The sequence below is a fragment of the Mytilus trossulus genome, chromosome 7 (assembly GCF_036588685.1).
Source record: "Mytilus trossulus isolate FHL-02 chromosome 7, PNRI_Mtr1.1.1.hap1, whole genome shotgun sequence".
In the NCBI taxonomy this organism is placed as follows: domain Eukaryota; kingdom Metazoa; phylum Mollusca; class Bivalvia; order Mytilida; family Mytilidae; genus Mytilus; species Mytilus trossulus.
The window spans coordinates 39,604,787-39,726,261 of NC_086379.1; the positions used below are offsets into that span (position 1 = coordinate 39,604,787).

A 121,475-nucleotide genomic window follows, 5' to 3' on the forward strand; every position below is an offset into this window, starting at 1 on the left:
CCTGTTCAGGAAGGCATACATTAACATCATAACCAAACTTATTTAAAAGTAAAAAAAGATGATTTAAAGGATTCCAGCCACAAACACTGATAAAACATTTGAAACTGTTGTTGTAAACCATTGTAGTCTGCTGTCTTTACAAACTGTAACTAGAACAATTGGCAATTTAGTTAAGGGATCGATTAAGAGGTGTTTTTAACTGTGTAGGGTTGTTTTCTCAGTGAAATTTATATCAATCTATCATTGCTGCATTATGATTGCGCTTTTACAATAATATAGTTGGAATAAAGTATTGAATTTTTAAATACATACTTTGAAGGAAATTATATCTAATGGCAGTCTGCTCTGAATAATACTCTACATTAACATTAAGAGAAAGACTGGAAATAGACACCATCAGTGTACGTCCATGAGTGTTCAGACACTAACGTATTTGGCACAACTTTTTGGAATTTTGGATCATCAATGCTCTTTAACTTTGTACTTGTTTGGCTTTATAACTTTTTTTTATATGAGCGTCACTGATGAGTCTTATGTAGACGAAACGCGCGTCTGACGTACCAAAGTATAATCATGGTATAATCCTGGTACTTTTGATAACTATTGTAACCAATAGTGAAAAGCTAGTTAAGAAGAAAAAACATTCACCAAGAAAAGGTGGCGACTTATCCCAAGGTTAGAGGGTTCGCTATATTTCGAGTGGACTTCCGACAGCATTTCAGATGTTATTTGTGAAAGAACATCAAACTTCATTTTTACTTTAACGCACACAATTTGATACTGCAATACATGTACCTGTTTTAGGTTCGTTGGTTCAGGTGGACTTTGATGCAAATACAGTGCTTAGAGTTGCATGTTTCCAAAGTTTCTCCTTGACTTTGTTTTAATACAAAGCTGTGAGGTTCAAAAAGAGGGACGAAAGATACCAGAGGGACAGTCAAACTCAAGCATATCCCAAAACAGGTAAATTGTTATTTTGAGTAGTCGAATAATATGGTTTAATAACACACTCACTGGTAACAAATATGATCAACAATCGTCTTCTTGATCAGTTTCTTCTTGCCATGAGATAAATACAAACAAAAGACATTTCTTGTACCAGTTTTTTTTATTTAATTTAATTGGCAAGTTAGATTTTAATTATTATGTAATTACACTCAAACAAGTACATGACATGGTTTACATCTATAATAGCCGACAGACTTATGACAGCAGAGAAAAATCAGGATTACTTCCCCTGTTCAAGGTAAAAACAATTGCTCTTTGTAATAATTAGAACTAACCTGATTTGCCAAAATTTTCAAAAATAGTTTTTTTGAAATTTTAGGAGCATGTCAAAAATGGACACACGTCCGTAATCGTTTTTATTTTATGCTAAAACAATACTTTGGGTTAACCCCCGATGGCCCCCGAAGGACTATAACTGACAGTTACATTACCACCTAAATGAAAAAGACAAACCATATAATTACTTTTATCATAACTGTGTCAATACATTTGTTTCGTATGTCATATTTGATATGAAATAGTTTTATGACAAGCACTTAATAAATGAAATTATTTTACAATTATACAGATAAGGAATACATGATAGTATTAATATAATATCGTCAGCTTAATAACTAGTCAGGTCTCAGTACGTTTATTTGCAATCTTATTACAAATTAAATCTATATCATATCAAGATATTACAATTTTTGTTATTGTTATGTTGTAACTGACTAACTGCAATTTTTAATTTCCTTAATTGTATCTTTACAGTAGACGCTATTCTCAAAACTATTAAGTGTATATTTCTAGACCAAGTTATGAAGCTTCTCTGTAAATTTTGAGAAAAAAATATTTATTAGAAAAAATTAAATAGTATTTAAAAGATCAAAATGTTGCAAACATTTTGCATTGCATGATTTTTATTACACTCATCAAAATATATGACTTTTTTGGTCATGTGAGAATTTTAAATTCAAAATAATAGTATTATAAATTGTTAGATTTTTCTTGCATTTGTATGAACTAAGGAACTTATTTTAAGCTTTAACATTTTGAGTACAACTATGTATATAAATATACGTACACCATTCCGATGTCTAGATCTCTTGTTGCAAATAAACTCATCATAGATACCAGGATCTTTTTTTATTTACGTCAGACACGCGTTTCGTTTACGAAAGACTTATCAGTGACGCTCGAATCTGTATTGTCACTTTCAATCGTGTAGTTACTTATTAAATTGTTTTTAAAATCAATTGAGATATTTTTTTCAAATATCTTTTTAAAATATATAAAGAGTTGCATCAGTGAGAGGGCTTACAAAGTATTTTTTCACATACTATTAATACCTTACAGGGCCATAACTCTCAACACATAATATAAAATATAGTATAAACGTATAAACTTTTAGTGCGCCAGATAGAAACTTCCATTTGGTTCGCTCAAATCAAAAGCTTGCCAAGAAACATGCATAGTGAACAATCGATGAATTAAAATAAAAGTTTATTATTCCATTACACCGAGTTCCTTTTTTAATTGAACCAACAGGGACATTTTAGAAGGTCCTTGAATCTATAAGAAATAATCTCATTATCGAAGCTTCAATTGATTACTTCGAGGTTTCCTTAAAATATCCTTTCATATCTCTCAATCAATTTACAATTTTGGATCCTCAATGCTCTTCAACTTTGTACTTGTTTAGCTTTATAAATATTTTGATATGAACGTCACTGGTGATTTTTGTGTAGACGAAACGCGCGTCTGGCGTACTAACTTATAATCCTGGTACCTTTGATAACTATTAACAAGGCATATATTGGCAAAGGCACTAAACATCATTTTAATAGATCTTGTAAACAGAGTATTTTTAAGCAGTTAATAGAATATTCCAACCACAGATATGCAATTTGTTATAAATCCATACCTGTTTAATGAATCAACCTAGATGTGGAGTATATTCGGTTCAGGTTTTGTTTGTCCTATATCTCATTAAGTTGCAGCGTATGAACGCATACCGGGATAGGTTACACATTAGAGATAAATCCAGAAAAGCTCTTCGGACCCACGAAATTAAATAAAGAGTGTTACGTTCGCGCTAGATTAATTTTTATACAACTTTACAAATCTCAAATATATGCAACATCCTATCAAAACTATGGTCAATTATTTATTGATATATGTAAAATTCAGGAGAAAAAAACCAAAATGAAGTTTTAAGAAAAACGGGTAGGTAGACATGAATAAAGAAGGTCATAATGATGACCATAAAGTACTAATAACAAACGCTTTAAATGATGATAATATGTTTTTTATGCATATAAAATCCTCGAATGGACCATATCACGTTTCTGAAAGACTATATTTTATTTTTGATTGAATCATAAAACTATAACAGCTTTTGATTACAGGTTTATATTGATTTGACATTTTTTTGCAGGAATCAGCAAAATACCTCGGAAGTTGATTGTGAACCATGTTACAATGGAATTCCTTATACTTTTTGCGTAACTTTTATCATTTGTGTCCGTCATTATAATAAAATTATGAAAGCTTAATACCATTACCATGACGTTGAGTGATAATAGATTATCATAAAATAGGTATTACACTTTTTGTGATCACGCGACAGGTATTGGGTCATAATTATGATTATTATATAGTCTTTTGTAGTCTAGTAATTTGGCAATTATAATGTCATGTAACTGACACTTGTTTAAGTGTTTATCAAGGGCAGATAATCGTCCCATTCATACATCTACCATGATCGATCAAAATTGACCAATATTGTTCTGATATGAGAAAAACAAATTAGTTAACAAGTTATGCATCATCAAAGATTTAACAGCATCTTTGCCAATTGAATTCAAAGTTTCACGCAAGGAGCAACCATTTGATTTTTATGGGGGTTGGGAGGGGGCGGATGCGCTAGGATGAAATAAATTGTCCTCCATTATATGTTATAGTTGTAATCTCGATCTTGCTGTTTTATATTTCACTCTATTCAGTGCTGTCTTTTTTTTTTAAATAAAAATTAGTTTATCCTGACTTTTTTTTACCTAAATTGTCATCCTGCTTTTTTGCCAAGTTGCTTCTCCTGCCTTTTTTTTACTCAAAACTCCTGTCCTATCCTTTTTTTCAATTTCATCCTTTGAATGTAATAAAAAAAGGACAGAATACGTCAGTGAAATTCCTGATTAATACAGATAAAAGTATAATAGTGCCTTGGTTGGTTTTTGCACTTTTTTTCCTTTTTTGAAATGTCAGAATAAAAGGCTATTTAAATACTTTGACCGTTAAAATAAGCAATTGGTGTATTAAAATTATTTCAAAAACGCAACTTATATTGCAGATGATGTCATTATAATGTCACGTTATCTTTATCGATGTAGCAGTATAACTAACTAGATTTGGTGTGAAAACTATGAACCAGAGAGCAAACACCGAGGCTTAGAACAAATAAAGAGCTTTGGACGGACTTCATTAATGAGACAAAAAACATACGGTATCATACTATGAAAGCTATAAAAGGCCCCAGCTGACAAAAATGAACACAGTTCTAGAGAGAAAACCAACAACCTATATTAATGTTCGCTAGAAACAAAAAAAATAGACAGCAATCATCGGAAATCCACTAACTTGGTAATTACATATAATGAAGCGGGGTTCAACGCATACTTGTGTGCTAACTTTATACAGTGAGGTAGCAGCACATCATAAGAAAAGAGCTTTAAAAATCAGTCACAATAGGATTGACTCATAACTTCATAAGGCACATAAAAAACCCATGACGTAAAGATAAAACACTTTGTTAGGTACATTTATATACAAATATCAAAGATTGATAGCAAAAAGAAAAAAGTAATTAAATCAAGATATGAAAAATAAAAACTGCACAGAGTTTTAGTATGCAAGTGTTGAATCGAAGTTTTTTTTGTAGTCTTCAATAAGAGCTATGAATAAGAAGATATGCGGAATAAATGTCACTGTAACAGAAACACACAAACACAAAAAATACACCTCTGTATTTACATACAGAAAGTGATCTGTGCGTTACACAAAATACTAGAAACAAAAGAGCCTGAATAATATTATGGCAAAAATACAAATGAATTTTAAACATCTCTACATCTTACAGTTTTTATTTATAAAAAATGGCCCACAAAATTACTTTGCCTCACCTCTGTACTGAACCCCGCCTTCGGATGTGGCATTATTTAGGTGTGCTAAAGACCCATTGGTGGCCTTCGAATGATTTCTGTCATTTGGTTCGGTTATTGTCTCTTTGGAACATTTCCCATTTCAATTCGCAATTTCTTTGGTACTTTGTTGTAGCTCACATGGCCCACATATCGTTATTTATCGTCTTCGTTACTTTTACAAAAAAATTCTCCTCTGAAACTACTGGGCCAAATTCAACCAAACTTGTCCACAATCATCATTGAGGTATCTCATTTAAAAAATATGTCCGATGACCCGCCCAACTAACAAAGATGGCCGCCATGGCTTAAAATAAAACATAAGGGTAAACTGTAGATTTTGACTTATACATCTGAAACCAAAGCATTTAGAGCAAATATAACATTGGGTACAATTGTTAATCAGTTCAAAATCTATTTGTCATGAAATTTGCAGACGAATCAGACAACCTGTTGTTGGGTTGCTGCCCCTGAATTGGTAATTTTCAGGAAATTTTGCAGCCTTTTTGTTATTTTCTTGAATATTATTATAGATAGAGATAAACTGTTAACAACTATTATGTTCAGCACAGTAAGATCTACAAATAAGTCTTCATGACAAAAATGGTCATTTGACCACTGAAGGAATTATTAAGCATTAAGGGCAAATTTGACACAGATAAAAATCTTCATCGGGTTATAATATATTTGTTCTGAATTTTTCAGACGAATCAGACAATCTATTGTTAGGTTACTGCCCTCGAATTAGTAATTTTAAGAAAATTTTGTTGTTTGTGTATTATTTTTGAATATTGCCTTAATTTATTATAAATATAGACAACTTGTAAACAGCAATAATGTTCAGCAAAGTAAGATATACAAATAGGTCAGCATGACCAAAATGGTCAATTAACCCCATAAGGAGTTATTGCCCTTTAAAGTCAAATTTAAACTTTTTTTTGGTAAATTGTTGTAATCTTTTACAAAAGTCTTCTTCTGAAACAACTGAGGGACAAATTTAACCAAACTTAGCTACAAATACATTGTAAGCACTACGGTATTTAGTTTTTTAAAATGTGTCCGATTATCCTGCCTGCCAACCAACATGGCAGACATGGCTTAACATAGAACTTTGGGGGAAAGTGCAGTTTTTGACAACATATTTGTTACGTTCGGAGGACATGTTTTTCAACAGAATGTCGGCATTCCAATGGGAACAAACTGCGCCCCTCTACTTGCCGACTTGTTTCTCTATTATTATGAGGCTGACTTTATGCAGGAACTTCTTCTGAAGAAAGATAAGAAGTTAGCAATATCCTTTAACTCTACTTTCCGCTATATAGATGATGTTCTTTCACTAAATAATTCAAAATTTGGTGACTATGTGGAACGTATCTATCCCATCGAACTAGAGATAAAGGATACTACAGATACATTTAAGTCTGCCTCATATCTTGTCTTACATCAAGAAAAGAAAAGAAAACTTTACGACAAAAGAGATGATTTCAGCTTTCCAATTGTGAACTTTCAATTTCTAAGTAGCAACATTCCAGCAGCACCTGCATACGGGGTATATATCTCCCAATTGATATGATATTCCCGTGCTTGCATTTCTTATCATGATTTTTTTGATAGAGGGTTGCTGCTCACAAGGAAGCTATTAAACCACGAGTTCCAAAATGGTGAAGTTGAAATCATCCCTTCGTAAATTTTACGGACGAGTTGGTTAAACGTTATGGAATAACCGTTTCACAAATGATATCGGATATGTTCCTTACGTCGTAACCACAATCCCCTTCCCTTTCATGAATGTGACCTACCGGATTAGACTATTTACCGGATGTGTTGTCACATAAGCAACAAGACGGGTGCCACATGTGGAGCAAGATCTGCTTACCCTTCCGGAGCACCTGAGATCACCCCTAGTTTTTGGTGGGGTTAGTGTTGTTTATCCTTTAGTTTTTTATGTTGTGTCATGTGTACTATTGTTTGTCTGTTTGTCTTTTATATTTTTAGCCATGGCGTTGTCAGTTTATTTTAGGTTTATGAGTTTGACTGTCCCTTTGGTATCTTTCGTCCCTCTTTTTTGACTTGTATCTCTGAAACTAGAACAAAAGTATGACGGTTTCATTATTTCAGGCATCAATTCTAAATAAAAATATAATGTGAGCGATACAGGCTCCTTGGAGCCTCTAGTTTTGAAATGATGACATTTTGAGGTGGCTTTCTACTTTGTCAACTATCTGCACTTTTGTCGTCCGACCAAGATTTTAAAATATAACAAAAAATAAAGAAAGAGTTGCCATTGAAAGTGAAACTAAGATTGAATACAGATGACTGATTAAAGACAATATTGCGTACTATTTCTCATTCACAGAAAAGTAATGAGCAAATTTTCAAAATCGAATAAAATCATTAGAGTAAATTGGTGTCTTTTGTCAAAAGTTGTCTGTGTTTTAGGGTGTTTTCTATAAAATTATGAATGATTGCGGTCGTAAAGAAAAGTTTAAAAACCATGATACATTATAAGAAAAAACAATTTGAAATTTAACAGATTTAACAGATTTGCAAAAACTGTAAGTAATAAAATTAACTGTTTGATGTATTGTTCAGGAGCTGATATTATAAATAATAACATCAATTAAACAGAATGATGCATTATTATAATTGAAGATTTTTTTTATGAATATGAAAAAGATTGTGTTTAAACCGATCTGTAACAATTATACATGTTATTAAAACATTAATACCAAGGCTACAAAATTAGCTTGAAAACAAATAAAATATTCAGCCTTTTCTTTCTTGTACTCAAATGTTTGATAGTACATTTGTAAAGACAACTCTGACTCATTGCTATCTGATATTTCTTTTTTTTTCGCATGACACCAATGAAGAAGACAAAACGTAAAGTACATGTAAACCTATCTAATTCAAATTTAAAACACAAAAAAAATATTTTTTTATATACTTGAATGGCTAAGTTTAAGCATGATTAAAACTATCTTTTAATTTATCAAAAAATAAATGTCCTGCTATTGAACGTTTGCTTCTCGTGCTGTATTTTTTCGAAAGCTACACGGTTTGGGCAACCGCGCAGCGGTAATCCGAATAGTAAAATGGTAATGAAATATGGCAACAAACATGGAAAAGAGATACAAAAGAAAAATGTTTCTACACAAAATCGTTGAATAACTGAAATGACAGTGTTTGGTTTACTATGATAAAACACATGGAATTTTTCGATAAAAATCACAAAAGACTAATAAACATCGTTATATCATCTCACTTATTTTTCACGTGTTCCGTGATTCGGCGCTGATTGTTTGTATACAGATAACAATTGGTTAACATTGTTGCAAAATCCGAAAGTTAATAAGAATCCAAAGTTTTGTAAACAAATGTATATATTTTCAGCGCAAAAAGTGTAGCGATTTTTTTAAAAGTTTTTCAACGCTATCAATCAAATTATGTTCAAAATATTACACTTTAAGGTAAAATCAAAAGTTATGTTAGAATAAATTTCAGAAATAGACCGATATTTAAAATTGTCCAGAAGTTCTTTAGAATTTTTAAGAATCCACGTATGGTCAACACCGTTACGCGAGTATAAAAATTTTGTCGTTCAAAGTATTTTAAAATTTATAATGGAACAATAATATAATGATGGTATTTTTGTAAGTACAATGTCTCATTATAAGAACCAAAGAAACATCCATTTTTATTTTTGGTCCTCTGCTTTTAAAAATGCAAATTGTAAACATTATAATACTCTATGTATGAATTTTCTTAGGTAGTTTGGTAGTCTTGTTCCGTTAAGTTTATTTCATATTTAGGAACCAGTGATTTTTGGATATGTTAATGTCTTTGTCGAATCTGAGAGGCAGTATTATCTTATATGCTAACACAAGATCGGGCGTATGACAATTGCGCCGATTTAAAAAATTTCCATTCTTTCATTTGCGCCGATTTTATATTTTCTCCGAATTGGATTTACAGAAAATTTTCAGGTAAGTTTATACTTTTACATGGACTCTGCACAGAGAATAAAGACTATATCAAGTGACATTGGTAAATGGTTATTCCATTTTTTTAGGTTACTATTCCTCCCCCAAATGAAATCGATGAATGCTTCACGTTTGACATTATGTCTGACGCTCCTTCAGATGCCGAATGCCATACATTCTGAGACTACGTACAAAGTACATATGCACAACATCACCTCATTTCTGGACAGCTGCACCCGTTAAGAACTGCAAGAGAACAAAAAACGGCCCAGAATCTTTTCATGCCCATTACAACGAACAATTTTATTCGCACCACTCCAACATATATAATTTTTTTTTATGTTATCAAGTTATATACTTGTTATTATTGATAATTCATAACATTTGTACAACTGGCTAACGGAAGAGGTCTTTAATGATAAATGAAATATAACATAACTAGGATAGAGAGTTATACATGTCTCATTGGCACTTATACCATACCTTATTATATCTTTTCACCTGTTACAGTAATTCACCTGTAATTCACCTATAAAAATTCGGCGTAAATGAAGAAAAAAATCGGCGTAAATGAAGAAAAAAATCGGCGTAAATGAAGAAAAAAATCGGCGCAAATGAAAGAAAAAAATGGCGCAAATGCAAAACGCTGACAAGCACTACTGCGTGGCAAGTCCTTTGATAGTAGTTCAATTTGAATTCCCACCTCCTTGTGGCGTCTTAGTTTTGCATTTAGTCTTTTGAGCGTATACGATTCAGATGACGCATTTTCCTACATTTACAACTCCTTCTAGTATATTTAGGAGATAAGGGCAAGACAATATGAAACACATAAAAAAGAGCACTGAAATATGTTATTAATGTAATATTCGATCGATTATGTTAACAATTTTTTTCAGTACCTTACCTTTTCAGATGAAATTGAGAATGATAATGGGGAATGCGTCAAAGAGACAACAACCTGACCATAGACGAGACAACAGCCGAAGGCCAACAATGGGTCTTTAATGCAGCAAGAAACTTCCGTACTTGGAGGCGTCCTTCAGCTAACTAGTAAACAAATATGTGTACTAGTTCAGTGATAATGGACGTCATAATTAACTCCGAATTACTGGTATACACAAGAAACTATTATTAAAAAGCATACTAGATTAACAACTTAGGCCAGAGGCTCCTGACTTGGGACAGGCGCAAAATTGCGGCGGGATTAAACATGTTTTTTTTTTTAGATCTTAACCTCTGGCCTATACCTCTGGCCAATATATACTTTGTATAAACTTGAAGTTTGCCAATTCTTTTTAAGTCACAAACAGAATAGTTGTAAATAGATGGCCATGAAGTTAAAAAGATGTAACTTTTACCTATTTTCTGATAAGAAGCGAAAACCAGATTGTCTTTCATGTATGAAGTTCATATTCAAGACGCTCGTATATTGAAGGCCGTATAGTGACATATAGTTTTTAATTTCCGTGTTATTTGGTCTCTTGTGGGGAGTTATCTCATTGGAAATCATACCACATCTTCTTATTTTCATATTAACACAATTTGTTTTCTTGCGGTACTGTATAAAAAATGTTCAAGGTTACAGTTTTGAAATTTTGTTTATATATTTCTGTTTAAGGATGTATCTGTAGCAACCTTGTGATTTTCAGTACTTAACAGCATCTTGAAAAAACAAATTTGACTTAACCGTCGATGGTTTGAATTTAATTATTTGCTTAGGGTTATCGAGTCCCTTACATTTGCAGATTCCTTCTCTGCGATAAAAACTTTGTTTTTATTCAAAACAATGCTAGATGTATATTGTTGAAACCGTTTGATGACCCACATATGTCGCTTGTGGTTTTTATTTTGTCGCTTTGGATACGATCTCATCCAACATCTTCTTTCAAGTTTCGTTTCAGTATCACAATTAACATTGAAGTATAACAGATGTTCTGTCAATGTAAAACTGGCGGTAAAAACATTTTGTTCTTTGTCTATCCATGTTATGTTATGCAAAACAAACAGAAGCAGTTTAAAACAACAAATTTAAAGCTATAAAAATCATATGTCGTTTAGCTAGGTCTATATGCATGTTCACTAAAGGACACTTTCCAAAATTGTAGAGAGAACAGTATTCGTGAAAAAAAAAAGATGACCTTGTTTTGCTTATTGTTTTGTCTGTTTAAGTTTACCCGCTCTGATTTTTAAATAATACTGATCAATTTTGAAAATGTGACATACATTTCCTGAACTTCAATAAGACATGTAGGTGCCAATGTGATTACTGTGTTACGATTTTTATTTCGAGGCATCGTAACTCTCTAACATAGTCACACCACGCCGACTTTAGTACTGTTCTGATATATTGCTGATGTAAACCTTTGACACAATTCTAATTAATATTCGACATGAAAGTGGCTCTGCGAGCACCTACAGTGATGATATTGCACATTATTTGGATTATTTAAGAGCATATCTAAAATAAAAAACTTTTTTTTTTCGTTGAAACCTTAACACACTTTTCATTAAACTAGAGGTTTTTTTAATGAGGTTCTAGAAAAAAATAAAATAACAAAAATACAGAACTCCGAGGAAAATTCAAAACGAAAAGTGATCATACTCAGCTGATTTCCTATATCATTAACATTTCTAAGGTGGCATAAATTCTTCCAAAGTATTCGATTAGTATTTTTCCTTTTCTTTAAATTCTAATATATTGCTGGTGTACCTTGAACAAAAACTTCAATAAGAAATGATGGTATGCGAGCGTTTACAATGTCTTTCGATATTATACAATTACAAATGGACAGAGCACCATTCAAATATTTTATTAGACTAAATGTTTGAACTCGTCGCTTAAGATATCACTGATGTTAATCTTTGACATAAATTTTATGAAAATTTAATGATAATGGTAGATATGAGAGCGATGATAATGTCAGACGGACATCGTCATAACCGTATCACATTATAAACGCCATACAGCGTTATCTTTCGGATCATAAGAAGATTAGTCAGATGTCGCCACTGTTTCTGAGTTTGACCCCATTCGTCGCAACTCGGCTGATTCCGTACCTTCATCTTATAGAAGACGAGTTGCGGATTCACCGAGGATATCCGATTGAAAGATATCTCTTACTATATGCTTCACAGCTTCAAACAATAAAACTGGATAGACCAATGGGAGACATGTGTGCTTCTTTTACCTATGTCGAATCAGAAGTATAGGTTTTTCGTACCTAGTGTTTTTAATAAGTCTTCAATTCTTCAATAATTTCAATTTTCAAGTAATGCTAACGCTTTCTTTAACTGGTCATACGGCAGTTCATGTTTATAGGCACTGAAACACATGCAATTTCATTTTTTGTATTAAGTGCTTTGAGACGGACGGAATATATCAGTATACCGAATGATTTTTTTCGAAATCTGAAACGAAATACTTATGTTGAATACTTATTTTTGTTATAACAGTAAAATGTTCTCTTTTTACACAACTGAATTGGTCTCTTATATTTAACAAAAATCAAAGAAAAGAAAACGGCCAAAGTTAACATATTTTTTTATTATACAGCGGCTTGAAATAATTTTGGCAAATTGATTGGTTACCCTGACAGAGAATATGAGCCAACAATACAGTAGACGGAGAAGACGTTACTAAGTTGAAAAACTTGTGTCTAATCCATTTGTCTCTTTTTTGGAACAATAAAATATGTTTAAACTAAATTAACAATACAGCAGGAACAAAACAAAAACAAAGATCGGCATGGCAGTTAATGTTGAAAACAGGACACTCCGGTATACCGTAATTGTTATTCGGGTTTCATTATTGGTTTCATACGGGAATTGAGATTATTATCTCTGTCGCTCCCCTATTCTAATAACGGATCAGATGATATAAATCACCCACAAGGAATATCAACCAATATCCCCTGCATACGAAGATCCCGCATGACTTATATTATTCCACTGTGTGTACATATTGATATCTAAATTAACATTTGATTGGTTGAGACGATCACATGTGATTGAACCACCTCTAAGTATCATTTTCCATATATTGCAGTGGAATAATACATGTTACCATTGGCTTAGGGAGATATGAAGATTTTTGCGTTCAAAACTGCTTCAGATAAAAAAATAAAATATTGTCCTCGGGCGATGCCTATTGGAAATACGATTTTCTTTGGTGAACACGGGAAATATATGTATATTAAATGTAACACAATGTTAAAGACGTCATACAATCTGTCTGTTCATTATACAATAAGTTGGCCTTTAACATAGAAACTAAATTAAAGGATGCATGCACATTCATTAGATTTATTTCCTCGAAAATCTAAAATTTTACCCTTTATTAATAAAAAAAAACAGAACAAAATATCATAGTATCGCTCACGTACACTTTGTTTGATTTTCGATGTCGTGTTTGCCGTACTGGCACCAAAACTAGATGACTATCTACTGTGTCATCGTGGTGAATTTATTTACCGACTTCCTTCGTGTGTCTACCAAATTTCTATGTTTCCCTCTAAAAATGCATCAATGCATTCCAAACTAAATACCCTACATTTCTTTCCTCAGTGTCATTGTTGTTTTTTTACATATATTTACAAGTTCAACAATGCATATATAAAATATGCAACCTTGATTTGACGACTGAAATATTGGTTTTTTTTTCAATTTCTTTCGTGTTTTCGTCTACAATAATGCACTTTTGTTATCAGATATGTATATTGCCGGAACTATTTAATTTAACATAAATTTATTAATTTTAAATCGATCAATCCGTCAATTAGTTATACATGTTTGAGTTACTAAATGTCATATTTACATAATTTATATTAATTAACGTCCCTTGATTAAATAGAAGCTTAAACAATGGTTAAAATTCGTATATCCAAATGTTACGTTTTTCACAAACTTTAATGTATACGCTCGAAAGACTGCCCTAGCGAACAAGTACCAACAGTATCGTCTTAAGGGCATACGATACAGTTTTGATCCTGTATTTACAAGTTCATGAAAATTTGCTTATAGGCTATTTTTTACCTGATTAAATCAAATATGTAATAAAAAATATACCTTCATGTGCTACTTTTTGAGTAAAATTAGGTCGAAATTTTGCATATTTGCTCAAAATTCAGATTTGTGGCCGTAATTTCTTTTTCGAAAGAAAGACATAACTTTTTTGTTATTAAAGATAAACACAAATTGTTTTTTGTTAAATAATCGGTAATTTCTGTATTTTATAAATATCCTAAAAAATATGCAATTTTTTATTCAGAAATAACTAATATTTATCAAATGTTCATGAATTGAGGAAAACACGTCATTTTTTACTGCATGTTTATTAAAATTAAAAAAAAATCCTCTATTTACAGTTTTATAAAATTTGGGCCACATAATCTCCCTGCAAAATGAAACAAAATGCCGCTTTGAAAAATAGGGGTCCATGAACTCGTTTTCAAATTAAATCAGTTTGAATAATAAAAATCAGTCGAAAAATGCACCTTTTCCCGATGTGTCACAGTTTGACGTCGCGAAAATAACAAATTACGTTAGCAACGTCATCACCTTTCCTGTAACTGTATCGTATGCCCTTAATGTCCAAAGCCAATATTTCATACCAATTCATTACCAAAACAAATTAACAAAAATGGACCGACTGTGATTGTAAAGGTCATCTTCCGACCCTTTAACTTGTTGTTACAAAGATTATTTATCTTACACATATTTCGGTGCTTACTTGACACGGGATATCGGATTAGACGCCTATATTCAGACTTGGATTGCACCTTTATCACGTATGACTTATAGCTATATTTTCGGACACTGCTTACAATAGAATATTCAAACCGCCTCTACTTTCGATCACAGCTTTTTGTTTGTTTCAAAGAGCGAATAAGAATTTTTGTACGAAATCAGTAATCTAAGTCTTTGCTGGATGAAAACCGACTGATATCTGTAATGTCAAACAACAAACAATCAATCTTACAAAGTAGAAATTTATATTGTAATAAAAACCGAGGAACAGATTGATTGATTGATTGATTTATTGATTGTTTGATGGTGTTTGTTTATGCCAAGTGACAATTATTTCATGAAATTTGAGAACGAGAGCTGTCAGTAGTTCTGGAGGAGGGAAATCTGAGTATGTTACAGTTGCGCAGGGGTTCCCGTGACAGGGGTCAGTTCCAAACATTGTCCTGTATTATATAAACAATATTTTAACTGGTCTAACATCTACAGTACGTTTTCCTTCAGATGACACAATAGTTTATTTGGCAATAAAATCTAATGCTGATGCATCCACATTACAGCAAGATCTTGACAACTTGGCTTCGTGGAACTTTTGTGAAAAACGGCACGTCACCCAGATAAGTGTAATGTAATTGCAGTCACCAGAAATAAAATCTTTACAAAAACAATACATCTAACTACACATTACACAATCACTCTTTAGAACATGTAACAACAGTAAAATATCAGGAGTTCACCATCAACTCAAACTTTAAATAGGATGTGCACATTAACAGCATATGCAAGAAAAGCCAATATCACACTAGGCTTTCTTAGGGGGAACCTGAACATGAGTTCAACATCAATCAAAAAGCAAGCATACAAGTCTCAAGTAAGATCATCACTAGAGTATGTTTGCTCTGTTTGGGGTCCATACTTACAACACGACAGTTCAAAGGAGGGCATCGAGCTTGGTTACCAACAAATACAGAAACACCTCAAGTGTTGGTAAAATGTTACAACACATTGAATGGCACAGCCTCTCTGACAGAAAAAAAAATGAATCAAGGTTGGTAATGCTATACACAATTAATAGACCACAAACAGGTTGCAAAGCCTAAAAATAATAAATAAATCCCACTAAAAAGACAAACAAGACATTCAAAATCGAACAGCTTCCAATTTCCATCCTGCAAAACACAGTATCGAAAAAAATCCTTTTTTCAGAGAACTATAACAGATTGGAGCACACTACATGATATCATTATAAATTGCGACATAGTAGACTCTTTCAAATCTTAAATTGCAAAGCATCAATATTAACTCAACTATTACATCAATTTATTATACATAGCATTTCTCATTTTTCCTGTATTTGTTTTTTTTTTTTATTTTGTATACTAGTATATTAATCTATGTCCTGTTGTAAGTTTCCTTCTATGACATAATCTTTAATTTGATAAAGGCGACCACTATATGGTAGATTTTTTTTAAAAGAATGGAATAGTAATAAATACATTGAGGATGCTCAACAAGATAGATAAAATTTTACAGAAATTAAGTCTTCCATTCAAAGATGGACAAGAAAATTACCTTCGCATTGAAAAGTTTTTGTAATATAAAAAAGAAGATGTGGTATGATTGCCAATGAGACAACTGTCCACAAAAGACAAAATGACACAGGCATTAACAACTATAGGTCACCGTACGGCCTTCAACAATGAGCAAAACCCATAGCGCATAGTCAGCTGTAAAAGGCCCCGATAAGACAATGTAAAACAATTCAAACAGGAGAAACTAACGGCCTTATTTATGTAAAAAAATGAACGAAAAACAAATATGTAATACATAAACAAACGACAACCACTGAATTTACAGGCTCCTAACTTGGGACAGGCACATACATGATAATGTGGCGGGGTTTAACATGTTACAGGGATCCCAACCCTCCCCTTAACCTGTGACAGTGGTATAACAGTACAACATAAGAACGAACTATAAAAATCAGTTGAAAAAGGCTTAACTCATTAGATGGACAAAAATACAAGTGAACGTGGCCGGTAATTATACATCCCGACACAAAAAGGCCAATGAACAAATCTGAGAGTACTCGCAATTATCTGACAGCTAGTTCAAAGCCACTAATAACCAATAAAAAAAATCATGCATCTAAGACTAAACTATCAATCCGTACACATCCAACATTCAATGGATTTAGTGTAAAGACGCTATAAACATCCAGAGAAAAACATGACATTGTGCAATGCCAAGTTATGTAATGTCTATTTATAAACGTTCAGAAATCGAAGCACTCCCCTAACTGCTGTACCCATATTTTGATTATTTTATTTATTATGTCTGTTTAGTTCACGCATCATTGTAAATATAACGGAATTTGATGAGACTGTCATCAAAGTGAGAGGTTTAGCGCTTTAAAAATAGGTATAATCCACCATTTTACATTTGAAAATGCCTGTACCAAGTCAGGAATATGATAGTTTGATGTGTTCTGTCATTTGAATTTGCCATGTGATTATGGACGTTCCGATTGGATTTTCCTCTGAGTTCAGTATTTTTGTGATTTTACTTTTTACTAGTGGCATTGGATATAACGTCTTATTTAAAAACAAGTGCAGAATTTATCTTTTTACTCAAATAAAGAAAATACTTGACATGAATAAAGATTTATCCTATCCTGTGCTACAGACCAAATTTCACACAAAATTTCATTGCAAATAAAAGCATAACCCCCCACTGGAAGTAAACCAATCAAATTAGCATACATTTCCCCTGTGTACAAGCTTTAGTAACCTCATGTTTTCAAAATGTTCTATAGAAACACCAAATCAAATTCAAGGGAGGATAAATTTCTTTTACCTTTTCGCATGAAACCGGATGTGACGTACTTTAAATTGCAGATATAACCGAAGATACTCCATCTTTAGAAATATCAAAAATAGCATTTTAGTGCTACTAACAAGTGATTGGTTCATATCCCTTTAATTTGTGATTTATTTTATGTTATATAAAGTACAAATGCGAACCAAAGACCCCGTATCGTCTTGTATTGTCAGTGCAGTTTTGTTTTCACGACGATACGTGTCGTGTTTTGGCGCGCAGATCGCAATATCGTTACACAATATCTCGAAACTACAACCTTGTGAACTGATTCGTATATATTATTAACAATGAGTTCACTCCAAGTTTGTTTGTGGGGCTTGTCAATCTTTTTAGTTTTCGGTGTAGTGTTTTTTTTATTGCTGAGTGTCTTTTTCTATTTTGTCATTTTGGTAATGATGTGTAAAACATTGGACTGGTGATTTGTTATTGCCTGCTTGGACTATCCTCTTTTTTATTTTATAAAGTTATATTAGTACCATATACCAGTATAACTTGATTTATATGTGACATCAATCACAAATAAAAGAATAAACAGGGGAAATGTAATTACTGTAATCAGCAATTTTACATCAAAAGTGATATTTCATTTTTTTCATATTAAGTTGTATATCATTAAACGTAATAAAATGGCAATTTATATATTTGACATCAATCAACAATGAAAATTATTTTTTAAAGTATACATGCACGAAAGATCACCAAAGTCGTAATTTTACCTCGTCTGACCAAAACACTCGAAACTATCTACCTTCGCATCAGCAGGCGTCCTTATTTGTATGAAATACCGTACATTTACCGCCTTTATATAAAATCTAGCTTCTGACTACTGTGTTTTTTGTAAGTGATGCGGATTTTTTTTTAAATTTCTGGTAATATATACATTTAAATCATTTACTTACTCATGCATAACTCTGTGCCCGCCGTATACATATAGGGACTTCAGTTAAAATTTGTTCCGAACAGACGGATTTTTCCTTATGTCCCTACGATAAATAAGTTATAAGACTAGATATCTTAACCTAAGTGGTTTTATGTATATCAGCCCGGTTTCCTTGTCCGGGTTTCTCTATACGTTTGGTCATTTTCAGTTTTATCAGCTTTAAACATTTTTATTATGTTTCCAATTTTTAAACATTTTGGAAGAGGCATTAGTTGTCGAAAAGCGCATCTGAAGCAGTTAAAAAAGTAAAGCAATTGTTATTCATAAGGAACCTTCTTTTGAATAAAGTTTTTAAATAAAAGTATATAAAATTAGCAAAAGCTTTTCGTTTTTGCTTTATATCTTTATCAATTGGTATTGGTTGAAAGATGCATACACCTATTTACTTATACTCTATATTTAATCCTCTTCATACTAAGATTTTCTATGTTACCGATTAATAGTCCAAGAATACCACCCTTCTTTTATCGATTATAGTATGATCGAATGCTACTTATTATCAAACTTTTAATCCATGGGAAACACGACATTTTCTGCTACTGAACAGTTTCTATGCATCACAAAAGAGAAACAGTTTAAATGCATCTCAAGAGCTGCAAAGAGTATATGCATCTGAAGAGGTGAACAGTATATATGCATCTCAATTAAGAGGCATCTCAAGAGGTGAAAATTTGATATGCATCTCAAGAGGCATCTCAAGAGGTGAACAGTTTATATGCATCTCAAGAGGCATCTCAAGAGGTCAACAGGTTATATGCCTCTCAAGAGGTGAACAGTACATTTGTATCTCTAGAGGCATCTCAGGAGGTGAACAATTTATATACATCTCAAGAGTTAAATAGTTTATTTGCATCTCAAGAGGTAAACAGTTTATATGTATCCCAAGAGGTGTAAATTTCATATGAATCTCATGAGGTGTAAAGTTTATATTTGTCTCAAGAGGTGTAAAGTTTATATTCATCTCAAGAGGTAAACAGTTTATATGCATCTCAAGAGGGGTAAATTTGATTTGCATCCCATGTGTCCTTTCAAGAGGTGAACCTTTATATGCATCTCAATAGGCATCTCAAGAGGTGAACAGTTCATATGTATCCCATGAGGTGAAAAGTTTATATGCATCTCAAGAGGTGAACAGTTTATATGCATCTCAAGAGGTGAACAGTTTATATGCATCTCAAGAGTTGAACAGTTTATATGTATCCCAAGAGGTGAACAGTTTAGATACATCCTAAGAGGTGAACAGTTTATATGCATCTCAAGAGTTGAACAGTTTATATGTATCCCAAGAGGTGAACAGTTTATATACATCTTAAGAGGTGAACAGTTTATATGCATCTCAAGAGTTGAACAGTTTATATGTAACCCAAGAGGTGAAAAATTGATATGCATCTGATGAGGCATCTCAGGAGGTGAACAGTTTATATACATCTAAAGAGGCATATCAAGAGTTGAACAGTTTATATGTATTCAAAGAGTTGAAAATTTGATATGCATCTCAAGAGGTGAACAGTTCATATGCATCTCAAAAGTTGAACAGTTTATGTGTATCTCAAGAAGCGAACAATTTATATACATCTTAAGAGGTGAACAGTTTATATGTATCCCAAGAGGTGAACAGTTTATATGTATCTCAAGAGGTGAACAGTTTATTTTCATCTCAAGAGGTCAACAGTATATATGCATCACAAGAGGTGAACAGTTGATATGCATCTCAAGAGGTTGTTCATTAACTTAAAATTATATATTCGTGGGAAACAATGAACCTACCCCATTGTCCGTTCTTTTTTTGCGTTCTAGGGTTTTGTTTACATTCTAAGGCTTCAGTGATTACACTTGAACTGGTTTAAACTATTAATGATCTTAACCATATATTGTTCAAATATAGGAAGCACAGTTAGCACCCCTTATTTCATCGCGATAAATATTTTTTAAAGAGACAAAATTAGAAAAATATATAAAGCAACCTGAAATTGGGAAGAAATCAAATATCAAACAAGCAAAGTAAAAATGAAAACAAAATAAAATTGCTTCTTTGTTCTAAATATAATTGCTAAATGTGAAATATTAAAATACCATAGAGTATTTGATTGGCATTGTTTTATAAGCTCTATTTTTTTTTTATTTATATATAAAAACCGTACTCATTCCTAATGAAGGTAACTGAAGGAATGTGTACCTATCGGATTTTAGACGGTGGTAGACACACTGGTGTTGTCCCCGATGGACTGTGGGTTCCACAGCCCTGAAGGAGTAGAACACTTGTAATGTGTCGTAGCCATCTTAATTTTCTATGATTACTTCGTGATTATAGAAAGTTTACTGGGAGACATAGATGGGAGAGAGAGCGAGTAGTGAACGACTGAGAGCGAGAGTGGTAACAGGGAGTGAACGATGAGAGTATCAGTTATAGTAGTGAGTGAATGCGAACGAGAGAGAGTAAGAACGAGAGAGGGAAGAAAGGAGAGAGTGAACTAGCGATAAATAGTCGTCCATCGAGAGAGAAAGAATGAATCGGCCAATAAGTGAGCAAAACAAGAGGGAGAGTAAAAGTGAGCAAAACAAGAGGGAGAGAAAGGGACTATGAGTGTGCGAACGCGAGAGAGAAATATAGAGAAAGAATGAGTGAGCGAATTTGTCAACGAGAGTAAGCGAGACAGCGAAAGAGTGAGAAGGAATAAAAGTGCTAACGAGAGAGGGAAGCAGTGAGCGAACAAGATAACGAGAGAGGGAGAAAGTATCAGCGAACGAAAAAGTGAGCGAACGAGAGAGAGAGTGAGACAATTAGGCGAAGGGAGATAGCTAGAAGGAGAAAGAATGAGCAAACCGGACAGCGAGAGAGCGAAGGAGTGAGAAGGAATGAGTGAATGAATGAGAGTGCGAAGGAATGAGCGAGTAAGAGCGAAGGCAGCTGAGTGAGTGAGCGAAGGAGAGGGAAAAGGAATGTGTGAATGAGAGTGTGAGTGAAGGAGTGAGCGAGTGAATGAGAGTGCGAGTGAAGGAATGAAGGAGTGGGCGAGTGAGCGAACGGGAGTGAGAGAGAAGGAGTGAGCGAACGAGAGAGAGAGAGAGAATAAGATAGAGGGACCAGATTAAAGAACGAGAGATATGTGTGAGACAGAGAGGGAATGAGCAAGCAAACGAGTGAGAAAATGAGAATGAGAATGAGAGAAAAAGACAGTAAGTAGTGAGAGAACGAGTATGATGACTGGGTAAACCAATGAGAGAGCAAAACCCTGACAGAATGAGTAATAGTAGGTGAACGAGAAGAAAGAGGAGCGAGAGAGTGTAATCGAGTGAAAAAAAAATAGTATGTGAACGAAATAATACTAAGACAGTGACCGAGAGAAAGAGAACTGAAAATGTGAGTAAGCGGTTGAGTGACTGAATAAAAAAGAGTGAGTTCGTAAGGGAAAAAAGGGAAATATTCTAAGAAATTAATATATTTTTTTCAATAATATAATCATTTAACACATTGAGAAATAAAATTGAGAATAAATAAACTCATCATATCTACCAGGACTATATTTAGTATATACGATATACGATAACAGTGTATTTATATCGCCGAATATCTTGATGTTAGACAAAGGGTAAAAATAATTAATTTAGTTGTTGTTACTCATTAAAGCAATATTTGGTGTTTGGTTGACCCTTTCAGCGATTAATCCTGCAATTCTTAGAGCCAACTTGCAATGGTATATACACAAAAGAATGTAAACTATAACAGTTTGATATTAAAGAACCTTGAAATCGACTATCTTTTTTTACAGAACTTAAGGTCGTACCCAACACTTTCACTAAAATTAATTTGCCTCGTTTAATTTTCATAAAATTTTGACAAAGTATTTACTTTGACCCTTTGACAAAAGTTAAAAAATTTCCAATAATTTGAACCAACCGTTTTATCAGAAAAATTAATCTGATTATATAGCTGTTATCTACCCTGTAGTGTTCGGTAACACCTTAAGAAATAGATAAAATGTCATAGAATAAGAAACAACTGAAGGGGCTATAAAATGTTGATGACATCCGCCGTCTATTTTTTCATATTTGTAAAGTAAATGAGGTAAATTTTGGATCTTCCAAAAAAAAATGTCAGCAAATCCGTACGAGTTACCTATTGCCGCCCGGTACCCAAGGTTCAATTAAGTGTTACTGATTATCAAACACAGATCAATTTATTAGTTGTGAAACATAAGAAAATGCCTGTACCAAGTCAGGATTATGAAAGTTATTCATACGTTTAATGTGTATGAGGTTTGGATTTGCCATTTGATTAGGGACTTTCCATTTTGAATTTTTCTCGGAGTTCAGTATTTTTGTGATTTTACTTTTTGTGCAAGAGAAATCGTATAATGGTTTTAAATTTGATTTCATTTTATAAAAGATGTTTTATAATTTGGAACTCCCTCAAACATATGAGATTTTAGGGTAATTTTGGATGGTGCGCATGTTAGCCGTAACTATTCGTCAGGTTTGAAGAATGATTATTTTGGCTTTGTAAAGAAACAGTTTTATATTTCACTATATTACGCATATTTATGAGAAAACACTTAATATATATTGCATAATATCTAACTTTTTGTTTTGGATTTCGGATTTTTTTACTGCTTTTATTTTGATGGCATATAATTATAAATATTACATGTCTCGTATTGTTTATTCGAACAGGTTCTCCATCATAAAAATTAAGATTAATAATATGTCATAATTTGGGAAATTGTATATTTATTTTCTACTTGTTGTTATACCAAGTTTTTATCATACATATTACCCTTGGTAAACATGGTAAAAATACTCATCAGAATTATCAGAACTAAATTTTGTAAATACGCCAGACGCGCATTTCGTCTACAAAAGACTCATCAGTCACTGCTCGAATTCAAAAAAGTTAAAGAGGCCAAATAAAGTACGAAGTTAAAGAGCATTGAGGACCAAAATTTCTAAAAGTTTTGCTAAATTCAGCTAAGGTAATCTATGTCTGAGGTAGAAAAGCCTTAGTATTTCCAAAATTCAATATTTTGTAAACACAAAATTTATAAATGTAACCATATCAATGATAATTCATGTCAAAAAGAGTTCATTCAGTAATATTACAGGGATTATAATTGTAAAGAAAGGATACACACAAAAACTGCAATCAAGAAGGATAATTAAAATTTAAAATCTTTTCAAATTTCCATTACAAATTGATGACTGCTGACTGTACCCATTTTGTGACTGTTTTACCTATTCTGTCTGTTTCCTACACACATCGTTTTAGATATAATAGAATTTGATAAAATATAAAACCAGTTTCAATCCACCATTTTCTAAATTAAAAAATGCATGTACGAAGTCAGGAATATGACAGTTGTTGTCCATTCGTTAGATGTATTTTTTTCATTTAATTTTGCTATTTGATTAGGGACTTTCCGTTCTGAATTTTCCTCTGGGTTTAGTATTTTTGCAATGTTACTTGCTTTTTGAGGCCATCATAAAACTTATCATAGGCTTAACATGTTTTACGCTAAATATGTGTTTCGTCTACAAAAGACTATTTGTTGCCTACAAAAACAAAACGAAGATATTGTATAGATTGTAAACGAATTATCAGTCACGCTTAATAAACAACCGGCAATTTTCAAAATCAGAAGATCAAATTTCAGATGGCGTTTGTTTCTCTATAACAAAAACTGTGCAAAGATTCGACTACAGCACACAATACATAATTAAGTAAGCGTATACTATGTGAAGGAAACAAACGTTTTCTTGACGGTTGAAGTCCCGTAACTCTAAAACACTCGATTTTTTATATATCAACATATGAAATACATATATATCCTGTATCAAACATGACTTTATACAATACACTTTTCAACAAATGTTTAAAGACTTGTTGTTACACGGTGTTTATGAATCCACTCTTTTACTATTTATGATGAGGTTATTTACAACCACTGCTGGTGTAGTTTTTTCCCCCGAGGCTTTCACTAGCCTTGTAATCAGCACTTCTATATTGACATGAAATATCATTGATATGGTCATTATCATAAATTAACTGTTTACAAAACATTGATTTTTTTAATACTAAGGCTGTTCTACCTCAGGAATAGATTACCTTAGCTGTATTTGGCAAAAACAAATTCGGTCCTCAATGCTCTCCAACTGCGTACTTTATTTCGCCTTTAATATTTTTTTTATACCGAGAGTCACAGATGAGTCTTTGTTTAGACGAAAAGTGTGTTTTGGCCCGAATATAAAATTGCAATCCTGGTATCTATAATAAGTTTAGTTTTGCTCTGTCTAAATGTTACCCATCAATTATAACTCGAAACAATAAGTGTGTTCTTAGTGCACATATTCCCGACTAGCACTACCATTTCCTATGTTCAGTGGACCGTGAAATTTGGGGGGTTCTAAATAGGCAGTCAGAAAAATAATACAATAAGGAACAATTGAAATATGTTTCAAGTTGATTGGACCTTCAACTTCATCAAAAACTACCTTGACCAAAAACTTTAATCTGAAGCAGGACAGACGGACGAGCGAACGAACAAACGGACGCAAAGTCAGAATAACATTATGTCCTATGTGGGACATAAAAAAAGTTTTTAGTGCTTTTCATGGTGCGATATGATAAGGGTAAAATTGCAGACAGATGTTGATTGTATTTTTTACTCTTCTTGAATCTTTCAAAAAGGTTCTAAAAGGTGATTCATTTTCCATTAACACCGAAATAAAATATCTTTTCTATCTTAATTTTTACAATTCATCAAATTCTGCAAAAAAAAGCTTAATTATGATTAATATATCATACAATGGTGTTGAATAAGATGATACATTGAAAGTTCTGCATACATAAACGTATCCACGTGGATAAACCAAAAAAAAAGTCATTCCATCAAAATGAACTGAATTCTGGACATCTGAAATCGAGTCATTATGGTCACGAGCATGTGTTATATATGATTTACGTATAGACCGGTGTTTCTCGTTTTTCGTTTGCCTTCATTTTTTTCAAGCAACATCTGCACATTTCCTTTTGTGTTATCACCTACTACCGGTATATTATGGAACGGTGTTTTCACAAGAGCCAACATATTTTTTCTATCGATCGACATTCAAACAAATAAACCCAATTTGCTTGGTGTCACATAGATTTATACCAAAGCATTTGGACGGAATCAGATGTTGACTACTAAATGAATGTGCATTTAGAGTTATGCAGGATTTTTACGACGTGCTGAATTTTCCAATGTTAAAGGATCAAATATAACCTTTTTGTCCCAATAAGAAGAGAGCAAAGAATCAGGCTCACATAAAGTAATTTCAAAAACGATGAAAAGAACTTGTCTAGGAGTTATGTTAAAACGTTAGTTGCCTAAACTATCAGAAAATTCAGACAAATTTGTATTGAAGTCTATAAATGTGATTTTACAAGGTAAAATTTTTAATCAAGTTTTGATTTTCTAACAGATTTGAAACCGTAGCCAAGGTGAATTGTATACCTTTCCGTTCACGCTAACGAAATCCGATTAAAGTGTTCATAAAGTGCTATTTTTATCAGACTTTATCAGACTTAATAAAATGATGGGAATTCGTACCGTGTAAACACACTTAATTTATAGTTGAAATAGTTATATTGATAGATTTTAAAGAAATACACCACTTTCTGACACTAGAGTAAAAAAATGTAAAATCATAAAACAACTGAACTCCGAGGAAAATTCAATACTGAAAGTCACATATCAAAATAAAAGCTAAAACGCATTAAACAAATGGATAAAAACTGTCAAATTCCTTGACTTCATTGGACTTTGTACAGTCATTTTCTTATGAAGAACATGGTGGATAAAACCTGGTTTTAAAGCTTGCTAAACCTCTCACTTGTATGACAGTCGTATAATAATTCATAATATTGACATCGATGTGTGACACATATATACAGACATAATAGGTAAAAATGTCCAAAAAAGAGTAAAAACAAACAAATATGTAATAAATATGTAGTGTGGAAGACAAAAAACACATTGTGTTATATGATTGGTATTCAGGATCAGGTGGAGCAACCGCTACTGTAGCAATATGAGCTGATGCTCGTTTTTAAAAAGAGGTGGCAGAGGAAAATGCTAAAGATTGATATTTCAAAAGGAAGTACAGAAAAATTTCTAAACATTTGAGTTATAAGACGGTTTGAGCTATATCGTATTACTGCTCTGTAGTGGTTTTTTTTATTTTTTCCTTTCTTTGCTTCGATTTACATATCTGGTAATCTGACGAAATGCACATGCAAACGCAGAACCAAAACCAATGACCAATCGTTTATATGATTTAGTTTTTAGCAACTATATGCACATAATTTTATTTATAAACGCAGTAACTTATGAATAATGTTAAAGAAACAATGCTACCACGCATTGGTTGTATTACCCGTAATGATCTACTTTTTGAATACCTATCCACCCTTCAAATATGACTGTAACTGCTACAAAATCATCAGGTATTGATTAGTTTTTTAATTTCTGAAATTGTCAGAGTCAATTAGAAACCAATTAATACACTTCACCAATCTTGTCTTGAACTTATGTCACGTTCACTTGTCCTTAAACCAATATCACAGCCAATGAAGTATGGTTTATGTCCTTAATAAACTTAAACACACAAGGCATCCGCATAATTGAAATAGAAAATAGACTACAAATATGGACTTCTGAAAATCGAGCCGAGAACAAGTACAAACACATTTGCGATAAATAATACATGTGTAATCATCATCGAGGATACTGGTAGATGCCGAAATTCGCCTGCAAGTAGGGGTACTATCGTTGCACAACATTTGTCGAAAAATGAAAAAAAAATATATTGATCCCACAATATCATAATTGGCCATTATCTTTGTCCCATAAAATATCTAAAAGGCCATCATTCTGCAGGCTGCCAAATTTCAATTCCATTGTTATTTTTAGTTTTTGATCTTTGAACAGAACTGTTGTACTTTTGATATATTATGAGATATTATGTTGAATTAACATTTATCATTCTGATTGATTATGCAATTGTAATTGATGATTATAAATTTAATGACATTTTGAATCAATTAGTAATCTCTTATTGTCTCCATAATAAAATTTAAAAAGGCCTGTTATATAGTTTAGAACTATACGCCCCATTAACATTTACTGTCTACAAATTGATTACCTTTGATCGATTACAGATTATTGTTTTAATGTCCTGGGTTTATGAAAGACATATTGCCACACCGTTTTTGTTTTTGATTATTTTATTTGTTTTAAAAATACAGGCTGTCGCCTAACTTTGTTAATTATTTTCAATCACATCCAGACAATCCTATAGTTAGTTCAAACATCTAGTAAATAATAATGATTACCCTCCGGTGTGCAAAAAAAATGTTGTCTGGTACAAGCACCATTCCAATGTAGTCATATATATTATGGTATGAGTCAAAGAATATTTTTTTAAACAATAATGATTTAAACATTTGAGTTAATAATGCACGTCGAAAAATTTGTAAATGAAAACAAAAAATTAAAACCTTATAAATGTGGTGCATACGAAAAGTTTTGCTCATGCTTGCATGTGCTAGTCCATAGAGCAAATCAGAAAGGATTATAGGTTCTAGAACTGGACAATATCCACTACTAGCTGTGAAAATAATGTTGTATAACGGTCAACCAACTCGTAATGAGGTCAGTTAAATTGATAAAGGGATGTTTTCTTTTCAACTTCACCATTCGAAACTCTTAGTCTAATAACTTCCTTGTGAGCAGCAAACCTCTATCAATGAAATCTTGATAGAAAACAAGTCTTAAAATACGTATAGCAACTTGAATGTTACTGTATAGAAATGGAAAGTTAACAATTGGGAAACTGAAATTATGTTTGTCACCTTTGTCGTAACATTTAGATTTTAACCCTCGTTGTCAATTTCCAGATGTAAGTTCAGACTTAACTGTGTCTTGTGTATCCTTTATCTCAATGTCGATGGGATAGATGCATTTATCATCTTTGTATCGGAAAGTAAATTTAAAAAACTGCTAATTTCGGTTTTTTTTTCGTTGAAACTCTAGTATATGAAGTCAACCTCATATGATTTGAGAAACATATTCGGCAAGAAGAGGACAACAGTTGGTTTCCATTGGAACACCGATTGTTTGTAGAAAAACATGTCTTCCAAATGTAACAAATATGTTGTCAAACAAGAAACTAAGCATCTTAATAACGTCAGTTTCACAGATTTTGTTCTGTAAATAAAAAAACGTAGCATTAGCAATGCCTACACACCTCACTAAAAAAACTTGAAGGAGGAAAGAAAGAAAAACATATTAATATACATTACGCTTATTTGCCGTGTCAAACAAATTAAGAGTGCTACGACCCGGCTATGGTCAGTTAAAAATTCCCAAACATACAAACAAGAATCAGTATTCAAAGCTTTATGTCTGATAGTATGCATCACGTCACATTTAAACAATTTTGTAAAATTACAAATTAATTTGGATAGTCATATTTTAAATGAACTTATAGAAATCAATACAGATTTCTATTAGATCATTTAAAGTAACATTCGAACATACATCATTTAGAAATCTCCAATTAGTATTCTAAACAATGGACCTATATGATATAAATTGATTTCATAATTTGATTTTAAACCCATTTTAAACTAAAAATATATATTCAACTGTCACCGGTGATGTTTGTATCATTTTAAAAGTTTATGTGTCATAATTCATAATTGATATTCTAATCGAATCCCTTATGGAATTATTAGGGGACTTTTCATATGTTATACCATTTACTTCGATCGACAGCTACAGCCTGATAAATGTGCAGCGTAGATGTTATTAACCTTTTCAGAGGGAATTGACAAATGTTGCCGATTTGACGTCACCATATTGCTTTGAGTACAGACATTTCTGCATGAGGCATGAGAGAAACTGGAAAAAATAATTTTTAGATATATATTATATGATGTCAATTTCACAAATCATACACGATGGTCTTAATGATAGATTCTATTTACTGATGTTATACATCATTTTAATTGTGTTGAAGTGTTCTTTTAATTGTACGTCATTAGTTTAATTGTTTAGTCTGTTTTGAGTAATATCGATTTGCCGTGGCTCGGTCCATCCCGTTATTGGGTTATTGTGCTATGGTAAATGTTTTTTTTTCTTGTCTTCCGTTTTTATAGCTTGTGTGTTTTATCTATATGCAGTTTAGTTTTTCTTTGATTTTTTTTTTTATATTATTGCCAAATTATAATGGAATTGTATACGACTGTAATAACAGTTAGAGGTTTTGCTAGCTATCAAACCAGGTTTAATCCACAATTTTTTACATGAAAAAAATCCCTACACAAAGGCAGTAATACGACAGTTTGTTTGGTGTGTTTGAACTTTTGATTTTGCTATTTTTCTATGGACTTTCCGTTTAGAATTAACCTCGGAATTTGGTATGTTTATTACTTTACTTTATATGTTTGAGACTGAAAAAAGACTTTTTTGGACTATGACTTTTTATATTCGTTTCCAAAAAGGTGCCAAATAACACTCACAGTTCGAAAACGATTGATATATTCCCTCGTGAAGTGAATTATACTGATCGACATAGATAATAGAAGAACAATATATGTCTGCACAACAACAGCTGTATTAGTATGAGTAAATGAGATTGTGAGAACGGCTTATATAGTTTTTCTCGTTTGAATTGATTTACATTGTCTTATCGGGGCCTTTTATAGCTGACTATGCGGTATGGGCTTTGCACATTGTTGAAGGCCGTACGGTGACCTATATTCGTTAATGTTTGTGTTATTTTGGTCTTTTGTGGATAGTTGTCTCATTGGCAATCATACCACATCTTCTTTTTTATATTGTATGCCAGCACGGAAGGAAATTGACTGCACGTCAACTTCTTACACAAAACAAACATGACACATTTAAAATAATAAATTGGTCTATAAGCTGCATACAAAATCTGATTACATTTTCAATTAAAATTAGAATTGAATTTACGTCTCTTGTAACCGCTTATTCTTCCTTATGACGACCATTCAATATAAGTCCCGTTTGGTTTTAGGTTGGTCTTTGATATAACGTTTTCATTGATTAATGAGATAGTGGGCATCCGTACTGAAATGGGAGTTATAATACAATCGTTGTATGCAGTTTCCTTCCTACAATGAACCTCACCCTTGTTCCATCAAATATCCTCTACAGTAAAAGGCAGAGTTAGACAGTTTACGTAAACATGAAAAAATTAATACATCTTGGTTTTTAATTCCTATAAAAATGATAGATTATTGAAGAGAAAAAATCTATTGATAAGTTACAAAACCTCTTTGAAGTTCACTTGTAAATCACTTAACATTTCATCATTGTGTCTATAACTAAAAAGCAATCGAATAAACCTATAACCACTAATTTGTAATAAAAACCTCTATGATGGATGACTGAATGGTTTTCTGGTTCAAAAAATTACTTACAAAACTTTTATTTTTGGTGTAATGTAATTTATCAATTTTGGCTTTAACAACTTTATTAGTGTTATTTTAATCTACGAAGTCTATTGACTAGTTTGGCTTCACGTTTAGAAAATCAGTTTTATTATCAAACTTGGTGACAAAGTCAACTTTACATTAAGAAAAGAAAGGGAAATAAAATCAAATATAACTGAAAAAATTATAAAAAAAAAGACAAACAATTAAACAGACCGTTCCATTGAAACTTCAGACTTAGCTATACGAATTCAAAGATGGTGGTTTCTACGAAAATACAACATACATTAACTTATTGTGTTATTTTTTGGGGGAAGGTGAAATATTATGAATAATTTGCACGTCTGTTGATAACTCAAACATTTATATAAACAACCCTGTAACTTCTTTAGTATCATTCAATTTATTACGGTAAGATATTCTAAGTAAATTACTATGTCATATAGCAATTATAATTAACATTCAAGTTCCAATTGCAGAAACAAGGAAATTTGGTTTCCAATGTATGTTTGTTTTTATTTCACATAAGTTTCTCAAATTTATTGGGTACCGTTTAATATTTAATTTGAACATGTATATATACGAAAATGTGTCATGTCTTTTCAACTGGCTTTTTTCAGAATCATGTATACCATGAGTAAAACTGGCTTTCGCATGACCATTTATACATACAAGGTATAATAAGAATAAGAAGACAAACTAACGATTTATGAACAATATTTGCAAAAACTTGTTTGTAATTATTGTTCCCATCAAGTTGTAAGACCTTCTTTAAACTGATACAACAAGTCATACCATACTCTATAGATGTATGGTGGATGTGTTGTCAATATGAAATGAAAGACATAAACTTCAATTTCAGGAGTATGGAGGTAAAGTAAAAAGAATCTAGTATGAAAGTCGAAATTGAAAATAATTTTATACGGTCATTTAGTTCATATAAAGATAGAAAGGAAAGGAAATGTAACATTATTGCCCATAATGTCCAACAACCTGATAGAACTGGTGAAAACAAAAACAATGAGAAGATGTATTTGTCTAACACATCATCCTATTAAATGTTATGATGTAGTACTCATGACATTTATTAGGTTGGGAAGAACATTGAAGTTGTTAAAGGCTTAGTAAAGAAACATTAGACTCAACCAAGAGTGATAATTAAGTCTTGCGGAGTTTTATTTTTTAAAAAGAAAAATTCACAAATAGAATGATGAGTTAAACACTGTAACTGATAGTCTGTAATTGATAGTACTACAAACAGTATAGCTGAATCGTGTGTTATTTTTTCCCTAAATACAAGTGGGAGTTTTAGTTTGCTATAGTCCAGTTTAATCCACAATTTTCTACATATAGAAATATCTGTTACAGGTCAGGATTATGACAGTTGTGTTCCATTCTTTTTATTTGTTAGGGCTTTTGTTTTTTTCAATTTGATATGGAACTTTCCGATTTGAACTTTCCTTGGTTACCGGTATTTTTTATATATATTTTTTTCTGTACAGTATTAAAGTGTTAATTAATTGAATGTTTTATACTGGCGTAAATATAAAATTTCAATCCTCGTATCTATGATGAGTTTATTATCATTGAACATTTGCACACAAGTTGAAGATTTATGTAAAGGAGTATAAAAGCTTTTTGCAACTAACTTGAAATAATAAAAAAATGATGAACATATTTGAGGTAATGTCTTATATGAGAAATTTTACTTTTTTCAACAATTCTTTACCTATTGAGCATGTAACTTAAACAAGTGTTCAATAACTTATAATGTATAATGTGAGTATCTGACACTCCAACAATATGATACAAACCAATTATTTAACAATTAAAAGGAGTTATTTCTGGGGAAATGTAGAGCTCTTGAGGTTATTCCTAAAGAAATATTATGTTTAACAAAATATTATAAATGGGAAAGCTTCTAGTATATATTATTATAGATATAATTCAATAAATCTACACATAAGGAATTTAAACTATCTCAACCAATCAACCAACAAGAGTTAGTAATATCTTCTAATCAGGTCCCAGATGGCATTCACTCCAGTAGCAGTGTATCGCTCAACTGTTAATACTGTCTCCGTGGACACAATTAATAGTCCAGACAAAACCGATTAAATGAAACTAAATTTAAAAATATTTAACCAATTAACCAAGTTAAGTGCATGTATACAATGGTAATTAGTTACGTAACATAATTGACGATCTCGAAGTGCAACTGCAATTTGTAAAACAATAGTTTGTTTTCATTAAAGAAGTGTTGCCACCAATAAACATTAGTTTTGATTGTAATAAATTTCCCACTGTTTGATAATTGTGGTTATGCAATATGTTGCTTGCAAAATTACTGGAGGATTATTATTCATAAAAAATAAACATATAGTTATTATTTTTGTCGAGCCTTCGACTTTAGTCGAAAAAGCGAGACATAGCGATCCTATATTCCGTCGGCGTCGTCGGCGTCGTCAACAAATATTCACTCTGTGGTTAAAGTTTTTGAAATTTTAATAACTTTCTTAAACTAAACTGGATTTCTACCAAACTTGGACAGTAGCTTGTTTATGTTCATAAGATAGTATGCAGAAGTAAATTTTGTAAAAATAAAATTCTATTTTTTCCGTATTTTACTTATAAATGGACTTAGTTTTTCTGCCATAACATTACATTCACTCTGTGGTTAAAGTTTTTGAAATTTTAATAACTTTCTTAAACTATACTGTATTTATACCAAACTTATACAGAAGCTTGTTTATGATCATAAGATAGTATCCAGAAGGAAATTTTGGAAAAATAAAATTCCATTTTTTCCATATTTTACTTAAAAATGGACTTAGTTTTTCTGCCAGGAAACATTACATTCACTCTGTGGTTAAAGTTTTTGAAATTTTAATAACTTTCTTAAACTATCCTGGGTTTGTACCAAACTTGGACAGAAGCTTGTTTATGATCATAACATAGTATCCAGAAGTAAATTTTGTTAACAAATAAATCCATTTTTTGTGCATTTTACTTTTAAATGGACTTAGATTTTCTGCCAGGAAACAACGCATTCACTCTGTGGTTAAAGTTTTTAAAATTTTAATAACTTTCTTATACTATTTTGGACCTGTTCCAAACTTGGACAGAAGCTTGTTTATGATCAAAAGCTAGTATCTGTATTTTACTTATAAATGGACTTTTTAAAAAAGTTTTAAAAACATACTGTATTTTTACTAAACTTGGACAGAAGCTTCTTAGAATCATAAGACAGTATCAAGAGGAATATTTTTATTGATTTTATTCCTCTTTTGTTGAGCCTGCAATTAACAGCATAAGTAGGCGAGACACTGGGTTCCGCGGAACCCTTAAGAATTTTTGTTTTTAATAAGTACTGCCTTTCCAGATGAAAATATGAGAATAATCTACGATAATAATTCCTATCGCAACAGAGAAATGTTATTACTAGTATGCAAAATTAAAAGAAGCACAGATTTCGTAAATTAATATAAATACACTTTTAAGTGTAGAATGTGTATACTTAAGGCTAAAGTAGTATACTAATGGTAAATCTCGTAGGAAGTGACAAATCGAGGTAACACAAAATGAGAGACTCGCATGATCTTAATAGGAGCAAAACTTGTTGCGTTGATAGATTTAGAGCACCTCCCCCTTCTATTCATGGATCGCACGCCTTGAGTCAACAGTCAAAATGACACAATCGGAAATAGAAGACAATTGGTTAAATTAAAAAAGATAATGAAACTATACTGGTATCTATATAGATCTAATTCCACGAATACATGTCTCTAACGAGTTGAGACTGTGACCCATCGTATCTGTCAACCAAAATCGTGTCGGTTAAGACGGTTAACATAAAGTTGATGTAGTATCGGTTTCAGTCCTTCTTCCTCATAACTCTGTTTTTGTGTATAGAGAAATATAAAATCACAAAAATACAGAATTCGAAGAAAATTCAAAACGGAAAGTCTCTGATCAAATTGCAAACATCAAAAACTCAAACAAATCAAACGAATCGATAATAACTGCATGTCATATTCCTGACTTGCTGCAGGCATTTTCATGTTTAGAAAATGGTGGGTTGAACCTGGTTTTATAGCTAGCTTAACCTCTCAATTGTATGACAGTCGCATCAAATTCCATTATATTGACAACATCATATAGTCTATTCCTGTTTATTATAATTATAACTAATACTTGTTGTATCAATGAACATGAAGCTGACAAATAACAAATAAATATTGTTAATGTGATTTTTATGAATTTGTGAAAATATATCAGTGACATTGCTTGAAGTTATGTTTTTGGAGTTAAGGTCATAAAGTTACATAAGAAAGTATTCTTGTGTAAATCAATGTTAAAAAAAAATGTCACAAAAGTTAGAAATGAACATGGATTCCAGCCTTAATCGTTATTGCTTACATTTTACTGTCTTAATAAAATAGAACAAAATTGCGGTAAATTTTTCCCTTAGTCTTACTACAATTGTATAAACTTCAAGATTTAATTTTTTTTTTTAAAACCGTTTTTTTTTCTAAAGTGAATTTTGATCAATATTTTCGAAGGGTTTAATATTTCTCAGTGGTGTCTTACCATGGCTTTGTTTGAACTCGTTTGTTTGCTTTTTGGTCTTGAATGTTTGTCTCTAATATTTTATTAACTCTGCATTTGAATTCAGATATCGCAGATCAAATTTATTCGTTCATTGTGTATTAATATACGTTTTTTGATTGAATTAAGTCTGCCAATTGATATTGTATCGTGTGTTTTTCTATGTTGTGGTGTTATGCTATTGTTTCAGTAAAAAAGGGAGAAGGTTTGGATCCATTAAAACGTTTAATCCCGCTGCAAATGTTTGCACCTGTCCTAAGTCAGGAATCTGATGTACAAAAGTTGTCGTGTGTTTATGTAATATATACTTGTTTCTCGTTTCTCGTTTTTTAATATAGATTAGACCGTTGGTTTTCCCGTTTGAATGGTTTTACACTAGTAATTTTGGGGCCCTTTAAAGCTTGTTGTTCGGTGTGAGCCAAGGCTCCGTGCTGAAGGCCGTACATTGACCTATTATGGTTTACTTTTTTTTAAATTGATATTTGGATGGAGAGTTGTTTCATTGGTACTCACACCACATCTTCCTATATCTATTAGCTACTTAACGGGCCGTAGATTCAATTTCTATATTCAGTCAATTAAAAATGTTCTTGAGGCAAAAACGAAAAACGTCGGACAGTTTCAAACGCAAAATCAAAGCCAAAATATGTTATTGTTAGGTCTTATTTGAAAACTTTATGCTTAAAACCAAATAATGAACCTGGCATTGGCGACAGAAACTGTAAAATTGCACTTGAACATTTTATTAACGAACAAGACACACAATTAAAAAATTTCATGAAACGAAGTAGGTCTACGGGGTCATTTTATATCGGTCTATTGATTTTGATATTCAAATTTTTAAATTCAACAAGCAGCGGTATCTATCTATTACTGGAAAATAATATTTTAACACTTTATCAATGTGTTATGGTCAAAGTTTTCTTCTTCTGTGTTTACCAGTAGGAACACTTATGCCCAAACAAATGAAAGCCACGGGTTTATAAATATATATTTACGTGAAGAGCTATATGATCACACGGGACCTAAAACCATAATCACGTTCATCATATTTTTGATAAGTTTAATCATTTATCAGTGAAGCCTCGACTTTTGTACTTATTTATTTCGAATGAAGGAAATTTATTGGCATGAAGAAAGTTTGGAAGTACAAAAACTTAATATATATTATCCGTTATTTATAGAAGAATTCGTTGTGATACGATTAAAACTTACAATTTAACAGAATTAGTAGATAAATCTCGTGGAAGATGTGTTACTGTTTCATAACAAGTACGTGTGGACTTAATTGTAAAATATCGATACCTCGGTGCAACACATTTCGTTTGAGAGAAGTTATTATGATTGATTGGTTGGTTGTTATATTTGAACTGTAAAGTTTCTGATAAAAACCCTATCTAGGTTTTGTATTGTTATGATTGACTTCTCTATTGGGTGTTGACCCTCTTGAGGACAAAACATCAACTACCAGTGGATTAACCCAGGCGTTGTAAAAATTCACAAAAGATACTAAGTGCGTCTGATACGCGTTTCATAACCACAATCATCACCAGTGAGGCACGAATAAACAAAGTTTGAATATTAAAATCAAGAACGAAATATAAAAACATTCTAACGCAATAAAAAGAAATAGTTTTACAAAATTGGGCTCAAGCGATCTATGCTGAGGACAGACAGTCTGTTACTAGTAATATTATCATTTATATAACAGTTATATGGATAACTCTATTTGGCTAAAAAGAAAGATTAGAAGGACTTTTTAGTCACGTATTACAGTAGCATATTTAGCTTCATTGTATGTCTTTTGATGTAATAATGATAAAAATCATCAAAAATACGTTGGTTTTCCCGTTTGAATAGTTTTACATTACTTATGTTTTAGGCCTTTTATAGCATGCTGTTCGGTGTGAGCCAAGGCTCTGTGTTGAAGGCCGTACATTGAAATATAATGGTTTACTTTTATAAATTGTTATTTGGATATGGAGTTGTCTCATTGGCACTCATACCACATCTTCTTATATCTGTTAACATTTATTGAACAACTGTATTGACCTTCAAATCTTCTAACCATAAAATCATTACTCATTGACATTTACATAACAAATAGAAAAACTATGACATAAGAAAAACTATGACAATTGATTACATTTTTGTGAAATTGATTGTAAAACACGAACAATCAATTAATTTTAAATGAATTGCCTTTATCATCGAAAAATCGCTGACTTCAACACCAGCGCCTAGCTGTTTATTAAAAGCATATGATACTTCAAATTTGAAACAAAAAGAGATGGACATCTTTTGATAATGAAATGGCTAAGGTTTATTTCCTTTATGGAATATACTTGATTTTACTGAAATCTTCAGATAGCTTCTACTATTGAACTATTGTCCCCTCTTGTTCTAACTTCTCACAAGCTTGTCCGTATGTACTGACGTCTACCATGACATGACTGCGTTAGAACTACAGCACGTGTGCAGCTCAAGTGTGAAAGGAATGAACTTGAAGGTAAAAAAAGTCAACTTACGTTGAAGGAAGATAGTATAAACCGACTAAGAAAGAATTAAGTGGTCACATCAAATAATTTAAAACAGGTATCGCTTAGTTTAATAAAATGAAGTATGAACTTTGAACATTATTTGCCTAGCTTTTGAACAGACATCGTGAGATTGTTTGTAGACCGCATGGAAGTGGTCTGAGGGAAGGAGGATCGAGGAGAGCGTTTCTCTAAGGTAAAGCAGTCTGTTTTGATAAAAGTTGCGAGATATTATACAGTATCAATGATTTTTTTCAAACCTCATCCTCAGAAAACATTTGGTCAAACGCTATCGAAGATTGGCACTATTTGTTATCTATTGGTTGGTAATTGATTGTTGTCGTCTGATTATTTTACCATCTTTATATGCCTTAGTCAAACTTTGTTGCCTTTAAAATATATTGCATGTTGGTTTAAAGTTAAGTAATAAAAACTAAAAAGATGAACAAAACCTAATGTATCATTCCTCGAGAGAGTTTGAAAAATTATTAAATAAAGAATACAAAACGTTTCGATATATTAACATTTGAATCCTGTCTTCTAAATTATGCCAACAGAAACTATATGCCACTTGTAATAATATGCACCACATTGCTTAAATAAAAATAATAAAAATAATACATTATAAATTGCATGCATCCGAAGCTCTTTTCTGGATTTGCCTTCTTCAGAAACGCCCAGAGCCGATTATTGGAAACCTAAGGATGTATCAGAAACGAAACAACTGAGCTATATGATAAAAAAAATAAAAAATAATCGTTTACACATGTTTTCCTTCTTTTTTACATCTTAAAAACTTTACAATACTAAAACTATCCCACTCAAAAATGGAAAAAAATGACACAAATTTCACACAAAAGACCACAACATTCTAAAGAAGAAAGTTGGAAAATTTATCAATACGAACACCTTCAAAAAACGAAAGGCGAAAGAGGATGAGTACAAAAAAGACTGTGTTAAAAGGCAAGGTAGCAAAAAACTAAAATAAAATGGGTATACAAATGATTTGTTAAAAGACAAAAATTATCAAAACACATGCAAACGTATGCAAGGTTCCAAAGGCATTGACGTGTAGGCTGAAAATAGTTACTTCAGAACTCAACCCTGGTGCATCTTCAATTTAATGTTGTAAGCATACATTTTTTTTTATTGATATCCTCAATATTAAAACAATGATCTAAATATAAAATAAATGATATACATTCAACAATTGGGATGAAAATATTACCACAATTTCAAATCTTAATTCTGAAAAAGAAATAAAATCAATATGTAGGTATATTAAGGAATGCATCTCCCTCATGCAAAGCTCTGATTCCTTTCACGGATTTGGCTATACTTTTTGTACCTTTTGAATTATAGCTCTTCATCTTTTATATGAGCTTTGGATTTCAAATATTTTGGCCACGAGCATCACTGAAGAGACATGTATTGTCGAAATGCGCATCTGGTGCAAGAAAATTGGTACCGTTAATTTTATTGAAGAAGCTCTTGATTTGGGAGAACAACATCCTGTTTCATCGAATAATAATCCTTTATAGTCGCTTGTACATATACACATATATCTTATACTGTAACAGGTAATTGTTTTTTTAAGAAAAATTATGAAAACTTCGAATAATCATACAGTATAAATCAGTATGGGTTCTTAATATTATGGTATCCATAGAATTTACTAATGACTTGTTGTTACATGAATCTATATTGCATTTATATGTTGTTTAATATATTATTGTCTGTATTTAGATCATATCTCAAATGTGCTCTTTCCAATACAATATTGAATTGATTTAATTGAATTGAATTACCCAAACACAGGAACACAAAAGAGGTAGAATATACCAAAGGGAGAACCGAACTTCTTGAGTCGAAAATATACTTACAAAATTATGACGAAAACCTAAAGACGACAAAAAATACATGCAACAGAAAACCAAACATTAAAAGACAATACAAACGTGAAAAACAGTTATAGTCAGTAAAAAAAATAAACTCAACCGCAGCTGCATCATAAACAAGCTTTTCGAAAAGTTTTCTTTTCAAAAAACAAATTTTCAAAAAAAATAATCAATGTTTGTACTTTGTATTACATTGAAAAAAATGTCGGGCAAATAATCTATTGAAAACGTGAATTTGTAAATTAGATTTTAGAGATTGTAAATTATAACTTTTCAAATTTGAAAAAAGAAATATTCTTTGTGACATATTATCATGAAATTAATTTGTTATTAATTTGATTTTTTTCTATCAATTTAAAGCCGTACTGGTGAGTTCAAAAATATATCCGAAATCAAATTTTGATTTAAATGTAAAAACCAAATGACGCGTCATAAATCACATTTAAAACTTAATTTTCAATCTAAAATGTTACAATCTTGCATCTCTGGTTCCATTTTATAAGATTATTTACCTCGCTCCATAAGATGTTTTAATTCTGATCACAAGATAAGTACCACATTAACACAAATCTTACTTACATGGTTCAGTTAAATTGAATTGAGAGACTCTGCAATAACTTCTTCATTTAAATTGTAATAAAGATATCAACTCGGAAAATTGACAAATTACAAAATTCCTATGAAAATAAATGGGTTCTATCATTTTGCTTTATTGGGTGAAATTATGCTTGTATCAATTGAGGTAGGCTCATTAAAATGATTTCTTTCGAGAACGAAACACTTACCGTGTCCAGCAGTAAAAGATCAATGAAAACTGAATTTCTACAACGATGCACATCGGCACCCATCGATGGTTATTAATAAAGATGTTTTAAATTAACTTAGGGGTGTGCATTAAATGACAAGAATCGTATGTTACGTGTGAACAATTATATAATTTTTTTAACGTAACTTAATTTGCCTCCGTAATATATCATCCACCTAAAACGTAGTTTTGATATTAAATATAGAATATCAAATAGCAGCTATTACACACAAGTTAGACGAGTCAATAATAAGTTCAATAAAGAATGCTACATGATTTGAAATCATATATGATATCTTCCTGAAAATTTTATATATTTTTTTTTCAAATGAAGATATTATTAAATAACTGAGTTTCAAACTTGAAAATTTCCTTAATGTCTCTTTTAAATCGTAATTCTGAAACTTTTTTGGAATTTTGAGTCCTCAATGCTCTTCAACTTTGTACTTGTTTGGGTTTATAACTATTTTGATCTAAGAGTCAATGATGAGTCTTATGGTTGAAACGCGCCTCTGGCGTATCAAATTGCAATTCTAGTACCTTTGATAACTATAAGTGTTAAATTTCGAACATTTTCAATTTTACATGCATCAAGTTTGTACTTGACTTATTTTTAGAAAATTATGATAAATGTGCATTAAGGATGATGTAATTTGTTGTTAATCAATTTCATTTAATGGCGGTGTTTACGATTTCGGCATTAATTACTTGTCTTATGAATGACTGGTTTTACAACATATGATTGGAGCAATGATGCGTTGAACCTTTTTTATGCATTTTTAACTGATATTTTTATAGTAAATCAATCGATTCGCGTAAGTTGTTAGTTTTTTCACCTTTCGTGGGGAAATTTTTTATTATTTCATAAATGGTTTACTTTTTAATTAGTCGATTTTAATACCAGCTCCAAGAACCAAAGAAGTCAAATTGGCTCCTAGTGTATCTTTTAGTTTTATTGGACAATAAAACTATCACAACTTAAAACTTATGATCGTTCATGTCCATTTAATTTGAACTCAAAATAGATAAATCAAAGGGTAACGCCTGCATCATCAGTACACGGCGAAACATGTGAGTCTGGGGCCTGTTTATCGAAAATGTCCTAAGATCGGTCCTAAGAATTTCTTAGGACAGAAGTTAGGATAAAGTTAGGACCGACTTACGACACGTCTCAGCATGCACATCGAAGCTATCTTAGGAATATCTTAGCTAGGACGTCCTAACTGATGTCCTAAGTATTAGAGGAATAGAAAAAGACAAACCGAATATAAAAAATAAATAATTATGATATCATATTTTATCAATATTTTTATTTCAAATATGGTTAATTAGAATCTAATAACTAATATGTATTTTTAAATTAAAGGCAATAAATAATTTTTGTAAAATAATTGTACATTTAAACTGTATGAAACAAAACATGACACAAAATTAAAAAAATAACAAACTAACCGTAAACAAGATATATAATACGTAAAAGTCACAACATGTTTTAATTTTGAGTGAGTTGAATTCGAAGTGTCACATTTTCTTTCTTTAACAGTGCAAATGGAAATCTCGTGCATTATTCATATCATTACGGAGAATTCCAACTATTTTTACTACTGCATTAAAAATAAGACGCGTGAAAATGAACAAAAGACGAACTTCGAATGTATCCTAAAGTTAGGATCATCCTAAGACCATCTTAAGACACCTAAATTGGTATCCTAAAGTTAGAACAACTCCTAGGACTTTCCTAAATTGCGACATGTTTGATAAACCCATATAGGACTAAGATGTGTCCTAAGTTGGTCTTAAGACACGTCCTAATCCTAAGAGAGCTTCGATAAACAGGCCCCTGGTTTATTATCCGGCTGTAAGTAACCTTAAGTGTATATAAGCAACATATGGTGTAAGCTTGTTTATTGTAAAATTCATATATGTATGCATGTGTATCATCATATACATACACCTAAACATCAATGAAACAACGACAAGGGCATAATGATGGCATTTAAATCAGAGAACATTGCACACTCTCATCCCGGCACATTGTGGATTTAACGCTGATATATCCCCTTTCGATTAGACTTAACTGCGTGTGTATATATCCCTCATGGCCAAACGGACTTCCCGCTCCATAAGTTTGTTTAATTGCTTTACGGAGAAAGTTCAGGTTACCATATACTAACTTTTATTACATGAACCAAACATGTCAAACTGGCTCATAGTTTTATATTTAAAACAAAATCAAAACACAATTTTCATCTTCCGATCACCCTGTACATATTATACATAAAACAACAACAGTTTGGAAATTAGTATGGCGTTCATTATCACTGAACTAGTATATATTTGTTTAGGGTCCAGCTGAAGGACGCCTCAGGGTGTGGGAATTTCTCGTTACATTGAAGACCTGTTGGTGACCTTCTGCTGTTGTTTTTTCTATGGTCGGGTTGTTGTATCTTTGATACATTCCCCATTTCCATTCTCAATTTTAATGTTAAAATATCAAAAAGTAAAATCACAAAAATACTGAACTCAGAGGAAAATCAATTCGGAAAGTCCATAATCACATGGCAAAATCAATTAACAAAACGCATCAAAAACAAATGGACAACAACGAGTCACAAAAAGATGACACCGCTATTAAAGACCACAAGTTTTACTTTCAAAATGATCGATGATTTATTGCAATGAAATTAATGTATAAACTAGATAATGTTGTTTGTAAATGGGTGTTATTGTTCTTACGGTCATTATGGAGTCGGAATATATCAACTTTTCATTCTAAAAGTAGCTTGTACTTAACTTTCTGGAAATCTAATTTGCTGTTGGCATCAGTAGCTGCTTGTGAAATTTTAAAGTCAGCGGCTTATTTATGCTCGACATCATCAGATATTCTTGTGGATTCGTACTTTTTTTGGGCATTTTTAACTTTTTTTGGGATTCGAGCGTCACTGAAAAGTCTTTTGTAGACTAAACGCGCATATAGCGTAAATAAAAAATAAATCCTGGTATCTATGATGAGTTTATTTATGTAAATATGGGATTTAATGAATCGTTTTATAATTTTAAGATTTTGTTTATAACTTCCAGTACTTGATTTATATAATTTTAAAGAAATTTATACTTTTACATAAAATGTGCTTACGACATAAACCTAAATAAAACTAAATGTGAGCGGAACGTAGTTACCACTACAGCCAAAAAATAAAGAAATTGCTAGGTGACCATTATCCCCTCAAAAACAATTAAGCATTTGTCAAGAAAAGTTGATTATAAATTGAACAGTTCAAGTATTTGACACCAACATTATATCACTTTATAGGAGACCACCAAGTTTGTAGAAATTACTGTACTAAGTCAGGACTCTGATGTTAAGTAGTTGTCGTTTGTTGATATGGTTCATAAGTATTTCTCGTTTCTCGTTTTTTATATAGATTACTAGTATATAATTTAGACCGTTATTTTCCCCGTTTGAATGGTTTTAAACTAGTAATGTTTGGGAGCTCTTTCTAGTTTGGTTTTCGGTGTGAACCAAGACTTCGTGTTGAAGACAATATTTTGACCTATAATGGTTTACTTTTATAAATTGTGATTTGGATGGAGAGTTATCACATTGGCACTTATACCACAAATTCTTATCTATTGAATACAAAAAAACAACATCATAGATAAAAGGATATTGCAGAATATAACATAAGAAGAAATGGAACCAGCCATTAATTGGTAGATATGTAATATCATAGTGCATTTTAGTAAAGCCAATAATGTTATGGTGAGTTAGAACGTTAGACGATGTATTAAGACAAAACTAAATAGTTATCAAAGGTACCAGGATTATAATGTGATACGTAAAACTCATCAGTAACGCTCATATCAAAATATTTATAAAGCCAAACAAGAACAAAGTTGAAGAGCATCGTGGATCCAAAATTCCAAAAAGTGGTGCCAAATACGGCTACGGTAATCTATGCCTGGGATAAGAAAATCCTTAGTTTTTCGTAAAATTCAAAGTTTTGTAAACAGGAAATTTATAAAAATGACCACATTAATGATATTCATGTCAAAACCGAAATGTTGACTACTGGGCTGGTGATACCCTCGGGGACGAAACATCCACCAGCATTGGCATCGACCCAGTGGTGTAAATAGTTATCAAAGGTACCAGGATTATAATTTAGTACGCCAGACCCGCGTTTTGTCTACATAAAACTCATCAGTGACGCTCATATCAAAATATTTATAAAGTCAAACAAGAACAAAGTTGAAGATAATTGAGGATCCAAAATTCCTAAAAAGTGGTGCTAAATACGGCTAAGCCTGGGATCTAAACTAGACAAAGGCTGGTGCTGTGGTTTCATAGAAGCGGATTTAAAAAAAAACACAAAGTAATGGCATCGGCGCTCAAGAGGCTCAAGCGCCAAAAACGTGGTATTTCTTCCATGCGTATGATTGTTATACGATATAACCTTTTTCTCCGTTCATTGAAATCTTATTACACATGGACAGTTTAAAAAAAACAGGATTTGTATGAATGAATTCAATAAACACGCTTGTATCTCATTTTTTAAATTTTTTGAAGTAAACTAGTTTGACGCTCAGGCTGGAGATCAAACAGACCAAATTTCATTTAAATTGTTTGATATTAAAACAGATGTAGATTTTGAAAGATATAAACTTATTAACAACACATTAAACATATGATATAATGGTTACATCAAAGAAAAGATTTAATTAAATGCTTAAATACAGAAAAAAATCTTAAACTTTCAAATAATCTGTAAGTCATGGGTTATTTAATAACCTTTATGACTTCCTGGGATTCATATAAAGTCACAAACTAATTAACATGATTATCCTCTACTTAAGAGTGCATTCTGCTTCTTAATTTTTTTTAGGTCACCACATAGTCTGGTCTAATGGTCCTTATTTCACTGTTGTCTTCACTTGACGTCATCACAGTTGTTAAAAGTCGTCTAAATTAATTTACAAAAAAAAGATAATTTTAAAGTCATCTGAAATCGGCTTTGGGGCAACCAATCTGATAATGAAAATGTATCTCCTATTTCCGTCAGCCAATCAACCAACATGATCACCATTTTCTAAACAAGAACCAGGAAAACAGGAAAACAAGAAACACCACATATAAATACATTTCTAATAAGATGTTTAATGTCGTTCTAATAGGTCCGTTGCTTAAAACGTATTACTTTGTTGGTATGGACCCATTTTAGATGCAGTTGTATGAAATCTAAGAACGTGTAAACGATAGAATTGTCAACTTGGGTCTTCATTAAAAATAAATTGATTCCGGTTGAAGAGGTTTTTCGCACGCTTATATGTATGATGGCGTTTACTTTTGTTGCGGTGTTTCTTTTGTTCTGTTGTTTTCCTCTTATAGTTGATGCGTTTACCTCGGTTGTAGTATTTAACCCGGATTTGTTTTCTCTCAATCGATTTGTGACGTATTGTACGTACCATTGCAAGTACTAGCTTTATTTGTTAATTTCTTTTTTGACTATCTCTATATATATTTTGCTGTTTGTATAATAAGGCCGTTTTATGCAATAGTGGATGAGAAAATTTAAGACAAGAGAGGATAACATCGAATTTATACTGCACCTTCTTGTTCAATACGACACCAGCTTTCTTTAAACGTTCTATGTTCTTAATTATGATTTGTAAATCTATCTATATATGTGCATACAGTCAGTTTCAAGAATTTCCTATGAGTTAACCAAAGAAAGTACATGGTTCCATTACGCTCAAATAGGTATAACAATAGATGTATAATCCAATATCTGTGGTATAACTTATAATGAACACATCGACTAGTTATTTTAGCCGTTTTTGTACTTTTGCTTGGATATCATATTTTGTTTATTCGTCTAGACTTACTGATTTCCTAGTTTTGAGGAAAAACAAAAATTATGAACGCTGATTAAATTTAGCTGTTTAGGAATGATTTCCGTTTCGGCAATTGTCAGTATGGTCTGTTAGATCAAAAGTAATTTCCTAACAAGCTTTATGTTACATTTTATTTTATCACGCTTGTCGATTCTGGCAGAATTTTAGAATATTATTGCACTTTTTATATCAAAGAATTATTTGCAATGTGTTTTCATCTTCACTGATCTTTGACAGAAATGATTAAAAGTTGATAATTGTTATGTCTGCACAAAGGATCGGCGAGATTTGATGACGGAACGATTTATGAACGATATGATGTCAAGTTATCGTTCGGCACTGAGTGTCAGGATTTTATTTATTTTAATGGTATACGGTTCCTTCTATCAACCAGACGATGGTTTTATCCAATTTTAAGTTGCCTTGTTCTTTAGAAATTCTATTGAAAAATAAGGTTTGGATTTTTTACATTAATTAATATTATTATTAGCCAGCTTGAATTTTAGTTCTTGAAACTAAAAAAGGTGAAACATTTTAAATGCTTGCATTGCTATCCGTTTACCGAAACATATTTATTTTATAAAAGACTTCCATGCTTTAGCAGTTATTGATAAATGTGTGTAAAGTTGTACAAATCATGAATCGGATAATTGAAAATTGTCAAAACAAAGTATGAGCTATTCTTTATAAAATCATACATATATTTGCAAATCGAGTCATAACAAAGACGATCATGTTTAGAACAAGGAACAGACAGCAGATTTCAGATAGTTGGAAAGAATAAAATTCAGTGGCATAATCTCGGCCATTTACATAGATGTCTGGTGGTACCATTGGCAAGCATACAACATCTTCTTTTTTTTTTATATAAATAAACCATGATTTAACACAATTTCTATTCACAACATGACATTTCCCCTTAATTCATTAAAATAGATTCTAGCACTGTACCCATTTGACAATATGTTTCGACTGCTGAAAGTTTTAAAGATGATCAGTAAATCTCATATTTTAGACATAGAACTATCATTTTGATAAATCAAGACCAAGTGTATCGGTCAAATACAAAGCTTGGTTTATATATATAATCACACTTATATAATCTCACTTCCAATATTGATGCATTTTATTTGCCACTGAACATTAAGCAGCCAACCATCATTATAAAATGTTAAATCTGGCCAATATTCATATTATTTTGAGAACCCTTCACTTTACAGCAGATTTCAGTGAGTATGTAGCTAAAGGTAATATCTTTGGTTATTTTGCCTGCTAGATGAACCGTGAAGTCATTGTTAGGTTAGGTAAACTACTCTCCTTCCAGAGTAGACTAGTCCGACAAATAACCAATATATCTAAATGTAGGACTAGGCTACTTTAAACGGAGGGAAGAATACCTTTCCTAACAATGACTTCACGGTTCAGCTAACAAGCAAACTAACCAAAGATATTACCCTTGTCAACACACTCAATGGAATCGGCTGTAAATCTACTGAAATACTTGACTTTCATGTCACATCTCCTTATTTTTAAATTGGATATCATTTTACACAAAATTCATATAAATTACTACAAAATTCAAGTCCTTTTGTTGTTTTAAATTGGTTGATATTAGCTTCTAGAATAACGGATTACCTAAAATAGGTTGGGTTCATTTGTGAATTTCATCTCTTGTTTTACTGATATGCAACAGCTTGTTTATATCTGATAAAATGTTGTGTTCACACATACAATTATACTTAAATATGAATAAATAAATATACTGTAAGGACTTTGTTGTGAAACTTTTATTTCCTATATTTTAAGCGTGAAAAAAGCGAAACAAAATAAATGACTTAGATGGTCTTCAATTTTTGTTTTATGTATTTGTGAAAGATATATGATTCATAGCCTCCGTTGATTGGGATCACTATATTGGACTAAAAGACATTTCTAATTCCCCATCTTTAAGATATATTTATTCTACATTCAACTTCTACCAATGCATGGTGGAAATCTTTGAAAGAGTCAACTTGTACATATACAATATGGAAGTAATCCTTACGGAAGTCTACAAACAAGATAGATGAAAGGAGTAAAAAATCCGTACTAGGAGAACTAACTCTATTTACTTCCTACAATAATTGCTAGTCGTTATTGCATACATACGACTCAAGGTATCTGTACTTTTTCACAATTTTTTTTATTGTCGATGAGTTTGCATGTATTTAATTTCGCGGTCCAAAAAAATTATATGAACATTAATATCTGACTTATGATTGTTAAGATTTTCATTCATTGGGTCTTCATTTGTTTGACAACATGAAACAAAACGAACAAAGATTATTTTATCAGAAAATCCTCTGTTTTGATCTTTGTTTGATAATAACGTCATATTTAGCTTGGATTATTATTCTCTTCTTTAGTCCCTTTATTTCTTAATTAAATTTCTTTAAAATAACTGGTGATGTCAGAACCAGTTTCATGGTTCAATTGAAATTATTTTTCTAAGGTTAACAAAAATCGAAAACAACACGTTTAATAATTTCTTGCGTCCGAAGATTTTCTGGATATACCTTCATCAGGAACGCTCAAAGGCAAACATTTGAAAATCAAAGATGGATAAGTACCGAAACCGTGGAAGAGCTATATGCCAAAAAATACCGAAACCAAATAGCCAAAATTAGCTAAAGCCAACTTTGCCTGAGGGAGTTGAAACCTTAGTTTCTTAATAATTTCAAAATTTATAAAGTTTGTTTACTCATGTCAGTACCGAAATACTGACTCCTGAGCTGAAGATACCCTCGGGAAGTTATGGATCACCATGGGAAGTATAAAACCATTAACAAGGTACATATCCAGTTGTAAATTCCAATGATATTGATTCAATGGTTTCTATATGCATGAAATCTGCATTTGTATTCGCGAGTATTTATTCTCGCGAAAATATTCCTACCGCAAAATTCGTGAAAATAATAAGACCGTAAAAATTTAATTCTGGTATCTATGGTAAGTTTCATTGACAACCACTGCTAGTGGAGTTTATATTACCCGAAGTAAGCAGTGTTGACATGAATAAAGGCAAGTAATATACCGCTGTTCAATCCATAAATTGATTAAGAGAAAAAAAATCCAGGTTACAAATTAAACCCAATGAAACATGAAATATCATTGATATGGTCAAAATAATGAATTTACTGTTTAAAAAACTTAAGTTTTTTTTTTAAATACTAAGGCTTTTCTACCTCAGTTGTATTTGGCCAAACTTCTATGAAATTTTTATACTAAATGGTTTTCAAATTTCAAAATCTACCACTTTCTACATTTGAAAATGCCTGTACGGTACCAAATAAGGCATTTGGCAGTTCTTGTCCATTCGTTTTTGATGTGTTATGTCATTTGAATTTGCCATGCGATTAGGGACTTTCCGATTTGATTTTCCTCTGAGTTCAGTATTTTTGTGATTTTACTTTTTTTTGTACTTTATTTGGCCTTTTTAACTTTTTTATTTGAGCGTCACTGATGAATTTTTTGTAAATAAAGCACGAGTCTTGGGCATATGCTAAGTTTCAATACTGGCATCTATGGCGAGATAAATGAGTACAGTATTCTTTACGCAATTGCTTTCTTCAATTTCAAGCACTTATATTTCTTTCGTCCTCAGTTCAAATTAAGTGGCTAACTGCGATAAGCTAGGTCATTGCCCTTGACATTAGAAACACTGAATATATATTTCTGCATGTATGGAACTTTTATTAACCCCTTTACTGGCAATCCTATAAGTCAATGTACCAATTTTTGTGTCGGCAGTCAATTAGATTAAGCTAAATGCCAGAGATAGCTTACACTTCATATCTATCTCTGTGAAATTACAAGCAAATCCCACTTTCAAGTTATGGATCATCATGTGAGCTTTAAAACCATAAATGGTTCCTAACCTGCATGGAAAGAGCCAACCTAAGAAGATCCAATAAGACTGAATTACTTACCATTTAACTATACTTTTTGATCAAAAAGAATTGGGTACTTTGACAGTTGCAAGGGTGTTATCAATATTAATTAGTCCAATGAGTAAAATTCATCAATTGATTGATGAAAAAACAAATCCGGGTTACAAACTAAATCTGAGGGGAAACACATCAAATATACGAGAACAAAGACACAACATAAACACAACACTGCAATGCAACACACAGAGAAACGACAACAATATAACAAGGGCCGTTTTCCTGACTTGGTACAGGACATTTTAGGAAATAATAGTAGGTTGAACCTGGTTTTGAGGATAGTCAAACCTCCTACTTTTATGGCAATGCTAAATGTACATACAGATACAAATCGAGTTTTGAAAAGAAATACATGCTGTGAACAATGAATACACAGCAAATATAAGATTGATGGAAAGAAATACATTCATTGGTAACTTTTAGGTCATTTGATGCCTGGTGTTATTTTGTCTCATTTGAATTACATGCACATTATCACACCACATTTTCTTGTTTATATGTTAACCATGATTTACCACAATTTCTATATAGAACATGGTACTTTCCTTTGAACAATTAAAGTAAATTCTTTATTCTTTTGACTCAAAAATTTCAACTTTAGAAAGTTTAAATTTTAAAATGCTCATTAAATCTCACATTTTTACTTTTGAACTAGCATGTTAAAATCGAAACTAAGTGTTTCAGTAGATTCAAAGCTGAGTTAATATCCATAGCACATTAACATGTTCTTATCCTGAATATGCATTTATATTAACTTGACACTGAACATTAAACCGCCATATACAATCCTTAAATGTAAAGTCTTAGCCATATCAGGAAAACCTTCACTTTTAATCTTTTAAATACTTGACAATCATAACTCCTTCTTTTTAAAATGTCTGCCGTTCTGATACAAATTTGATTTGAACTACTCCAAATGCTTACGATTTTTTTATTTTGATTGCTGTTACCTTACCATCTAGAATTTAGGGGAGAACCTAAATAAGATGATGAAAATTTGTTTATTTCATCTCTTGTTTGACAGATATCCAACAGCTAGGTAATATCTGACAAACTTGTTTGTACATTAACACTCATAAAATTGAAAATGGAAATGGGAAATGTGTCAAAGTGACAACAACCCGATCATAGAAAAGACAACAGCAGAAGGTTACCAACAGGTATTAAATGCAGTTAGAAATTCCAATCAATATTAACGCCAAAATATAATAAAAAGTAAAAAAATAGGATTTTGTTGTGTTACTTTTATTTCCCATCTTTTAAACGTGAAAAAGCTGTGTTTATAGAGCTATAAAACTGAATGTTTCACATAATATGAAAAAATAAATAACTTACATGTTACAAGCACTTAATATACAATGGTTTCTCACCAACTGTGTTAATAACATGAAAACAAAAAAATAAATATTTGAAAGGAAACCAGGCAGACCATTGAAACTCACAATATGCATGTAGTTTCTTTTTATTATTATTCAAATAAATATGTTCATTAGCCTATAGCTACTTTCTCCATTAAGGAAGATGCATGCTAATTCTTTGTTTTTCATGAAAGAAATATGTCCAGAAGCCTTCTTTCTCCATTAAGGGAAATCAGCATTTTAGACTAAGAAACATTTATTTTTATGCCCCACTCTAAAAATGGACTTTATTGCATTTGATTTCTCTATCCAGTCCATTTGTCAATAAAAATCAGTGTTTGACAAATATATATTTTAAATAACTCAGAAACTGCTAAACGCTACAACCTCATACATGTCATATTTACATGTAATTAACTGATACTTACGAATAGGCATGTGATTAGCCCAATGTCAATTTTTTTCATTTACTTAATTTTTAAAGAAAGTGAGGGCAATATTGACAAAATATCCTTCAAAGGTGAAAAGCAATTTTTTAATACAATATTTTTCTCTGTAAGAGAAACCATTTAAGAATGCTTCAAAGAAAATAAAGATGAGCAAATGAAGTATCAATTATCATAAAAAATTTATGCATATCTTAGAAATAATAACAATGTAGGTATGTGTGTACATTTTCATGTTTAACTTATAATATATCATTATGAAGTTACGCCTGCAAACCCAAAAGTATCAATAAACAGAAATATAAATGCTTTCAGACTGAGCTTTATACCATAATTTAAATATTTTTGTAAATAATTCATGTAACAGCACTATATACATACAATGTTTGACACATTCACTCACCAAACACATTCAATAATTGAAACAGCTTTTATGTGTAACACTTATATTGCTTACCGCCTTGCAATTCGCCATTTCAGAATCTAAAGCATCATGGGTAATTTCATTGTTCGTACCCCAAAGTGAAACTAACGTTATGTCATTGGTTGAATTTCCATTGTTTAAAACGTTTTAAACCAATTAAAACGCTTTGGTGAACGCATTTGAAAATATTACCCAGGATGCATTAGATTCTAAAATGGCAAATTAACAGATATCTATTTATGTTTTCTGAGGTAGGAAAATACAAATTTTTGATAGACTAAACATTTCTAGTTATTGACATTCCAGAATGATTTGAGTTCATTACATTTCTGATCTAACAACACACAAATTCAAATGTTCAAAGAATTACAACTTTTTTTTTTAAGAAAGTATGAAGAAATTGATAAAATCACCAAATCAAATGTCAACAAATATGTGTGTTTTCCTCGTTCAAAGAAAATTGGTACCATAAAAAAATTGATGAACCTACAGGAACCATGGACAATTTTCATTGTTAACTGATGTTTTTGCTTATAAATAAAAAGTAAAAAACTGTTCCAATAAAACTCTCACTCAAAAAAAAAGTCTCTCGACATTTTCACTCCAACAAAAATAATACCAAAACTTTGAATACATGTATGAAATTGAGGTCTTGTTATCGCTGAAATATTTTTCTTTCATACCAAGATTGATTTTTTTCCCCAACTATGAAGTAAATCTGTAAAAACACAAAGTTTTTTTTACTGAATTCATGAATAAACGAATAGTCAATGAATACATTTCAACAATTGTTTATAATTATAACAATGATGACACCCTAGTCCAAATCTACGACAGATTCAACTTTTTCCACTTTCGGAGACTGCACTGATTCTGTTGATGTTTGCATAGGTTCTTCTTCTCCTCCTCCTAGTAAACTATTTAGTAAATTACCTGTCATATAGAAAAAGACAGATTGTGTTTAATTAAGACTTGTTGTTTCATATAAAGGAAAATCATAATTTAGGTAGCACTCCACAGTTAGAAAATAAAATTAACAAGAATGTGTCCAAACTACACGGATGCCCCACTCGCACTATCATTGTTCAATGGACCATGAAATTGGATAAAAAATATAATTATGCATTAAAATTAGAAAGATAATATCATAGGGAACATGTGTACTAAGTTTCAAGTTGATTGGACTTCAACTTCATCAAAAACTACCTTGACCAAAAACTTTAATCTGAAACATGCACTTTCATTTTCTATGTTCAGTGGACCGTGAAAGTGGGGTCAAAAGTTTAATTTGGCTTTACAATTTGAAAGATCATATCATAAGGAACATGTGTACTAAGTTTCAAGTTGATTTGACTTCAACTTCATCAAAAACTACCTTGACCAAAAACTTTAACCTGAAGCGGGACAGACGGATGAACGAACAGACAAACAGACGAACGAACAGACAGACAAACGAACGCACAGACCAGGAAACATAATGCCCCCCTACTATCCTAGGTGGGGCATAAAAATGAGCCCCAAAATGTTTTATCATCTCCTATTCCTGGATTTTGAATACATTAACCTAACTGCTTGTGTTGTACATTTGCATATGTATGTAATCATTTTCTTCCATAGATTTGATTTTCAAAAGTTCAAAGGGTGAAAATTAATTCCTTTTATGTGTATCCATGGCAACATTTTGCATTTATTTACCATAAAATATTGCAAAAAGGGGGGTGAACATGTCACATATCCCCCCAAAATTTGGATCAAACTAGAATTTCAATGCCTTTGAGTGATACCTTTTTAGAAACTGTTTTCATAAATCTTCCTAATGATCAAATAAAAAATGGGTGTCTTTCGCCTCATTTTTTTGTAACATCCAATCACAAAGTTCGTGCGATAAAAAGTTGGAAAAAAACAATACAATAATTGCCGGACCAATGTATGGTAGGGACATGCAAATACGGACTGTCATACAGAAAACAGCCTATATTACAAACATTACATAACCTTTATGTTCATATAAACCCAATACAAAGGCTATTTTAATACTCAGCTATCAAAAAATGAATTTTATTGCACACTAGCTCTCATATTTGAAAAATCCACAGGCACCAAAATGCGAAACTACACACCCAACTGTGGAGAGCTACCTTAATATGATTTAATAGCATAACAAGAGCAATTATTTTAAGTAGATGCCTGGGATGCACTTTTTTTAAGACCCTGACCACTATTAATCCCATCCAAATTTTAAGGTAAACGCTAAATAGTCTTTAGTAACAAAATAATTTTCAAAATTTTTGTCCTATCATTGGTTATAAGCTGTCTCTCCATCTATCATACAATATACATTTCATACTATGCTTTCTAATAAAAACATTTTGTGTTAACAATTATCTATAAATCTAAATATTCAATTTAAAACCTTTGTTATATTATAATTTTTACTTACCAAACATGCCCTGGTTGCTTTTCCTTGGTGGTGGCAATCCAAAGAATAATTGACCAATTTTATCTAAATACTGAAAATAAAAAATAATACCATGAAAATTTAATCCCACAAGGTATCACAAGGTTGTTTTATCATTTGATTTCTAATGACAATTCCAAATAAACATTACCATATTTTTTCCTGAATTAAAGTTTGTCATTGCAATGAAAGTTTTGATATATTATGCAAGTTTATTCAATTGTTTGCTATCTGAGAGGAGTTTGCATGCTTATATTTTAATCTTTTTCTCTCCTTTTCTAATTTTGGGGAATATGTGTAGAACTGCCTTCAAACATTTGTACAGCAACCTACAAATATAACAAACAAGCACTCAGCTCTATATTTATTTTGACATCAAGCTGGTGTATTATTTAGTGAATGCATATGATCTCTTGAAAAATCTTAAGTGCAAGAAAACATAGTAAATCTCAATATCAAAGCTAACATTCTTGATATATATAAAACTAACATTAATAAAGAAGCAAGAACTATGCAAAAATGTTCATCATTCATTTTCCATTTATATACATGTAGTATTAAATGTCTACTTGATCAACTTGTACATAAATGTTTTTATATTTTTTCAAAACTAATGTTTACCTCTTTATAACTTGGATCTCTCTTGATAGAAGACTCATATTTATCACAGAGAATAGAAAACACTGTTACCTTACCCCTGAAATAAAACAAAAATATTAAGATGTGTATCTATTTCTACTACTGTTTTCTTTAATTTCATTTTACAATATTTCAATAATAAGAAACAATGAAAAAGAAGGAGTAAGTAAAAATATTTATAGAATAACTTATCTAAGAATTCAAATAGAGAAAAATATTCAACGAGTGACCGAACAACACATTAATTCACGAATGCTCATAGGGCATGAGTTAATTATCAGTGTTGTTCCATCACGATATTTGAATTCTTTAATTCTTTATTAATTAGTTATTCTTTTTATTACATAAGCAAATGGCTTTTTTCATGAAATTAATTTAGAAAGTGTAAGGAACTATATTTTTACCCTATGCATTCACAATTTGTTTTGATCTGACGTTATCGACGTCTTGACAACGCTTATTATTGTATGACGTCAGAGAGTGAAACAACTATGTTTATTTCACATGTGAAATTATCATTTTTTTATTTAACTAGGAAATTTTAAATGCATGTAATGTTCCCTACAGGACATTAATCAACTAACTACCATCTGATGTCATTCTGAAAATCATCTAAAAAAATCAAAATAAATATCAAAAAACTTCCTTCATTAAACATCTTTATGCTCAATATGGACATACATCTAGATGCACTGAGACATGTAAATAATCAGGAACTAATATGATCTAATTTCACTTTATACAATTAGATTTTCTATAAACAAAACAATATATGTTTTTTTCACATTTCCATTTCTTACCCCTCTAATGCTAATAATAGAAACCATACAAAGTTCAGTAAAGGCAGTAAATAGGGAGGCCCCTTACACACTCCTGGGTGCTGTTTTGTATAATTGGTAAACACTATCAGAGCAGTATCTTTATTCTGTAGACATAAATATCTGGAAATAATATAAAATATTATATAAAATAATGCATTAAATTATCATGAACATGTAAATTCTTAAACTACATTTTTAGTTTTATGCAACCCCAGAAGGTATCTATCTATTAACTGAAACCATGTGTCTTCTCTCCGTATTTTCTGATACATTGCTGTAACTTACAGTATTGCATTATATATGCTTCAAGGAGGATACAGGGTCTAAATGGTGTTTCATGCTCAACTACATTTTGTGAGAGATTGCCTTATATTAATCTACAATTTGTGTATATATAATAAGCCTGATATCAACTTATTCGTGTCCAAGTTATTTCCCTTGGAAGGTATAAAAAGATGATTTCCTTATAAGGCATCCAAAATTGAACCATGTGATACAATCAACTCTGATAAAATATCTTTACTAGGTTGAAGTGATAAATTAAGGCCTAAAGAAATTTAAATGAAAATTGTTCAGGAAAAAACTTTTTTCAAGTCTAGCACTCTATATAACAAGTTAAATGTGGCTGATTGATGGAGGAATTTGTGAACTTAGAGCTCCAACATGCTGTAAAAGGGAAGTAACTCTTGCTCAAATTTGTTTCAATCAAAACCTATCTATTTGTGTAAATATTTTTTTCTAAACTGTAAATAATTACATGAAGGCCATTCAATGTTTTGTGTCAGCTTCTTACTGGTCATCCTTAATGTTACTGTTTATCAGTTATACCATGATTTGTTTGTATACAATTGGAAGAATGAAATATTTAATTGATCTAAATGTTAAAATGGCCGAATTTTGTATGGAAAATTAATTAAATAATTTAGGACACCATTGATGCAAATCTAAATGCAGTAGTTAGTTTTTTTACCCATTAAAGAGGATAGATTAGTTATTATTGATAGATTAGAGTTTGTGATTTATGTAAGAAAGAAAAATTGGGTGATGAATTTCATTATATATTTAACTGTACCTTCTTCAATGTGGAAGGAATACAGTTTTTACCTGCAGAGATATGTTAAGTAAAAACTTCATTAGTTTCTAAGAGTTAAGGAATAATAAGAATAAATTCATACTTGTTGGCTTATCCAAGTTCTGTCAGCTTATAATGTTATTATTCAAGTGATATATTCTGTATATGTACAAATATTTTTTTTTTTCTTGCATTATCTTTTTTATATTGTTTGTTTGAATTATCATGGCTTTACCGCTTATGTTAGACCTCTAAATATCAACATTTTTAAAGTTTCTGTTCATGGAAATGTTTTTTTTTTAAATCAGTAAATAATTCAGGCCAGCCTTTTAGATGAATGTCAAGAAATAAAATATATGCTGAAAGTGGTGTTAAACAGCAAATAATCAATCGACCAATCTATAGGTATCACATGATCAGAAACTAGTCTTAAACCATTACAGGTTGAAACTTAGTAAAAACATACTGTAAAACTGCTTGTGCTATGAACATGTCAACTTCTGAAGAGTATCCATGGTTGACATGGAATTCTACCAACATCAAGGCACAATTATCACCGTCAGCGGAATGGATAAAATGGTATCTGGCCTGAGAATAATTCTTGTCTGAAAGAATAAAATAATTCCATAACTTTAAGGGAAAAAGAGCAAATACATAGCAATCTTCATGATGAACTGTTAAATCTACAGGACTAAAGCTCAATTTTTGAAAATTTTTAATTAGATTCTGTTGGCCTGCAGATATGATTTTTACAGGCCTGAGAGCAATTTTACAAGCCTGGGCTGTCTGGGCTGCCACTCAGCGTGAAGACTGAGTCAGTGTTCCAGCAAGGATTCCAAAAGGGCAGGGTGCCAATCCTGAAAAAGGGCATTTAACGCGCGAAATGATAATATGTAAAGGGCATATTTTAATAAAAGATATTAATCAAACATTGTGTTTATTCGTTGAATCACAGGTTATACAAGTACAACATCATTAGCCCATATAGAACTCTATCTTTCTACTTTTTAGGCTGAAAAACTTGTCAAGCAGCTTGTCACATAAGTTTTTTTATCATTGCTTGGCACAGTTGTAGCAGTATGTTTTTAAAGGTGACCTGTTTCATTTTGTTTCTATAGTCTGCCAGATTTTACAAGTTTCACCTTTCTACCCCTGCTGTGCTTAATGACAATACAGCACAAAACAGCTGTGCTCAGTAATTGCACAATTTTAGGATATATAGCAACAGTGAAAAATTGTATCAAAAAATAAAGAATACAGAAAAAGATGACCAAGGCACCCTACCAACAATGCTACTAAGACCCTCTTTAACTTTTCCCATAACTCAAAATAATTACCTAAACATATATATTCTTAAGCAAGAAGTATATAGACATATTTAAGAATATGTAAATGGGTTACTCAATGCTAGAGAAAAAAATCAGATTGAGTTATCTTTCTTTATTCGGGTGTGCTCCTTCTTTGGAGGATTATAAACAGTACGTAAATAGGATCACAATATGGCGGCCCATTTTGTTATTTTTGTATCAAAAATGAAGGCAGATAATGACAAATACGTCTGAATTTTCTATTTATTTCACGGAAAACAAGTTTAACAATGTCTTCAATGAGTTTATTATGGTTTTCAACTTTCTGTCATTACGTTTCCTCCATGAAACTACGGTAAACATCGCAAATTGTGCCCAAGTTGTTGTACACACATTTCTTCAAAGATAATTGCCGACTGACCGATTCTATTGAATGAATTAATGTTGATGATCACTAATGACCCATCCGATAAACGGATTACCTATAACAACAGATTATGACACCAGTTGTAACCGTTGATTAGCTTGGGGTCGTAAACAAAGTCATAAACTTTCCCCCAGGTAAAATTTAGTCATTAGCGTATCATATCAATACGAACAAATTAATATACAATCGATCTTCAAAAAAGGCAGGGCGCCCTGGAAACTGTAAAAAGGGCACAGGGCGCCACTCGGGAAAGGGCGGGCGCCGCACCCTCTGAAAACGGCCTAGCTGGAACACTGTGAGTCATAGTATTTCATTTTATATTGTTGCTTCATGTTGTTTCAGTTATTAATATGAGCTCCTTGAAAGTATGACTGATTGCAGAAGAAAAGAATTTGGGATAATGTTGGTTTTTACTGTATGTCCTATACGGTAGATGTTTGCATTCTGATTTATGACCCTGTCATTTATTATCTATGGAATATACAGAGTTGTTTCAAAATAAATCACAACACAAGCATTTGAAGCATTTCATATTTTTTCTGACCATGTTAATAATTGTAGTATTCAATAACATACATATATTACATCAATATGATCAAATATGTGTCACAATTGACAAAATACAAAAAAATCAGATATCCACAAAAAAAATCAGAATAAAAAAAAAAAAAAATTATTACATATGTTTTCTAATAGTGTTTTCTATAATATTTACCCTTCCAAAAAGCAAGACCAAATTTTTGATGTAGATCTGGATGTCCACGTTTGTGTTGACTAACATTCATTGACCATCGAATTGCAGCTATCATAAAATTATGTTTTTCTGCTGAATCAGCATTTAACAGATTAAATATCTGTAGAACTTTATCTGAAATATAAAAAGAATATTGTGTTTACATTTGTTAATGCTAGATTGATTGTGTTTACTATCATGATGAAAACATATAGTAGCCATGGTGTTGTTTGGGATAAAATACCTTTTAAATCAAATCATTTATGTTGACACATACCTGTTAATCAAGTGCAACTTTTCTCTCCTTTTTTGCAAAGGTTGTAACAAGACTCAAACACTGGTGTGGCGGTTTAAAAATGATTGCATAAGGTGGGAGGATGTTTGAAGGCTTTTTAGAGGTGAATGGTTTTAATTTCCAGAAGTATATGGATTTTAAAATCTGATTGTTTTGTTCATTGTTGAAGGCAGTATGAAGACCTGTAGCTGATAACTTCCTTTGTTCTTTGGTAGTTTGGAGAATAGATGTCTCATATCACTATTGGATTATGTGCATGCTGATGTTGCATTTCAATGTATATCTGTTGTTTTGCTTAACAATGTAAGTGCACTCATCTTTTTGGCTTTACTGAAAATAGGTTTCTAAAGTAGCAATTGCATGTAGAACAGCCGTTGCCAAACTTGAGATATTTACTTAAGAATTTGAAAAATTATGTACGATTCTTTATACATGTTGACACATTTACATGATATAAGCTAATTATTACACTTGCATATATATATGAAGTTCATGTCACAAGAAGGTTTCATATTAAATAAAATTTAAAAAATAAAATACTCCCACCCGCCCCATTTTTTTCAAAACTTTGGATGAAAATCTACTTAATTTTAATTTTTGGCTTAACAATGTAAGTGCACTCATCTGTTTGGTTTTACAGTCAGAGAGTCAATATTTATATTTACCTATTGTATCATCTGTCACTTGCTGTGTAGAAGTATTCAACAATTCTATCATCAACATAGCTAAATCAGCTCCACTTGAATGCTATGCAAGTAACAAAATGTAAGATATGGATTAAATATAAAAATAAAAAGAATAAAAAAGAGAGCCCCAAAAAATGTTTTTGATAACACATGCATATGTGTGTTATTATAATACAACACAACATTACCTCAAATAAGACTAATCAGTATCATGAGTATGTTTCTATTCTCATATATATAGAATCAGAACAAAATGTAGAATAAATCATTCCCTAGATCTGTAATAAAGATATTCAATATATTCCTTTGATATTGTTTCTCTTTTTTAATGCATATTTTTTGTAGGTTTCTTGTTGAATATGATCATTCCAAAAAGAAGGTAGTGTAATATACAGTAAGTCTGACTTTTAGAAACCTGCCTCATTTGCTTTAATTTTTGTCAGCTTGTCTTTTTTCTATAAAATACATGACACAAATAAATGCTTGTTAACTCCACCCAAACTTTACCTGGTTATGTTGAAGTAAGGTAACTGCTCCATTGTATATAAGGTTCAATGCCTCTGTGTATTTTTTCTGTCCATTGTATCTGAAAATACATCAATAAGAAACTTAGAAAGTAAAATTCATAATTAGAAATTAAGTTCATTTTTTTTTTAACTGGAATGGATAAATGTTTTAAATTCTTGAAGGTGTCTTTCATACTACTAAGAAACATTGTGGACCTTCAAGATGAATAATCTTCCTTTTCAACTCTACATGTATGTATTTTTTTAAATGAAAATAGTAAATTAATGAGACTTAAAAATACAGTATATATACCAATACACATAATTAACAGCGCCTGGTGATGTTTCATAGCCTGACTGGTTTCGGTCCAAAAAGGACCTTCATCAGAGGCAGAATGGTGGATTAATATAATGTTTGCACCCTATTTATAAAGATATGGTAACCGACGGTTGAGATAACCAGCGGTTGAGTTAACCAGCAGTTCAGATTTAACTGGCGGTTGAGTTAACCAGCGGTTGAGATTTAACCTGCGGATCAAGGTTATCCAGTGGAGGAATTTGATATCTCAACAAGTTCAATTATCCTTACAGTGAAAAATCTGGTGGTATTTTCCATGGTTACAGTTCTATATTTAGCTAATGTACATGTTACAGTAAACTTTTTTTTATGTTCTGGTAAACATTTTGACATTATACAGTACGGGTAGGGACTTATTTTTATGGATGTCTTAATCCGTCTAGTCGGATATGAATAATCGGACATTTTTATGGTAGGTAGTATGGTCATTAATCAACAAATCCAGGTGTGATTGGCAATATATTTGTCCTTTCATCTTAATCCGTGCTGCTAGAATTACGGTTCACTGATTTCAGAATCAGGTTACCTGTAATTTTAACCTCTCAGTCACTTTATTGATTACATCGTTTTTGACATAAAATATTTTTACAGGTGAAGTACTGGAGAAAACTTTGTTTTAATAAAAATAGCCTATTTTTTTAATTATGGTTTTTATATTTCAACTGCTATTTATTTTCTAACAGTCAGAGCTCAGACATAAACAAGTCTATTTTTGTTTTTGACTTAAATAAGTCGAAACATGTATTTATTATAAAAATGTAGTTTCAATTTTAGACTTATCTAAGTCAGAAAATGACAGCTTGTTTAGGTCTATTTATGTTGGTGAAAAAACTTAATGTTATTTTGTGGCCAAACTACACCACCTATGACAGCAAAAACCTGTATGAGAGTTCACAAGGACTTGAGCTATCTATATTTAATTATCTGATTGAACATCCTTACTAAACACAGATGTTTTACCTCATTAAGTGTGATTCCAGGTGGTTGCATTGTAAGGTTAATTAACATTATCTCCGATTTTTTAGACTCTCATTCATATTTTTCTTTAGAAGACAAAGCATTGGCTTTCAATGTTGTCATTATTTGATTTAGATGCATGACCTCCTTATAAATATGCGTGGGTCTTGAAGTTAACAAATTTTGATCACTTATCGACCTGTAGGAGTCGATATTTGCAACTTTTTGATTCTGGTCAATTATTTCTTGTTTAACCATATTGGACTTATTCAAGTCGTATTTTGTCTTACATTAAAGGGAGACAAATCCTAAAACTTACAAATTTAGACCTCTATGGGTCAAAAGCAGATTCAGACTTGTTTATGTCTGAGCTCTGACTGTCTAATTTGTGATCATTTGTTCCTCAAAATATCCTCTTTTATGTTCCTTGTTGTTTTTTTGTGTATCTGTTTCTTATTTGTTTGCATAAAATTTCAAACATAAATATTTTTACATGTATTCTATTTCTGGAAGCTCACGGTTATTTTTGTTTTACTCGTAAATCAATTAGCAGAATGCTGTCTCCAGGGTTAGTTTGACGCGGCCACATGCAAAATATTTCTATAATATGTACGCGGGAATATGTATTTAATTTTCAGTCTGTGTTGGGTCAGTTCCGAGATATAAAAAATAATTACAGTGAGCAAAACTTGTATATTATTTAGTAGCTTGCTGATTCTTTGTAGTTTTTAATTTTTACTGTAAACAATTTATTGTCCGAAACTTCAAAGTTGGAGATGTATCAATAAAATATAACGCAAATGATAACACTAGAAGTAGATATTGATTCTTCACGGACATAAGTTTATTTTAAGATTTCCGTGTTTGTTCATTATGCTAAATTTATATAATTGATCTGCATTTGAGGGTAGGGGGTAAAAAGGGTCTGGATCTCGAAATCCCGGGCTTAAAAACACGAAGTCCCAAGGTCCCGAATTTAAATAAATCAAAATCCCGACATCGCGAAAAAAAGAATTCCCAGATCCTGAAAGTGTTAATCCCGAAATCCGAATTTAAATTAATTGCGTAATATTAATTTACGCACAATCCATGTAAAAAATGAAACTTGTATGTAATATATTTTTAACAGCAATTTGTTAAGAAAAATTTGCCGTGAAAAGATAATTCCATGATAAACATTTTAGTGATCAACGGCGTGTGCACGTGGTTGAACTTTAACTTGACTCCACTCACAATATTATTGAATGCTAATAAAAGATGTTAAAGATCGATTTTGTCCACTGCACGAGATTCTTATATGGCGGGAAATGTCGTAACAGTAAACTCAGGTGACCTTACTGAACGACCGTGAGAAAATCCATTCATGATTAAATTTGATGTGGAATGATTGACAGTATTGTGCGTTAGTTTTGAGGCTCTTGATAGATTGACCAGAATAGAAATTTAATCGATTTACATACATGTTAAATCAAAACAAGATTTAGTCTTCTTTAACTTTTTTTTGTTTTATTTTTATCAGTCATTTCCCGGATTCCCATTTAAATATTCTACTTTGGAGAACTCCTTTAAACTTCGGACAACATCGATTTAAAAATTCTTACGGACTGTGCGAGCTATAGAATGACTAGAAGTACGACGAAAAAGTAAAGACAGCTGATCATGAATAGTACGGTTAGCCTTCAACCCCATTGGGGTATAAATGTGCATTTATTCAATAAACTATGTAAGGTTAAATTTTGATTTTCGTGTATCGATTCGTAAAATATATTTATAATAAAAACACCGGCGATTTTCAGAAAAGAGTCGACTGAGATATGAAAATAGAAAGGCAATATCTCGATTGTCAACAATTTTTTGTTAAATAAAAAATAGGAATCGAAATATGATCACGGCGTTATAAATATTGTATTTAAAGAAACCAATTGTTTGACTTTCAAAGAGATTAACGGGAAATATGTCAAAATAGAAAGCACGAGTGATCTGTCTGACCAAAATGTTTTACTTGCGAGAAATGATTGACAGGTGTGAATTGATGTAGAGGCTCCGACGGGGAAAGTTGTATCATAAGGAAAATAACTTTTTCACAATGCCTATACATATTTTATAAATACGATATGTTGGCCTCATACTTAAAATTGTGTTTCTAATAATAACATATAAAGGAACAGGACGTTAAAAGGGGGAAATAATATAACCATCAATGAAAACTCGTATAATTTACGGGATTGATGTCTCAACAATTTGATTTAAACTTCGATTGAAAACAGTCTTGGTTGTTATTAGGCTTATTATTTTGAATTAGATGAAATATTTACGGTTTACAAATACAAATACAAATGCAAATACAAAATAGTTTATTGGCACAAATCTATTATAATAATTGGCAACACAATATATTGTTAAAAATCGTCTTTATTTCATTTTCAAATTATAAAAAAAAAATCCCACATTCATGATATTTAATTTTAATTTTAATTCTAAATATTTAATTTTTAATTTAAATTCTTATATTTAATTTTAATTTCAATTCTTTCTCTTTGAATACAAAACAATATTTTACATTTATCTATTCTCCATAAATACAATTATATCTGTACAGGTAAAATTTAATTCTAATCAAGCTGGTACAGATTGATTTACGACCTTCCACTTGGATATTGCACAGCAGGTGTTTATTACTCTGGGACAACTGTCCGACCAGTCTGACATCTAGACGGATTAAGGCTTCCATAAAAATAAGTCCCTACCTGTACTGTACCGTAATCATGTGACCTAATGATATAACCATATTTGGGCTTTAGCATTGGATAAAGGGTGTTTTAATAATTTAAGAAGTACATGGTAATCATTTAGTCTTGATCTTTGGCTTCTGATACACCTAAATATCAAGTCTTGGATTAGTATTTCATGGTAGTCATATGATCTTGATATTTGGCTTATGATACACCTAAATATAAAATCTGAACCGCTAGTTAACTCAACCGCCAGTTAAATCAGTTATTGAAAAGAAAACTTAACAAAAAATCAGTCATAGGATGTTGGGAAAACTTTAAATAATTAAATTATGTATTCTTAGTACTCCTTTATTGATACTTTTTAACCATGTAAATGCATGATAAAATCAAATATTATTAAATGCCGAATTGACTTTAAATAGGTGCCGATTTGACTAGATGCAGATTTAACCAGGTGCCAATTTGACTTTTTCTATGGGTGCCGAATTGACCAGGTGCCGGTTTGACTAGTATACCCTCATAGACCAGTTTACAATCTATAAAACAAGATTCCTGACCCCTGTGACGGTGTACGACCTTTTCTTGCAAGATGTTTATTATTATTATCATAAACTCATATCGAATTTAGACCTGTTTTTTATATGAATTCTGAAATCATACAGGATGCCGAATATTATGAATATTGGCAAATTATTGGGAATCCCCTAATCCAAATAAAAATAAAAATTTCAGTTGCACATATGTTCCGTTTCTTAGCTGGACGGGTATACTTTCAGCACATGTGCCTATTTACTTTTCTGTACCTGAAATACAGAGTTCGATACATTTGATGTGCTTCGTAAAAATTGCCGGCGTCCACACATGATTGACATTTTCTTAGAACTCTGTCAACACCACCGTTTCTAGAAGCTGCCATTTTTTTACTCTTCGTACAAATTCACGAAACGAAACTATTATTTATGTACATTTTCCTCATTAAATTACATTTTTTGATTTTTTTTTGTATAGTTTGAATAATTAATGATATTTCAAAACATATTTTTGTGAATATATATAATTTTCACAACAATATATTTAAAACAAAAATGTTTCGTTTTGTAAAATCTTTTAACACGTCGACTTCCTTATTTGTAAGCACAACAACACAAAGAGCTCGTCTTTACATGACATAACAAGACATAAAGGTTAATATTTAAAAGAATTTTGACATTTTAACCCTTCCCCTATCTCTCCTTTATTACTTATTTATATTTTCCCAAGAGTCTTGTAGTCTTTGTAATTAAAATTTTTGATGTGGGCGAGGTTTACAAGAGCAGTGCATGCATGCGTTAAAAGTTCAAGGGTCAAGTGGAATAAGGTGCAGAGCACCAAATTCCTTGACCTTTGTAGGGAAGCTGGGGAATTTGAGATACACGATGAAGTTATGTGCTGTTTTAAACTGTGGAAACTCAACTTATCACCTTCAAAAGTGGATGGGGGACTGGTGTCCAATACACCAATGTAACTATGGAACTTCAAGATGTGTTTGTGATCCTCCTTTCAAATTATTTCCATTTCCAACTGAGAGAAAAAATCCTAAGGGGAGACAAGAATGGATAAACTTGATCAACAGGACAGATCCTGAAACTGGAGAATGTTGGGCTCCAAAAAGTCACAGTAGGGTTTGTTCAAAACATTTCCCTGATGGAAGACCTACACATGAAAATGCTAACCCTATAAACAATTTGATTCTGGAACCAGTAGAGAAACCCAAAAGAGGAAGATCAAGCCAAATGAAAAGAAAACTTGAAGTGCCAAAGTTTATTTCTATATCAGAAAATGTAATTGATGCAGATGCTTGTGGATCTGAATCAGATAGCATGGAGTTAATTGAATCTCAAAATGGAATTGAATGCAATATTTCAAAAAATAACTCAGAATCTCATCCTTCAAAAGAAACAGTTCAAAATTTAGGCATCAGTAGAGCTGTAAGTTCAACTTGTTAACATGATTAAGCATGACCTCATTTAGATTATACATGAATGCTGATTTCATAGACATAGAACTATATATATACTTGCACATATTGACGTCATTTGTTCATTGTACGTTATTGCAGTGATAAACATTTACATGAATCACTGTTCATATCAGTAAACTACATTGTAAAGTGCAAAATTGTTGCAATGCAAGAGTATGTTTAAGAGAAAAATACAATGTATTTCGATTAATCTTAGGTAATAAAGGTGCTCAGATGCAGATCTAAGATTTATTAGAAAAAGGGGTGCCCATTGAAACCAATCTACATGTACATGATGATTTCATTTGGAGTGCAACAAGTATAAAGTCTATGCACTACCCATAGACATGCATGTAGCTCTAAAAGAGGGTGTCTGACTGTCTGTTTGCATAACCAGACAAACGCCTTTCAGGAAGCATCCTCCTTTGATTTTCCCCAAAAAATCATGGTTCTCACAAATTATATGATTGTTTTCAAGTTTCAAGCATAAAATTGTCAAAAATAATAATCACCTTAAAGGCTTTCTCCTTTGACCTTTTGTCAGATAATTGGTTTCTAGAATTACAACGATACAACCCCTTTTTTAAAATCATGGATCCACCTACATTTTGTACAAGGATATTTACAAAAAAGTATATAAGAGTATATGTGCCTGAGAAAATCCTAATTTTATAGGAAGTGGCTTCAAACTATTAAGATTGGTAGATTAGAATATTAACATAGATGTACATGTTCAAAATTTATACCATTAGAAGTTTTGAGGTCATTAGACATGTTCGACTTATTATATTTTATCTGAATTGTACATGTGTGTACATTTTCCTGGTGAACCAGATTTAATCTACCATAGATTTATATAACACATACATATTACATACAATGTACATGTACATGTAAAGTGCAAGTTGAATGAAAAAAATGAAACCTAACCATCAGTCCTGAGATGAAGTCCAGTTTAACACTATTTTATGGCTGGTACCCAACACCTAACCATCTTGTCTTGCTACAATGTACATGTATATACATGTATGGCTTCATCTATTAACAAGCTTGATCACAGATGAGTTTATTGATGTTGGTCATATAAAGGCATTATTCAAAACAACTAATATTTTTCCTGAAATTGTCTTTTTATTTTACATGCTGTTAGCATGGGTAGTGCAAAATATATACCATGTATACCATTGAAAATTATATTTTTAACAGTAATTTACCATTACCTTATGATAAATAAGACTGGAAACAATCTCATAGTTTAACCATTTTTATTTTCCAGAAGGCCATGGAGGAAGATAGTAACTCTCCTGCTGTGAGTAATCCAGGGACCCCTAGATCTGAACAGGAAGTCAGAGCCACACCCCCTCCTCAGAAGATGATTGGGCAAGCTATGAATCCCTACCAACAACAGCTACAGCAACAACATATGTTAGCACAAATGCAGGGATCACAGTTCCCCCTAGGACATCAATCTCAAAGCAAATACACACAATTATTAGCAGTGATAGAGGACATGGGTAAAGACATTAGACCAACATATTCTGGAAGTAAAATGTCTGCCGAAAGATTAAAAAGGGGAATAGTTCATGCTAGGATTTTAGTTAGAGAATGCTTGATGGAATGTGAAAGAAGTGCCAGGAATTAAATTAGAATCTTGATTATTTGAAGAAGAATATAGTATTACTGTATGTGTTCATACATGTACATCATTTTTATACATTGTATAACTTAGATGTTGAGAAAATAAATCAAAATTCACTTAATAAAGAGCTACATCTTCATGTAAGACTATCATCAAATTCATTGTATTCATCACTTGTTCAGACTTAGCTTTAAAGCTATAATTTTATGTATATCATGAATATGTAGAAGATGTTAATCTATTGTGTGAATTTCATTTAATTATGAGTAAGATTGAAAAATGTTATAAAAGACTCAAGTATTTTATAGGCTGCATTCAGTATTGATTAATTATATTTATGATGAATTAAATTACAAATTTATCTAATCGTATAAAATTTGTGCTGAAACATTATAACACAGGTTTTCTATTATATATTAATCATGTTTTGAAAGTTAATATGTACATGTAATTATATGAGCGTTTTAAAGGTTGTGTGTTCTACAACATGTTACATGTAGTTGTTATACATGTACATGCATAAGACTTAAAAAGAAAAAATGTACATTGTAACTTGAGTATTTATATGCAAGATTTTTGAAAATCTGTTTTGTTAGAGGACCTTTTTTTGGGGGGCAAACTTACATGTAAATCCTCTTTCTAAATCACACTGTTATATTAGTCTACAAATCATGCACATCCTGTTAATATTTTTTTTAAAGATACATTTACATGTATAATCATGTTGTTAAAAACTGAAATCAGAAGATCAATCATAACTTATGTAAGCTTTGTCTACCATCAGTAAGCTATGGGGGTATAACTTGAAGAAGATGAACACATATTATGTCTACATTATCTTGAAGAATCGTATTTATGTAATAGATTATCTCCCCTTTTCTCTCTGCAAAAAAAAAATAGTTGGAAATGTACTTTAATATTCACATTGTTTTGCAGTTCAAATATATTCTTAAGAGTTTTGTCCCTTGGTTTGCTACTTGAGTTTTAAAAGAACATTGGATGTAGTTAGAAATAAATTTTAAGGAAATTTGGTATATGGAATATAGAAAACCATATCAAGAAAAAAATGTTCATTTTAATATCCAAAATGTAATATTCTTGATTTTGTTTAGCAGCTTTAAATTTACTGAAAGGAGAAATTGTAATTTTAAACTATGAGCTCCACTTTAAATGATTTTGCATAAAGCCTGTAGGGAAAACACTGACTTCCAACAATAATTTAGATTTGAAAATTCATCAGATAATTATTTTGCTTATGATATATAGAGTAAAACAACTGAAGGATTATGAAGGTAATGTTGTACATTTTTTAATCATAATACATTAAATATTATTAAAAAATCCTCTGGAAGGAAACATGTTGAAATGGTATGAATGTAAATGAAATAAAAGAAACAGAAGTAAATTGGTTTTTTTCTTGGCATCTATATATAAGAAGATGTGGTATGAGTGCTGATGAGACAACTGTTCATCGATGTCACAATTTGTAAAACTAAAACATTTTCGGTCAAAGTAAGGCCTTCAACACATAGGCTAGCCTTGGCATACACTGAACAGCAAACTATCAGCTGTTTGTTACATAGTTATTAATATATTCTTACTGTCAAGTGACTGTTTATATTACATTTATAAGAAATATAATAAAGTACTTTTACATTGTACAGAAACCCAAAATTGGAAAAAATATTTATATGACGAAAGACAGTAGCAGTGAATAATGAGTTTATCCTGAAATTTGAGTTATACAGAATGACTTTATAATATTTTTTTTATATCCAGAAAAATATTTGGATACATTATGTACATGTACATCATATTATCAAATATCAAAGTAGCTAAAATGTTGCACAAAGCATCAATCATCAGGTAACAGAACAATTAAATTAAATTTCTGCAAAGAGCACATTGAAAAATCATGTATGAATTAGATAAAAAGACAAGTTATCAGAACACTTCAATTAAGAAAGGGTGAATTAATATGTATAACACTGATCTCTAAAAGCAAGGAGGAAGATACAAAAGAGGACATTCAAACTCGTATAATAGAAAACAAATTGACAATACCATGTAAAAAAATACGAAAAAAAGAAACAAAAAATACAAAATATAAAACACATTATAGAAAATTAAATATTGAGCAACCATAAGTTTGAGTTCAATACATACAAATGTATGCTGCATATGATGGTTAACTTTTGACTTTGCAATCCATTGAATCATGAAAGCACACAATTTACTGAAACACTCACTGATGAAAGATTCATAAACTTTGGAATACTTAGCGATAGAAACCAACTATTAGAAGTAGGAGTAAAAAAAATGTATATAGTTTACTGGCTCTGGAATCAAGGTCATGAAGTAATACAATGTAGGTTAATAATAATTTGTATGTAGATGTATTAGCCTTGCCACATCTCATCTCCATGGAGATTATTTTGTTCTAATCAGACAGTAATTGTCAATGACTTATTGACTGAAACCTTTTCTTTAGTTTACATGTAAGAATATGTATAAATAAAATTGAGAAAGGAAATGGGAAATGTGTCAAAGAGACAACGACCCAAACCATAAAAAAAACAACAGCAGAAGGTCACTAACAGGTCTTCAATGTAGCGAGAAATTCCCGCATCTGGAGGTGTCCTACAGCTGGCCCCTAAACAAATATATACTAGTTCAGTGATAATGAACGCCATACTAATTTCCAAATTGTAAACAAGAAACTAAAATTAAAAAAATACTAGACTAACAAGGCCAGAGGCTCCTGACTTGGGACAGGCTCAAAAATGAGGCGGGGTTAAACATGATATCTCAACCCTCCCCTGATACCTCGAGCCAATGTAGAAAAAGAAAAGTATCAAGGTTAGTTGAAATGAACGACTTAATATGATAAATCAATGGTTTTTGGTATGCAGTTTTATTACCATTAGGATTTTTTATTTCTTTGAACGCTATTTGACCCTTCTGTTATTGCTGTATATTGACTTGGAATGTTTTATATAGTTTGAAATATTGCTATTTTAATTTTAACATTTGCATTATATATATAAAAATAAGGAGATTAATTATGATTGCCTAATAGACTACAATCCAAGTCCAAATAAAGAGGATGCGAGCAAATAAAGGCAACCATGCAGTCTTTAACAGTGGGGAAAACCCATACCTTATATAGATGGCTATACAAGGCCCTGACATGAAAATTATGACACAATATTGTACAATTGAAAAACTAACAGCCTTATTTATAACAAAACAATTAATGAAAAACAAATATATACTACATGTATAAAAAATAACATAGAGGTGAGACACATCTCTATGTTTAAATATCAGTTTATTGTTCAGTGGGAATTTTAAGGCTTTCAAATGCCAAAAGATTGACTTATCCACTTATGCTTTATTAAACTATTTTTGTGAATCTGCAACTCCTTAAAACAAAATGAAAGAATTTCACTATAAAACCTTATTTATGAAGGGGCTGCAGTACATTTTTTTCTTAAATATTCAGGATTTGACGTCTGAATAATAAAAAATAAAATACTATGGCAATTGAAAAGTACCTGTAATACTTTCCTAATCTATTTTGGCTGCTTCATAATTCCTCTTCTGTAAGGTTGTGGATAACTAAAATGTTTTTCGTCATTATGCAATTGCTTTATATACATTTAATTTTTTATTCACTAGTATTACAATATGGCAAAAACCTTACAAGTCCTAGATACAGAATACAGTGCAGACTCTGTAGAATGGTGTCCACATGATGGTTATCAAGATATTTTACTTTGTGGTACATACCAGTTGGACCAGTCTAAAGACTCACAGGTCTGTATGAGGGTAGTAATGCCCCTTACCGTCAGGCGTCAAACAACCATTTTTAGGCTACCGTTAGCGTCAAAGTACTGTGATTCGTCAAAATATCCTTATCTTGATTCGTCAGAGGTCTCAAATAATTATCGTTACCGTTATTTATGGGGAAAAAAAGCGATTTGTCAAAATCATTAGATTTTTTTATTGTCTAAAAGAAAGTACATATTTTATACTCATTTGGCAAGAATTTTTAACGTTATTCGTCATGAAGGTACCCCAATAACCACCCTCTGTTACCCTTTTTATATTTATTTACAATTTAAAAGACACTTGTGTTAGTTCAAAAGTTTTTATATAAACATTGAAGGCCGTATGGTGTCCTATAATTGTTAATGTTTGTGGCATTTTGGTCTATTGTGGATAGTTGTCTCATTGGCAATCATACCACATCTTCTTTTTTATATCACCAACTTGCAAGAATATGGATGATTAGTTCATCTTGAAAATTAAAAAAAATGCATAAGGGTTAATACTTATTTAAACAAAAACTTATGCGAAATTTTGAACAATTTTAATTATTTGGATGACAGAAACTCCACCATCCAGCTGAAAACCAAGAAGTGTACAGGTTGGAGTAATTTGATGGTTTTTGAAATAAATATTGCATGCAAACAATGACTACTTTTGAGATAAATAAAAAAAAGATATAGCCTTATATCCAGTCACACTTATATAATGATGTGTATATTTATACTTGATCAAGAATTTAAGTTCCACAAATTGTGTATAAAATGATGTAAATCTATTATCTGTTGTAACATTTAAATTTAGAGTTATCTTCCTTTGTCCATAACTGTCTGGAATGGACAAAGGACTATATCAGTACTATTGCATTCCAATGTTTAATACAATGCAATGTTTAATATACATGATAATGACAATATAATGACAAAGTCAGTGCAATATTTTCCTTCAATGTCCAAAAGCACTTTGATTTTTATTAGAGAAGTATGTATGTAAGTTTTATTCAAAAGAAAAATACTCATAAAATAGTTTTACTATATTTACAAGTTTCCAAAGCATGCTGTCACATTTTAGTTTTCCATCAACTTTTGTCATTACCTTTCTTCATCCAATTTTTTAACAGCACAAACTGTCTTTAATTTACATTCTTTACAGGAAGATAGTTCTGTGCCACAAACAAGGTTAGGAAAACTACATACCTACAGACTTAAAGAAGAAGAAGAAACACAGAGCCTTGATCATGTACAGACTACTGATATGCCAGGAATACTGGATATCAAATGGTGTCCATCATTGATAGATAACCAATCATTGTTTGGACTTGTCAATTCTATAGGAGAGTTACAGATCTATCAGTTAAATGATGATGGTAAATCAGTCTTTGTCACATCCACAGAATTAGGTACAGAGGTGTTAGGCTTGTCTTTGGATTGGGCAAACAGAGTACATAATAGGTAGGTTTATCAATTTTAGAAATACTTACAGGAGCCTGTAATTTAGTGGTTGTTGTGTGTTGTTGTACATCATATTTGCTTTTTATTTATTGTTTTGTACATCAGATTGTTTGTTTTTTGTTTCACTTGTTTTTATTTGTTTTTTTAGGCCTTTTATAATTAAAAGTTATGTTTTTTGCTCATTGTTGAAGGCTGTATAGTGAACCATAGTTAACCTTCTACAAGAAAAACATGAAAGTATAAATTTGTGAATTAAGCCAATAATTTGGTTAAATTAAGAATTGGTGAAAATGAAAAAAAATACAGTTCCTTTATAAAAAGCCTATGTAACTGTAATTGATTCCATGATAAGACTATTTTGTATATCTATAAGGTATCAAATCACAATCCAAATTCAGAGTTGTTTCAAGCTTAAATTTTGTGTCCACACTTGCTCATTTGTTCAGGGAACTTCAACCTCTTCCTTGATATCTTGTTTGCTGTCACTCTGAGAGTCTCTTGTTTTATAAGTCTTATAAATTTAAAAATAAATAAATTATTATTTCTTTCATATGCATAATATATACTAGTATGTCAGACATAAAAAAAAAATATGTTATATTAATTTACTATTCAACCAAGGTAAAATATAAGTTTGAAAGGTCTAACAATCCTAAAATTTAACTTTAAAAACGGACTTACATATTTAGGCCATCACATTTTCATTTCTCTTAAACTTCATCTTCATAAAGAATTGCGATTGAGACTTTCTTATTTTTAATGATGGGAATATTAATAACTTGGTCTAAATAGTTTCTATGTTTTTCAGTTCAGATCCTGAAATAAGTTGTTCTAGTTCAGATGGTAACATCAGTATATGTAAATTTCATCAAGGTCAACTGAAATGTACATCTAATTGGAAAGCACATGATTTTGAAGCTTGGATTACTGCTTTTAATTACTGGAATACAAATATTGTATACAGTGGTAAGTATTGTTCCTTATAAAGTGTTAAGAATATTGAAAGAAAGAGTAAGATATTTAAATGACAATTTGAAGAAAAAATGTTATGGTGAAATATTAGAAATGATGTTGAGTCAAACTTAAAAGTTTGTAAATTTACTAATAATAAATGATAAGCAAAGTTTTTAAGCATGACAAAACAACTCAATATTAAGTTATTTTTAAGATGTTGACTTTTATGCACCAGTTATCAGAATAATATAGACTTATCATTGGATGTTATTGGTCTCAAAATATATGATTTAAATTTTTATACGACCGCAAATTTTGTCGTCGTATATTGCTATCACGTTGGTGTCGTCGTCCGAATACTTTTAGTTTCGCACTCTAACTTTAGTAAAAGTGATTAGAAATCTATGAAATTTTAACACAAGGTTTATGACCATAAAAGGAAGGTTGGTATTGATTTTGGGAGTTTTGGTCCCAACATTTTAGGAATTAGGGGCCAAAAAGGGCCCAAATAAGCATTTTCTTGGTTTTCGCACTATAACTTTAGTTTAAGTGAATAGAAATCTATGAAATTTTGACACAAGGTTTATGACCACAAAAGAAAGGTTGGGATTGATTTTTGGAGTTTTGGTTTCAACAGTTTAGGAATTAGGGGCCAAAAAAGGGCCCAAATAAGCATTATTCTTGGTTTTTGCACAATAACTTTAGTTTAAGTAAATAGAAATCAATGAAATTTAAATACAATGTTTATGACCACAAAAGGAAGATTGGTATTGATTTTGGGAGTTTAGGTCCCAACAGTTTAGGAATTAGGGGCCAAAAAGGGGCCCAAATAAGCATTATTCTTGGTTTTCGCACCATAACGTTAGTATAAGTAAATAGAAATCTATGAAATGTAAACACAATGTTTATGACCATAAAAGGAAGGTTGGTATTGATTTTAGGAGTTTTGGTCCCAACAGTTTAGGAAAAAGGGGCCCAAAGGATCCAAAATTAAACTTTGTTTGATTTCATCAAAATTGAATAATTGGGGTTCTTTGATATGCCGAATCTAACTGTGTATGTAGATTCTTAACTTTTGGTCATGTTTTCAAATTGGTCTACATTAAGGTCCAAAGGGTCCAAAATTAAACTTAGTTTGATTTTGACAAAAATGAATCGGTTGGGTTCTTTGATATGTTGAATCTAAAAATGTACTTAGATTCTTGATTAATGGCCCAGTTTTCAAGTTGGTCCAAATCTTGGTCCAAATTAAACTTTATTTGATTTCATCAAAAATTGAATAAATGGGGTTCTTTGATATGCCAAATCTAACTGTGTATGTAGATTCTTCATTTTTGGTCCCGTTTTCAAATTGGCCTACATTAAGGTCCAAAGGGTCCAAAATTAAACTTAGTTTGATTTTGACTAAAAATGAATCGGTTGGGTTCTTTGATATGTTGAATCTAAAAATGTACTTAGATTCTTGATTAATGGCCCAGTTTTCAAGTTGGTCCAAATCTGGGTCCAAATTAAACTTTATTTGATTTCATCAAAAATTGAATAAATGGGGTTCTTTGATATGCCAAATCTAACTGTGTATGTAGATTCTTCATTTTTGGTACCGTTTTCAAATTGGCCTACATTAAGGTCCAAAGGGTCCAAAATTAAACTAAGTTTGATTTTAACAAAAATTAAATTCTTGGGCCTCTTTGATATGCTGAATCTAAACATGTACTTAGATTTTTGATTATGGGCCCAGTTTTCAAGTTGGTCCAAATCAGGATCTAAAATTATTATATTAAGTATTGTGCAATAGCAAGTCTTTTCAATTGCACAGTATTGTGCAATGGCAAGAAATATCTAATTTCACAATATTGTGAAATAGCATTTTTTTTTTAATCAGAGTTATCTTTCTTTGTCCAGAATAGTAAGCAAGAAATATCTTATTGCAAGAATTTCTTTTAATTGGAGATATCTTTCTTTGTCCAGAATCAACTTAATTCTTTGTTATATTCAATATACAATGTATATTCACTTTTTACTACCAACTGATAAATTAAAAATAATTGAGTAGTTATTGTTGCAAACTCCATTAGAATATTTTAATTGAGATTAGTTTTGGAATAAGGGAAAGGGGGATGTGATTAAAAAATTGGGTTCAATTTTTCTCATTTGAAATTTCATAATAAAAAGAAAATTTCTTCAAACATTTTTTTGAGAGGATTAATATTCAACAGCATAGTGAATTGCTCTAAGAGAAAACAAAAGTTTTAAGTTCATTAGAACACATTCATTCTGTGTCAGAAACCTATGCTGTGTCAACTATTAAATCACAATCCAAATTTAGAGCTGAATCCAGCTTGAATGTTGTGTCCATACTTGCCCCAACCGTTCAGGGTTCAACCTCTGCGGTCGTATAAAGCTACGCCCTGCGGAGCATCTGGTTGAATTTTACAACAAATGATCTACAGAATTTTTGTAGGTCTGATTTTACTTACATTTACTTAGAGTGACTCCAAACTTACAATTATTGTTTTGATTAGGTGGTGATGACTGTAAGTTTAAAGGATGGGATTGTAGACAGGACACTTCATCTCCAATATTTGTAAGTAAAAGGTAAGTACTTCATTAAAGATATGATGAGAATGAAACCTTATATGTATAAATTGGGTGCATCAAAAGTGCTTTTCTGGATTTACCCTCATCTGGAACACTCAACCTAAAAAATTAGAGAGCTAATTTTATTTGAATACCTGAATATGCCAAAAGCTATATATGATAAACAGGAAAATCAACATAAAAATTGCATCTATAAGATCAACTTTGCCGGAGGGAGTTGGAACTTGTGTTTTCTAAATAATTTTCAAATTTAATCAAACAAGAATTTAAAGAGAAGAATTTTGCAAATGATGTCAGAACTAAAGCACTGACCTCTGAGTTAAGGGAAAGTACTTGCTCTGTGTTGAAGCATTATACATGTATAGACATATGTTTACAGTTTTTGATTTGTGTATGGGTCAAAATATATTGTGTTTGCTCTTTAATAATCTCCCTTATTTTATTGTTGATAATTGGAAACAAAGTAATGAAAAAAAATACCAGACTCAAAAGTTAATGCCCATAAAACCTGAAAAAACCAAATGACATTTTACATAAGTAAGAAGGGATTTTCAGTAAGAATATGCATATTAATCATATTATTGTTGATGACAGTTATTTTGTGCTACATAGAGTGAACATGTATATTAATTATATATATAGTCTAGATGTGAGGAGGTTAAAGATCCTCATGTTTATTATATGTGTATTACTTTTCCAGACATAGTATGGGTGTATGTAGTATACAGTGTCATCCTTTTAAAGAAAATGTGCTCAGTACTGGGAGGTAAGAGAATTGATAGAAGAATGATTACTCCGTTTAATTTTAATGCAGCTGACAAAAAGATGGGGCATTTTGTTTACCAGTCCATGTCCCTCTGTTCCTCTGTTAGACCATCCATTAGTTCATCATTTTTTCTGTTTACTGATATATTTGCCACTGTAATGGTGTCAATTATGTTCACTATAATATAAGCCTCAGTAATAGTTTCAACTGTAACATTTTTGACTGTAATAGTGTCAACTGTAATTATGTTCACTATAATATAAGCCTCAGTAATAGTTTCAACTGTAACATTTTTGACTGTAATAGTGTCAACTGTAATTATGTTCACTATAATATAAGCCTCAGTAATAGTTTCAACTGTAACATTTTTGACTGTAATAGTGTCAACTGTAATTATGTTCACTATAATATAAGCCTTAGTAATAGTTTCAACTGTAACATTTTTGACTGTAATAGTATCCACTGTAATAATGTTCACTATAATATAAGCCTCAGTAATAGTTTCAACTGTAACATTTTTGACTGTAATAGTGTCCACCGTAATAATGTTCACTATAATATAAGCCTTTAATAGTAATAATTTCAACTGTAACTTTTTTGACTGTAATAGTGTCCTCTGTAATTATGTTCACTATAATATAAGCCTCAGTAATAGTTTCAACTATAATATTTATGACTGTAATAGTGTCCACTGTAATAAATACCTTTTATTCTCAAGTAAATGCAGGTTTTATAATTTCAATTTTTTTTCTGCATAATATTTTATAGATATAAGACCATGATACATTCTTTGTATTGTGATAAAGAGTATAGGTATTTTTTTTCATATTTTAGCTATGATGAGAACTTATTCATATGGGATACAAGGAATATGAGATCTCCAATAGCAGAGACAAACCTTCGGGGAGGAGTGTGGAGAATTAAATGGGATTCTCAGAAGTCTGATTACATTATAACGGCAACAATGTATAATGGATTCCATGTGGTAGATGCTTCAGAATTTTCTGGTACCGTATGTAAAGCTGTCAATAAAAAATCACCTATTTGAAAAAGAATTATTTAATGCCTGCATGGTCATGACTAACATATTTTACTTGATTACTAGTATAGTTTCTTTTGTGTTAAAAAAGAGAGGTAGGACCATTTTCGGGACGCTGGTATGAGGTATTTTAACCTCAGGATTTCAGATTGATCCTTATAGGATGCTGGAATTCTTCTTCGAGTTTCAGGATGTCCGGATTTAAATTTCTTTAAATTTGGGACCTCAGGATTTCATTTTTTAAGCCCAGGATATCGGTATCAGGACCCCTCCAACACCCCCTCTTAAATCCTCTTAATATAAACCAATTTGTAAAACAGAAAAATAAGTTTTTAGGCACAGCAGGACTTAGGTATACATAAAAGTTATGTACAATTCATGTTTTAGAAATCAAAAGTTTTTTAGAAGTTAATAGACATAGAATGCCATGTGAGCTCTGTCATCACTTGGTGTCAATTGTCAAGTATCTGCTGTCTCTCATTAACCTTTTCAAAGATAGTATTCCCTAAAAACTATTGAAACAATTCCAACTAAACTTGAGTTGATCACAACTCTCTGATTTGTTTTCTCTCAATTGATTTAGGGCTTTTGAACAGCTGTATTCTACTGATGCCTTGATTTATCAATTATTACCCAACAGAAAGTATGTTTTTCATTTTATAAAATTCAAGATTGCATACAGTTTATAATGAAAAAAATTCTAAACTGTTCTACTTGCACTTTTTTTAGTTACTATGGAATATGCTTAAGTTATATCCAGATGACCCATTTAAGCTCCTTGAAACATCTAGTTATTTTTACTCATGTTGAACAGGGTAAAATCTCAACAAAATAATCCATTTTATTTCTATAGTTTTCAAGGTTTTTTTCGATTGATTTATGTATATCTTTGTTTATTTATTTTCAGATGGAAAACTGTCTGTTGTATGTCATTATGACAAGCAAGAGTCTATAGGATATGGTGCTGATATTTGCTATAAACATTCTGTTGATTCAGAAAGACATGATACTATGATGGGAGATAACTCAACTATAAACTTCAATAGGACAATTGCCACATGTTCATTTTATAATCATGTTTTGCATCTGTGGAATTTTTCAACATCAGAAACGTCTCAAAATAAAGAAAATAAGGATTAATGTCTGAGTTGAAAAAACAATTATGCATTTTCATTCATGAAACCAGAGACATATAATACATATAATATCTCCAGCCTCCTTCATCCCAGGTCACATTATAATCCCAAGCACTTCCGGTAGCCAAGTGATTTCATTGGCCGTTATATAGACTCTATTAGAGTTGCCAATCTCTTGTATTATATGTCTCTGATGAAACATTAGTAAATAAAATTGAGAAAGAAAATGGTGAATGTGTCAAAGCGACAACCACTGGACCATAGAGCAGACAACAGCCGAAGGCAACCAATGGGTCTTCAATGTAGCGAGAATTACCGCACTCGTAGGTGTCCTTCAGCTGGCCCCTAAAAATATGCATACTAGTACAGTGATAATGGACGTCATACTAAACTCCGAATTATACACAAGAAACTAAAATTAAAAATCATACAAGGCTAACAAAGGCCAGAGGCTCCTGACTTGGGACAGGCGCAAAATTGCGGTGGGGTTAAACATGTTTATGATATCTCAACCCTCCCCCTTTACCTCTAGCCAATTTCGTAGAGTAAACGCATAACAATACGCACATTAAAATTCAGTTCAAGAGAAGTCCGAGTTCGATGTCAAAAGATGTAACAAAAGAAAATAATTAAAATGACAATAATACATAAATAACAACAGACTACTAGCAGTTAACTGACATGCCAGCTCCAGACCTCAATTAAACTGATTGAAAGATTATGTCTTCATCATATGCATATCAGGCACAAACCCTCCAGTTAGGGGTTTAGTATCATACTATCATAAAATATATGAGAAGAACATAACCTGTGTCTTGCCAACAACTGTTTTTTTTAGAAATAAATGTGTTTAGTTCCGATGCAAAGACCCTATAAGTGAATCAATATTAAAGCCAAAATATGCAATCTTTAAAGACCTGACATAATTAGTACAATGCTTTGGTGGTGCACCAAAGAAACAATCTCAATCTTGTTCCAAAAAAAACATGAGAAAATATTTCCAAATCAAATGATTTACTTAATTAGAAAAAAACTCCCCTTTTCGGCATGGCAACAATAAAAATTATTCTATAGGAAAGTCTAATACATTATACATTTTGATTATAGAATTATTATTTCAGCAGTCATTTATTTTTATGTCATTTAGTTTTATCTATTACTACTCTGATGAAGGATATGCAACAACATTTTTAGAACAAAAAGACATGTGGTTTATATATCAATTAGACAGCAAATCAATTAAAAAAAATCCAAAAGCTGCATGATCAATGAATCTGTTCGATGTCCATATTTTAAGCAAAATGATCAAGATTAAAAGTTTAAAAAAAACATGATATCTTATTCAAATATAACTTTTCATGAGCTATGAATATGACTACAAGAATGTCTCATTAATGTTTTATTTGGTTTGCAGTTTTAAGCTCCAAATACTAGTTAAACTGAACCATAGTATGTGCCTGTGCCAAGTCTGAAACCGTGCCAATTGTTATTGTATGTCATATCTTACAGATAACTGATTTTTGCTGAAAACTGTTTGAAATCACAAAAATATTGACATCAAAGGAAAATTCAAAGTGGAAAATCCCTAATCAAATGGCAAAACCAAAAGTTCAAACACGTCAAATGTCATTGAACGGATATCAACTGTCATATTCCTGACTCGGTAGAGGCATTTTCCTATGTAGAAAATGGTGGATTAAAACTGGATTAATTTAAGCTAGCAAAAACTTTCACTTGTATGACAGTCACATACAATTCAATTATATTTACAACGATTAAGTTGCTATGAAATTTCGACTCTTTATGTTTTTTAACCCTGTTGTATAGTTTTCCCTTAACAGAAAATCAGTTGCATTATCAGATGAAAGACACATCTGAAATTGCATCCAAACTAAGATTTATATGGCCACATATGATGACTGCTGTAGACATATTGTTTGTTTTAAAGTGATAGAGATTATTACAAAATGTTTACTGTGGTAGACATATTGTTTTGTTTTTATAATGTTTATGATTATAACAATGATGACCCCTGTACCAATTTTTTGACATTTGTACCGGTTATGTCTGTTCATACATTGTTGTCAATACAATGGAATTCAATGTGACTGTCATACAAGTGAAAGTTTTAGCTTGCTATAATACCCGGTTTTATACACATAACAATTTTCTACATAAAGGTAAGTCTGTACAAAGACAGGTACTGTGGATTCATTTATTTTCGTGGGTATCAATTTTCGTGGATTGACGAAAAATTGCATTTTCGTGGTTATGCCAATATCTGCATACAAAGCATATAGAAAATTTACGTTTCGTTGAACATTTAAATTCGTGGTTATCATGTACCTACGAAATCCACGAACATTGGTATCCAACGAATATTAATAAATCCACAGTATATGACAGTTGTTTTCCATTTGTTTGATGTGTTAGAGCTTTTGATATTGCTATTTGATAAGGTACAATACAGACAACAGTAGTATACCACTGTCCAATAGTCATAAATCAATTGATAGAAAACAAATCTTGGTGTCAAGCTAAAACAAAATGAAACACATCAACTTAAAGAGGAAAACAACGGAACAACAGAAAAACTAAAGTGCAACAAAACAAACACCATTACAACATACATAAAAACACATTTTAGGATTGCTATCATAATTGGACATGTGGTCGCATATTTGTGAGAGAAATTGAATTTGATTTTGAGGTCACCTTAACAAAAGTCAATGGCAATGCTACTAGCATCATACTATATGTACAGTAAATAGGTTTCTGAATGTTAAATGAAATGCATCAAAGGAGAATGCAACCTTTGATAGTTAATATTTATCAAAGGTACCAGGATTATAGTTTATATAAAAAATGTGGTATGATTGCCAATGAGACAACTATCTACATCAGATGCGCATTTCGTATATATAAGACTTATAAGTGACGTTCATATCAAAATAGTTATAAAACCATAATTACATGCTTTGTAAACAGGAAATTTATATAAAAAAAAAAAAAACATATATTCATGTCAAAACCGAAGTGCTGACTACTTAAAATATAATCATATACATGTATTAATTCCTTATAAGTCCCTGTCTAAGGTCAATGCCAAAGCGTCCAGCATGATCATTATACATTATACAATGTGACTGGAAACTGTATTTGAAAAGAACCAAAGATCAAATCAACAATAATTAAAAGTATGCCATTACAAAAATGTAAGCTTTTCTTTTTTATACTTAGCGAAGCAGGATCTGCTTACCCTTCCGGAGCACCTGAGATCATCCCTAGTTTTGTTGGGGTTCGTGTTGCTAATTCTTTAGTTTTCTATGTTACGTCATGTGTACTATTGTTTGTCTGGTTGTATTTTTCATTTTTAGCCATGGCGTTGTCAGTTTATTATGGATTTGTAAGTTCGACTGTCCCTCTGGTATCTTGTCCCTCTTTTACTAAAACAAACTTGCATACTAAAAGTTCTGAAATTATGTGACAGTTGGGGTAGTTCAATAGATGTTTTCTTCGTTTTCTCCAACAGCATGAATCAGATGATTTTAAGTTTATATTGATCTGAGCGTCACTGATGAGTCTTCTGTAGACGAAACACTCGTCTGGTGTATTAAATTATAATCCTGGTACCTTTGATAACTATTAAAACTTTGTGCCTATTCAGGTTTGATTTGTACTTGAAACATAGAGCGTCAAAGTTTCATAGCAGAGACACAGTCACAGTGATACAAGAACAAACATATAATAAAATAACTATATATGATGAGAATGGATTTTTTTAAACAGATTTAAACATAATGTCATTTAGAATTACACATGAACACGATCTTGTTAATTGAACACGAAGGTAATTAATTGAAATGAAATTGACAATACAAAGTCCTCGGAATCCAAGGTATTTTTGTGATTTTACTTTTTGCATGCCATGAGGACAAAAACTGAATGGTTCGCCAGTTTATCAGATCAAGTAGGTAAAGGCCATAAATGTATTCTTATCAAACCACACCTTATCATCTCCATAGTTAGATATGGTTTATTTAAGGTATTTGTCTTTCGCTTGTTGTGTAATTTTCCTTCATGCAGCAGGTAAGAATAATCATTTGATTTACAATGATTACGTAAAGTTAGAACCAGTAAATGACATTGTTTAGATGTAATTCTTCTTTCCAAAAACAGAAATATATTCATGTTGAAAGCTATTTTATTGAAGACAAAAAAATCTTATCGCCTAGCTCAGTTATACACAATTGACTAAAGCATGAAATTTTCTATTATTTTCTCATTTCTACAGAAATTTGACTTGGCATTATGTTGGCAAACATTTAAACACTGTTTACTAGTATATTTTTTTCATTGTTACATGTAGGTGTCAATAGTGAGTGTCACTTAGGATGGCACCATTTTGAAGAGTCGTGTTACATGTTCAGTACAGATGCTCTTAATTGGTATTTAGCAGAGGTATATATTGTCTTTAAGATTAAAAGAAAAACTTCATAAGAAGCTTAGGAAATATCTATTAAAAAAACTTATCCGCCATTTTATACACAAAGAAATATCTGCACTACGTCAGGAATATGACAGTTGTTTTCCATTCGTATAATGTGTTTTAAATTTTGATTTTGCCATTAAGTAAGGGACTTTCCTTTTCAATTTCTCCATGGATTTGGTATTTTTATGTGTTTACTTTTAATACCAGTGCGTTGATTTTTAAAGAGCTTTATTTGTTCTCTGTTTGAATGTTGCCGCATTGCATGGCTATTACACCACGTCTTCTTATTTATATATGCAATCGAATCGGTATAAACCAAACACATACATATCAATAATTTATATATGCAGTTCCAACAACTTTTTGTTTTATCAGTTATAATTCTTTGTTCTCTAAATTTTTGCTCTATTTTCACATTTCTTGACCAGTGTGAGAAAAATATTTCTCCTCTCTAGTGAAACTGTCTAGGCAAATGATTGGTCGAATCTTAATTGTGATGTTAAATTTGATTGGTTTTTTTCTGAATTTCCTATTGTGATGTCATGAAAGAGGCGACCATGCCTGATGACGTCACATAAAAAGTACCGTGACAACTTTCTTCAAATCTTTAAAACAGAAGGATAAAATCATTACAGAAACAGATTCCACTACTATAACTCGTGTGTTACGATATTTCTCCAATCTCGAAAGTTAAATTTTAATTATTTAAAGAGCTCGACAAGCCTTGCGCTTTAAATATTACAATTGAACTGTCTCGAGTGGAGAAATATCGTAACACACTTGTTGCAGTTGTGGAATCTATGTATCTCCTGTTTGTGACGGTACCAAAACGAAGAGAGAGAGAGAGGAAAAACATTATGTATACAAGAAATTGAATCTTACACAAGTTTACTTTTCCAATAGAGTAGCTGCCGAGGTCACGGAGGTAGACTTGCTGAGGTAACGACAAAAGCACAGTCTGACTATTTGATCTCTATGGTCAAATTACTGAAAAATGGTAAATAGTGATACTCAAGTAAACCCTCTAAAATGTAGGGCATTAAGCCTCTTAACTACATCCTCTCTTGTAGAGGCCACAGTCACATACTTGAAGACTGTATCGTTCTCCGCTATCAAACTTTTATAGCTTGCTGTTCGGTGTGAGCTAAGGATCCGTGTTGAATGCCGTATCGTGACCTACTAGTATAATGGTTTACTTTTAAAATTGTTACTTGAATGGGGAGTTGTCTCATTGGCACTCATACCACATCTTCCTATATCTCTCTATAACATGTACTTTAATATGCTCTTATTTACGAAGGCAACAGATGCACATTTTTTTTTCATTTTGATTTGACGTGCCAAGAACCCACATGCACTTGTCTCATGAATTTTCTTTATATACCTAAATAAAGTTTTATATTGACCCTTAATAAAGTGTTATATATTGACCCTTAATAAATTGTTTTATTGACCCTCAAAAAAGTGTTATATTAAGGTACAAAGGAAAAACAATGTGACAAGTGCCCGTGTAAGAACCTAGTCGATTTAATTTAATGCTTTTCTTGTAAGATAAGTTAGTTGAATACTAAGGTCTTGAATACCTTTTAACGACCTTGACTGTCTTTACAGCCCTTGCACGGTCGGCCTGGTTTGTGCCTTTTTGGAAGATATCCATTGTCCGATCAAATAGTAACCAGAATGTTTACTCTAGATCTGCCTATCTATAATTGAATGTTAGTGTCAATCTTATTTTCAATGTCTGAGCAAATAAGCAAATGCGTTTTTCAAGCAAGGCATTTTAATAGCTTTTGATAAACATGCTACAATATTCCAACTTTAATTGTTTGATTTGTTTATGGGCGGGGTATATGCGGGGAGAGGGTCTTATCTACTAGTATATGATGATTATTATTATATTATTATTATTAATATAGGTGATGATTACTGGTTAGGTGGTAGAGATGACATCATCGAAGGCACATGGCAGTGGGCATCAACTGACAGAGTGTTCACATATACAGCATGGGGACCAGGTAACCCTAGCAACAGTGGTGGAAACGAAGACTGTCTACATTTACATGACTTTCCACCTGATGGAATAAAATGGAATGACAATGCATGTCAAGTTGGAATGAAATTCATTTGTGAAAAACAGTTAGTATAACAAGTAATGATAACAAGTCGATACTGAATGATCAAAGTAATACTGAAAGGGATTCCGACACTTCTACTTGAATTGGTTGATTGGTTGATTGGTGGCTAATTAGCGTACAATGGCAAATAGATCGATCATGCATATTCGTGATAATGTCTGCAAAATAAAGAATCTAGAAAACTTGTTATCTAACAGGGACCTCCTGTAGATCAGCCTGCGATTCTAGTAATAGCTCCTTTAACATGTTTAAGAACTATTAAAAGGGTTTGAATCGAAATGATCGCCGTGGTTCCTGACTTACATCCACTTCATTTTAACTTTGGCGGATTGACAGTTGTCTCATGGGCAATCATACCACATATTTCCATATGGTTTTATGCAACCTAATTGAAGCGTTTTTGAGTTATTGTCCGACATGTTGACGCCGAGTGGATAGACGGACTTTACCATAATTAGTACCGTAAACGGCCGTTTAAAACTGATACATTGGTCAGTTCCAGCTATTTCAAAGTTAATTTCTTTCAAAAAAGTACATTACTTAATATGATATATTTCACTAAGAAAATCAAAGCGGGTGAATAATTTTAAAATTAAATATGAATATTTACAAATCTAATTTTCGTTACAGGATAGATTCTGACAATCCGGAAATTATTGGATGAGATTTAAGACGAAACTGTTTCTCAATTATTAAATAAACAACTACAGAGGGGTCCATTTTAATTATTCTTCAACCCAATGATAAAACTTAGATATTTGTCTTTTCCGATATTATAAGCTTATATACCCGCGTTTTTATTTTTTATTTTAAATAAAATATTCACTCGTTTATGATTGATTTTTTTAATGCAACATGATATTTAGAGTCAGATATTGCATGCATTTAAGATGATATTGCTAACAAAGTGTTCTTTTTTTTATGGAATTGTTTATTTAAGATACCTAAAATCAATTAAGAAATAAAAAACAAAAATGATAATCAAAGTTTACCTTTGGGTTTTGTTGATTAACATCTGTTCTTTGATAAGTCATGTGTCTGATAAGGTCAAACTTATTCACCCTCTCTTTTCGCTCTTATTTATCAGAGCCCATTTGCTATCTGGTGCATAGAAATTGGTATGTGTATGTTAATGCAACCTTAGGGTTCGATAAGAGGAAAACATGTTATTTGTCTTCTCGGCATTAAAGCAACCAACCTACTTTCTCGTTGTATCATTAACACTACACATCACAACTTTTGTGTAAAATAAATGGATCCATTAAGGTATACTTGACCAAACCATTAGTTTCATATATTTTATCAACAGTATCGGTAAAAAACACAAAGACAAAACCCATCTATCAGAGGGAGATATCGGTAAAGTATAGTAAACAAAAAAGTAAAATATGCTACACAGAGGATCAAGTGATCAGTATGCTGGAGTTTGGCACGGTACTTGTTTATCCCAAATTCATGTATTTGGTTTAGATGTTATATGTGTTATTCTCGTGGGATTTTGTCTGATGCTTGGTCCGTTTCTGTGTGTGTTGCGTTTCGGTGTTGTGTCGTTGTTCTCCTCTTATATTTAATGCGTTTCCCTCGGTTTTAGTTTGTTACCCCGATTTTGTTTTTTGTCCATGGATTTATGAGTTTTGAACAACGGTATACTACTGTTGCCTTTATATGTAATTGACAACATATTTGTTAGATTTCGAGTTAGGCTGCATTCCTATGGGAAAGAACTGTTTGTTTCTGCTTGCCGACCTCTTGATAATTTCCTATGAGTCGGAGTTCTTTCAGACACTTGCCAAAACAAGAAGATCAAAGAAACCAGATTATTTGATTTCACATATTTTTTAAGATATATTGATGATGTTTTTTACATTAACAATCAACACTTTTCTAAGTGTGTTCCATTAATTATTACATTAAAATGACAACATTACATGACAGGACTACAATACAAATAATAAGGAGAACATATAGGACAGAGAAACACACGAACAATAGCTACAAGTAAAAAAAGATACCAGGCTTAAAATTTAATACGCCAAACGCGCGACTCGTCCACACCAGACTAACCAGCGACGCTCAAATGAAAAAAGTTCAAAAGCCAAAACAGGTACAAAGTTGAAGAGCACTTGGGACCAAAAGTTCTAAAAAGTTGCGACCAATACGGCAAGGGTTCTCTGCCTGGGATAAGAACATCCTTACTATTTAGAATTATTCATACTTTTGCATAATAATAGTTCGTTTCTATGTGTGATGCATTGTCCTTTGCTTTTTGTTGCACTTTGATTCAGTGTTCTGTTGTTTCCCTCAGTTTAAGTTTGTAACCCAGATTTGTGTTCTCTCGATCGATTTATGACCTTTGACCAGCGGTATGCTACTGTTGCCTTTATTTGTCATAAATGAATAAGGGGAGGAATACTAGTAATTCAATCATAACATTTTGTGTGACTTCCACAGGAAAAATGGTGCCTTAATTAAACTAAATACACCATAAATAACTTTCGAAAGACCCATCGCAGCTACGCTACAACAGTTACAACTAAATCCTGGTACCTTTGAAAACTATTTACAACTAAATAAATGAAGTGAGGTAGATTCCTCTAAATGCATGCGTGATAATCTATTCATCAGCTCTTAATATACCAACTTGTCAATTTAAATGTTCAAATTGTATAGTTAATTCTACAATCTGGTTGACCAATAGGGTAAAGTACACAACGCCTTTAGTTAAGTTACAATAAATACTTTATTTATAGATATGTTTCATAGATTTTTTTTAATTTAAAGTTCTTTATACAAAATATGAACGGGAATGATTGGTGTTTAGGTCGATTCGAAGAATGCGATTGTTGTAAAGCTATCATTGCATTCAAATTATTAAAGATAATTTGGGTGTCTGACAATAGGCTTTAGTGACTAGTATATTTCCAAACTATGATTTATTTAAGGAGTTACATGAAATTCTAAGAAAATAAAATCTTTGGAATTCCATGTGCCCTTCATTATATTTATATATACCGTGTTCGAATTATTTCATTTGAGATTATTAGTTTGGAACGTTAAGTTGTTATTTTGAAATTCATATAGTATCATGGCAGGTATTACTTTTTATTTAGACGTTGTATGCACCTTTCTGTTAAATCTCTTTGAAAATATATCGTGTTGTGGAGAGAATCATAACCAAAGTGATGGAGATGATGAACAAAAAATTAAGAAACGAGAGTTGAAGAGGAAAACCCGGATTTTACTTATTCGTGTTACACTTGGATTGATATTTAATGTTGCTGGCTTTATTACCATATGTGTAGTGAACAAGGATATATTTACTGAAGGAAAGGCTGCTCGTGGATTGTTTATAACAATTGTTGTATTTCTAGTTATTTCTTACATTATCACTGAAGTAGGAGTGTGGATTTGGAACTATCACAATGATAATCCTGATAACCTTCATCTTTCTATGATATTTTATAGATTGTACGAAATAGAGTTTGACGTCTTGGTATTTTTCTACAGTCTGGTATTATCAGACTGGGAGATGACAGAATTTACTACAGCCACAACTGTCTTGGCATGTTCAGATACAGTAATAAATGTTATTATACTTGGTAAAAATTGGTATGACTATAAGGGTAACCACAAATGCATGCTTATAATTATATTTTTGATATTTGGTATCGTGCTTCCACCATTCCTACCAATTATATTTTTGATCATGATTATACATGCAAGACTTCCAAGCAGTTTTCATAGGTCTTAATATATATTATGTACAATAAACAGGAAATACCAGTTTCCAAGTCTTTGATGAATCGGCTTTGGATCGAACTGTTGTTATTTATCATAGCTATTATTCGTGTGTTTCTCTGTCCTATATGTTACCGCTTAAATAAAATGGAGTACAAGTCTGTGTAAATGGAATATGTCTGACTTCGAATTTATAAAACTATAGAAAATTATTAAAGTGTACAAATTAAGTTATAATGTTTTGATGTTAAAATTCTTATTGTTATTAAAGTCATAAGAAACCTCATATTTAAAAAAAATATGATAAAATCGTGCCCAGAGGACTAAGTTTATGATGCATAAATGCATTGGTTCAAGAATTGGACAAACATTATTTTTCACCACTCACTCGTTTCATATGACTTAAATCTCAATTTTGACTCACACCAGTGGTGTGACATTTATATTCTTTTGTTTATTCTTTAGTTTTCTATGTTTTGTCATGTGTGCTATTGTTTGTCTGTTTGTCTTTTTTTCATTTTTAGCCATGGCTTTGTCAGTTTGTTTTAGATTTATGAGTTTGACTGTCCCTTTGGTATCTTTCCTCCCTCTTTTATATGGTAACACCAAATGATGGCAATTATTTACATTTAATGAAGTTGATGTCAATCAGATTTCGAATTATTACAAATTATTACAATAATCTTATTTTCGATGAACCGTTAGGGCAAATTCGATCCTTTGGATTATTCTATTAATTGATAACTGAATATGAAATCTGTAATAAAAGTATTATTTAAAAAAAAATGGCATTATGGTATCCGAGTGTAAAGGGCATAAGTTACGAATGAGGAATAGAATAATATTTCTTTTGATTCAAACATTAATTAAAGTAGGACAGTTAAAAACTATTTAGCTATTATCAGTCAGTTTGATGCAATTAAACCCAAATAAGCTATTGGCATGGCTTGCAAGTCAATAACTCAAACTCATTTGAATCTGTTTTCATGCAATCTATAAGTTGAACTTAAGTACAGATGGACTATGCATGTGTTTGGCATATGGTTCGTTCATTAAAAAAATTTCAACATTGAAAAGTGAAACAAGGGATACCTCAGGAATAATAATTTCTATGACTGATCCGGTCCAGTAAATAGTTATAAGGTATTACCATAATATCGATATATTTTCAATAAACAGCAAGAATTATAAAGGTATGAAAACAATCTTCTTTAACGATTGAGCGTGATTGACTGTCTATAACTTCAAATTGTAAATAGGTGTATATTACCGTCAACGATCTTTGTTGGTCACTTAATTAGATGCATAATAATAAGACGTCTTGTCTAAAATACACACTAAAATTAAATTCTGCATTACTTTAATATATTGTAATTGTTTCTTTTTACCCCCATTTTTTTTGGCAGTCTGAATATGCATTTAGGTAAACTTTAAATCAAATATGAGAATTTGAGTCAAATTGGTGGATATTATTTTAATGCTAATGCCCCTTTAATTAAACAGATGCGGACTCTTTTCCTCGTTATAATGAACGTTGTATTTAGCAATGAAGCAGGACTAGAAAATTATGTTTACAAGTACATGTTTAAATTATGCATACATTTGTTCAATGTAAAAAGAGAGTTGCAAGCATTCATATAAGATCATATAATTCTATAATATGTTATTATTTGCATGACTGTTTTATATGGACAAATTTTATAATAAGATTGTTACTTAAAAAGTAAAATCACAAAAATACTGAACTTAGAGGAAAATCAATTCGGAAAGTCCATAATCACATGGCAAAAATCAAATAACAAAACGCATCAAAAAACGAATGGACAAGAACTGTCATATTCCTGACTTGGTACAGGCATTTTCAAATGTATCACTTAAAATATCACTGCTTAGCATAATTTACAACAATATTATATTGGAGACTACCTTTTAGCGATATTAAAAGGTTAACTTTTGAAGAAAAAAAAAGTAGTTTTCTTTCAAATATAACGTTTTGGAATACTGGCAAACATATTGAGCACCAGCCGAGTATACAAAGCCATGTTAAAAAACAATATGTATAACAAAGAAACCGAATTATAATATAAATTCAGAAAGGAGAAGTTCACAAAAACTCACAAAACCAATGTTTGACTCAATCACTCAACAAGGATAATACAAAACAATTGTCATATTCCTGATTTGATGAGTATATATTTCTCGATGAAATTGGTGGAATAAACCTGGTTTTATAGCCAACAAAATTGCTCACTCGTAGGACAGTTTTTGAAGTAAGAACATGTGAAAAGACAAGACATTTTCACAGTGTTTACATACCACGAAATCGATGACTGTTGAATAAAAAAACAACCAAGATTACTTGTAGTCACATACAAACAGTTCTTAAAGTGCCATATTGAAGAGAAAAATACTAATAAAATTGAGAATTGAAGTTCTATAATAGTTTATAATTTAACACGCCAGACGCGCGTTTCGTCTACATAAGACTCATCAGTGACGCTCAGTTCAAACAAGTACAAAGTTGAAGAGCATTGAGGACCCAAATTAACCTTAAGAAACAGGTGTAAAATCAAATAGTTTCTTATTCTATATAAAGTATTGTACCAATAGGTAGTAATCTCGACTATTGGCATTTAAATAGTCTAACACGTCTGCAGTCAAAATGATAGTAATAATTTGAATGAAGACAACAGCTAGTCAACCGATGTTCAAATATCTAAGATTTATTAGTAAGAGGCAAATCAAGGTAGCGAACAACAACTGAGGGAATCACATTAACTATAAGAGGAGCCAGACTGGATGCGTCGACAGGTCACACGTTTCCTTATATGCATATACATGCTACACTATGCGAATTCAGTCGCGTCTCAGTCCTTACAGCTGAACGGACGTGCTGGGTCAGCTCTCCTTTATCCGCTATCTTCGATGAGGGTTTACAGTTAGATATCAACGACTTACTACTTAAGATGACAGAAACCAATCCATGCCGTACAGATAGACGTAGTAGTTGGCGTACCCGCGTTAACATGCCTCCAAAACCATTGTATATTATGGGGAGTGTCATGCCGATTAACGTCCGAGGGCTGTATCCTAGGCTGTTGTGTGATACGACCTACATTTCACTGCCTCACGGCTTTGGTCCTGATAATGCTTCCTGTCATCTTTTGAACTACGTCCGAGATCATCTAACAGTACTCCGTCATCGAAGCTAGCGGGCTGCCAAGCTGACCAAACTGGCCCTGAAAGCAGCCGTTAGTGAAGAAGTAACACCAAATTAGTAAAAAACAAAATCAACTCAACAAAACCAAGATGGCGGCCTCCATTCGGCGTCCTTTGCTACCCGTTCCTGACCCACGGCACAAAATATTCAAACGCTCACCAATCGCCTTCGGGCACCGAGCCGACCGTGCGAGGGCTGAAAAGCCAGTCAAGGTCGTTAAAAACTTCCATATATACTATGCGAATTCACAATCTGTAAAAAAAAATAAAGTCATCATCGAGAATAGGACACAATCGGTTAAAAGTAAAATCATAAAAATACTGAACTCCGAGGAAATTTTAAATAAGGAAAGTACCTAATCAAATGGAAAAATCAAAAGCTCAAACACATAAAACGATTCGAAAAGATAACAACTGTCTGTCAAATTCCTGACTTGGTACAGACATTTTCGTATGTAGAACATGGTGGATTAAACCTGTTTTAAAAGCAAGCTGAACCTCTCACTTGTAAGATAAATTCCATTATATTAACAACGATGTGTGAACAAAACAGACGTGATAAGTAAAAGTGTCAGTAATAGGGGTACAGCAGTCAACAAGCAGAAATTTTTTATCAGTATAGAAAAAAAAACAAATATGTTACAAAAGGTTTTATGGCATATAGACCAAGTATATTAAGAAACATTAAGGACAAGAATACACAAATTTACTTTAGCACAATAACACACTAGCAGGATGCATAAGTACAGAGCCACGTCATATGTATCAAACAAACACCAAAAGGCATATAGTCAAAGCACATGACAGTTCAGACGACTATACTAATAAATATATAAATCAAGTATATCGTGTGACTGTCATATTACCGACCCAATTCGTCTCAAATGTTCGATCTTTAAATTTGGGTTAGAAAATTTGTTTTTCCTCGAGTGGAATGCGAACCTGCTTCTGTGACGTCGTTCCTACAATGCCTGTGTTGTGTCAGCTCCCTAAACCGCAATGATGGTCTTGCGCGCTATGATCAGAAACGGAGATAAATAAAATTAACGGTACTAATTTTCTTGCACCAGATGCGCATTTCGACAATACATGTCTCTTCAGTGATGCTCGTGGCCAAAATATTTGAAATCTGTGATTGAATCTACGCCTAAAATTAAATTCGCAAATATAGGATTTTTGAAAACCGCGCCAACTAAACTTGCAGACTAAAAAATCCGGAAGTTTTGCTTTTAAACACTTCCGGGTTAGAAGCGACATCTGAGGAAGTAATTTGATAGTTCGAAAATGAAATATTGGTTTTGCTGCAAATGATGACAGGAAAAGTATATATCTAGGCTTGGCAGACAAATTTTATATGTGAGAATTAATATATTCTTAACACGATCAAATGTTCGACAAATCTTACAAATATTGGCCTTACCTTTACTAAAATTTTGCCGGGTACGGGGTAGGTCCCGGGTTCTTTTGACATTTGATTGATTGATTGATTGCTTTCTTTGAAAAATGAAGTACTGTAACCTTCCTGCGAATTAAACAAGAGAGAGAGTCTGATATGAGAGAAATGTATTAACAAAATAAGAACAAATGAAATATTTACCTTGTTAGCAGTAACAGGCATGAGAAGGTCATACATTACATGGTTTTTGTGGTATGTTGGCTAGATACTCAAATATATTTACATTGTACAAACTTATCTGACTTGAGAAAATCCTTGACAACTTGCCCCACTCATACTAAAATACTAGATATACTGATGAAAATGAGCTCTAACTGAACAAAGACCTGCAAACCTGTCCCACAGAGAAAAAGACTTGATCATACAATACTTATTTTTTCGACAAATCATGTCTTTCACTCTAAATATCATTTCTTTTGAAACAATTTATGACATCATTTACCAGATAGAAAGTGCGCTTGTACATGTTGTATCCCTGGTTCTTTAAAAGTATCGGCACTTTAGATAGTCATGCAACAGAAATAATTGATGCAAGCTATACTAATTGTAGTTTAAACATGGGTAGGCATTAATTATATTCATGATTATTATTGCCCTAGTTATAGTGATTATTGGATTTAGAGCACAGGTTTATTCTTAAAGCAAAAGAAGCACGTCATATTAGAATTAGAAATAATTGATGTGCCATAATTACATTTACTCAAATCTCAAATAAGGAAGGATGCCAAACTCATTAGATTTTAATTTGGTGCAGTATAAGATCAAACTTTTTCATTTTTCGCTCAACATATGTTTGACATGTTGGAAGTGATGATGCCTACATTTAAGTCAAGTGGTGATGGAAGTCACATGACAGATTAAACTAACTTCTGTATCCCGGAACTGTCCTATTGTGTCTTTCTCTGGAAAACTACAAACACCTAGGTAGTAGTTTACTGCTGTTCTATATATATTCATGATATTAAAGTTACACACTAAACTGAGGGGAAACACATCAACTGTGAGGAAAACAACAAACACTGAACTCCATCAATACAATTGCAAATATACATTTGTACATCATGTACATTTACACGCTGTATTTAAATGAATTATTTGATAAAAACTGCCTTATTCCTGACTTGGTATAATATGTACAGGTTATTTCAAGAAAATAATGGTGGGTTGAACCTAGCTTATGGCAAGCCAAACCTCCCGCGCTTATATGGTAATGTTTATAATAACTTTTGTATATACATTACAGAAATGTCAACCGGTAAAAAAAATAATGATGTACAAAAATTAAATTGTTTTTTTCTGAATGATTATAAAATAGCTTTTCTTTATTGATTTCACTGAAGCACATACATTTTAATTTGTTTGTCACCTTGAAGAGGGCGATAATTACAGATAGTAGAAGCCTCTGATTACCCTGCAGCATAACATTACATGCAGCTAAAGGTATTCAATGATCACTTATGAATAAACCAGGAACTAATATAAATGCATATATATATATTTGAAGTGACTCTTTAATACACATGATACACGAACAATGTAGTTAATTTCCTTGTGTTTCAGATATCAAAGGTTTGATAAAGAGAAATAAGGCCAATTTCAGATGTTGGTTTTTGAAACCTGGATAACAGACTTTCGTTAGTTTTACTGATGTAAGTATTTATTTGATAGCTATTTCCCTTTCATGAGTTTTGATTAATAATTCAAAAGTAATATTATACAGTCATATACATTTGCACATTTTACGAGGATGCATCCCTCATACACAGAGTATATCCCTTTGACCTTTGTACAATGTTTTTTTTCAGTTTTACAATTTGTCACAGCTCGGATACAATAGCATTGTACTACATTTGTACATGGTTTTGTTTAATCTCGCATTTTAAAAAATGTTTAAAGCATGAAAATTTTACTAGATCTTAAGTGGAAAAAATAATGTAAACAGGTTGGTTGTATGGTAGAATTTACATATATATGACAATGAAGTTTTTTAAGTAAGTACAGGGCTTCAGAACTTTTTATAAAATGCACTCACCCCCCCTTGAAATCAAATAAGCACTGTTAAAGTCAACAGTTTGTTCAAATTGTGACTGTTAAAGTCGAGTTCATGAGTCCAACGAATCCCCCCTTGGAAATTCCTGGATATGGGCCTGCTGAGTTATATTATATTATGAATAATATTGTATTCATTAGTTTCAAATGAGGTACTTACCATACATGTAACACTATCTTTTGTAGAGAACAAAGTCATCATGTTGCAGGAAATCATAGAGAAGATGTACATAGACCCAGACCTTCTGGAAGAACTATCAGATGAACAGAAGGCCATTCTTTTCTATAAAATGAGACAGGTATAGTTTAAAAGATATTTTGTTAAACTTCCAATATAATAGCCTATACATCATGTACATTAATTATAATTACCAAAAAAATCCCAGTTAGTGCCATTTTTTAGACTTCTACAGATAACTGAATATCTATGCTTCTTTATCTTCCCTGGCACATCAATCAGTACATATTGATACATGTTTGAATTCATAAAAACAGTATTTCATAAATTTGAATCTTTATTAAGTTGCATTATTTTATTTTTCAGACAAACGGCAGTCCTGTTGACATTAACTCATGATTTAGTATGAAATAAATAATGCAAATTGAATATATTTAACTCACATGATACGAAAGGGAGTTACATGTTTTACCCACATTTTGCATCCGTAATTCAAATCATTGTTAGACAATGTTGATGCTAGAGGGCTGTTTACTATTCATACGTTTGTCAACTTGCTCTGAAACTATACAGCCTATTTGAACTAAAGTTGTCAAGATTGATGTATTTTATATCTCTTATAGAAAAAATCAATCAAGTCAGACAATTATTAATTTTCTTCAGAAAAACAAATCTTATGAAAGAAATATTTAAGAGAATTTTTTGCTGAGTTTACTTATTTCGTCTTTGAAAGAATAGTTCTCAATTTCTAGGTACCTACGCATATAGAAGTTGATTTAAGGATGTGTTTGTTCGACTTAAGCAGCTTCCATCCAACATATGGTGACTCTGACATAAACTTAAATCTGATTAAATGATTGCTTGTATTTTTGGGGTATTTTAGGACCGTTTAGGTTCCATGATTATTTAGATTTAAAAAAATGACAATTCATGGAACACAGGGATCCTTGACTCAGGGTATGAAACTAGCAGGGGCCCACAGGCCAATGGCCTCTTAAATTTGGTGTGGGCTACTTAAATTATTGGTTTTCTTGTATAGGACTACATTGTAATATGGGCCACAAAATTTAAGCTGTGGGCTACCATTGCCATAGTATTAAGTTCTATCCCTGCTTGTAATTATACACTAGGTTACCTTCATATGTTATTATAATGACTATCTTTTACTGTGGATTCATTAATTTTCGTGGGTACCAATTTTCGTGGATAGAGGAAAACTTGCATATTCGTGGGTATTTAAATTCATGGTTTTGACAAAGTTCACATGCATTTCTTTAGAAAATTTGCATTTCGTTGAACATTTAAATTCGTTGTTTACCTGTAACCATGAAACCCACGAAAATTGGTATCCAAAGAATATTAATGAATCCACAGTACCTTATAATCTGAGATTTGTTTGGGTAGTAAAACTTTCTAGCCTCTATCAGAAGACATCTTTATATCTGAATTCAATTATACGTATTCTTTACAGGAACAAGTGAGAAGATGGAAACAAGAAGAAGATAAGCGAGAGGCAGAGGAGAAAAGGAAACCAACAAAACCATCTAAACCAGGTTTGATATTTGTTTTAGGGAAGACGGAGAAATAAGTTGTATTTAATTGTATATTAGGCAACAGTTCAATCAAATACTATGCTAAATTTCATGGATTTTTCTGGTATTTGGACCCATTCCCAATGGCAATACCCCTACATTATCCAAATTTTTGATTTATCTCAAAACTACATAATTCATGACAGAGATATTCATTTTGTTTAACTGCAAACTTTTTGTCGAAAAATCAACAACACGTTATTTGTAAAAACCAAGTAAAATCATATCTGACTGACAAAAACAACTTAGACAAATGTAGACTTATTCAATACCAGATTCAGGAAGCATGTTTGATCGAATTCAAATAAATAAAATTTTGAAAACTCACAGCAGGGGACACAATTAAGCTATTAGATATATATAGACTCTAGAATTAAAAACCAAAATACATATGAAAAATAAAAAAGAAGCAGGAAATATTTCTATAGTTAAAATATTCAGAAAAACCTCTGTTCTATGGTTTCATTATTTGAAAGGTGCTTTTTGTCTGAGGCTGTAGAATCTGAAGGGGCTTCCTGTTTGCATGTTCTGCATTAAAACTATTACGCATATGGAAATATTATGCAAATAGAAATTTTTGGGAATGGCGAAACTTGGATCTTCCCTTATTTTAATACATTAAGTTGATTTGACAATCATGAAATAAAATGGATGTGAGGTGGGCATGAAAGGGCTAAACAAGAGAAAAAATTGTCAAAAAAATGAAATAAGTTGGTTTACAGTATTTGGTATAAATATTCATATCATGATAAGTAACAAATAAAATTTTAATTTATTTCCAAATTAGTTATTTCCCTTGAACATGAAAAATTGCTTGATATACTGTTTATTATTTTCTAGAATAAAAATCGTCAAAATTCTGCTCCGTTAAGGAATATTTCATCAATTTCAGGTACAAAAAATGTATGCTTCATGCATGGAAAGGATGGAAAAGAATGGGTATGGGTAATGGGAGACCACAGAAATGATAGAACAATAGTACAAATATTGGATGATGAAGCTCAGAGAAATGCAGATACACAGGCAGATATCGAATTAGAAAAGCAAAGGTCAGTAAAGTAGGTCACACAGAAAAAATATAGGTCAGTAAAGTAGCTCACACAGAAAAAAATATAGGTCAGTAAAGTAGGTCACACAGAAAAAATATAGGTCAGTAAAGTAGCTCACACAGAAAAAATATAGGTCAGTAAAGTAGCTCACACTGAAAAAATATAGGTCAGTAAAGTAGCTCACACAGAGAAAACAAAGGTCAATAAAGTAGTTCACACAGAATATTTTGGTACCTTTATGCTCATATAGATACCAAATATAACAAATACTAATACCCATGCACATTTAGTGTGTGTCAATGTATATTAAATTGGTTTCCTAAAGAGGCTATCATACTAACAGGATGTCATATATGAATTTATTCACAACAAATTTGTTAATTTGATTTTACTCTGTAAATCAGGAAAAATGAAGAACAAGAATTTCAAAGGAAAATGGAAGAAGAACAAAGAAGACTAGAAAGAGAGAAGGCTGAACGAGAAGCAGAACTCAAGTAAATTTACAAAAGTGTATGATTTAGGCATAAAACATGAAATGAAATATTGGTCGTGGTTTATCAACTCAATATTAATGTTCAAAACATCTAGTCAGATCAGAATGGTTTTTATGCCCACCTACTATAGAAGAGGGGCATTATGTTTTCTGGTCTGTGTGTCCGTTCGTCCATCTGTACTTCGGTCTGTTGGTCCTGCTTCATGGTTAAGTTTTTGGTCAAGGTACTTTTTGATAAAGTTGAAGTCCAATCAACTTGAAACTCAGTATACATGTGCCCTATGATATGATCTTTCTGATTTTAATGCCAAATTAATGTTTTGACTCCAAATTCACAGTTCACTGAACATAGAAAATGATAGTGCAAATTTCAGGTTAAAATTTTTGGTCGAGGTAGTTTTTGTTGAAGTTAAAGTCCAATCAACTTGAAACTTAGTATACATGTTTTCTTTAATAATTGGAGTTAGGAATAATACAGAATATTGTTGGAAGCAGAAAAAGTCATAGAAATATTAAAAAAACAACTTTATGTGAAATGATAAGAACTGTAACTACATTTTATGCCTTAAGTTAATGTGTTTGTGTATTTTTCAGGAGAAAAGAGGAGGAAGCTGCTTTATATGCCTCACTTAAAGAGGCTCGAGAGGCAGCAAAGAGGTTAGAGGAAGAAAAAATGAGATCTCAAGAAGAAGTCACATTAAGAGTCAATGACTTGAGAGTAAGTTTTATGTATATATACATACATGTGTAAATACATATTGTTTCGTCTTGGTTGTGTTCAATAGCCAGAAAGCATACTATTCTTGCTAACCTTTTGTAAACTAAAGAAAATACTTTATACAAAAATCAAATGATAAAAGAGTGTGAAAAAAGAGTAATTTATTGCCAAAAAGGGGTGGGGTGTATCTTTCTCATTTGTGTCTTTGAGGTTTTTATCTCCCCTTTAGGTGTCAATGGTGGAGATTTCAAATTTATAATGCAAGGCACTAACTTTCTTTTGCTGAAAGGAAGACTTATTAGAAATCTGAATGGATAGAATATTGTCCCACTTTGCAGTAGGTTGAAAATTCAAAAATTTAAACATCTAAACGTATGGGGTTTATAATTCTTTAATTTTTTAAATGTTACTAATCAGATGCACTATTTGTTGGTTTTCATGTTTGCAAAGGCATATTTTAAATGTTATGGAATGTACTATATGTCTGTCCCTTGTGTCCTTAAGGACATATCACTTATCAGATGTACTACTTGTCGGTCCATCATTTTCATAAGGGTGTGTTGTATGTCTCTATCTCCAGTTTTCTGCACCCTGAAATTTTTGATTTTTGTGATTTTGTGGTGCTATTTTTTTATAACTGATACATTTTAAAGAAAGATGAAAGATTGTTTGGTGGTGAATTATTGAATATTTTAGTTAAATCATAATTTCAGAAATTTGTTCAAAACATTTAAGTGTAAGTTTATATATTGTTGTTTTATCATTGTGTCTGAATGTTCCACAGCTTAACGGAGTAAATGATTGTCAACAAATTATTCAGGTATTGTGTAACTGTATGTATGACTGAAACTCTTGTGTCAACCTCCAAAAAAATAAAATTGTTTTTTTCCCTTACCCACAATAATCAAATATTTCAATATCTGTTGAATGGTGGGTGTAATGGATCACATCAATCAGGCAATAAATCAAGTATGCGGTCTATATAAGTATCTTTGATCTTCAAAACTACATATAATTTTGGCTTCATATACTTTATCATAACAACCAATTCTCCACAATAAAATACACATAAACATAAAGATACATCATAAGTAAAAATATAACTTAAAAAACTAAAGGCATAATACTAATCAAACAATATGATTCACTTTCTTTCACACTTCAGACGTAACTTGTCAAATTAAAAAGTTAATTAGAATAAAAATATATTTATAAATACTTTTACAATTAAGAATTCTTAATATTTCTTCTTTAAATAAATATTGTTCTTAAAAATGTACATAAATTATCTCTTACCGATTATGATCTCTCTATCAAATAATGATGTGTTTCTGAATATTAAATAACTTGCAATGAATAAAAAACTAGACAATGTAAGGTACACACACGTCAAAAGCGAAACGTCATAAAACTTAAAAACGAGAAATCTTATAATGTTCATGAGCGCAATGTTACACATGTGCAGATACCCCAAAATAGTATCTACAAGTATTATAAATAAAATAAATAAATTCAGTAATAATAAATGAAGTAACCCAACAATTTGGAATTACATTTCAAATCTAACAGTTGGTAATCACTGTCCATATCGGTAGAATAAATAAATGTAAGTGATACATTATAAAATTGATAAGAAAAGTCACATATTTAGTTGACATCTCATATTTCCACTGACATACAATCATGAATGCTTAATTTCTAAAACTGACACAATTTTAAATTTTATACCATTCTCAAAAAAAATTGTACTTAAAAATCATTTATTGATAGAACTAAAATGACCTCATGAATAAATTTCTAAAACAACTAAACATGTTCTATGTGTAATGAATGTATACAGGTACTCACATATTGTGATAATGCATTGGCACATATATAGTGATCTAGTAGTCTTTCTGAATCCACACTTGCCTTATGTAATCAGGTTTATCTCCCTTTTATACAAATATTTGTTTATCTCCCTTTCATACAAATATTTCCAGGTAAATTATTGTGTAGAATTTCTGAAAAGTCTACCATCTAGGCATCTGAATTTGCCAATTTTTTTAACCTACATTGCCAAAAATATAAACAGTCAAAAATTCCATTTTAAATCTTGCTGACACAAGTGTTTCCTGTCTTTTATTGATATGAAAATACTGCATGAAGATGTGTAAAAATAAGGTAGCATGCAGGACTTGTTTATTTTTCATTAACACATACTGTGAACCATACTGAATGTTGTCAAAACCAATTTTCATGCGAGATTGACCACTAAGGCTTTGCTATTAGCACGTGAAGATCAAGGGAGATAAAAAGCACATGTTTAGATTATCTCCCTTTGAAAAATTAGCATCCAAAACCCATGGTTTAAGAGCTTTATAATTAATTTTGCAAAAAGGAAAGTTTTAAGCTACTGTAGACAAAGCTGGAATAGATCTAGATTATTCCTAGTTACTGCATATGAAAGGAATGCAGCATTGCTTTTTGAATAAGAAGAATTTGCATTTTTCTGTTATTTTTTTTGTTGAAACAGTTGTATAAGATAATTGAAAAAAGGTAAATATCCATGAAAATTGGTAATTTATTAAAATAAAAGAATAAATGAGAAATTCACAGTTTGTTATTTAAATCTGATTTTAATTAGTTATAAGTTATTACAGTGTTTTCTTTATTATGTTTTTTTTAAAGCTTTGGTTCGGGTGTAGCTTTTAGTAGCTTGACAAAATATGAGTTCTTTGTTTTTTCATTTACCCCAAAAGCATTGTTCCATATAGCATTTCAATAGGTGTGTTTGACTTTTCATATACCTTTTATATATCAGTTTCCTGTTTGAATTTCTGCATGGATTTATCTTTGCACAGATTCTTTGAATGTTCTTGAAGTAAAATATACATATACTTGCAGTATTAACTTTTACTATTTGTATGTAAAAGCATCATCATAGTCTCAACTTATGTTATACAAACTAACAAGATACCAACTTTGAGTTGATGCACCACATGTATATTTCAGAAATATATTTCTTTCTGCAATGCTCTTTTAACTAAATACTGTAAAATTAGAAACTTTTTTTTCTCACATGTTTAAATTACTTAATAGCATATAAAGATAAAGGTATTAGAATAAAACAAATTGTTTACTATATCTTTGATATGTGTTCAATACAATGGTGTTGAACAGAACATTTGTGGCAGTTTCAAACTTTGGGTTTTGTGTGACAAATTTTATATAATCAAAAGTTTTTAAAAATTATGTCCTTGAATCAAAAAGTAATGCAAATGCTTAAACTAAACCATATTATAGGTTTACTTCTTTAAAAAATATATATTCTGCAGAAGGGTAAAGAACAATGATTTACTTGCATGTAAATACAAAACTTTAATATAATTTTTTGTTTAATATGGGTTGTACCAAAAATATATACATGGTACAGTTTGGCACCATTTGTTGGGGCAGATCCAGCCATTTGAAAGGGGGGGACTGAAAATAAGGGGGGGGGGGGGGGGGGGGTGGTGTCCCAACTATATGTCTCCATTCAAATGCAAGGGAGGTCCCAACTAAACCATTCAAATGCAATCATGGTCAACAAAAAAAGGGGGGCTTCAAACCACGGAACCCCCCCTCTTGATTTGCCACAGATAGCTCTCTGATTTTGGATAGGCATAACATGCACTCCTTTAACACCTGTTTATTCATGGAATATGAAGATATACTAGCAGTATGATTTCCAATGAGACGACTATCCACCAGAGACCAAATTACTTAGAAGTTAACAAATTAAGATCAATATTCGGCCTGCGACAATGAGCAACACATATCAAGCTATATAAAGTCTTGACATGACTATGTGAAACAATTTAAACTAGAAAACTTATAAAAAGCAATAAACAAAAAACAGGTATGATATGCACCTACAAATAACAACCTGAATTACAGGCTCCTATATTTACTTCCAACAGGCACATATCTAATGTGGATGGGTTTATCATGTTAGCAGGCACCTAACCCTCCTATATCAAACTTGTAATATTTGAGGATTAAATGAATTTATAGTTTTCAATGGACTAACAATTGAGGAAAACATGTTTGCTGTTTTAACACACATCACATCTGATAACTATTGATTATATGGATTCATTTGTAATATTTTAGAAAAAGTTTGCTCTGGAAAGACGTAAATCAATGGAGAGAGTAGAGACTAATAAAAAGCGTAGAAGTAGTGAACTTTATATGAAATGGAAACACATGAGAGATTCTATAGACAAACAAGCATTAGAAACGAGTAAAGAGGTAGAACCTATATGGAAAGAACAAGGTTGGTACTGAAGATTCATTTATATTCATGGATATTTCATGGTTTTGTCAAAGTTTGCAGGTTAGCTGTGAACAAAATGATCTTCTTTGGACATTTAATTTTGTGATTCACTTAAATTAATAAAATCCATCAAAATTGGTTTCTGAAGAATAATAATGAATTCATGATACACTCAATTGTTAAATATGTACATTAATTTTCAGTGCACAGACAAAGAATTTTTCAAAAATGTACCCAATAGATAAAGGAAGATGTGGTATGAGTGCCAATGAGACAACTCTCCATCCAAATAACAATTTATAAAAGTAAACCATTATAGGTCAAGGTACGGTCTTCAACACGGAGCCTTGGCTTACACAGAACAGCAAGCTATAAAGGGCCTAAAAAATTGATAGTGTAAAACCATTCAAACCACTGAAAAGGGAAGTTTGAAACACCCTTGGAGTTTGTAATTAAAATGTGATTTTTCAATTTATCCAAAACTGGACTGTAAACTGTTCAATCATATTTCATTTTGAAATTTCTTTTATCTTATTGTACATAGTATATGTTTGATGACAATGCCATGCATTCTTTTTCTCCAGAAAAAAGAGCCAAAGATGCAGAAGTACAGATGAGACAGTTGGCACGAGATGCCAGGGAGGAAGTCAGAAACTCTTTTAGGCATGTGGCTCGAAATTTGAATGCAGTTTCTGCTTTTGCTTCAGGCAAAGATAAACCTCCTTTACCTCCAAAGTATGTTTGCTTTTTTTAAGTTTGGGCTGCAGATTATTTTTTATTAATGACCATAAACTTATATTTCATTGATATGTATTCTTAAATTAGAGGAAAAGGTTATAGGTGGGTCTCATTGGGGTCTAAGCGTGACGCGGGATTGCCGATTTTTGGTAAGTTGATACTTGAAAGTCAAATAATTGTGTTGTGAAAACAGGAAATGAGGTCTTGCGGGACCCGGGAAATGACCAAAAAATTAGAATTGTATGTATATAGTGTAAGTGGGATACAGGAATTTGACAAAACAGTAAGCAAGATACAGGATCAGAACCCCCCAATGAGACCCCCTTATAGTACAAATTTACATTTATTTAAGTGGCAATCTGCCTAAGAATCAGCCAGTGGTGAAAACATGACAAATGAAAAAAAAATCAAGTTTACCATAATTTTAGTTCAAAATGTATAATGGTGAACAAATAGAAGTTTTGTTTCCTTTTCCTGTTCTGATATTTCAAGAAATAATTTGATTAAAATACTATATAAATTAATTAATATTTAAGGGGAGATAACTCCATAATTTACAATTATTCTGACCAAAAGTTAACTAGAGATTTTACAAACTACCAGACATGCAGAAACAAAATCCCTGCAATTTCTAATTCAGGCTAAGGTTTACTTACTTGTCATTCCTTATCTTCTATTTAATGATTTTTGCAATGCTGTCAAAAGTATATGCTATGACAAAATTGTTTGAAAGGAAGATTGTATTCAGAAAAAAAAATGTTGTATTTATAGTTCCATACCTTTGACAGTATAACTTGCCTTTGAAAAAAAATTTGCATTTAAATTATCTTTGACAGCATGGTCCATCTCTCAAGTAATCTCATTTTGTTTATCTTTTCAAATCTTAAAAACTTCATTTTTCATATTTAACTGTTCTTAAAAATCATTAACACTGACTTGATTAAAGTTTTTCTCTCAACCTATTGTCCTTTGTATTGTCAAATCAAATTATACAACTAAACAGTAATTTTTTTATCAACATTTCTCCACTTCTACTGAACAAAATGTCTTGTTTGGTAAGGAGCTTGACAGAGATGACTTGTAACCTGTTGTCCCTTTTCACCACACTGTCAGACATGTTCTTGAAATTTTCAGTATTTTGAATGAACTTAGATTTTTCATCTCGCATTTTTCCCATGTATAACTGAAAAGAATGGTTACTCCTTGGTCAGAAGCTCAACAGTGCAAACGTCTAACTTGTTAGCATTTTTCAAATATGTCCACAACCAGTGAACCTTCTACATGTTTGCTGATACTTGGTTTAAAAGTTGTTCAGCATGACAACAAATGATTCTATGGTGACATTTGATTTTAACAAATTGAACTCAGCTTTCATTTTACTCAACTATGTCTTGATTATTCAGAAAAATCATTTAAGTTTCTGGTAACCTAAATTAAAGCATATGAAATATGGACCCATTGTTTAAAAACAATTAATCAAACTGTAGTTGCCAATGATATCAGTATAGATAAGCTAATTAAAAGGTCAAAATATTCATCTGAGCTACAGATGATTCTTTATATTTGTACGATGTAGATATCTGGAATGTGGAATATCAAAGTTACCCACAGATTATCTGATTTACCCAATCTCAACAAGTTAAATTAATTAATTTTAAAGTCCCTTTATTTTCCACATACATCCCACCTTTTTTCTATAATGACAAGTTTTTTTTATGACCTTGACTACCCACATGACCCATTCTTATCAGCTGTTGTAAATTTATATAGAGTAAATATGAATATCAAAATGAGTAAAGTTGTCAATATTTGACACTGAAGAAGTAATTTTTGCTTATTACTGGAAACTGCTAGACTTTTGCATATTTTTTTTTCTAAGACTCTGGACATAGGATAAAAAAGATGATTAACAACAAATCACTAATAAAAAGCTAAAATTGCAATTTCTTTTTTTACTTTCAACTCTGTTTTGTTTGGAAGCATGGCTGAATTTGCATGACATATTTTGCCAGAATAATTTTTAATACCACTTTATAAAAGTTATCATCCTTTTTGTTTGTATGTAACTAGTTTAATAGTATTTTAGTGTGGTGGTTGTGGTGTGAATTACACATTAGTTTTTTATTAGTTTGCAGAAGGATATTAAAAAAAGTGTAGTTTGTTTTTCTGAAAAGATTTAAGGCATCGATGTAAATGATATAAATAGATGATTATTTTGGAAAATAAATAAAATTGAGGACAAAAGATAAATCGTTACTTTTCTTTTTCAATGTTAATTGAGATATAATTTTTTTATTGTAATAATGTTATTTTGGATCTATTCATGAGTTATCATTTTATAGGGTAAACAGCAATGCTAAGTATATATACTTTTTATTTATCAGAGAAGACAACGGGTAAGTCTAGTGTGTACACAGGTTATGGTAGACATTTTACTTTATTCTTGAAGTTCAGATTAATACATTTTTTTCATAAAAAAAACTTTACATAATTCTATAAAAACTTTTGCTTTCTTAACAAACTTTATACAGACATAAAATTTCTATTTTTAATACTTGGTTCAAAATTACAAAAATAAATATTTAGTTTTGAAAAATTTATAAAAAAAATAACAGTTTCTTTAAGAGGTTTCTGTATTTTCTAGATATTGTAGTGGTTAACTTTTGGTTGTTTTATTAATACATATATCAGTCCCTATACTATGTCTTGTTTGTGTCTGTCCTTCCTTCCACCCATGTGTCTGCCCACATATCCATCCTATATAAATTCTATGTCGAACTGTTCTTAGGAATTATTAACCTGATCTTCCTGAAAATTTGTATCAACCTCATGCAAGCATGCTTTACTTGGAAATGCATTTTCAGACTCTGGGCTCATCCACTTCTTTACCGAATACTTCTATATTCTTCCACTTAGTTCAAAGGGGCATGTTTGAAAATTATGAGAATATCATATCGGCCCTATTCCAAAGGCTAACTAGGATGTTGTTTTAAAAATTAACATAATCTGCCATTTATAATCTGCCTAGAACCTCAAAAATTCAATCATCTAAACCTTCTGAAAGTTTGGCAAATTGCATTTAAATATCTTGAGTTTGGATTATTTACTAGTTTCACATTATTGAATTTGATAGTAAATGCTTATTTCACTAAATCTTGCATTTCACTGTTTTGACATCTTATGGAAAATGTACATTACGTCAATGGGGGGTATATATCATTTAGCTAGACAAATTTTAACAGTTGTGAAAGTAGTGCCTAAAAAAATCATAGCTGCTAGTAACTTCCTTTAAACATCTTATTGTCAATACTTCTCTCAATTCGTAAATAAGCATCTGAATGCCGCAAGCAAAAAAAAAATGTATATTTTATGGTTAAAAAGTTTATTATACTATTATATTTAAAAAAAAAGAAGAGGAAAGATGAAAATGCACTTTAAATGTATTCATATAAATTGATACATCACAAAGTCACTTTTACAATGTTTCTCCTAACGCTTTATTTTTATATACATGTATATAGTATTATAGTCTAGAAGTTACTCCATGTCCTCTTCTAGTTTTCCAACATGAATAGAAGGTGAAAAGGGAGGGTTGGGTCTCCTGAACTGAATACTTGACAGTTATTTGATCGTTATAAAATTATGTTAAATTTTAATGGTCTCTAAAGAATAATAAGTTTTATGAAGAATTTTTAATTAGGTCTAAGTTCACATGTTACTAGTACCTTTCTGAATTGAAGAGCAAAGTCCTTAATCTAAAAAAATATAACTTTAATACTCGAAAATTACTTGCCTAGTTTTCCACTGAATTCTAGTAGAGAAAAAGAGTGTTCTTATTATACATAGAAATAAATTATGGCAAGAGATTATTTTGTGGTAAAAATAATATGTTGATTTAAGGATTTTTTTTCTGTCTATGAAGAAATAACATAAAAAAATGTGGTGCACACTGAATAATCTGTGTAGGGGGTATTTTAAAGTGTGCAGTGCTGTGCACCACATTTTTAATGTTATTTCGAAAAGACAGAGTGAATATTACAGTCATTTCTTATAATTAAATTCTAAATTCCATATTAAGCTAGTGTAAATCATAAAATAAAGTTGATGATGTCACAGTCACATGACAAAATTATGTCTTTGAGCTGATAGACAAACCTCTGTCAGCCAATCAGAAGATGTGTTACATCCAAAGATTTTTACTGTATAAATTAAAATTTAATCATTGTATTTTATATTTATAACGTAACAGTGTTTTATTGACTTAATTGATAACTGTTAAATACAGGTGTTACCTGTGACAAAGGATCTATTCTTGTACTAGCTCCAAAAAAGGGGAACATCTGCACATATTGATTGCTTAGTATATATCAAATACCTTTTCCAGCACGTTTGCACTCTGAATAAGAAATTCATAACAAATGTTTATATCAGCAATGTCTTGGAAAGATTAGATGTTTGCATCACTGGGGAACATTGGAAAGCAGTTCTTTTTTTTACTTTAATTGATTAATCAATTTATCAAAAACTGTTTTAAGACAAAGTCAACCCAATTTTGTACTGAGTACCTTACAATAATATGTTTCTGCTACAAAAAGAAGTTGTACTACATGTATGTAATGTAACATTGTTTATTTTAAAAGACTCCGGTTAATTCCTAATAAACTAATATACCAGGATAAGGAACAAGGCAAAAACATAATTATAGAATACCTAAATTTATGATTTTGAAATAAGTACATTTTAAACAATGACTGTTGGAAGGTATAAATGACTAAATTTCGCCCCCTATTTAATGATCTTGGCAGGAGATTTATGATTTCTTTTTATTACTTTTGTATTTATTTTTTAAGTTTTTATGTTTCTCATATGATTAAAACATTTGTAAGGATGTCATTGAAATATACTGGAATACAGTATAGATAGTGTGATTGAACATGTCTAAATATAAATTACCAGACAAAGCATTTGAAGAATAAGAAAAACAATAAGATGTTACATCATTTCATTATAGGTGTGAAATCATTTTAAATGGATGAACACTATTTTTTCTTACAGAAATTCAGAGAAAATTAAAGCACATAAAAGAAAGAGTAGACCACCAAGACCTCAGAATAGAGATGCAATAATTGCTTGGTTTCATGATGAAGAAAGAGAACGGAGTGCTGGTCTAGATCCCCAAACTAATAAACCTGCAGAATGGTTTCATGGTAAACAAAAATAACTTAATACATATAAAGGATTGGAATAAGTGTACTGTGCACTATTTACGTTGGTTGGTACCAATTTTTTTTCAATATTTGGGACAAGATGCGTATTAGTCTCTCCATAGGCTGTAATGGTAACGTTATCTTCTGTTGCTCAGTCCATATCGTTAACTTGGACATGTATGATGGCTTGTTTCGAAGATGAGACATTTTCACATATGTGGTTAAATTTTAAGGGGTGCAAAGTGCGATAACCTTTTCCGTAAATTAGCAAACCCTGAGTATCCTTTGTGATGCGGCTCCTCCTAGTAAAAAATCACATTTTTAACACAATAAGTTCTTTGAAAATTTAATACTTTGAACACATTTAATAGCTCCATAGTTTGTACTCATTTATTCTGTGTTCCCCTACTTTCTAAATTAACACAAATGGTTCAGCTCAGTCATTTGTTTTTCATATAAATGTGTCAAATATCACTACACAGAGACTTTTTGTTTACACATGACTTTTGAATTCCTCATTTCAAGGCACATTAGGGATATTGTCCCATTTAGGGAAATAGTGTTTCATTGATGTTTGATTTTATGGTTTTTATACACACATTTAGTACTAAAAGAAAAGTTTATACATGTTGTCCCAAACTGAAATATTTTTCAATCTCAGAATCTTTATATTTTTAGGTATTATTCCAAGAATGGATGCTGAGACTATGCTAATCAATGAACCCACCGGTAGTTACTTAGTCCGAGTTAGTGAGAGAGTTTGGGGTTATACGATATCTTACCGAGCATCAGATAGATGTAAACACTTCCTTGTTGATACAACAGAGAACGGATACCAGTTCTTTGGAACAAATCAAATCAAACATGAAACTTTAGCAGATCTTATCTTATATCATGTGGTAAGTAAATACAAAAAATATAATGAATATGGAATATATTTTTTTCATGTCAGACACTGAAATAATTGTAAGGGCTAAAATTGCACAAATTTTTCTAACTGACACTGTCTCATAATCCAGCCATCAAAATTTCGTTGAAGTGAAAAAAGGCTTGAATTCAATAAAAAAAGTTAAATAAAAAAGTTGTCACAATGAATGGGAAATGTTCCTGAACTTTAGTTGGTGATAGCACAAGCATTATGTACTGTGTTTCTGGACAATAATAATTTTTAGATACAGAAATCACATCTCACTCTTTAACATTCTTAAAGTATAAACTTTGTGAAAGCATCTAAATCGAAAAGGATATAAAATTTATGAAAAAAATATTTCTCACATATTGAGAAATTAACTTTCTTTCCAACTACAAAATATATAAAGAAGTAGTTTCTCAACATAAAAGTTATTGATAATATATCATCAAATTAATTTATATCACAATTTGGTGAAAATGAAGATAGAGTTAACTCTTAAATATTATGTATTTAAAACGAATGATGTAAATGAATCATTTATGTTAACCGCTAAATGTTTTTAGGTGAGTTTGTCATTGTATTGTATCATTGACCTCAATTTTAATTCACATTTTTATTTCTTCAAGAATATAACGTACTGTTATTATTTTGTATTTTTAGAATCACCACATAACTGTAGCAGGTAAAGAGATGCTAATAAAACCAATAGGACAGATTAAACCAAAACAACCAGATTATTACGATCTATTTAAAAACAGAAGATCAGAGTCAACGTCATTGTAACACAGCATTATATTTTGTTAATACCTTTCAAATCACACAGCTCATTACATGTAATTTTTTAGTCGAAAAAGCATAATATAGCATGCAATAACTTTATATAGAGTCAGAGATAGTTATGACAGATAATTAAAGAATTTGATTAAATTTTACAATGGAATTATACAAGGAAACAGTAAATCTGTATTTACTAAACCAGTTTCAAACATCAGAATGATAATTTGATAAAAATGTATAGGAAAAAATCTTTACTTGTTTGTTTTGTAAGAAAAAGTCTTTTAAAAGCTTTAAATTTGCCATTATATGATGTTTTTCATATATTGCTGATAAATTTCACATTGAAATCATAACTGATTTCATCTGTGTGCATTCCAATAACTATAAAATGTGTAATTGATATTTTACGATAAAAAAACAAGGTATGTCCGGACAATCAGGGTAAATTGGTTGTATAAATAGCTATACAAGTTTTTGAGTTGTGTGATTTGAAGGGTTTGTTTTAGGTTCGGTTAGTGCTATTATTTGCTTTATTATCAGTTACGGTTGTAAACCTTTTGTTACAGAATATGCATTCCCATATTGGGGAAATCTTTTAGTTCATTATGTGATACATGTAAATATATGCAACAGCTATTTCATATTTGTATATCTATGCAAAATTCTGATACCTGTGCATTTCATAAATAGTTGATTATTCTTTTAAAAAAAGCCATAGCTGTATACCTGAGGTAAACATATCCATATTGAAGACCATATTTTGACCTATTATTGTTTACTTTTACAAATTGCGACTTCGATGGAGAGTTGTCTCACTGGCACTCATAGCACATCCTCTTAGTCTTATATCTACTTCTTATACAATAGGATATTACTTCTAAATAGATATTAATGGAAAGTTTGATTTCAAACATTGCTTTGATTTTTTTTATGCTTTTTGCGTAGATTTTTTTTTTCTTTTTCTTTACATTCATATAATAGAAAAGACAGAAAGGAACTAGTTTATTAAAGTTATAGGAATGATTTAGAATTGAAGGTGTTCTTCACATTTCAAACTGTAGGTCATTAAATTGTGTAAATATCAGAAAAATGATGATAATGCATTTTTTTAACTACATGTACTTAATTCTTGCTTAACATAAGTTTATGGTAATTTTGGTAACCTTTTAACTCCAATCATAGAATTCAATAAGGGAAATTGATACTTTTTACATATCATTATAATTTTGTGCAATGGAAGCAAGTTTTGAGGTAATCACTTGTAATTTTTTCAAAACCTTTATTCCTAATATTCATATAAACAGATAAAAAAGCAGTTAACAACCTTAAAACTTTATCAAGTGTTTTGTTAAACTTTGATTGCTGAGACTATACTAAACGATACAGATCAAAGATACCACTTTTATTGGGTTTTTCATTATTTTAACATAAAACCATCAATACAAAATTCTATTTTTTCTGAAGACTTGGCATGCCCAAACAATATTATCTGATAATGCTGTTAAAAAATGCTTCATTTCACTTGTAGAAAATAGATATTTTTATATTCATATTGTTAAAATCATTTTATAAATTTTGTAATGTACTTAATAATTTTGTATGATATTTTTTTACTGTGCAATACAAAACTGAGTTAGTGATAGTATTATATATTTCTGTCAGGATTTTGTAAAATATTTTATCCACCTATTGCTATTTTTCGTCATAGATTGTACATGTTAAAACAGGATTGACAGTGATTCAGATTTTTATGATATTTGTAAGATTGAATAATAATTTTTTATTGTCACTTTGAAGTTTGATCTTGTTTGAAGAAAATATGTATCTATGATTGAGGTTAATGGTCAGTAAATGTCACAGATTTCCTGAAAGCTTTGGCTTGTTGATCTATTGAAAAGTGTAATTTCATGATATTAAAACAATATTTTAGATGATGTCAACATTTTAAAACGATTTTGCTATGTTTCTAACCATTTCAATTAAGATTTGAATTCGGGGATTGTTACTTTGTTCATGCTTATTGCATCATGTTTAAAATTATTTTTGTAAAAAATAGCTGATACAAGAATCTCACAATAAGCATTCATTTTATTGTACAGATTATTATTGTATTTTCATATTTGTAAATACATTATGAATTATTTGTTCAAAATGCATTATGTATTTAGCAGAAAAATAAAACAATTAATGAATATAGTGTAAGGGCTTTTCTAGTGCTAAAGGATATCAGACAATTTATTTATAATAGTCTTAAAAAAATACATACTTCTGTATATTTGCTTTAAAGAACCACTATAACAAACACACTATTTTCAAATAAGTATTATACTGTCAGACTTGCTTTCTAACTAGGAAAAGTTTGTTCTTATGTTATCTCATAAAGTCAAGTCTAAGATCTATTGAAAAATAATAAAGATTAATAAGGATGTGGAGAATTATTTTGGTATTTTGTACCACTTAACTGAATGTTGTTTTCACATGTTTGTGATCTTGGTTTCACTATACAATAACAGTTAGGCCAATGAAATGTCTGAAGCTAAGTTCAGTGATAAGCCCATTGTGATAAATATAAATACTAGTCTGCAGCTCTTCTTATTAAAAAAAAAACATACAAGAAATAATACACTTTCCAAGACATATGTATTATATTTAATTTAGTAATGGAAAAATAAAAGACACAAAATTTAAATGAGATCTATTGGTTGTAAATAACATTTAAAAACAGTCTGAATTGAATGGAACTCATTGTGTAAAAATGTAAAATCTAATCTGTGCCACTACAAAACATTTAGCAGTGGCGGATCCAGGAATTTTCATAGTGGGGGCCCACTGACTGACCTAAGAGGGGGCCTGCTCCTGTCACGCTTCAGTGATTCCCTATATAAGCAACCAAATTTTTTCCCAAAAAGGGGGCCCCCTAAATCTGCCTCTGTTTAGGTAGTAAATTCTTCGATGAGATTTTCACTGAAAGTTTTTTATAGTGCAGAAATCATTCTGCCACGTTTTCAGCATTGATACAAGCATTGCACTAATTTCTGAAATTGAGGTATTCTTTTATTGTATGTTTTTTTTTAAGAGTAATAGGCTCTTGTCTCTAGAATGTATTTATTGTATTGCTGTGTGAGGAACAGAATAATTTGTCAGTCACAAGTTATATAGGGATGAAGTCCCCTATCACAGTAGAAAATTCAATAAAAAAAAATATTTTAAAACCGGGAATCACGTCTTAATAATTCCGGATCGGCTCAGAAATCTACTTTCATTTCTGGTCTTATTTCCATGAGACTTTGAATAAAATGTATATTTATCAGTCTAAGAAAGGAACTAATACCAATTAAGAAAAATGTTTGTTATTAAAAAAAACGTTACCTGATGACAGCGTTTCTTTGTTTACATTGAATATGACATCATAACTTAAATAACATCATAACTAAAATCCCTAACAACAGAACCAAAATGGGAAACGTTACTGTATTTCCGTTTCTCTTTTTAGCATTGTTGATTTAAAAAAAAACATAGACTTTGTCCCCTTTCACAGGTAATTCCTGCCTCATATTATTCTGTAGAATTTAGAATAAAATAATCCAAGCTTTTATATTTTTGGTAATTTTTGCAGGATTTTAATAGTTTTTCAGAATATTGAATGAAAAAATGCGACCAACTTAGGGACTCCAGTGTACTTCCTCTTTTTATTGATACAAGTAAAATGAGACAACTATTTCTGGCAAGCACAATGTAATAGGTAATAGGTAAAAGAATGTTTTAAGCAGCATTTTAGTGATAAAAGACTAGTCTGTAAGAGATATATAAATAGTGATAGAAAGATATCTTTAAATGTAAAACTCTTCTTGTTATGTATTATGTAAATATATTTTGTTAATGTATAGAAATAACCCAGAAATAGCATTAAGTTGGTAACCATGTCAATTTTAATCTGAAATTGCTAAAAATAACATCACATACAACACAAAATAGACATAACACAATTTCCTGTATTTATTATGTTCTTGTCTCAGTCTAAGACTGAGGACTCTGTATAAATCATTGTTTATAACATAAACCATTTTAAGCATTATTGCCTGAAGCTTCAGTATACATTCACAATAGACTTCTTTCATATAACCAACCTTTCACTCTAGTTTAATTTTTCAACAGGTTACGTTTTCTGAAGTAAGACATCCTCGTTCGGTCAAGTTATTGCAACTTAAATATGTCAAATCAAGCTTTCAATTGTTACAATTTGGGGGTGAAATTATTTTTATGTTTTCTTTACATGATCAAATCTTCAGAAAACAATTAACTTCCCCCCCCAAACTGCTTCAATTGCATTTCATTTTTTTTGGTTGCTCTTCCTTGACAGAGTACCAGGATGTCATACCATAGAGTAGGTAACCTGTAGAAAATTTATATAACCCAGAGTCAAAAGTCAGTAATATGAAGACAGTCTAATTAAGATTTATAAGATCTCTTGCTCAAGTTATATTTTGTTGCTTTGTCCATTGGAGCTTAATTTATTCCTTACAGTATTTTTCTTGTTTCTGATACTCTTCTGTTTGATCAGAATGATTTATTTTCTTTTTTGTGACTTATACAGAAAATAAAAAAATTCTAGAGAGATCATCAGACCTTTCATGCTGTTTTAGAATGAAAATTAAATTCTTATCTTGAAGTTTTGTTAAAAAAAGTAAGAGCTAAAGGAATAAGTTCGTTAAGTGCCATATTTGGCCCCAATTACAAAGTTCATGGTTACAAGACAATATTTGTTTTAAGTTGCCTTAAAGACATGTGAGAAAGTTCAACAGAGCTGTTTTTGTCAGAGTTTAATTCTAACACGTTGATTTTTACATCCCAATTAGGTCAAGATAAGGGATTTTGGTGAAATTTGACAAAATCAGCTGGATTTCAACCAAATAAAGGACCAGGAAACATAGAGTGCAGGCGTCGACAAGCTTAATATTCAAATAAGACATGTTAAATGTCTTCACAGACATTATTTTAAAAGATCTTTGTTGTCGACATATGCGCTCTTTGTTTCCTGTCAAATAATCTTTGGAAATTTACCCATTATCATTGATTTTTTTCCTGAAAAATCAATATGAGTAACTTGTGACGTCATAATGAAACGCAAAAACATTAAATTTTCAACAGAATGGCTTATATCCTTTCTAGTCAATGTATTAGCTATAATTTATCGTGATATTGGTCAATAAATCCGAATTTGAAATTTACTCTAAAAATGGGGGCCATTTTAGGACCTTATCGAACATACTCCTTTCTTCAGGTTTTATCCTTATGCTAACATTTTACTAAACATAATAAGAAATGAATTGAATACATATATCAAGCTTTAAATTTCACACGTCTATCAGTTCAGGAAATGTTACGATAAAATGGACACATACATGGTTAATGATAGTTTTGTCATGCGTTTATGCCAGTATTCCAGTGTAAATTCGTAATGATAGAGAATATGTCAATAATACCGCAATTCAAACAGTAGATATGAAACATTGGAAGTCAAGAGCAGCATTTATTATAAAAGACTGGAAATATTTTAATTTTGTAAAGACTTCTTTTATGAAGGCTGAAAGTTAAGCACATGTTTATTGTTATTTTTTCTAATGTGTTTTGGAAAGATATATATTTGTTAATTTGAATTGTTTCTAGGAATTTTACTTGAAGACTGATTTTGTTGAAAGAAATTCATTGGTTGTTTGTGTACAACTCTGCTCACTGTGTTCAAACTAAATATATATCAATATAAAGATATAAATAAACTCATATTTATTTATACATGGTGTTTAATTTCTCTTTATTCCTTTGAATGTTAACTTTTTAGCAAAAGAGTCTGTTCCATGTGTTTGTTCTCCGTCTTTGTATTACTCTGACTGGGTTTTATCCACTGTTCATCTTAATTGTTGGTAAGAGTTAATATCTATCAAATACATGCAATATATTCTCTTGTTTGATAATTTTTTTAAAACTTTTTTGAAACATATGGCCTTCAACAATGACCTAAACTCATTCTGCAAACAGGGATAGCAAAGTATTAACAGGTCAGGAGTGACAAAATGTGAAACAATTTGTTTATTATGGAAAGACGACTAAAATGCATAGTCCTTCAAATATCTCCAATGTACATCAATGTTGGTTGAACTAGGACAAGTTAATTTTTCGTAGATACCTTATGCTCCATACCTCCCGTCTTGATTACAATGGCTATAGCTGTTTTAGCAGACGAGGAAACCTTTGCTAGTTAATTTACATTTTCATGAGTGCCAAATGTTTAATCTTTGGTTCTTGTTGGCATATTTTACAAAATTTATCTCAAAAACTATTGTCAATAGTTTTTAAATCTAAGTGGGAGATAAATGATTATACAATCCTCTTCAGCAGATCATGATTTGGGAATTTTTTTTATCCTTTTTCAGTTGGTCTAATGAAAAATTGGCTGCCTGAGTTGATCTTTGTTTCTGTATTTGCAATGAGTTGCAAAAAGATATGACGTCAATTTGGACTCCAGTTTTTCTACAGTTTTATTTGATGCAAACAGATTAATTTGTAAAGGCCTGGTATTGGAAACCTTAGAAGTTGGATCATATTTTTTTAAAAGATGTTTCAACAGAGGTGTTATGCACTTTTCAGAAACTTTCAACAGCAAAAGAATAATACTATTTTAACAGAAACGTAATTCAATGTGGGTTAAATGCTCACAAACATGTTTAACCCACCATGTTCTATTTCTGCCAGTTCCATTGGATTTTTCTTTGGAGTGGTAGCTATCTTTCATGTTCATTGTATGTCATATCTGTTCCAGAATATCAAAG

General features: G+C 31.3%; 5 protein-coding genes across 9 annotated transcripts; 4 read left to right on the forward strand and 1 right to left on the reverse strand.

The window, feature by feature from the left end:
• Positions 1 to 53,691: 53,691 nt before the first annotated feature.
• Positions 53,692 to 67,108, reverse strand: LOC134725064 (Golgi to ER traffic protein 4 homolog). Its single transcript, XM_063588564.1, has 9 exons — positions 66,988 to 67,108; positions 62,136 to 62,214; positions 61,608 to 61,689; positions 60,630 to 60,782; positions 58,647 to 58,785; positions 57,088 to 57,228; positions 56,270 to 56,345; positions 55,631 to 55,700; positions 53,692 to 54,123 (listed from the first exon to the last, which is right to left on the reverse strand). The coding sequence occupies exons 1-9, from the start codon at positions 67,098 to 67,100 to the stop codon at positions 54,008 to 54,010; spliced, it is 969 nt and encodes a 322-aa protein (XP_063444634.1). The 5' UTR covers positions 67,101 to 67,108; the 3' UTR covers positions 53,692 to 54,007.
• A 180-nt stretch (positions 67,109 to 67,288) lies between these two features.
• On the forward strand, positions 67,289 to 81,824 carry LOC134725065 (diphthine methyltransferase-like). Its single transcript, XM_063588565.1, has 8 exons — positions 67,289 to 67,368; positions 73,504 to 73,641; positions 74,806 to 75,104; positions 75,913 to 76,070; positions 78,581 to 78,653; positions 79,357 to 79,422; positions 80,257 to 80,429; positions 81,369 to 81,824. The coding sequence occupies exons 2-8, from the start codon at positions 73,513 to 73,515 to the stop codon at positions 81,599 to 81,601; spliced, it is 1,131 nt and encodes a 376-aa protein (XP_063444635.1). The 5' UTR covers positions 67,289 to 67,368; positions 73,504 to 73,512; the 3' UTR covers positions 81,602 to 81,824.
• LOC134725067 (uncharacterized) lies at positions 67,413 to 71,227 on the forward strand. The gene is made up of 2 exons (XM_063588566.1): positions 67,413 to 68,151; positions 69,460 to 71,227. Exons 1-2 carry the CDS (start codon positions 67,504 to 67,506, stop codon positions 69,823 to 69,825), a joined length of 1,014 nt encoding a protein of 337 aa, XP_063444636.1. The 5' UTR covers positions 67,413 to 67,503; the 3' UTR covers positions 69,826 to 71,227.
• Positions 81,825 to 85,608: 3,784 nt separating the features above from the next.
• On the forward strand, positions 85,609 to 89,014 carry LOC134727019 (perlucin-like). Its single transcript, XM_063591405.1, has 5 exons — positions 85,609 to 85,686; positions 85,967 to 86,058; positions 86,993 to 87,086; positions 88,006 to 88,225; positions 88,855 to 89,014. Exons 1-5 carry the CDS (start codon positions 85,629 to 85,631, stop codon positions 88,886 to 88,888), a joined length of 498 nt encoding a protein of 165 aa, XP_063447475.1. The 5' UTR covers positions 85,609 to 85,628; the 3' UTR covers positions 88,889 to 89,014.
• Positions 89,015 to 96,412: 7,398 nt separating this feature from the next.
• Positions 96,413 to 117,099, forward strand: LOC134725068 (SH2 domain-containing protein 4B-like). 5 transcript variants are annotated; one of them, XM_063588568.1, is made up of 13 exons: positions 96,413 to 96,503; positions 98,198 to 98,286; positions 98,873 to 98,985; positions 100,336 to 100,417; positions 101,349 to 101,505; positions 101,910 to 101,999; positions 102,593 to 102,716; positions 103,501 to 103,536; positions 106,851 to 107,013; positions 107,598 to 107,748; positions 112,807 to 112,958; positions 113,637 to 113,857; positions 114,532 to 117,099. In XM_063588568.1, exons 3-13 carry the CDS (start codon positions 98,887 to 98,889, stop codon positions 114,652 to 114,654), a joined length of 1,398 nt encoding a protein of 465 aa, XP_063444638.1. In that variant the 5' UTR covers positions 96,413 to 96,503; positions 98,198 to 98,286; positions 98,873 to 98,886; the 3' UTR covers positions 114,655 to 117,099. The 5 variants fall into 5 exon arrangements, with proteins under 5 accessions (XP_063444638.1, XP_063444637.1, XP_063444641.1 ...); XM_063588567.1 differs by having other exon boundaries at positions 96,417 to 96,537; XM_063588571.1 differs by having other exon boundaries at positions 96,434 to 96,537; positions 107,598 to 107,676.
• The last annotated feature ends 4,376 nt before the right edge of the window (positions 117,100 to 121,475 follow it).

Coding starts and splice junctions, on each gene's coding strand:
- LOC134725064 (XM_063588564.1), bottom strand. CDS start 67,100: ATGGCAGCTTCTAGAAACGGTGGTGTTGACAGAGTTCTAAGAAAATGT. Junction 60,783..61,607: donor AGTGACAGATGATACAATAG/GTAAATATAAAT, acceptor TTTATATTTCAG/ATAAAGTTCTACAGATATTT. Junction 57,229..58,646: donor ATAGCACAAGCAGTTTTACA/GTATGTTTTTAC, acceptor TATTATTTCCAG/ATATTTATGTCTACAGAATA.
- LOC134725067 (XM_063588566.1), top strand. CDS start 67,504: ATGCATGCGTTAAAAGTTCAAGGGTCAAGTGGAATAAGGTGCAGAGCA. Junction 68,152..69,459: donor ATTTAGGCATCAGTAGAGCT/GTAAGTTCAACT, acceptor TTTATTTTCCAG/AAGGCCATGGAGGAAGATAG.
- LOC134725065 (XM_063588565.1), top strand. CDS start 73,513: ATGGCAAAAACCTTACAAGTCCTAGATACAGAATACAGTGCAGACTCT. Junction 76,071..78,580: donor TACAAATATTGTATACAGTG/GTAAGTATTGTT, acceptor TGTTTTGATTAG/GTGGTGATGACTGTAAGTTT. Junction 79,423..80,256: donor AATGTGCTCAGTACTGGGAG/GTAAGAGAATTG, acceptor TTCATATTTTAG/CTATGATGAGAACTTATTCA.
- LOC134727019 (XM_063591405.1), top strand. CDS start 85,629: ATGGTTTATTTAAGGTATTTGTCTTTCGCTTGTTGTGTAATTTTCCTT. Junction 85,687..85,966: donor AATTTTCCTTCATGCAGCAG/GTAAGAATAATC, acceptor TGTTACATGTAG/GTGTCAATAGTGAGTGTCAC. Junction 88,226..88,854: donor AAATTCATTTGTGAAAAACA/GTTAGTATAACA, acceptor TTTTCGTTACAG/GATAGATTCTGACAATCCGG.
- LOC134725068 (XM_063588568.1), top strand. CDS start 98,887: ATGTTGCAGGAAATCATAGAGAAGATGTACATAGACCCAGACCTTCTG. Junction 103,537..106,850: donor ATTGTCAACAAATTATTCAG/GTATTGTGTAAC, acceptor GTAATATTTTAG/AAAAAGTTTGCTCTGGAAAG. Junction 107,749..112,806: donor AAACCTCCTTTACCTCCAAA/GTATGTTTGCTT, acceptor TTTTTCTTACAG/AAATTCAGAGAAAATTAAAG.